Source organism: Cheilinus undulatus, linkage group 7 (genome assembly GCF_018320785.1).
Source record: "Cheilinus undulatus linkage group 7, ASM1832078v1, whole genome shotgun sequence".
Classification (NCBI taxonomy): domain Eukaryota; kingdom Metazoa; phylum Chordata; class Actinopteri; order Labriformes; family Labridae; genus Cheilinus; species Cheilinus undulatus.
In genome coordinates this window covers 7,002,999-7,147,177 of record NC_054871.1, presented here as the reverse complement: position 1 = coordinate 7,147,177, position 144,179 = coordinate 7,002,999, and the positions used below count along the sequence as shown (strand labels likewise).

At 39.8% G+C, this 144,179-nt stretch overlaps 6 protein-coding genes and 1 non-coding gene across 11 annotated transcripts; 6 read left to right on the top strand and 1 right to left on the bottom strand.

The window, feature by feature from the left end:
* Window positions 1-32,910: 32,910 nt before the first annotated feature.
* Window positions 32,911-53,652, top strand: LOC121511944 (complement factor H-like). Its single transcript, XM_041790820.1, has 14 exons — window positions 32,911-33,054; window positions 33,151-33,333; window positions 35,697-35,802; window positions 35,902-35,978; window positions 36,461-36,643; window positions 37,945-38,127; window positions 38,237-38,428; window positions 44,233-44,406; window positions 46,451-46,621; window positions 46,966-47,133; window positions 48,917-49,075; window positions 50,508-50,696; window positions 50,791-50,976; window positions 53,381-53,652. Exons 1-14 carry the CDS (start codon window positions 32,985-32,987, stop codon window positions 53,395-53,397), a joined length of 2,058 nt encoding a protein of 685 aa, XP_041646754.1. The 5' UTR covers window positions 32,911-32,984; the 3' UTR covers window positions 53,398-53,652.
* Window positions 53,653-55,541: 1,889 nt separating this feature from the next.
* LOC121511945 (complement factor H-like) lies at window positions 55,542-69,783 on the top strand. 4 transcript variants are annotated; one of them, XM_041790821.1, is made up of 12 exons: window positions 55,542-56,304; window positions 57,002-57,184; window positions 57,289-57,480; window positions 58,502-58,675; window positions 59,996-60,166; window positions 60,484-60,651; window positions 62,824-63,006; window positions 63,115-63,306; window positions 65,327-65,497; window positions 67,365-67,538; window positions 67,888-68,055; window positions 69,535-69,783. In XM_041790821.1, exons 1-12 carry the CDS (start codon window positions 56,235-56,237, stop codon window positions 69,561-69,563), a joined length of 1,875 nt encoding a protein of 624 aa, XP_041646755.1. In that variant the 5' UTR covers window positions 55,542-56,234; the 3' UTR covers window positions 69,564-69,783. The 4 variants fall into 4 exon arrangements, with proteins under 4 accessions (XP_041646755.1, XP_041646757.1, XP_041646758.1 ...); XM_041790823.1 differs by lacking the exons at window positions 67,888-68,055; window positions 69,535-69,783 and adding an exon at window positions 65,642-65,675 and having other exon boundaries at window positions 67,365-67,532; XM_041790824.1 differs by lacking the exons at window positions 67,365-67,538; window positions 67,888-68,055; window positions 69,535-69,783 and adding an exon at window positions 65,713-66,293.
* Window positions 69,784-75,709: 5,926 nt separating this feature from the next.
* LOC121511946 (complement factor H-like) lies at window positions 75,710-85,961 on the top strand. Of its 2 annotated transcripts, XM_041790826.1 has the most exons (9): window positions 75,715-75,889; window positions 76,150-76,329; window positions 78,670-78,775; window positions 79,477-79,553; window positions 80,523-80,714; window positions 83,260-83,448; window positions 83,615-83,803; window positions 84,035-84,214; window positions 85,653-85,961. In XM_041790826.1, exons 1-9 carry the CDS (start codon window positions 75,820-75,822, stop codon window positions 85,844-85,846), a joined length of 1,377 nt encoding a protein of 458 aa, XP_041646760.1. In that variant the 5' UTR covers window positions 75,715-75,819; the 3' UTR covers window positions 85,847-85,961. The 2 variants fall into 2 exon arrangements, with proteins under 2 accessions (XP_041646761.1, XP_041646760.1); XM_041790827.1 differs by lacking the exon at window positions 80,523-80,714 and having other exon boundaries at window positions 75,710-75,889.
* Window positions 85,962-87,733: 1,772 nt separating this feature from the next.
* LOC121511947 (complement factor H-related protein 2-like) lies at window positions 87,734-97,665 on the top strand. Its single transcript, XM_041790828.1, has 3 exons — window positions 87,734-87,977; window positions 88,278-88,457; window positions 97,350-97,665. Exons 1-3 carry the CDS (start codon window positions 87,908-87,910, stop codon window positions 97,541-97,543), a joined length of 444 nt encoding a protein of 147 aa, XP_041646762.1. The 5' UTR covers window positions 87,734-87,907; the 3' UTR covers window positions 97,544-97,665.
* A 128-nt stretch (window positions 97,666-97,793) lies between these two features.
* aspm (assembly factor for spindle microtubules) lies at window positions 97,794-125,713 on the bottom strand. The gene is made up of 26 exons (XM_041790819.1): window positions 125,370-125,713; window positions 125,096-125,239; window positions 123,002-124,508; window positions 120,803-120,898; window positions 120,265-120,363; window positions 120,026-120,169; window positions 119,695-119,934; window positions 119,517-119,584; window positions 119,289-119,430; window positions 117,069-117,199; window positions 116,013-116,188; window positions 115,498-115,643; window positions 114,250-114,335; window positions 113,953-114,165; window positions 112,773-112,974; window positions 112,342-112,487; window positions 111,837-111,965; window positions 111,109-111,303; window positions 104,727-110,006; window positions 103,372-103,521; window positions 103,089-103,280; window positions 102,365-102,557; window positions 101,443-101,597; window positions 98,641-98,817; window positions 98,363-98,535; window positions 97,794-98,269 (listed from the first exon to the last, which is right to left on the bottom strand). Exons 1-26 carry the CDS (start codon window positions 125,643-125,645, stop codon window positions 98,167-98,169), a joined length of 10,563 nt encoding a protein of 3,520 aa, XP_041646753.1. The 5' UTR covers window positions 125,646-125,713; the 3' UTR covers window positions 97,794-98,166.
* A 672-nt stretch (window positions 125,714-126,385) lies between these two features.
* Window positions 126,386-126,457, top strand: trnah-gug. The gene has a single exon. It is a non-coding gene; the product is annotated as a tRNA-His (tRNA).
* Window positions 126,458-131,294: 4,837 nt separating this feature from the next.
* Window positions 131,295-143,644, top strand: depdc1a (DEP domain containing 1a). Its single transcript, XM_041790729.1, has 12 exons — window positions 131,295-131,389; window positions 132,313-132,578; window positions 132,933-133,077; window positions 133,597-133,721; window positions 133,901-134,031; window positions 134,696-134,743; window positions 134,965-135,102; window positions 136,303-137,301; window positions 138,534-138,706; window positions 138,832-139,008; window positions 140,344-140,550; window positions 140,680-143,644. Exons 1-12 carry the CDS (start codon window positions 131,342-131,344, stop codon window positions 140,803-140,805), a joined length of 2,583 nt encoding a protein of 860 aa, XP_041646663.1. The 5' UTR covers window positions 131,295-131,341; the 3' UTR covers window positions 140,806-143,644.
* Window positions 143,645-144,179: the final 535 nt, after the last annotated feature.

The following is a 144,179-nucleotide window of genomic DNA, read 5'->3' as shown; positions in this document are numbered from 1 at the left end:
CAATAAAGGCAGTGACATCAGCTAACAACAGACTGTACTGAGATTAACTGCTCTGTGATTTTATTTTGTAGCGTTAGAGGGGCGGGGTCATTCCCTAGTGTAGGCTCATGACATCATGAGCCCAAATGTTGGCCCCACCCACATGAAACCCAGCCAGGAAAGAGGTGAACAACATTCTAACAGACCAAATCTAGAATTCAGTCCCATGTAGATCTCAGTGTTTTCACATGTTTACAGCAACCATATTCCAATATATCTAGTGTGCTGAGACAAAAAGTTTGGATTTCACTTTACAGGGTCTTTAATTATTTGCTGAAAACCTTACTTCTGTGGTTCATTCTTGGTCCCTTATTATTTTCTATATATATCAGGGGTGTCCAAACTATGGCCCTTGGCTCACAGCAAATTCTAAAACATAAATAATAAATGGCCCATTTTAAAATGTCCACTTTTTTTCTTATTTACTGACGAGAATATTTTTGAGTCAGGGGCTTGTCTGGAAAGGTAACAATGTGTGAGTCTATTTGGATTAGTCAATATTTTAGTTTAAGCACCAGGAGTGCTACCGTGCTAATTCTGTAAACAAACACTTTGACATGACAGTTCATTGATGTGCTGTTGGTGGTAGCCAGGGCTCCTCTGACATCTGACTGGACTCCTTAAAATCCTAGAAATGACTGGCTATTTGCCTTGTCAGTCATTAACCAGCCATTAAAGCAAATCGAATCACTCAGCATATCTTTACCTAAATGGTAAAGATAGGAATTACCTAGCAAGCTAAATCTGGTACAAGCCATCTTTTCTGTTGTTGAGACTAATATAATTTTGTGAATTGTTCCTGACACAAATAAACTTAATAAACCAAACTAAATCAGACAGTGGCCCCACCATCCTTAAAATTGACTGCTTTGGGACCCCAGCACAAAAAGTTCGGACAGTTTGAGGTTATTTCAGGGACTATTGTTGGGTTTTCTTTCTTTAATAGAAAAGTGCAACAATTTAGTCCATGTGTGTATGACTTGAAAGGAGGAAGGGCATTATAATGGTCACACAGCCTTGACATATCACATGGATTTGACTCCTTCTTCCCCATGTGGTGTTGGACAGTTTGAGGCTATTTAACAGCACATAGAACTATCAAGCTGAAGGTCATTATAATGAAATTTCCTGAAGGAGTAGCTCCAGGTGCATACTGTATTTGAAGCAAGAAAGTGCTTAGATCCTAAAACAACAGCTAACATAAAGGATGGCTGACAAAAACACACACAGAAAGAGCTGCCTGGTGCAAAGTGGAAAGGGTTGTCTTGCTTGCAATGAAAATGCAGTGTAGGCGATGTGTAGTTACAGGATTTTCTGGTGTGACTGCCTCTGTTAGCATGTTGGATTAAGCACAGCGAGATCTGTAAGACCCCTGACCCTGCAGCCAGCACACAGCAACATGCAGGAACACACAGGATGATCTATTGTGAGAACGACAGCTCCGGCTCTCTGCTTCATCACAACATTTTAGACTTAAAGCATTGCAGAGCCCTAACTGCATATTTTGAAGGGGGGAAAGATGTCTTTATTTTGAGCTCATGGTGCTCTGCCGTCCTCACAAGGAGAATGTTTGTTTTCCTTTCACCGCTAAAACAGTCTCTTTGAATCCCCGCAGGACTCGCAGGCCTCCGCTCTCCCAGCCTTGATATTGATGCAATTTGATGTTCACATCTGTGTATCTGTAAGGCATTTTTTACCACGGCTGGTTTCTTCAAGCACAGTATACATACTTCACTTTCCCTGCTGGAAAGACGCTATAATTGGCCTGCATGCAGTTAGAGCTGCATCTTTTCGCCACAGCCAATCAGACATCATTAGTGTGTCTGTGTGTTTTTACACAAGCTGCTCCTGCTTTTTCTCCCTCCATGCTTTTTCAGAATATTAGGAGTCTATTGCACCATGAAGTGTAATACTAACTTGCAGAAGCACACAAATGAAACAAACTGTCAAAATCAGTCTTGTTATACTTGCAAACAGTTGCAGAAGTAGAAGAGTTTGCAGAGGTTTTAATGTTGCATATGATTGGCGTACATTTAGAATGGTGGCTGGAGGCGATGCATAGTAAAGCTCCCATCTACATCATACAGACTCTGAAATCATCCTCTGCTCTGTACTGACCAAAGCAAGTTACCCTCTGCCACAAGTAGGTCATAATTGACCTTTACTACAACCCCAGTTCCAAAAAAAATGGGACACTGAGTAAAATGTGGACAAAAACAGATGCAATAATTTTCAAACCTCATATCAGACACTGAAACTAAGACATTTCACCATCCCATGAAAACTATCAGCTCATTTGGGATTTGATGGCAGAAACACATATCAAACTAGAAAAGCACTCGGAGAGTGCAGACCTCCACCATTAGCCCTATCTCCCTATAGTGAAGAATCCTTTAAAAACTTCCTGGATCCGTCCCCATGTGCCCCCCACCATGGCATTTGCCAATTACTCCCTCCCCGATGGGGCGGACACGCAGTGAGGAAAAGCATTGGCTTCACTACGGGTGGACTGTCATGGTGGAAGCATTGCCTGACGGTGCAAACAGATGCACTGACAGTCCCACCCATGGTCTCACAGGACAACTGGAAGTCATGGCAGAGGGTGAATATTCCTCTGTTCCTCCCAGCATTTTGAGTATTCTCGCTACAATTCGCTGTGTTTCTGTCTGTTACACTCCGACTCATCTCCTTGACTGGGCGTGCGTCTTTCAAACTCTATAAACTCCAAAACTTTGAATAGAAACACACCAAAAAATGCTGCTGAGATTGAAGTTACTCATGTCCGCCATCTCCTGGTGTAAAGTGGTAACAGCGCAGACCGGCGCCATTAGCCCTATCTCCCAATAGTAAAGAATTCTTTTTAAAAATTTCTGGATCCAGACGGTGATCCGGATCACTCCCAAAATCTAATCAGTTCTTCCTTATGCCATTTCTGACATGTCCTAAAAATTTCATCAAAATCTGTCCACAACTAACAAACAAACTAACCCACCTAATCACATAACCTCCTTGGTGGAGGTAAAAAGTAGGGACGGGGCAAAAAGGCTGGAAAAGTAAGTGGTATAAATAAAAAAACAGCTGGAGGAGCATTCTGCGATTAACTAGGTTTACTGGCAACAGGTCAGTGACATGATTGGGTATAAGAGGAGCATTTTAGGGAGGTGGAGTCACTTAGAAGTAAAGATGGGCAGAGGTGCACCATCCTGCAAAAAGAATCTCTAAAAATTGTGCACACATTTCAGAAAAATGCTTAAAGTAAAATTGTGGGGATTTTGAATATCACGGTCTTCTAGAACTCCTTGCAAAGCATTCTGGGACAGTAAGTTACCACGAAGACATAGGGTGCTTCTCATTTAACTACTTTGCACATCCTTGCGTCCTCTCTCCTTGACTGACCCAGAAAAATCGTTCTCCCTCCACCATGACGAAGTATCTTCCAGTTCCTTAAATGCGCCTGGAGGAGAGGAGGATGGAGGAGAGAGAAGACCTGTGGAGGAGCTCAGACTGAGGAAACACCAGTCTTTCCGCTACAGCTCGCCACTTTTTCCCCCACAATTTATTGTCATTGCACTGAGCTGCTTAAAATATAAACTCACAAAGCTCCGTGGTGGATTAATGTACAGACTGAGAGAATGTGAATGGCATAAAAAGCCTCATTATCATACTTAATAAAACAGATCTGTACATAAATTAGGCTGTTTCAACAGAAGATTAAATGATTACATTTAAAAACCAAAGTAATTCAGCTGCTAATCAGATATATATAATAAATAATGCTGCCTGTTAATTTGGTTTGTTTCATGTTTTAAACATTTTTTGACTAATGTCGCTCATAATGGTGCTTGAAAGGATAAAGGAGGAACACTGTGGATTCCTTCTGGGCAGTGGGACAGTGGACCAGCTCTTTACTCTTGCAGGACTTCTTGGGGGAGCATGGGAGTTTGTCTATCCGGTTGGAGAAAGCGTACAACCATTTCTCTTGAAGCGTCATGTGGGGGTACTTTGGGAATATGGAGTCCCAGTGTCGCTGCCATTAGCCATCAGGTCCGATCCATCCATCCATCCATTTTCTATACGACTTATCCCGTTGGGGGTCATGGGGGGGCTGGAGCCTATCCCAGCTGTCATTAGGCGAGAGGCAGGGTACACCCTGGACTGGTCACCAGTCAATCATAGGGCTGACATATAGAGACAGACAACCAGGCACGCTCACACTCACACCTACGGCCAATTTAGAGTTACTAATTAGCCTAGTAAGCATGTCTTTGGTGGTGGGAAGAAGCCAAAGTACCCAGAGAGAACCCACGCATGCACGGGGAGAACATGCAAACTCCACACATAAAGACCCGAACCAGGGACCCTCTTGCTGTGAGGCAACAGCGCTAACCCCTGCGCCATCATGCAGCCCCGCCATCTGGTCCCTGTATCACCAAAGTGAAAGCTGTGTCTGCTTTCTCAGCACAACGCTGGACACTTTCCTAGTACGTGTTGGCCTCTGCCAGGGCTGCCCCTTATCTCTGATTCTGTCTGTGATTTTCATGGGCAGGATCTCGAGGTGCAGTCAGGTGGAGGAGAGTTTCTAGTTTGGGGACATCAGACTCCATCTCCTCTTTGTGTGGATGATGTGGTTCTTTTGGCTTCCTCGGCTGGGGCCCTCCAGCAGGCATTGGGGCAGTTTGTAGCTAAGTTTGAAGCAATTTGAAGCTGTTGGGATGAGAGTCAGCACCTCCAAGTCCAAGGCCATGGTTCTTTGCTGGAAAACGGTGAATTGTGTCCTCCCGTTGGGGTGGGTCTCTACCTCAAGTGAAGGAGTTCAAGTACCTTGGGGTCTTGTTCACGTGTGAGGGTTAAAGGGAGCGTGTGGGATCAGCAGAAGGACTGATGCAGTGTCAGCAGTACTCCAGGTACTGTTGAGTTGAACCATATAAGGCAGGGCTTTCAATTTACTGGTTGATCCACCTCCCAACCTTCAGCTTTGGTCATGGACCAAGAATGATATCACAGATACACGCAGCTGAAATGGGTTTCCTCAGGTGGGTGGTCCTTGGTGTCTAAATGGACCATGATTTTGCTGACTCCATGGGCCCCCAGTTTGGCTGAATCCCAGGAATGTCTCTCCTTTATCCCTCCTTATGGACAGCTTTGTGATCACATGCCTATTCTTGATATGCATGGCTGTGTTCAACCACCTTCAAGTACACTCGGGGGTCCTGGTCTCTTGCACCTTTATTTTGGAGGTCATGGGCTGAAAAGGTTGAGAGCGCCTGCTGTAAGCCACAAGAGGAGTTTATCTTGCATCTATTGCAAAAGCCAAATGTTATCAACAACCACAAAACATAAAACACCTAAAAAAGTTAGTTAAAAATACATGATTTAAGCTTTAAATGGGTACTGCTATCAAGTTCTAAGTCCAATGAATCCAAAGTGAAAAATGTGTCTAGTTAAGGGAAGAAAAAAATTTGAACTTGTGTGTACAATTACATGGCTTTAAGGTAAACTCGCTTGTGCCCTCTGCCCCTGTGATAAGATTTTGAATGTATTTAACATGTATACCATCGGCTGGAGAACATATTTCCTTGAACATCTCAGACCCTATCATTGCAGGATAGAGTCTACAATTCCTGCAGGGTGGAAGCCGAGCAAACATCCTGGACATGTTTCCAGTTCATTGGAGGGCAAACACACAGTGGTGCAGACAGCTGACAGCTGAGGAAGATAATTCACCTGTTTGCTGCCTGAACGTCAGAGAGGAAGAAGAAGAAAGGATGAAACAGGGACAAAATGTTGAGCTGAAAACAGCAGATGTCTGGCTTTTCCCATGGCTGTGTTGTCTGTTTAAATGACAGATTTTCTACACTTGAAACTGACAAACATAAGGTAATTAAAATAGTAAATATTGAATCCTGGCAAGGTGTTTGGTTGGCAATACAGAGCAGAGTTAAAGCAACATTTTTGACAGATGTCACTGAATTTAAAACTTCAAATATACAGTGGAAAGTTAGAGAAACTAAGAGCTTTATGTAAGCCTGTGAGAAATATTATCATCCCATGATCCAGCCTTCCCACACATTAATTTGCCGCATCTGAAACCTGCAAATCTTCATTGGCCGCAAGGAAAAACCTTCATACAACCATTACATGAGAATCAAAGAATTTATAAACAGATGTTTATTTCTTAAACAGAGAAATTCAGTATACCTTAGTGTCAGAAACACTGAAGTAACCAGGAAAGCATTTGTCAAGATAGCAAGTGCAGTTAATGGAACAACACCATTGTTACCGTTTAGATCAGGCATCCTCTTTTCTGATATTCATCTCTATAGTTTGTGACTCTGCAAACCCATTCCTAGTAATGCTAATGTTGTTAAAGGCACAAGTGAATCTAAAACAATTAGAATATTGTTAAAAAGCTTTTTTTTTTTTTTTTTTTTTTTTGCTATGATTTAATTCAAAAAGTTCAATTGCATACTCTAGATTCGTCTCACACAAGGTAAAATATTTAAAGACTTTTTTGTTTTATTCTTGATAATTACTGCCTTCTCGGAATATTAGAATATTGTGGTAAAGTCCAGTTTCCTGTCAGTTATTCTCTCATTCTGAATCAGTACACACAACCACAATCATGGGGAAGACTGCTGACTTGACAAATATCCAGAGGACAATCACTGACACCTCCATGAAGAGGGTAAGCCACGGAGGGTCACTGCTGAAAGGGCAGCCTGTTTTCTGAGGCTGTATCAAAGCATATTCATGGAAAGTTGACTGGAAGGGAAAAGTGTGGTAAGAAAAGCAGTACAAGCAACAGGGGTGAGCACAGCTTTCAGGGGATTTTCAAACAAAGCAGATTCAAGAACTTAGGGGAGCTTCACAAGGAGTGGACTGAGGCTGGAGTCAATTACCACCACACACAGAAATGGGATTCAAGTGTTGTGTTCTCAGTGTGGAGCCACGTCTGAACCACAGACATTATAAGTTCAACACCTGGGATAAAAATATAAAAGATCTGGACAGTTGCTTGGTGGTTCAATGTGGGAATTTTGGAAATTAAGGTCCCAGAGTCTGGAGGAAGATCTGAGAGCCTCAAAATCCAAGGTGCTTGAAGTCCAGTGTTTTCAGTTTCCACTGTCAGTGATGGTTTGGGGTGCCATGTCATCTGCTGCTATTGGCCCACTGTGCTTTATCAAGTCCAGCATTAACCAACCATCTATACCAGGAGATTTTAGAGCACTTAATTCTTGCATTTGCTGAGAAGCTTTATGAAGATACTGATTTCTTTTTCCAGAAGGACTTGGCACCTGGCCACACTAAAGCCAAAATTACCAGAAACTGGTTGGCAGACCATGGTATTACTGTGTTTGACTGGCTAGAGAATCTCTGGGGAAATGTCAAGACACCCCAGACTCAACAAAACGGATGAGTTGACGGCTGCTATCAGAGCAACCTGGGCTTCATAACACCGCAGCAGTGCCACAGACTGATTGGCTCCATGCCATGTTGCATAGATGCATGGATTCATGCAAAAGGAGCCCTGACCAGGTACTGAGTGCATCATATACACAGATTTCCAGAAGATCATTGCACTGGCTCTACATTATGCTTTTAATGCAAATGAAATTGATTTGATTGGTTTTATCGATATATTGAAGCACCACTGGTCAGCTGACTGGGCTAACATTCAAACTCCACCTTGACTAGACTATGAATTAGTTTGTTTACCTTTTAAGAGGGGTCATAGAGGGCCAACAGGTCCCTGTGATGCACATAAACATATTAAACTTCTTGATGAGCATCAGGCTCTCTAATGAAAATGAAGCAGCCCCTCAGGTCTTTATCATCTGAACAGAAATAAATCTAATTCCACCAGTTCTCCTTTTGTTCTGCGTCTCAGACAGACAAGAAAAGCCTCTGATTAAAAAGGCAAAGAATTTCCTCGCTTTATGACAATGAAGCTCATCTCGTCTAAAACTAATCTCTTTAATTCTGCTCCTCAGAGACCCAACCTCTTCTTACTGACCCACACTCCCTCTCCCTGACTCTCCCTCCTCTCCTCTTCAGCTTTTATTACCAATTCTCCGAGGCCTGACTGTGCATATAACCCTCCATGGCCCGATAAGCCTCTGATAAGCAGTCCGTCTCCTCTCCCTGGGGACCTGGGGTTTGAGTTTTCTTTTCCTGACCTTTCTTTGAGGTGTAGGTTTCTTCCCCATGGAGAAGCCAGATCTGAAGCTCTCATCTGGTGACCCGTCCGAGAGAGACACGCAGAGCTGACGGGATGAAAAGCAGAGGCATGGAGCTGGGGGAATGAAAAGCTCTGCACATGTTCAGACTGGAGAGGAGGAATGAAACCCAGCAGCTCTCCTTTTCTTATACCGTCTCTCTCTCTTCCTATAGCTGTGACTGTTTCTGAGCACATGTCCAGTCAGACGTGCTGCAGCATACTAATGTATTCCCTCTCCAGCTCTCTGCGGTTTCATGTCTTTCCATCGCTGACGTTTCCCTGGCAGAGGTGTGATGTGCCGACCACGAGATGTTAGGAGGTAGATGTAAACAGAAGCAGTGAACCAGAAAGAGACCTGGACATGTTTTCCCACAAGACGACACAGCTAATCACATGATATTGTGGACAGGTTCTATGAGATCCCACATGGAGCGGAGAGAAAAAAAAACACTTTGACAAGTGTGCAACTGGGGAATTAAATATTGTATATTTTCTCTATTTTCACAAGTTTTACTTGGGTCACTTCAACCAAGTTAGATAAGAATGGCATTTTCAACAACTCTTAGGTATCTAGAAATGCAGATTAGTTTACTCTAGAACCATCTCTATAATCTATTAGTACTTATTTAATTTTCGTAAGACTTGAACATTTAATTTCAACAGGAAACCAAGCTCAAATGGCTTTAGAACAAGTGTGCTTGCCATATATAAATGACATGTCTGGTAATAACACACATCCCTTAATGCAGTGATACTCAACCCAACTGTTTAAAATTCATTTGCAAGAGCCACAATCTAAGTGGTGAAAAGTGGCAAAAAATTGCAAAAAGCTGGATAAAAGTGTCAAAAATGGACTTAAAGCAGTAAAAATGGAATGGAAGTAGTAAAAAAAAAAAAACGTAAGTAAGGACAATGTAAATATGCAGACAAAAATAGAGGTTGACAATAAAAGTCTACTGTTTAAGTGTGGGAAATAAACTGGTAAGTGTTACTTGCATGAGATAATTTCTGAGGTAAAATTTTCCTTTTTAAGGATTTCTGGGGGAATAATATTTCAAATTAAGACATGAGAGAGCCATAAATCATCACAAAAGAGCCACACGCTGAGTATCACTGCCTTAATGGTTTAATTGTTAAATATCAACAGTGACAGACTGGCAATTTTGAACATGGCCAATGAGGGCTGCCCGAATATTGGTGGTATGGGCCAATCAGAATGGTTCAATGTTACACCGATTGGAAAAGGTTGGAAAAAATACATAAAAATGTTAATAATCCTTTTCTCAAGAATTTTCCAATTTGAAAATGTAAAGGAAAAAATTGGCAAAAACCCACAACTGCCTTTTAATTCATATAACAGTCCAAAAGTATCAAACCTGGTAGTTATGGTAAATCTTCTGCTAGAGTTCTTTCCCCTGCCAAAATAGCGTCAGTCCCTAAAAAATTCCTTCCTATTGAAAGAACAACCATTTGCTTTAGATACTGTATCTCATGTGACCAGTAGTCTTCATTAAAGGGATATTTCAGTATTTTTTAAGTTGGGCAGTATGAGGTACCTATCAGTAGACATGGCATTAGCCTCCATTAATTGGTCCTTAACGAAGGACTTGCTGGTTGTACACGCCAAGAAGTTATGCTCTGCAGTGTGACAGATGGGTACGGTTTCTCTGCAGAATTTTGCGAGGTTTTGGTAAAAATAGGCCACAAAACAATGTTGGCTTGGACGTACATGCTATTGAAAACTTTTGAAGCATTTTATTTCTTACCCAGAAAGCCTCTGTGTTTTTGTCACTATTTTGCAATGCAGGCTTTGACTACCAGCTAAGTGCTCTTGCATTGTGAAAGAGTGACAAAAACACTGAGGCTTTCTAAATAAAATATAAAATGCTTCAAGAACTTTTGATAGTGTGTACGTTTTAGCCAATATTGTTTTGTGGCCCATTTTTACCAAAAACTCACAAATTACCAGGAAGAACTGTATACCCATCTGTTATGCTGTGTAGCCTAGCTTCCTGGCCGGCACAAACAGCGAGTCCTTCTTAAAGGAACAATTCTCACTGAATTCACTGGTGGCTAATACCACCAGTAGTGCTATGTACCTCATATGACTTAACTTAACAATAGTGAGATATCCCTTTAACAGTCATAAGAAAATATTAAAAGCGGACACACTAAAGCAGGACAGGGGACATGATTTTATTTCCAAACCTGACCCAAGACTGAGACCGTAGAAACCGAGTCAACAGTAAACCAGAGTTCTTGCTACCCTGTTATCACAGCCTGCTTGTTTATACACGACTCATGACCAAACCTAAAAAATGACTGCAGATTTTTTTTTCATTTGTCAGCACTTAGCTTCACATTAGCACTGTTATCTCCAAGTTAGCCAGTTAGCACATTAGCTGTTACTATAACTTAACACTTTACATCAGCCAAATACCCTCCCCCATTGAAAAGACAAACTGTCCAAATAACGAACCAGTGCTCTGTTGATCAGTTTCACATTAAAACTCTACATTACACTGAAAACTGAGTCTTATTGTCAATTGTCCCATAGTAGTCCTCATAAACTGATGATCTCAACTGTAACCGCCGCTAAAACATTCTAATTTTCTGAGGCACTGACTTTTGGGTTTTCATCATCTATAAGCCATAATCATCAACATTTCAAGAAAAAAAGGCTTAAAATATTTCACTATATGTGTAATGAGTCTCTATAATACACGGGTTTCACTTTCTGAAATGAGTGAAGAAAATATTGAACTTTTCATTGTATTCTAAGTTTTTGAGATGTACCTGTATAACACTGTTAAAGAGATGATAAAATATTGTTGTTCTTGAGGGATTATTATTCTTGGGTGAATTGTATCCCCTTGATGAAGAACAGATCTACTTTAGTAATTTACATCTGGGCTTGAAAATACATTTTCCACTAAAAAATTCACCTTACACTTGGCTTTATTTAGAAACAAAATATTAAAAAATATTTTACTTAAAAATTCTTGTGAAGGTGTTTCAGCTCTGAAACACATTCAAGATTAGCCCTCATATTCACATTAAGATGTTGTTTGTATCCCATGGTGCATTTGTGTTTTTATATCCCATGGTGCATTTGTGCTTTCTCTGTTGACACAGACTCTCACAACGACGTCTTTCGTGCCTCTGCAGACAATACGGCCGTGGCATCCAGGAGATGCAGCCGGGCAGAGGCCCGCTTGCTCCGACTCCGTTGATCACCAGCAGAGAAAGAGAAGATAAGAAGTGACAACACGGTCTCAGAGATAACAGGGGCTGGATTTAGGTGGCAGTAGCGGAGACTTCAGGCTGGTGTCTGAAAGTTTCAAGAGAAAGAACATTAAAAACAACATCAGAGGTCAGAAGATAAAATGCCAGCACTCGCTGCAGGGGGCTTCACCAAACCCAGGCACCAAATGCAAAAGTAACAGATAGTGTCTGTAAAACGCTTCAGATCAATTATTCATACACAGAGGGAAATACAACTGGAGACATGTTTGTAAAAGGAAACAGAGAACAGTTTGGAGACACAAGAAGCAAACTGAATATGGAGAAAGGCAGGAAGACACTTATGCTGCACAGAATTTGGAAACAGTTCAGGAAGATCTGTGTTAGCCAACAACTTAAGAGTTTTTTTTTTTTTGCTATATTTTCTTTAAAAATCCTGATCAACTATTCATGTTACTTAAAAACAGACTCAGTGTTTTCTACACAATATTCAAAAAGATTGAATATATAACCCTTTATTGGACAGGGAACCGTATATGATCCCTTTGGTTATCATTCCTCTTGCCCTCTCACCTCTCCATGAGGTAGTAGAACTACATTTTTCTCAGCTTACTTAATGGGTTGTTCTGAAGAGCACAGTGACTTCAAGCATGATACATTAATGGATGCCACCTTTGCAATAAAGGGAATGACAGCCACTCAGCCACAGAGGAGTGGAAGTGCACGTAAAATCACTGAGCAGGGTCAACGACAGCTAAGTTGCATGGTGCATGTCAGTGGTTCTCAACTGGTTTCATTGTTTTGTCACATCTTTTGTACTGTCTTAGGCCCAAGCGCTACAATTTTTTTATTAGATAAATCTGATTGATCAGAAAGATCTCCAAAATTTGGGTCGCAGTTCTCCTCCTCCTGAACTTCCACTGGCATTAATGTGAGCACAAAAACCGTATGGCGCGAGCTTCATGGAATGGGTTTCTGTGGCTGAGCAGCTGCATGCAAGCCTCACATCACCAAGTCCAATGCCAAGTGTTGGATGGAGTGGTGTAAAGCACACTGACACTGGGCTGTGGAACAGTCTTTTCTTAATCTGTGGAGTGATGAATCACACTTCTCTACATATATGGCAGTCACATGGGCAAGTCTGGGTTTGACAGATGCCCAAAAACATTACCTGCCTAACTGCATTGTGCCAACTGTGAAGTTTGGCAGAAGAGGAATAATGGTATAGGGCTGTTTTTCAAGCTTTTGGCTAGGCCTTAATGCTCCAGCATACTGAGACATTTTGGACAACGCTATGCTTCCAACTTTGTGGCAACAGTTTGTTAAAGGCCCTTTTCTTTTCCAACATGACTGGAGGATGATTATGGCTTGATGAGTCTGCTGTAGAAGAACTTGACTGGCCCAAACAGAGCACTGACCTCAACCATATCAAGCCCCTCTGGGATGAACTGCGATTGTGAACCAGGCTTTCTTGTCCAACATCAGTGCCTGACCTCATAATGCTCTACCGAATGAATGGGCGCAAATTCCCACAAAAACATGAAATCTTGTGGAAAGCCTTCCAAGAAGAGTGGAAGATGTTATAGCTGCAACAGTGTGTGGAGTAATGTGTGGACTCTGCATTAAAGCACATGTATTTGAATACAGTGTCAGTACAGTCCCTGTGTAGTCCTACAAAGTTACCTGCAGATGTTCACCTCTGTGGATCGGGTGCTATCTTTTTACCTTATTTGCACAAGTTTAGCACAAGCAAAAGCAGCGCTGTTCTTTTGTTGATCCTGCTCATAATGTTTATTCCCCTTGTAATCCAAATGTGGCCGTTTCTGACCCTTATCAAATAAGGGTGCACACAGCATCAGGTGACGTCAGAGCAGCAACACCCTCGTCTGTGGTTGTAATGAAGTGTTTGCATGTGTTTACTTGTCCTTGTCGTATCCCGGAGTGTCACGCAGCATTAACAGTGATTTCTTGAGGGCATTAACAACAACATCTGTAAAGATGCATGAGCATAAACATACTCAGTGACCCGCTTTCGTGTGATGCTGCAGCTGAGCTCTGCACAGGGCCATCTATAAATAAAAGTGCAGCACGGAGTTGGCTCCTTTTTTTTCTGACCCTGCACAGTGACTGATTTTAGATGGAGTCTCCAGGGATGCTGCTGAAACCGAACCCGAGAGAGTCTACAGTATGTGTTGTTCATGAGGTTTTAGTCTGCAGTAGGTTTCTTGTTTTCTCAGTGTGTTTTCAGTATTAAAGCCAGCACTGTCTAATACTTACCTTTGTATTTCTCTACATGAGCAGCCAAAAGAGTAAAGGCCACAGGAGAACAGGAAAACACATCCACACTGTCACCCCCTTTGACCTGCTCCACTTGGAAGTCTGTCTGAGCCTTTATACACAAAACAAAGCATGAATACAAACACACTTTTAGGCCAAACTGAGACCCACACACACGCACTGTTTATCTGGAAACATGCGCAGTGAAGCTGGAGCTACTTCTGCTTTTGGAGCAGCTGGCAGGTTAAGTGCCTTGCTTAAGGGTATTTAGAAACCACAGATTTGCTGACGGGGGGCAGAGTGATGCTTTTCTCATGCAAAGGCAAAAAAAACATATCCTCCACACACAGTTGTGTGTCCATTGGTGAGATTTCAACAACTCTTAGCAGTATTGGATCAGCAACAGTATGCCAACAGGACTCCTGTGCAGACTTGAACATGATGTAAGACCTGATGCTTTATCAGAAAAGCTTGAATAACTGTTACAGCTGCAGAGGTTACCATATGTTATACATCTTATATTCACAAACAAGGTGTCTTCATCATGCTATAATGCCTTTAGAGAGGCATAACACCAGCTGAAAATCAGCACATGGTGACATCAGCGAGTAGAAAGTGCAAAAAGCAAACTTGTTAGCACTTGCAACCACATCCAGAATCACAGAGATGTAGCAGATGTGAAAATTATAATCAGATGGTGTTAAATATGTTTTAAATACGCCTGTTTTTAGTTTGGGATTTGTATTAGTGAAAACTTGCCGGTTCACACCATTAAATTCTCCAGGGGAAAGTGACTGAATCCCATCTGCACAAGCAGCCATTTATGAGAACCACAGACTCCAGTGACATAGCATGTTTGGTACCATTTAGCCCCAAAACCCACCGTCCCCGCACTGCTTCATGTGGCGTACTTCAGTTGACGCCCTTAGCACACACTGTCCACAGCATGTCAACAAACTCCTCACCAGCCACAGCTGGCCCAGGTGTTCGATACCCAAGTCAAGAGCCCCCTCAGGGCTTGTCTCCCCACCTCACCAGGTGAGTGAAAAAAATGATAAAAGTGGTGCTATTTCACCAGAGGCTGAGACCTCCCACTTATTCTACACCTTTGGCTTTTTTTTTAGAACTGATTTTAAACTTTTAGTGATGGTTTTTAAGCTCTTAACCCTTTAAAGTCTATTATGTCATATTTGATACACACTTTTATGAGACCTCTGTTAAATCAACATGATCAACAAATGACTTAAAAACCTTTTGAATAAAATCTGATAAATGATAACAATGCCCTCCTGTGGATGATCAGTTGACAAAAATGCATAATGTATCAAATTTTAAACAAAAAAATACATGTGAAATTTTATTGCAATTTTTCTTTTTTCGGATTTTGGTAGAAGGCAATTAAAAATTTTCATTTCCAAAAAATGGGGAATTTTTGGCTATTATTTGAGTTCTTAGGCTTTAGAGGAGCGGCCCTGCCCCATCCTACCTATCTGAGATTTTAACTGTGCATGCACATGGCAGGGCTTTGAGGGCAGCCAACCAGCTTTTGTTGGGAGTATCCCAGGTCCAAATATAAACACTGGACTGACCGAGCCTTTCCAGTTTCTGCACACAGGCTCTGGAATAATCTCCCCTCTGACATGTGTGTAACTTCTGACTTGGGCCCTCTTTAAATCAAATTTACATATTTTACTCTTTTAAGACAAGTTTATATTGGTCTCAGACACTCCAGTATTGGATTTATGCGTGTCTAAAAACCCCCCTCTGTTTCCACCCTGCTCAAATGTGACCAGTAGCCTCCAGTATCAGTAAAAGGATTCATATGTTTACCCAGACTGACGTAACTCTAAACCCGGACTTCCACTGGGTCCGTCTCTGGTCCATCACGGCTGCACAGCAGTTTGACTGCACGCCCCGCCATCAACACTCACTGACTGTGTTTGCAGCTATTCAAAGCTATTCTGAACTGCAGGTGCAGGATGAACTTGCTTAGATTTTTCTGTTTTGTCTTTCCCTTTGGATTTTTGTGCTTCTACTATGGCTCAGTAACCCTTAATCTACCCATAAATAAATGCACATCCTCTTGCTCCTCTGACCTGTTGACTATAGGGGCTCTGCAATGCCCCATTATGAGACATACTGGTTTTAGACTGTCTGTGTGGATAAATCGAACATATAGTCTGAAACCAGCCTTGATTTAAACATCTTATTTTGCTGTGTACTTTTCTAATCCTCCCCAACTCTATCAACACATTGCTGGCTATGTGTCTCTTCTGAGAGTTTCCGGGTTCATGCGTCAGCCTAACAAAGGAGTTTGTTGGTTGAGTAGCAGCATGTATGAAGACCGCTATCGTAAAGAGAAGAAAAGCTACAAGATTTCAGCTGTTGAAATTCATTGAAATCAGCCCAGTTTGAAAATGAAACAGGTGTTATGTGAGTATTTATGGTAGGTCCAACTGCAGGGGAAAATATAAAAGCCATGCCAGTGTGCATCTATGATTTGCTGGCTCTACATCAATGCAGAATCGATTATTATTTTCAACCTCACTACTAGCTAATGCGCTGCTAGCAAAAGCAACACATTCCAGTCTAGCATTAGGCATTTAGGGTAAAATAAGTTCATATTAACATAGAATTAAATACAAGTGAAAAGAATTTAACAGTGGATGAAAGTAGCTGCCATACTTAATAATTTAGGTAAGATCTGGCAACAACTGAAACATGAAAATTACTTTTTAATATTTAAAACAAAAAAGGAGTTAGGAACAGATATTTTGATTGATACAGTGGAAAGAAAGTCTTTCATGTTTATGCTTTTATTGAAAAATGTTTCACTTTGTTTTGATATTTTAGAACAGGAGTGTCAAATTCAATCACAGCAGGGGCTGAAATCTGAATTTAGGGCTAACCTGAGGGCCCCACAGGGTTAACCATAAACTGTAAACTTTATTTTCACAGGTAATTAATTAAGGGGGAGAAAACCTGATGATAAATGATTTTGAGATTTATTTTTAAAAAGTCAAAATGATAAGTTTAAATGCTCAAAATCTGAGATAAAAACCAAAATATTAGTTCAAAAGGTCACAACACAAAATCAAAGTCAAAATAATGTTTTCAAAAGGCAAATAAATAAGACAAAGAAAAAATCATGAGTTTAAAGGTCAAAATGATTATATGAATTCATTTCTCTCCCTCATCTTTACTTTCTATCTCATTATTTTTACTCTTTACTTTTTCACATTTTCATGACTGAACAAAGGATATTTAAAATCTTCAAGGTTAAATTTACATTTCTATATGGGAGGAAATCTGCAGACCTCAGGCCTGCGGGCCAGTTCAAATTAATATATATGATCTTATAGCCCTGGTAAAACTGCACCATTGGCCAGATTTGGCCCCCGGGCCTTAAGTTTGACACCCCTGTTTCAGAATCTTCCTAACTTTTCATGTCTACTTTGCACTTTTGGGTTTAATCAAGAGAGAGAAACACAAGCTTTGTTAAATTTCTGCCTTTTTTCCCACATGGTTACAAAGTATTTGTTGAAGTAAAGAACCTATCATTAATATAATGCTCACATGTTACTCCACAGTCATTTAACACAATTTACCAGGCGCATAAATCCACCGAGAACAATTCCCCTTTTCAGTGACAGAGCTTCAACCCTGGAGTCAGCGACAAGAATTTCACGTGGACACGTATGAGGCATTCATCACACGAATCAGGGACAACGCTGTGAATCTCACACAGAAGTCCCTTTTATTCTCTTTCAGCCCCCTCTGAACTAATGAAGAGTTATTACTGAGGTTAGTCGACCACAGGAAAACCCTGTCGCTGTCTCTTTTGCTGAGGAATTAAGTTAATTGACTGTATTGGGGATTAGGTGTGAACAGAACCAAATCAGTCTGCTGTTTGACGTACAAAGTCATCCTGTGTCCTCAAATTGAAGTATTACTTTCAAACATCACTTTTTCTTCATGTTTTTAGTGGCAGTGATGCATCTGAAGTATTATTTTCAGCTCAAAGTGTGCTGTAAGACTGCAAAATCCCCAACTTTCCCAGTCATTATGATTCCCTAAGGATAATTTTACTCTTCAACTATAATAATCAATAAGTCATTCCAGCTCTGTGCTTTAGTGCTCTGCTACTGATTAAAGATTTCAGAAAGAAAACATACTTAAGAGTCAGATGAAACAGAGCATTGCAATGCGTCTTTTTCTTGATTTGGAGAGAAATGGTGTCTTCAGAAGTAGAGACTTTGTAAAAATTTGTCTTTTTATGGCAATAATTAGGGATGATTATTAGCCTGAAACAGGTATGAAATACACCCCATTTTCCAAAAAATGTGGTTGCTCTGCTTGTGGTGGATTATTGATGGGACTTTGAAAAGAAAAAAGCCAAAGAGTGCTGTGTGGACTTTCTCTATTTGTAAAGGGCCTTGAGATTACAACTGTCATGACATGCAATCCAGACATACTTCATTAAAAGTAATCTACTCAGATTACTTTTTTGTTGTACATTTTTTGAAGCAAACCCAAGATACTTGTGCTCCAAGGAAAGGATTAACAATCAAAATCCCTAAAACCACTTCCACCTTACTATTTGCCTCCACAAGCTAACCATGCTGACCAATAGGCAGCAAGAAGCTGCCCAGGGGTTGTCAAATAGGAACCCCCCTTACCGGTGTTTTGTTGACCACAGGGGTCTCAAACTCAATCACAGCAGGGGCCGGATTCTGGATTCAGGACTAACCTGAGGGCCTAACAGCGTCACCTTTCTAACCATAAACTGTCAACCGTGTTCACCAGTAATAAAGTATGAAAAAAAAAACCTAGCACTGATGACAAATGATTTTGACATTTTAAAAGTTAAAAAGATGCGTTTAAAGGCTCACAATCTGAGAAAAGTCAATTTATTAGTTCAAAAAGCTCAAAACATGAAATTGAAAAAAAAGTAATGTTATTAAATGGCAAATATGTTAGAAAGAAGTCAAAATCATGGGTTTAAAAGGTCAAAATATGAAATAAAGTTTGTTATCATGAAATTAAAAGACAAAATATGATTCAGAATTTTAAATTGTGAGTCTAAAAGGTCAAACTATGGGATTATGACATCAAAGTTTGGAGTTAAAAATATGAGGTAAAAAATAATTAGTTAAAAAGGGCAAAATATCACTTAAAAATTAGAATTATGAATCTTTAAGATCAAAATATTATATGAGAAGTCAAAATTATGAGTTGAAATGCTCAAAGTATGAAATTAAAAGTCAAAATCCTAAGTCTGAGTCCTAATTGTGAGACGCTAAATTAATAATGTGAAATTAAAACACAAATTAATTTCTTTTCCCACATTCCTGACTTCTTGCCTTAATATTTTTACTCCTTACTTTTTCAGATTTTGTGACTTAACAAGGATATCTTAAATCATCGAGGATAAGTTCAACTGGTCATCTGCAGACCTCATACTGAATTCAGAGTGGGGGTCACTACCTGAAAAAGCATCCATATGAAGGGCCTGTACAATATTGCATGATGCTGTCAACAAGTATTCGCCCACTTCCTCATTTTTTATATTTAATATTGAATTTATATTTAATTAATTTTTTAATTTCCAATTATTAATTTTCTAATGTGTAATTATTAATATCTTTTATTTAATTTTTTAAATTATTTTAAACTATTAATTTCTAATTTTTTATTTTCAATTTTTAATTTTGTCACACTGAAATGTTTCAGAACATTACAACCTACCTAGCCCAACCTCATACAACTCAACTTCAAAAATATTAAAATATCCATTTAACAGAAAACGCTGGATATGGTCACAGGGTGAATGTGCATTCTAGCATCACTACCAGCACAAACCTGGAAGTACCTTTTTCAGAGCATTTCCTCCTCAATACAATAGATTTATATATGAAAACCAACCGTTGGTTTTCTGTTTAGTAAATCCGCCTTATGATGTGACATTTTAATTGAACAGAATCCTCAGTTTAAAACTAGAACTAGTATAGGAAAGGAGGTCATGAGGAAGTTTTGAAAATTTCTGAGATACTGCTAGACCTCAGTTAAAAAATATATAATGTTGGAATGGTCCCTTTTTTAAGTAATAAAGATATTTAGAGGATTGGATCTTTAAAGGGCCACTAGAATTGACCTTGGGGGCCTGATCTGGCCCCAGGGCTTCCTATTGAAAAGCCTGGCCGTAGGAAGTGCAAAATTCTATTGGCGAAAGAACTGGACCCAGACTCCTCTACTGTGAAGCCATGCTGTAATGATGGATGTGGTATGTGGTTTATTATTGTTTTGCTAAAATTTGCAAGGCCTTCCCTGAAAGAAACGTTGTCTGGATGGGAGCATATATGGCTCTGAGCCTCTATCTACTTGCAGCATTGATAGTTCCATTCCAGATGTGTAAGCTGCCTCTGCTATAGGTACTAATGCAACCCCATATCATCAGAAATGCTATTGAATTATGCCCTTATAATAAGCTGGAGGGTCGCTCTCCTCCTCAGTCTACAGGACACGGCCTCTGTGGCTTCCAGGAAGAATACAAAATTTTGATTCATCTGACCACAGAACAGTTTTCCATTTTGCCTCAGTCCATTTTAAATGAGCTTTGGCCCAGAGAAGATGGTGACATTTCTGGATTGTGTTAACATATGGCTTCTTCTTTGCATGATGCAGTTTTACTGTAACTTGAATTTGTTGTTGACATGGCCGACTGTGTTGACAGTGATTTTTGGAAGTGCTAGAATCATGCATGTTTTCAGTGCAGTGCCACCTAAAGGCCCAAATATCACAAGCATCCAATATTGACCTTCAACCTTGTCTCTTTTGCACAGAGATTTCTCCAGATTCTCTGAATTGTTTGACTGCACATGGTGGGATTTCAAAGTCTGTGAATTTAATGTCAACAACTATTTGTCTGGTGTTGTTGAGTTTAAGAGCGCTGAAGGAAAGGGGTTATGTTAGAGGGTGTTGAGCTGTCCAGATATAAACAAATATTCACAGTACTGCAGTCAATCCATTCATTATCGCTACAACTTGCTTCATTTCTCAGGGGGTCTCGGGGGGATAAAGCCAATTCTGGCTGACACTGGGAGAGAGGAGGGGTACACCCTAGACACACAACTTTGCATATGTATTTCCCCCCCAAGGGCCACCACTTTTTAGAGACACCAATTAACCTAACAAGCATATCTTTGGACTGTGGGAAGGAGCACTCAAAAAGTATCCATGCATATATGAGGAGAACATGCAAACTTCACACCCTGCAGCTAAGAGAATAACATACTCCTCTTTGACATTATACAGCTGCCCATTCCTCTTTTTCCTTTTGGAGATGAAGCCAAGATTTTTAACCATCACTTCACTTATTGTTTATATTTCAGGCTGGAGCTCCTGCCTGTCAAACTTTTGCCTTCAGGAAACAAAGTTCATTTGGTTACATCAGCGCTCACGCTCCGTTGTTGAATTATTTCTGCAGTCTGGGAACAGTGAGAGCAGTGAGCTTTGCAAAACTCTTAGTTCCTGCTGACAGAGCAGAAAGATGGAGAAAGTACAGACTCAGTTTGGACTGATATGGGATTTTGAAGAGACATTTCCAGTACTTTCAGACTGCATTGAAAATCTTAACACCCTGACCTGTCAGAACAGTTTGTTTTTCTGGTGGTTTTATCCTCATCTGAGTAACAAAAACAACCGAAACACATTACACACCACACAGAAAACTCTACCAGTTATTGAATTCTTTCTGTATAGCTCTGCATCTTAAATGTAGTTTTGCATGATTAATGAGACCTGTGCAGGCTTAAATGTTTTAATGGTCACAAGGGGGCAGTGACAACAAAGTTTGGAGCCCAACATTTATATATTATCACCTCTGAATCCATGCCATAGGCTTTGTTTCATAGTTAATGGCTGGACACTCATTGCTAATGCCAACAAGGAGTGCTGGGTCTTGTTGTCATATGTTGCTCTTCATAACATGTCCTATTGTCAAAGGGAGTCAGGTCAGGCCAGGTAGCCTCTACAGCAGGGGTGTCAAACTCAATCACAGCAGGGGCCGGATTCTGGATTCAGGACTAACCTGAGGGCCTAACAGGGTCACCTTTTTAACCATAAACCGTCAACCTTGTTTTACCGGTAATACCGGAAAAAAAAAAAAAACTTAGCACCGATGATAAACGATTTTGACATTAAAAAAGTTAAAAAGATAAGTTTAAAGGCTCACAATCTGAGAAAAGTGAATTTATTAGTTCAAAAAGGTCAAAACATGAAATTAGAATTGAAAAATAATGTTTTTTAAGGCAAATATATTAAAAGAAGTCAAAATCATGGGTTTAAAAGGTCAAATTATGAAATAAAATTTGTAACCATGAAATTAAAAGTCAAAATATGATTTAAATTTTAAATTGTGAGTCTAAAAGGTCAAAATATGGGATTATGACATCAAAGTTTAGAGTTAAAAATATGAGGTAAAATACTAAATAATTAGTTAAAAAGGGCAAAAAATCACTTAAAAATTAGAATTATGAATCTTAAAGATCAAAATATTATACGAGAAGTCAAAATTATGAGTTGAAATGCTCAAAGTATGAAATTAAAAGTCAAAATCCTAAGTCTGAGTCCTAATTATAAGATGCAAAATTGAAAATGTGAAATTAAAACAGATTATTAATTTCTTTTCCCACATTCCTGACTTCTTTCCTAAATATTTTTACTCCTTACTTTTTCAGATTTTGTGACTGAAAAAGGATATCTTAAATCATCGAGGTTAAGTTCAACTGGTCATCTGCAGACCTCATACTGATGGGCCAGTTATAACAGAAATATGAGATCATCTTGCAGGCCGGATTAAACTGTTTCACGGGCCGGATTTGGCCCCCAGGCCTTGAGTTTGACACCTGTGCTCTACACTCTTTTACTGTGAAGCCATGTTGTTGTAACTCATGCAGAATGTGGCATGGCATTGTACTGTACTTCAATAAGCAGGTAAGTCCCTGAAAATAAACATTGTCTGGATGGAACCATGTGTTGCTCCAAAACCTGTTTGTATGCTCAGTATAAATGGAGCCTTAACAGATGTGCAAGTTACCCATGACATAGGCACTAGCACACCCCCTCACAATCACAGATGCTGGCTCTTGAACTTTGTGTCTATAACATATTGGAGTCTTTTTTCCCTTTTAGCCCATAGAACTTGATGGCTATTATTTTGTCAACAATTTAGGCCCCGTCCACAAGGAGACAAAAACTACATATTGCTGTTTCGTTTTGAAAAAGTTTTTCGTAAAGACAGCATCATTTCAGGAGGTGTGGTGCACAGGTTCTCTGCTTGTAAATAGCATGACCCCATTAGAAGGCACCAGTAGACTAGCATCTTTAAATAGTATTTTTACAGACTCTCACTGCTGTCTCTGCACCTGACTCTGTTTCTGGATTGGAGGAACTTTCTTCAAACTTCTAGAACATGTAAATAATGATCATCGATCAGTAAATTAAATGTTACAAATGAAAAATGCATATTTACCTGGACACTTTCCATTTTCAGGCATGGATGCATGATCACACCTGTCCTCTATGTTTACTGACCTCTGACACACCATCCATCCTGGATTAGTTACGACAAGCCTTTGTGGTGTTTAGTGCTTTGCTCTGTCCGTCTGCTGGTTTTTAATAAATAATGCTCATGCTGCTCTGATGGGCCTTGTTCAGCCTTTTTAAAAACAAGGGTGTGAACTCTGCAGCGACCTCCTGTTTCATCACTCGGACTCATTCATTATTCCTCTGTGAGCGCGCAGCAGCAGGAGGCTCAAAGTGGAGATGAGATGGATCTGAATTGAGTCGGTCAGCCGTGCGCTTTAAAAAGATGTGTGTTTCTGACAGAAACGTGAGATTCAAAGAAGAAGCAGCATTGGAACATAAACGAGTATCGACTGAAGAAAGCCAATAACAGCTACAGAGAGATGAAGCTTATCAAGACAATCTGTCATTCTCTCACATTAGCCTTTGTAGTGCTGAGGAGAAAAGCTCTCACATGGCTGAGAAACAGACAGTTCATTAACCTGTGAAGGAAAAAGCCTTACTGCTCACTGTATATCATTAGCATTAAGCTGAAATCTACAGGGAGGGCTCTGATGTTTGTTTGCTGTGGGTTTAAACATTCATGCTCATCCTGTTGAATAAACAGGATCGGATTATCACACGGGACGATGCTAACTGATTCTGTTGCATCTCACGCAGATCCACTGAGGAGCTGGATCATCAGGAGCATCTTCATATTTACTTTAGACAACTGATAAATGTAGACAAATACATGTCTGACCAGGACTGCACATCCCTGCTGTTATTTCAAAGGTTTACACACTGTATAAAACAGAGGCTGGTATTTTTTTTTTTGTTTTAATTGATTTATGACATAGTGTGGTCAAAAGTATTTGCACCCTTGTGATTTTGCATCACACTTTCAGATCATCAACAAATTTTATTTTTGGACGAAGATAATTGGAGAAAATACAAGATCCATCCATCCATCCATCCATTTTCTACACTGCTTATCCCATTGGGGGTCACAGAGGATGGAGCCTATCCTACCCTGGACTGGTCGCCAGTCAATCTCAAGGCCGACATAAAGAGACAGACATCCAGTCACACTCACAGTCACACCTACGGCCAATTTAGAGTGATTAGTTAACTTAACAAGCATGTCTTTAGTGAAGGGAGGAAGTCGCAGTACCCGGAGAGAACCCACACTTGCATGGGGAGAACATGCAAACTCTGCACAGAAAGGCCCTGACCGGGAAGCAAACCAGGAACCAAGACATAATTTCATTTATGAAGGCAAAAAAGCAATATGAACCTGCCTGGCCCTGTATGAAAAAGTAATTGCCCTCTAAACCTAATAACTGCAAGCAAGCATTTGGGATAACTGGTAATAAGTCATCTGTATCCTCTTGGAGGAATTTTTGCCCACTCTTCTTTGCAGAATTGTTTTTATGTTTATCCACACCAGAGGGTTTTCCAGCATGCACGGTCTGTTTAAGGTCATGTCATGGCATCTCAAACAGGTCTAAGTCCAGACTTTGATGAGGCCATTTTAAACCTTCATTTTTTTTTCTAAGCCATTCAGAGATGGACTTTCTGGTGGGTCTGGTGATCATCTTCTTGCTGCTTAACCCAGGTATTCTTGGGCTTGAGGTCACAAACTCATTGCCAGACATCTGGATTTTTTGGTAGAGAGCAGTATTCATGGTTCCATCAAATATGGCAGGGGTTCCCAAAATACATCAGTAGGGAATAAGCAGTAAACAGCTTTATTACAGCTGAAAACTGCTGTGTTCTAATAATCTTGACTAAAATCTAAACTAAATCTAAACTATCTTGGACTCTGGCACAGTTTGGATGAGATGTGAATTGGACAGAGTTGTATCAGCTATATGGCATCATAGTAAAAACCAAACTTATTTTTTGGTTCACATTTTTCCTCAATAAAAGACCAAAATCATCAGAATCAAAACATCCATGGTAGCAGGATGGACTTTTTAGCTGGGTTGAACATAAACAATCTTTGCTCAGGTCATGACCTGAGTGGTTGCCATGGTAGCTTGTTGTTATTTCTCCTCCTTGGTGGGTTTGTAAAGCAGCTACGTGCATACCGCCGCCTGCTGCCTCAGACTGAGTACATACGCAGGTGGGCCCAGGCACTGATCGATGTTGCTAGTGTGAAAGCAAGCCAGCAGGGGGAAGGGGGTGGGGGAGGAATTGTGCCACAGTGCTGTTCAAAACAATCTTTCCTAATGTGAAAACACCCTCACACTGTGCGACTGAAGTCGGACTATGACAGAAATCTGTGGAGTTTCCTTTTTAGAAGGTCTCAGGGTCTGAGAGTGAAGTGTTTCCAGTTATAGTCTCTCTCTCTGCCCCTCTATCTCTCCCTCTTTCTCTCTGTCTCACACACACAAACAGCATCACCTTTATGTCAGCTGTAGGTCCATGGGTAGGAATATTTCCTGCTTGTTTATTCCTTTATCATGGCGGGGTGCATCAGAAAGTGATTCCAGCTGTTGTCATGGTAATTTAGGATGCTGTCTGACCCTTTAAAAAAGGAAAACAATCCCCCAAAGTTGTTTATTCTGCTCACGTTTCTGCTCTCACTGTGAAGTGTCTGGAGCCATGCAACCAAAATATCAAACATGCCAGAAATCCTTCTGACCAGTTGAAAGCATGTCACGGGGTCGAAGTCAGGCTGTGGTCGGATGTCGTACCCCCCTGTACACAGCACAATAAACGCCCGAGCCGACTGAAAGTGGGTCCGACTGAGTCAAGCAACTCAAAATTCGTGGCAGGAAAATCACACAGTGTACACCCGGCTTTAGATGTTTTTCTGGGTTCTTTTGTGACCTCCTGGATGAGTCGTTGATGTGCTCTTGGAGTATGTTTGGTCGGCTGGTCCCGCCTGGGAACATTCACCATTGTTCCAAGTTTTCTCCATTTGTGGACAATGGCTCTCACCACAGTTCGCCAGAGTCCCAAAGACCTAGAAATGGCTTTGTAACCCTTTCCAGTGTGATAGATATTAATGACTTTGTTTTTCACTTGTTCTTGAATTTTTTTAGATGGCGCCATGACATGTTGCTTTTTGAGAGCTTTAAGCCAGCTTCACTTTGTCAGGTGGTTTCTTTTTTAGGGATTTCAACTGGTGTGGCAGTAATTAGGCTTGGTTGTTGCTAATAAAATAGTTTCAAAAGACATGGTTAATAATAGTAAATTAATGATTCCACAAGGGGGGATTACTTTTTCGCAGGTAGGTTTGGATGGCTTTTTTTCTCTTAATAGATTGAAATCCTCATTTAAAAAATGAATTTTGTATTTATTTGGGTTAACTTTGCCTAATATTGAAATTAGAAATTTGTTCAATGATCTGAAAGGTTTAAACGTGAAAATGTGCAGAAAATCATAATACATTTTCACAGCATTGTTAATTGTATTTGATATATGTTTAACAAAAATAGTTTCTTGTTTAACTTGGCAGAACTTTTCCTTTCTTACACTTCCTCCACAGAATCCTCTGAGGGAAACGTCACTTCAATAAAACAAGCCATCCACTGACTTTCAGGCCTCATTTAAGTACAAACCATCTCCTGTGACAGGACTACAACTGAGGGGGCCGAAAACTTTCATGCCCCCTTGTTGCACTGGTGCAAAGCCATAAATTTGATGCACTATGGTACTTGTAAGTCAGAATTTCATTTGACTTCTTCGCTATTTTTTCAGTCTTGCAATTAGCATAATTAAACCTCTTCACACCAGCATGTTGTTAAAAGTTAGTCAAAAAGTCCATTAGCAGCAAAAGAGAGGAAGATAGGCTTTAAAGTTTGAATTTCTCTCCTTATATTCCTCCATCTATTCAGTACTTGTGCAGAGAGCGACTAAATGTTCCTGGGACCAACAATAAAAACATTCTCCCTTATATACATAAACAGTGCAAAGGTCAGATGGAGGGAATTACTTATTCTTTTCCTTTTCTCTTGCATTACATTTTTTTTTACAAACAACCAAAACTAACAGGATGAGCAGAGGAGATCAGGTCAATAATGTGCTTACTGGAAGTAATGAAAGCAGCTGGTGTCCATTTTTATTCCTGTCCAGTCAGGCATTAATAATAGAATATCTGTAATTTAAAATATTCCAATTGATTCTTGTTTTTATTTATTTATTTACTTACCTTCTTTCCACATTTTACCTCGGAGTTTCTGCTGCAGATTCATTGTGGATCACTTCTGCCCTCTAGTGGACAGACATGGAGAAGAGCTGTACTGCAGATAGGACGCCTGTGAGTGAAAGGAACAGCCTCAAGTCTCCTTACATGTTGATGTATATCCTCCATTGTAGAGAGTGGGTTCATAACAGTGACATGTCTGCAGAAGGTCTGTACCCTACTGTATAACAAATGTCAGGCACTGCAGCATTAATGTTGGTCTGCAGAAAGTGTAGCCAGAAATAGCACACTGGACCCTGGTGGGAACAGAACAGTGTTTGTGTTTCCCTCTGGGATTGAAATCTGCCTCTGTTTTTCCCAGTTGCTCTCCATCTGTGCTCCAAACAACTGAAAAAAAATCCAACATATCAACTGAAAGTTGGAAACTAATATTTTCTCTGAATTTATCAACTAAATTAACATGAAACAGCTACAGGCCTGTGGCTGCCAGCCTTGCACTTACAGTGCTCACAACCTCAGTTTCAGGACTTCTCACATACGTAAGTACGTACATAAATAAGTCTTTACAATGGTGAGCCTTCATTTTAGCAACTCTTACATTGTTGTGATAAAGTATTAGCCCCCTTCCCATTTTTTTTTTAGCATGTTTGTCACACTTAAATGTTGCAGATCATAAAGCAGATTTTAATATTAGATGAAGATAACCACAGTAAATGCAAAATGTAGCTTTTAAATGATGATCATAGTAATGATTCTGTGTATTAAGGAACACAGCCATTGTGTTAAAAAATTGGATGCCGCATTTACAAAGTTGCATTAACTCAAATATTTCTTGAAGTTTTCAGAACCATTAAAATTCTTTATTTTTATAGATATTAGGGGAAGTGTCTTGTTATGGTGGATGTCACACTGTAAGACACAACAGTTAAAGGTTGTTTAAAAAAACATGCACACTTTGTGCTTACTTAAAAATCCAAAATCTATTCGAGCCCCTTTTTTCTGGGTTGATTGAACACCTTTTTGAACTTAAGTAAACAGTACTCAATCATTCTAAGTGTTTTCTTTTTTTTCATTGTTCCCAGAAGGCCACTGGGCATGAGACACTTTTGCACCATGAGTGAAGTTGCTGACTCAGTGAGAGAAGTCCTACTTGTAGGACTCAACCATAAGTCAATCAGGAGAGACTTATACAAGTTCCACAATAATTTATTTAACAATTTTGGAAAATTATTGTCAATATATGAAATTGTGAAAAGTATTTGGCATATAGACTCCATTGTGACATCATTGTGAACTTCAAGCTTGACCAAGCTAGACGCGCAAAAACTCAGACATCAGTCCATCTTATTTCTTGTCAGAAAAACCTCTGAAAACTTACTGTAGGCCTCATTCACCTGACAAATCTAGATAAACGTCTCATTTTCCGATATTTAAAATGATTCCAGACTTGTCAGTGGCTTTAAAATACATACAAGGATTTATTTTTTACAAGAAGTTAATTGAACAAATCTGTTAAGATTTGAGATTTTTGCATGTTGTGCTCCAAAAGAGTTACAGACATCTTATTTATATATGAGGCCTCATTGAGTACTGGAGGAAAATCCAGCATTGCATAGCAGCTACAATTTAGTTAGTGAGAAATTATTTGTTTCCCAGACTTTTAGCCTTTGCAAGGACACCAACAAGCAAATATGTACACTGTGGAACACTCATTCAACCATTCTCAAAGAAGGGTTTATATTTTTAAAAAATGATAATAATATTGAGAGTTAGGTTTTAAAGTAGAAAATCTGATTTTGTTTTCACTTTATAGGGACAGAGCCTGAGCTGACTTGCTGAAATGTTTTGTTTGCTCGATTGATTTCTGCTAATATTTACTTAGAGGTAAATGAAAACTTACTGGAATACTCCTTTTTTATCTCTTCATGATAAACATGATAAACTTGAATACACAGAGGCATGAAACTGCTAAAATGATCAAGAGGAACTGGCTGCAGACCTCTATGGTCTAGAGTTTAGCTGTAGACCTCTACAGTGGGGCAAATAGTGACGTGCATTACCTACGTCCATATACAGCGTGCATGCCGCAGGCTTGCTCTGACTAAAGGAGAGCGACCTCACCCACTGGAAGCGAGTCTAGAGTGCAGCGCCACGGCGCGCAGTCCTGATCAGCAGGAAGAGATCACGGGAGAACTGCAAGTTTATGCAGGAATAGTATGTTAACAGCAGACTATTTTATCCATTTAATCCATTTTTAGTTTTAAGAAAACAGTACCCAATCATCCTAAGTGCTTTTTTGTCATTGTATTAAAATTATTGGATGCCCATCCCTTAAGCTGCAGTTTTCCCAGAATGCATTTGGGCATTAGACACTTTTGCACCATGAGTGAAGTTACTGACAAAGTTAGACAAGCCCTGCCTGTGGGGAGCAACTATGATATATTGTGGATGGTAAACTGAACATGATGGAAGAGGACTTCTTGGTTCACGATGTACATTTCCACTTATTGGGACTTTAGTTCCTTCAATTGTCCTACCTTGGGTGGCATTAATGTTCAAGATTAAACAAAGTGATGGAAATGAGGGAAAGTTGCGGTCGATGAAGACCATGTAGATTTATGAGAAGTACTTAAACATGTTGTTTAGAGTGGGATTTAAATAGAATTTTTAGTGTTGATAAGTTTTCACAGTGTACTTTAACTCATAAAAGTCCCCCAACATAAATATACAAATAATGATTAATTCAAAAAAATCTATTTTTGCTACTTAAGATGTTGACATAATAGTTTCAACAAAAATTCTCAAATTGTTCAGTTTTACATTGTAGAAGGTCTACAGGACTGGTAAATCTGTAAATCTGTGGAAAAAATCACTTTTTTGTGAAGTGTTGATAATATACTGATGTATGTTGTAATTTTATGATGATAATTGCAGCGTACGGGTCCTTTTATAGGTCGTTTCCACCAAGCGGTCCGGCTCAGTTTGGTGCACAATGGCACGCATTTTTGCGTTTCCATAGAGCGAAAGTTGGAAAGGGTCCCCAAAATCCAACCCGTACCGTCCCACTTTTCGGCACCCTTCTGTAAGGGTATATATCTTACCTATCCATACCACAAAGGTGGAGCTACACACACAACAATATGGGGTTGCACTGACATCACATCAGCATGTGACACAGCTGCTTGGCTGCAAAACATGGAAGTCTGCTCTGTGAGGGCCGGGTGAAAACGGGAGAAACTGACCAATATCTGCTTAAATCGGGGATATTTGGACTCAACAGAGATCCACACTGTTTCCTAGTCTGTGGATATTGGTAACTAGCCCTAAATCAAGTTTCCTGATGTTTATCACGACCTGATTTTAAGCACACAAAGCGGAGCTGAAGGCTCACATCAGCCTGGTCTATCCACGATGGAAGTGAAACTAAATTAATGCTTAAGTTTTGTGAATACGAAGCCTTAGATCAGTTGATTCTCTGTACTGTAACTAGTTATTCATCTACTTCTTACTTAGGTAACCTGTGAAATCATCGCTCTGTGGTTGTTGAACGTGTTTGTAAAACTTCAGGCTGCAGACTATTTTAAAACGAGATCAGTGCACCTAGGATTTCTGACTTAATCTAGTTTGATTTTTTCACCAGCCAGGCTTTTACCTTATTTTTAATGTGGTGAATTCTCACAGTTCAACTCTAAACTTTCATATTTGGTGTATAAACTGACTAGATATATTAACATATTAACATACAGTTACGACGCAAAACCTCTCTGTACACGTACAGCCCGCCCACCAAGTGAGGGTACGGGTGTCTGTGGAAACGCGAACTATTTTGGGGTTTAGTGTACAAACCATACCAAACCGTTCTGAATCAAACCGGACCCCCCTGATGGAAACACGACTTAAGAGTTGTAAAGTGCTACTATTTTCCCTCAATTCACATTCATTCTTAAAGGCTGTCCCCACTTAGTGACCCCCAACAGACATTCTGCATCACGTGAAAACCAAGCAGCAACCTCCAGTCCTGAAAAATGAAGCCAATGCGGAAGTGCAAAAAACTGCTGTAACATGAGTGTCCCCACTTGAGGCTGGCTGGAGGAACACCGGAAGTCCCGTCTGGACACATATTAAACAGCTGGTTTTGACACTAGAAATAAACAGGTTTACAGCCTGGTTCAGAACACCAAATGTGTCTCATTAGCTAGTGTCTTATTGTGCTCCCACTGTACGGGGGGGTGATTTATTTTTGTACCACGATTGTTTGGATTTTAGGATGAAAGCTGATTGGTGCATCTCATTTGATTTATTATTAACAGCTCGGTAGGCAGAGGCTCCGTTTCTGTCAACCAGAATGCTAGCTAGCAGGCTGACAGGAAGTCACGCTTAGTGGGCAGGCCGTTAGGTTGATCCAAAGTTCGGTTGAGACCGTGATTTCAATATGGAAGCCTCCACGGATTGGCTTCAAGAGCCGTTTGAGTCCGCCTATTGTAAGCAGACGACTGACGTCACATGGGGTTTGTCCCATTCTCTCTACAGTCCATGGTGAAAACCCATTCACAAGCTTTTTCACTTGGAACATGTCACGTGTAGTCACTTTCTATGTCACATTAATATGTTTCTGACTCAAAATTCCCATTGTAACTAAAATATTTATTTCTTTACAGTATCTTATAACAAATGCATGACAAATGTGATGTTTGATGAGTTTGAGTAGTATGTTTACTTACACAGATGCAGTGGGGGTATGCAATGCTGGATTACCAGGATTGCCCAAGAGCTTCAGTTTATTTTGTTAGTAATTATTTATTTCCCAGACTCTTAACCTCTAAAAGGACATCAACAAGCAAATATCTGAGTACACTCTGTAACACTGACATTCAAAACGATAAGTTTTATCTTTTAAAATAAAAATATTAAAAGTTTGGTTAAGTTTTAAATTGAAAAATTGTCTTTTCTTTTTACTCTGTGGGGACAGAGCCTGAGCTGACTTGCTGAAATGTTTTGTTTGCTTTATTGATTTCTGCTAATATTTACTCAGAAGTCAACAAAAACTTACTGGAATCCTCTTTTTTGTCACAGCATGATTAACACCACAAGCCCTGAGTACACAGAGGCATGAAACTGCCAAAATAACCATTGCAGTGCTTTTAAAGCATGCTTGAAGTGATTATTTGTACAACTTGATTGGTCGTTTTTGTGTTAAAAGGAGCTTATTAAATTAAATAAATCACACATTTACCCATTGCAGACAGCCATCCTGCTGTCTAAGCGTATTTTCAACTACCTATTGTGAAATGTTGTTTCTATGAGTGGTCCCTTCCGTGTTTCTGTTCCCTGTGAGCCTGTGAGTGGAGTTGGCGGCTGGAACTGACTTGCGTAAATCATTGTGCAATCTGCCTGTAGCCTGTGAAATCCTCAGCTCTTTCTGTGTATAATAGTGTTTCAGACACCAGTCTCTTCTTCTGTTTGGGCATCCTGGGCTATGAGGATAAAATGCACGTCATTATAAGGAGCTGTGTCCTGTTCTTATGGATTCATGCACTGACATTCGTGAGAAGTCAAGGTAAGTTCAAGTGTGTTTCTTTAAATATCACCATTTCATTTTCATTGTGGGGCAATGAATACTCGTATGTAATTCTTGTAATTGCTTCTTTTACAGACTGTACACTTCAGCAGTTTTTGGAAAGCAGCTTTTTTGATGAAAATTTTGACACATCGTCTCTGGAGGCCAGCTACCCTGGAGGGAGACAAGTGAGAGTCAGCTGTAATGTGGGCTTCAGTGGCTTTTTCAAACTGATCTGTGTGGAAGGAAAATGGCAAAAGAGAGGCACCAAATGTGAACGTAAGTTTTAATTCTTTACAGTAATCAGTCATTACTTTGAAATCCAAACACTGGTATACATCTTTTAATACATACTTCTTGGCTCAGTGTATTTTGTGGCAGATCCATTTCCTGGTTGAAACCATACTGACAAAATGTGATAAACTCTAGCTATTCTGTTTTTTGGGGTTTTTTTTTCGTTTTTGAACAAAAATGGAAAAACTGGAAAAAAAGCTATTTTTAAATTTTTCTGTTTTTGATTAAAAAATAGAAAAAAAAAAAACTGAAACGGAAAAACAAGCGAACAAGCCTTTTCTCTTTTTTTTTTTTTTTTTTTTTTTTTTTTTTGGACAACATGGAAAAAAATGTTTTGGTCACAAAAATGAAAAAACAAATAAAATTTTTAAAAAGGGTTCCAATTTTTATTTTTTCATTTCTGTTACTTTGTTTTCTTCATTTAATAAAATACATCATGTGACCATTGGGAAAGGTGAGCTTTTCAAAGTAAAAGCCTCCATGTCAAAACAAAAGCCATCCATTGAATCTTACAGTATTATGATAGGCCAAGATGCCCTGTATACAATAAACGATAAAAAATGTAAATTTTAAATGCAATTTAACGGACTGTAATGTTATTACCTTTTATTATTTTTTATTCTCATCTCATACACACACACACACACACACATATATGCATATATGTATGTATATGTAGAGTCCACTGTTAGCTCCAAAAAGAGAAGTTTTAGCCCCAGTTCAACACGCCCTGTTTGTTGTCTGACAGCAGACAGAGCAGAGACACACACTCACTCACCAACACACACGCTCATCTGTGTACTGTGTCCAACACTGTCGAAGCTCATCTGATAAAAAAAGACCACAAAACGATAAATTAATCTGTTTCTCTAAATTACAGCAACCGTGTTACTGACAGAAAGATTTCTTTTAAGTGTTTTAAATATGGATGTTCTTAAAGAGGAAGTGAAGTTGTTTAAGTTTACTAATGCAGCTCTTTAGATGTCATGCTGTTGTAAATAGTTTTTAAAGTGCTTTCAAAATAATGTGTTTTTTATTATTGTAATTATTACTATTGTAATTGTAGTAATGAGTGCATAGTGTAGTAAATTAAAGATGTGGTGGACTATTAAAATGAAAGGTCTGATTTGAAGAGCATTAAAATGTACAGTTTGAGTCAAAGTTAGAAAAACTGACTGTAAGCATCGATAGTCTATTCAGTACAAGAGGAGTTAGTTTAAACATTTCTGAATAGACCTGAATGCGTTGCAATTATGACTTTCAGCTGTATAAAGGACATATTTTCCACCTATGTATTTTTTTCCAAAATTCAAAAAAAAAAAAGTGTATAATCTCGTCTCATGGACCCAAATTTCATCTCATCTCATCTCATCTCGTGAGATAAGCATCTCATCACACCCTTAATATATACCTGTAGATAGATAGATAGATAGATAGATAGATAGATAGATAATGTAAATTGTAAATGCAATTTCATTGACTGTAATATTATATACATATCTAGTGTGTTAAGACAACAACATTGTATTTTACTTTACAGGGTCCATCCTGGAGTAGATTTTACTGCCTCATTTTTCATGATTTTGAAGCTTTATTTAAGAAACTCAGAGATGTTTTATCTGACTGAAATTTGACCTGGGGGTTCATAACACAGTGACCTATCATACAACAAACCTAAATACAGATCTATTTCAACTTTACAGGGTCTTTAAGGGTGTTTTCAGACAGACACAGTTCTGGTTCTGGCACTGGTTCTGTTCTGGAGTCTCAGAACCTTGGTGCTTACTGGCGAACCAGCCCATGTTCACACCAGTTTGAGCAGAACATGATGGACATGTATTACCACGTTCTGCTCCACTTTTGCCCAAGTCTTTCATGCTGTCCTGGTATTCCTTCTTCGGTTTCTTGAGTAAAATAATTATTTGGTCTGTTGTTCAGGTGAACCCAGCCTTCGCCACCTCTTCAGCATATAATGTTCTCTTCCTTGTTCTACTCTCCAGCTTCACCTGGAATTCTGTCGATGACCAGATCACAACCAAACATTTTGTCTCCCCAGCAGACCACTTTTTCTCAGTTTTCAGCTTCTCTTCACAACCTAAAATGTGGTACGCCCTCTGATGATGTCACGGTTCCCAAGAAAGAACCAACTTTTTTTGGTTCCAGCTGAGAACCAACTTTTCAGGTTCAGAACCAATTTTTTCCCGGTTTGAACATGCTGGCCAGTTCAAATTAAGGTTGTGGAACTGGCACGGAGCCCTGCCAGTCTGTTTAGGCTCCATTACAACATCCCATCCTGTTTTTACATAAACCAGTCAGCATTTTCTTCTTTCTCTTTCTTTTGTTTGAAGCGAGATCATGTGGTCACCCAGGGGATGCACAGTTTGCAGATTTTCATCTGGAAAAGGGTGACGATTTTGTGTTTGGATCACAAGTTGTCTACACCTGTCAAAAAGGGTATGAACATTGATGACTACAAATTACAAAGTATTGTATTTGTCTTATATCCTGCATAACAACAGCATTTTATGTTTCTCTATTACTTTGGCTCTGTAGTTATCAGATGGTCAGTCGGAGTAACTCTCGGCGCTGCATGGCTGAAGGCTGGGATGGTGTGATTCCTGTCTGTGAAGGTTAGATCTGATATAAGAACAGTGGTTCTCAACTGGTGGTTGAGGATCTGTTTTCAATGAGTCCATAATGTGTTTCTGGGGGCAAAAAAAAAGTTGTGACATAAAGTCTGCAGAGCCTCTTTCCCATGAAAGGAGCACCCCCCCCCCCCCCCCCAGATCTCAGTGTATAAGTCTCTTTTTCTCTGGATAATAATGCTAGTTTTATCTTTATAACCTGAGACCTCAAGAAAACAACTAAGAATACACATCAAAAGAGAATAGTGCATTTGTCCTTGCTCTTTGTTAAGACTCAAAACTATAACATTTTTTATTCAGTAAATTTGAATGGTTGAAAATTGTCAGATATGAAGGAGGTGATGGTGGGTCCAAAGGCTCAACCAATTTAGAACCTCTAATTTAGAGGATTAGTGTTTATTTTGTTGTCTTTGTTTACCTCCTAATCTGTTAAAAACATTTAAAGTTGATCGTGTTTCCCCCTCCAGCCCAGCGTTGCCCTGTGATTCATGTGAACAATACTGTTCAGGTGATAGGAGACCCAGAGGAAGCGACCTTCGGCAATGTGCTCCGATTCAGCTGCAAGTCCAACAAAGATGTTCTGGTAGGGGAGACGGAGATCTACTGTGATGAAAATGGAGACTGGAGTGCCCAGGCTCCAACCTGTCAAGGTAAAGTAGGCTGTCTGCAAAAGAAAAAAAGGATGAATGTTGTTATTAATGAAGAGAATTGAGTACAATACAGGGGAAAGGGGGAAGCGTAACTACAGCCTGATAGTACAGCCTTTTAATGCATTTGTATTCTTATTAATCTACACTCAGAACCCCACAGTGACAAGTTAAAACAGAATTTTAAGTATTTTCTTTTATTGAAAAGAAAAAACTGAAATATCATAACAACATAAGTATTCAGACCCTTTGAGAAACACTTAAAATGTAGCTCAAGTTTCTCCAATTACTCTTTGCTGAGATGTGCGATGTGTGTTAAATTGATTGGACATGATTTGGAAAGGCACTGACTTCTGTACAGATGGCTTCACATCTGACAATGCATATCAGGGCAAAAACCAAGCCATGAGGTCAAACAAAGGAACTGCCTGCAGAGCTCAGAGACAGAATTCTCAAATGGAAGAAGTTTTGCACAACTGGGACTCTTCCAAGAGCTGGTCACTGGTTGAAACTGAGCAGGGTAGAGGGGCTTTAATGAGAGAGGTGGCCTCAAGTCTAAAGGTTGAGTCAGGAGGAAACCATGCACCGCGCATCACCTGCCCAATACCATCCCAACATGGGAGCATGGTGGTGGAAGCATCATGCTGTTGGGGAGGGGGAAAGCTGAATGGAGCAAAGTACAGAGATATCCTCAATGAAAACCAGCACCACAGTACTCAGGATCTCAGACTTGGCCAAACGTCTTCCGACACAACTTAAATCCTATCAAACATCTCTGGAGAGACCTGGAAATGGCTGTTCACTGCCAGTCACAATCCAGCCTGACTTACAAAGAAGAATGGTAATTGCTGCCAAAGCTTCTTCTGAGTAAAGGCAGAAGATTTTTTGTAGCCTTCCCCAGATCTGTGCCTTGCACCAATCCTGTCTCTGAGCTCTGCAGGCAGTTCCTTTGACCTCATGGCTTGGTTTTTGCTCTGATATACATTGTCAGCTGTGAGGCCTTCTATAGAGAGATGTGAGCCTTCCCAAATCATGTCCACTCAAGGTGTAGAAACATCTCAGCAACGATCAAGAGAAATGAGAGGAGCCTTTGATAAATTTCAAGTGTTTGTTCAAAGGGTCTGAAGACTTGTGTCAATGTGATATTTCAGTTTTTTATTTAATCAGATCTGCAAAAGTTCTAAAATTCTCTTTTATCTTGTCATGGTGTGTATTTATACACATACAGATGGTTAAAACTTTCCTTTTGTTCCTTTTCATTAAAAATGTCATTATTTTTATGCTTGTGTGTTTTTTTTCCACAGAGATCAAATGTTCAGTATCAGAGATTCAACATGGTAGAGTTACTGGAGACATCCGGGACTATAAAGAAGATGAAATCCTTCATTATGAATGCAATAGGAAGTACAATAAGCAGACTGACAGACCGTCTAAGTGTGTAAAGATAGGAACTTCAGCAGAGTTCAGTCCTGCACCTGTGTGTGAGCGTAAGTGAAGACTCATATCAGATGTGTCATTTGTATCACATAGAAGGGTTATCATGGTATTACCTAATGACTAACTGATCAAAAAATATTTTTCTCCCAACAAATGCAGCAACAAAATGTACACTGTCACTGAGCCGTATCACAGGAACCACATACGACACTACCAAAAACAGATTTTCACCTGACGAGACAGTTAGAGTCAGGTGTAGTGATGCATACTGGATTTCTACACCTCAGACCACTTCAATAGTATCTACATGCACTGAGAGTGGAGAATGGGATATCCTGCCTGTGTGCCAAGGTATGAAACTACACACCAACATATGTGTACATGCATGCAGTTAGAAAAGTCAAGATAATATGAGGGTATGACTGAACTGGAATTTTAATCGATTATATATATATATATATATATATATATATATATATAAATATATGTGTGTGTGTGTGTGTGTATACATTTTAGTGCTGTCAATTCAAGTTAATCACATCACTACACTGCTTTCCACACTATTAAGCAAATGACATTTTTCTCTTATTTTCCAAAATACTAATGCAAATGACTAGGGGTGCACGATAACTATCGGGCCGATAGTTATCAGGCCGATAACAGGAAATTATTAAAAACATCTTAACAGGCCAAGTTCAATGTTAACATAGAAGTCCTTTAATATCAACTTCACAGTTCTTGCATCCATTGAACTTGTGACTTTGTGGAGAGTTTCTGCTTGAATTTCTATGCCGTTTTGATGTGAACTGCCTCCCACCCTCATAGATCTTTAGCTTGAGGATGCTCCAAAGGTTCTCAATAGGGTTGAGGTCAGGGGAGGATGGGGGCCACACCATGAGTTTCTCTCTTTTTATGCCCATAGCAGCCAACGACACAGAGGTATTCTTTGCAGCATGAGATGGAGCATTGTCATGCATGAAGAAAATTTTGCTACAGAAGGCACAGTTCTCCTTTTTTTACCATGGCAGAAAGTGGTCAGTCACTTTTTGTACCATGGAAGAAAGTGGTCAGTCAGAAACTCTATATACTCTGCTGAGGTCATTTTCACACCTTCAGGGACCCTAAAGGGGCCTACCAGCTCTCTCCTCATGAATCCGGCCCAAAACATGACTCGCCCCCTCCTTGCTGACGTCACAGCCTTGTTGAGACATGGTGGCCATCCACCAACCATCCACTACTCCTCCATCTGGACCATCCAGGGTTGCACAGCACTCATCAGTCAACAGTCAACATCAGTTTCTGCTTGTGAGCATTGGATCGGGCAGCCAAATAGTAGGTTTATATATGACTGCAAGCCTCTGGAAGATCCTACACCTTGAGGTTGGTGGGACTCCAGACGCACCAGCAGCTTCAAATACCTGTTTGCTGCTTTGTAATGGCATTTTAGCATCTGCTCTCTTAATCTGATAAATTTGTCTGGGAGAAACCTTCCTCATTATGCCTTTATCTGCAAGAACCCAAACCCGTCTGTGCTCTGAATCAGCCACAGATTTCTTCACAGTACGTTGATCACGATAAATTTTTTTCATGAAATATCTAATGTTTTCATTCCTTGTCCAAGGCATTACATTATTTGACACTTTTCAGCAGCAGAGAGATCCTTTTTCTTTCCCATATTGCTTGAAACCTGTGGCCTTAATAATGTGGAACAGTGAATATTGAGGTTTTTATCAAAAAAAAAAAAAAAACGGTTATCATTATGAAGGTTGTTCAAAAACGTTTGAATTATGCTCTAATGGCTGATGACTTGAAAAATACTCTGTCATTTGCATTAATATTTTGGAAAATAAGAGAAAAATGTCATTTGCTTAATAATGTGGAAAGCGGTGTAGTGCTGTGATTTATTATGATTAATCACAGTATTTCTTTAGTTTTAATCATTTTTAGATTTTTAAATGTTCTCATTATCAAGTGTTTATTTTCATTATTTTAACTTTATGTACAGCACTTTGAAAGCGCTTTTTAGTAACAAAATGTATTATTATTAATATTATCTATAAATTAACATTTAAAATACAACCATTTACTTGTATTTTTGGTTGAGATAAATTAGTATTAGTATGCTGTTTAAATGCAAGAAATGATGCTTCATTCGCTTTAGCGTTTGCTATGTTAGCTATGTAGGTAACGTGGCTTCATTTACTTTATTTTTAGTAACATTAGCTATTCTAGCTAAATAGCCAATGTAGCTCCCTTACTTTTAGATTTAGATACATAGCAATGTTATCTACGTAGCTAACATTGCATTGTTAGCTTTAGCCTTAGCTACATTAGGTGCATTATGTGTTTTAATGGAGGACAAGCTTTTTCCTGTAAGAAGACAGTTAAATGTTTGGATAGTCTAACCCTTACCCTAACCAGACTGTCTTTCTGTCTTTGACCATATCCATGATATTAATATTAGTGTTGTCAATTGATTAAAAAAAATTAATCAAGTTAATCACATCACTATGCTGTGATTAATCATGATTAATCACAGCATTTCTTTAGTTTAAGTAATTATTAGATTTTTACACGTTCTTATTATTGTTTATTTTCATTATTATAACTTTACAGCACTTTGAAAGCGCTTTTACTAAAAAATGTATTTTTATTATTATTATTATCTATAAATTAACATTTAAAATGCTACCATTTACTTGTATTTTTGTTTGAAATAAATTAGTACAGTATGGTGTTTAAATGAAGAAAAATTAATCGAACTAGAGTTTTTTAAACTTATTTGTGGTTTGTAAAGGCCCATTTATACTCCCTTTACAAAATGTATACGTCCTTTTCAAAAGATGTTACCATGACTGCTCACATACTTCCATGCGTCCTTTACGTTGGCATGAATGTTAACCAATACATCCACCAGGGGGGGCAGCCCAGAGGCAAAAGTTTATGACAACAACAAACTCAAAAACAAACATGGCAACCGTGGAGGAGGTATTGATAATGTACCTCTCGCATAAAAGAAAAAAACGGAGGTAGCATTTCTAACCAACTCGCACAACTTTTCCTCAAAAAGTTTCCCATTGTTATTTCTTCTTCATGTCTCACTAGAGATACGTATCGGGTAATGACAGCAACACTGCCCCCACTGTTTACGGTTCAGCCTGTATCCGTGAGCTTTACTGAAACGTGCAGAAATACGGACAGTTGCTGACTGATGTCCAGTGGTCTCTAGTCAGTGTAATAAATGTAGCTCGGGCCAGCTGCCCCACTTTAGTTGCCTTTTTAGCTGTCATACAGTTCACAGATTCTTGTGACAGTAGTTCTCGTAGGTGTTCTGTGGTAGGGGTCATCAGAGGTGACTCAGAATGAAGCCCCATGTTGTCAGCGATGTCCGTGGTCTGCAGTCTCTGGCAACCCATTAGCAATTGCATTAGTTCGCTTAGATATTGTCATTTTGGGGACAAATCCAGGTCTGCCGGACTGCGCCGGTGTAGCCTGGCGTTATGGCTTGACCTCATGTTGTTGTTGGCAATTTTGCTAATATTAGCAACTTTAGCTGTCATAGCTTGATCCTGTGTTGTTGTTAGTGTCTTTGCTAACATTAGCAAAGATGCGTTTTGCCCGGAGGTGGTACTTCAGACTCGTTGTGCTTTGGTGTAAAGACAGTTCATCACCGCAGTATGTACACACAACTTTTGTTTCATCCAGACTTCCATTAGGCAGCTTTTTAAATCAAAATTTGCCGTGAAGCAGACCTGGGTCTGTCTCCTTACTCATCACTCGGGCTTGGTATTGCCACTGATTTCCTGAATCGATTTGATTCAGATTCTCAAGGCCTTGATTTGATTTGATTCGATTCTCGATTCAATTCAATTCTATATCGATTCATGTAGGGATATTTTAGTTAAAAATCCTATTATGGTTTGGGCAAAGATGGCCTAGTGGTTTGAGGCATGCCCCATGTACGCGGACAGCCTGGGTTCAAATCTGGCTCGAGGCCCTTTACCGCATGTCTCTTCCCTGCTCTCATCCCTATTTCTGACTCTATCCACTGTCCTTCTCAATCAGATAAAGGCACAAAAATGCCCAAAAATAAATCTTTAAAAAAATGCCTATGTTGTTCTACTTAAGAGATTCTCAGAGAACTTAAGTTGAAAATACTACAAAGAATGTTTCAACTAGGCACATTTTAAAAAATTTCAGGGTTTGCATCAAAAAATGACCCTAAACTAGAAGTATTTACATCACTGTTTTACCTCCATGTGGCCCATCCTGGATATGTTCTTTTTTGTTCAGTTTGCCTTTGTATCTGTCATGTTTAAATCCAAAATGCAGTCAGGTTTGGAGGTTTCTTCAGTACAGCAGAGCTGTCAGGCTCCACCATGTTTGTTTTAACAGAGATAAGTCACTCACTGCAAGTCCAAGTTGAAACTCTTGTTGTTAAATGAATAAAAAATAAAAATAAGTAAATTAGATAAATTATTTTTAACTAAGTTTGATTAAGTCTATGATGTATAATGACACTGAAGATTATAATGTGGTAGTAGTAGTAACGGTAACATTTTCAGATATAGTGCATACAGTGTGGTACTCTAATGTTTATCTGTCAGTCTGCCGCCTGTGAGGTCTGTTCTATCGACACACACCTGTGCTCTTTAATTAAAAGACAAAAACCACAGCGCTGATAAAAAGAAACATGCATCATCTTATCTACCATATTATGTACATTGTCTGTTGTTGTGAATGATAAACTGTGCTAACTTTATAGAAAATCTACATGTGATGCAAATTTATTAGTCATATCTTTCAAAATATTAGACTAAGTGCTTCGTCATTTCCCTGCTGTAAACGGCGGGGCCGTGTGTAATTTGCGTGGCTGTGAAATGGAGGAAAAGGGGGTGATAAAATAAAGCACACTGTAAAGAGGGGTTTGCCCCTCTTGAACGTGGCACCCCAGACGATAACTATTGTCTGAGTCTGAGTCTGAGTCTGCCCGGTCTGCAGCAGCAGCTGCTCGCGCTGCACCAGTGGAGGGTTTACGTTTGAGGAAGAGATATTCAGCTCGTATTAATAACGCACCCAGATATCCAAAATTAGATGATTGGGTGTGAGATTTAAACCTTGAATCAGAGTCTAAATGAAGTGAGTGCAGGTCAGTTTTCAGGCTGCATGAGTGATGGAAGTCTGAGAAGGAAAAGACATATATTGAAAGATCGATCTTTGGATTTTATGGATCGATATTGGATTTTTTTTAAAAAGAATCAATCTGAATCAGAGAATCAATTTTTTGAAGGGTTAAAAAAAGCTTCAGATGCAGTGGTGTAAAGTACGCTGCCACTGGACTCTAGAGCAGTGGAGACGTGTTCTCTGGAGTGAAGAATCGTGCTTCTCCATCTGGCAATCTGATGGACAAGTCTGGGTTTGGCGGTTGCCAGGAGAACAATACTTGTCTGACTGCATTGTGCCAAATGTAAAGTTTGGTGGAGGGGGGATTATGGTGTGAGGTTGTTTTTTAAGGAGCTGGGCTTGGCCCCTTAGTTCCAGTGAAAGGAACTCTGAATGCTCCAGCATACCAAGAGATCTTGGACAATTCCATGCTCCCAACTTTGTGGGAACAGTTTGGGGATGGCCCCTTCCTGTTCCAACATGACTGTGCACCAGTGCACAAAGCAAGGTCCATAAAGACATGGATGAGAGAGTTTGGTGTGGATGAATTTGACTGGCCTGCACAGAGTCCTGACCATCATCACTGCCGACTATATTGCCTCAAATATTTCCCTCTGCCAATAGCACCAACTCGACAAGATTTGCACCCACTAATAACTCCTCTTTGCCAAGAATCTATAGAATTTGCACTGATGAGATGCAGGCACTAAAATGCCAGGTTTTGCCAGCCCAGCTCACTTGTTTTGCCAAAGGTCAATTGACGCATCAGTGGCTGTGCGCTAAGATCACAATACCACACTGGCAGAGATTGGCAGAAAAAAGACAAGCACCATTTTCAAAACCAGTTTCACATCCAACTACTCGGGTATATGTTTAGATGGTAAACAAACAAAGAGAGATGTTTGCTGCTGTATGTGTGTTGTCCATTAAACAGTTAATCTTATTAACTCATCATGATTTACAAAGATACACATGTCTTTTTCTTGTTTTAGAAGTGAGATGCAGGGCTGAAGGGGAACCACTTGTGTATAGTTGGAGCATTTATTGGAGACAAGTCATAAGACTGGGTGACACTGTACGTTACCAGTGTTACAGAGGATACAGGCCAACATCTATCGAGGCCAGATGCACCAGAGACGGATGGTCTCCAAATCCCCTTTGCAAAGGTATTGTGACATAGATTCTAAGTTTGATCAAAATTAAAATGAATTTATGTATGATTTTAGTTTAACAATGACATTAAAGTCTCTTTCTGCAGCCACAGTAATGTAAAATAAGTTTGCCTCTGCTCTTTAATGTCTTATTTCTCTTTAAACAGCTCACAGACAGCTCTGTGGACGAGTCACAAATCATTATCAAGTATTTACCTTGTTGCTGTCCTCTTCTTTCCTTTTCAACCCATAACAAGTTCCTTTCTCAGGGCCCGAGCAGCTACCTTGGCTCAGCGAGTACCCTATTGTAGACAGTTAGACTTCATAAAATACTTCAGCTTTGCTCGCACCCACCTCAGCTGTATAAGCCTGAAAAGAAGCAAATTTCAATGTGATTTTATCATGGGTTAGGTAAACTAAGTCAGCTGAAATAAAATAATGAAATAGATTTGTTAAAAGTCAATGGTAAGTGGTTAATTGCTCAATGTCTGCACCTCCCTCCTCTTTTTCAGAATTTCCATCTTCTCTCTCTCTCTTTGCACATCCTTCCTCTTTGTCTGCATTTCCTTCCTCTCTCTTACTGCATCTTTTCCGGCATCCTTCTTTTCTCTCTATTGATGTTTCCCCCCTTTTTTGTATTTCACTCTTCTTTTTATTGCTTCTACCTCTTCTCTCTTTCTGCATCTCTCTTTCCTCTTTTTCTGAACCTTCCTCCTCTCTTTGCCTTCATTCCTCCCCTCTTTTTTACATTTCCCTCATCTCTCTTTGTGCATACTCTTCTTCCTATCCATATCTCCCTCTCCTCTCTTTCTGTATCTCCCTCTTTTCTCTGCACATTCTTTCCCTTTGTCTGCATGTCCCTCTGTTCTATCTCTACACTTCCCCCTTGCCTTTTTCTGCATTTCTCACATCTTTCTATCTGAATCTCTCTCTTCTCATTTTCTTCCTTTCCCTCTTTCCCTTTACAATACAAACACGGCTTCAGGTAGCTGTTAATTGCTGCTCCCTTGTGCAACATATCTACAGTCATGGACCAAAGTATTGGCACCCCTGGGATTTTTCCAGAATATATACCATTTCTCCCAGAAATTGTTTCAACTACAAATGTTTTTGGTACATGTTTATTTCATTTATGTGCATTGGTACAATGCAAAAAAAAGACAAAATTGACATAATTTGACACAAAACTCAAAGAATGGACTGGACAAAATTATTGGCACCCTTTTAAAACTGTGGGTAGATCATTTTATTTCAAGCATCTGATGCTCATTTAAAATCAGCTGTGCCAGTAACAGGTGCTGGCAATCTAGAAATCACACCAGAAGCCAGTTAGAATGTCTAAAAGTTGACTCAACTTTTGTGTTGTATGCCTGTGTGTGTCACACCAAGCATGGAGAATAGAAAGAAGAGCCCAAAGTTGTCTGAGAGATCTTGAAATTCCTTTGTCCACTGTGCATAATATAATCAAGAAGTTTATAACCATGGAACTGTGGCTAATCTCCCTGGACGTGGACAGAAGAGAAAAATTTACAAAAGAATGCAACGCAGGATAGTTTGAATGGTGGATAACCATCCTCAGTAAACTTCCACACAAATTCAGGCTGTCCTGCAGACTCAGGGTGCAAAAGTGTCAGCTCGGTCCATACGTCGTCATCTGAATGAGATGAAGCGCTATGGCAGGAGGCCAAGGAGAACCCCACTGCTAACAAAGAGACATAAAACAGCCAGACTGGAGTTTGCAAAAATGTGCCTGAGTAGGGAGAACATTTTGTGGACAGAGGAGACTAAGGTAGAGCTTTTTGGAAAAGCACGGCATTCTACAATTTTTTTTTTTTTTGGGAGGGGGGGCGGTTCCAGGTGTGGCAATGCTTTCGTCCATGAATGTATATCTATTGTGATTTCAGTCTTTTCTGTGTTTCTTGTGCCCTAATATGATGGTGTAAAGTGGGCTATCTAAAGTACATGGCACAAAGTGATATTTTACACCAGATTTATAATGGTGTCCATAAATAGTGAGAAATAAGCTTGCACAGGTTTTTAACTGCATTTTCTTTTCCAGCTCTTACATGCAACAGATTTGAGGTCCGACATGCAGATATTGTGGAAAACAACAAGCAGATATATGAATATGGTGACAAGGTCAGGTATTCATGCCAGGAGGGCTATGATGGAGTATTTACTCTGACCTGTCAGGAACATAACCGTTGGTCTGGGAATCCAGTATGCACAGGTAAAACAGAAGAAGTTCATTGTTGATCTCTTTAAGAGAATACTGCTTGGCAAAGCTGTTACATTTTATAACTTCAAGTCAATTCCTCAATGTTTATTTCATTTAGTTAACAAACAGAAAAGTTCTTATCTAAATCTGACTGTGCTTTATATGCTCCATCTGAGTTATCAGAACTCATGTGATAGTTAAACATTGTTCAATTGTGTTAAACTGTTGATTTCTTTGATGAGATAATGGCTTGACTCCAGTGTCAGAAAATATTTTATTCTGATAAATGAAAGAGTGTAATTAGACAATGTGAAAGTCACATGACTAACTTAACCATCTCACTGAATCTGTTTCAGAGAAAGGTTGCACAAGAATTGACATCCGTCATGCATATATTAGCTACAATAACAGAAGAAACTATGACCATAATGACCAGGTGGGGTATACGTGTGAGACTGATCGGGACAGATCTTTCCGTGTAACCTGTAATAAAGGTAACTGGACTGGGATTCAGAACTGTCAAGGTAAGAACCAACAACTGCAAAAAATATAAGGCCACCGCTACGGTGTGAAGTTTCATAGTTATCTTGAGGTGTTCCAGGTTAGACTCCTAAAAACCAGAGTGGTTCTACATGACTGGTTGTTTATCTGTTATTATGACCTTTGACTGAATTGAGGTATTAGCTATTGCTCCCTCTGCTCTTCACTTAAATCAAAGTGAGAGCTGTTTTGATGGGAGGGGCAGAGCACATGCTGTGCTGTATAGAAAAGGAGTGCACATCATTTACCGAACATGACAAAACCAAAGGATTCAACTACAGTACAATGTGCTCTAAAAGAATGAATTAAAACTAATCTTGTTTTTATGACCGTGGGAAGCCAAAGTGGGAATGTTTAGAGATGTTCTAATACCATTTTTTCCTTCCCGATACGATTCCAATGCCAAGGTGTTGGGAATCAGCCGATACCGAGTACTGATCCGATACTAGTGTGAACTTTTTTTTTTTTTTTTTTAAAGATTTATTTTTGGCCTTTTTGCCTTTATTTGATAGGACAGTGGATAGAGTCGGAAACAGGGGAGAGAGCGGGAAGAGACATGCAGGAAATAGTGCCACGGGCCGGATTCGAACCAAGGTTGCCTGCGTATATGGCATGCGCCTTAACCACTCGACTACCGGCGCGCCATAGTGTGAACTTTTTTGACTGACTGCAAACTATTGTAGACTGATATTTGACTCAGAACATGGCTCAACAAATAGAATCAGAACATTCAGCATCTCTGTGACCCTAAAGTTGTTTTTCTGATGATCATTAAGTTTTACTGCTAAATATTAAAATAACAATAATACAGGGGGCTACATCACAGGCTACCTCTATTTTTATCATGCTCTATTCAGGCAGCATGACATGATTATGAAACAGCCTGCCACTGGCAGGCCATTGACAGACCCCTAAAATGGATAAAAAGACATTCAATATCAGGTTTACTGCTGTGTAATCATTAACACCCCCAAAAGTCATATAAGTTCCAGGCTCACTAAAAAAAGGTTGCTGCAAGGGATTCAAAGGCATCAGTAGCATAAATGGGAAGGCAACAGGCTGGCTACAAGAGGAAAAACAAGTTAGAGGCTATGATTTATGGTTCAAAAGTTATTTAACTTTTGATAAACTGAGTTACTTCTTGTTGCGTACCACGGCGTCAATCTGGAAGGCATTTTAATGATCACATTCAGAGAAAAACTGTCACGCAGCCACCATTCTTTTTTTCCTGCAGTCAGTCCTTTGGTTCTTCTTTCCTGCTCTAAATCGGTAGCTCATGCACGCAGTGTTTTCCAGCAGTGAAGAAGAATTGATTTCTGGATTATAGTGCAAACATTTAGCATGGCTAATCAAAGCAAAAGATATAGCAACAAAACAAACAGTATCTGATCAGTGCATAAACTCGTGTACTGGCTGATACCAATACCTGCTTTTTAAGCAGTTTCAGACATATTTCAGATACTGGCATTGGAACAACTCTAGTAATATTGACCCAATGGGTTCTGGTATTTTACATGAATGTATGCCCCATAGTTCACTTTTATGAATAACTATTAGAAATGTCAGCAAAACATACACTCCCAATCCTGCTGCGGTTCTAGATGAAAAATAAGATGACTGACAGAATCTGTCAGATTTATCTACTTATCAACCAAAAATATCTAACTGCATTTATCAAAAAGTTTATGAACATTCAAGACTGAAGTGGTGGAATCACTATAATGCTGCCTGTATATAACTTATGTCTTTTTCATATTTTTTTAACAGCTTGTGGAAAAGCCATAATTCCAAATGGATTTTTCGTTGCTCAAGATGCTGACAAGCTGTACTACACCTGCAATGAAGGTTTTAAGCTTCCCTTCAAAGGCTGGTGGGGTGAAGCGAAATGTGTCAACAGAGAGTGGACTGGAATTGAAGACTGCATTGGTAATTCATCTTTAATCCATCATTTTACCTGCTCAAAGCAATCTGGCAGCTGTGTGTTGACTGTACAAGTGAATTAAGTTCATGACACACAAAAAGCTCCTGATCTGCAGTCATGTGCATAAGCCTTAGGTATGTAGGGCGCTTAGGATTCATCATTGGACTTAATGTGTCACAAACCAGGACCAATGAGGGGAGGGTGACAGCCAGCCAGAGTCAAGCTCCATACATGTCAACACAGATGTGTATCACTTTGCAGCCAAGGTCAAGCTTGATGGCATTTCTTTTGTCTGGGCCTTTTCACCCCTAGTTATACAGCTGAAGACTGCCAGTAGTTGTCTGCCCTTAAGACATCAACAGTATGACCAGGGGCTCGTGGAAAAAATACTAGCTGGGCTGTGCTTACTCGCTACACCCAGCCTCTGTTCCAATTTGAAGGTGTAGACAGTTTTTGTTTTTTAAAATAGATTATTTTCCCATGTCTCTGATAATGCAAGGGCATCTGGAGCATTGGTTCCCAACCTGGGGTCCAGGACCCCCCAAGGGGGGTGCCAAAGATCTTAAGCCTGATTTATGCTTCTGCATCACTTTGACGGCATACGCCTTCATTATGTGTCGACGCGACGCAGAAGCATAAATCAGGCTTTAGGGGGGCGCAAGGCTCTGTCTGATCTGAGGCTGCCAAAATTGCATTTGCAAATATTGACTAAAACTATGATCAGGCAGTTAAGTATTTTGATACGAGGCATGCATAGGCCTTTAGTAGGGTTTTATCAATGAAACAATAAAAATCTGTGTTGATTTATGAAGGCAGTGTTTCACTTTTTCTTCTCTCTTGGGTCCTGGGGCAGTTCTGCTTTTCACAGGTACATGGGGGGGGGGGGTCTAGAGCACAACCAGGGTTGTTTCAATCCTCCTTCCTTCCTGATGGTGCCCTGAGGCAGCTTACTCACCGTTACACACCTTATTTCAACCTCAGTTTTTGGCCAAATATGCCTAAAAGTTCTACGCAGTACTGTATGTCCTCACAACTAGGAATGCAACTATTATGGACTTTGATTGAGAAATAATTTTAGTTTCACAATTATCTGAATTATTTTTTAGTCTCTGAATTCTAATGTTTAAAATCCCATGCCCCTTTAACAGAAATGTAAGTTATTTATAGCTGCCATTTTATAACAAAAATAACACAATAATCAAATAATCCAGTACAAGGATTTACTGAAAATTTCATTCATGTAGGCAGTAAACTCATCTTCATCTTTATTTTCTGAATAATCCATTTTAGCTAATAATCTAATCTTACTTCTAGTGAAATCCTTTCATTATTGATTTTTTATGTATTTTAGCAGCATTGTTACAGTTTTCTCACCTTGATCCTTGTGTTTTTAGCAACAGTGTTCTAATTTTATCTTTGTTCTTTTATCCACTCCAGAGAACAGTCGGTGCGATGATTCTCTGGAGATTCCTAATGCTGAAGTCTCAGTTACAAACCTTCGTAATAAACAAGTAGCGTTGGTTCGATGTAACGATGGATACAATGCTCAGTTACAAGATGTAAGGTTATCTTGTGCAGAGGGAAACTGGAATTTCCAAGGATTGGTACCTGAAGCCATCTGTCAGCGTGAGTCTTTGTCTTTCTTATTTTATCTCATAAAAGCCGTAATAAAAAGACAGAAGGTGTAACTCTATTCTGTTTGTGCTTTCATATGTTGCAGCTACCTCCAGACCTTGCCCACCCCCACCAAAAGTTGAGAATGCAGTTATTCTGACTCCTTATCAAAAGGAATACTTGTCTGATTCAGAGGTAACTTACAGCTGCCGTAATACGTACCAGATGAATGGAGATGGCAGAATTCGATGCAACGATGGGCAATGGGAGCAGAAGCTCATGTCATGTATATGTAAGTCCATCCAGTGGGTATAACAAGATATCTCAAGCTTAAAATGTTTCACATTATCAAGAAAAGTTTTGTAAAATTCTGCACCACATATGTGCATGTTTGTACAAAGCATAACCCTGTTAAAAAATGAAGCCAAGTGCAAAAAAACCTGCAGTTCCTTGAGTGTCCACTAGAGGCTGGCTCCAAAAGCTGCAGAAGTTGTATACACAGTCGATGTAAAATGCTGATACTGGTAGTTAAAGTAAACGTCATTATAATCTGAACAGATAACTGACACTATTTATAACAGCATTTTAATTGTAAACATTTCAAATTAGAATACTTTGGCATGATTTCATGGTTGCTACTTTGAAATAAACAAATGTTATGAAAATATATTATTGTAAAATTAGTAAAATCATCTAAAAACTATTGACCTGGAATTTGCAAGTTCCGAAAGTCATGGTGGTGAACCATAATCATGAGAATTTTATCTTGAAATGATGTAATGAAAACAGGTTGTGGCATAATTTTTCATTGATTTGACTCCAGCTGAAACTCATGGTTTAAAATGGTTAATAGATTCTTTTCAAGTAAAGATAAAAACATTGATTTTTTTAGTGGGAGGGTACACTTTCTGTGTCAGGTGGTACAACCAAGATAAAACTGCTAAGAATTTATTTTACCATAAAAATCTTGATTTTATTATAAAAATATATATATGTCCACTTTCTAATCAGAGCAAAAGTAATATGTGTCTCAGTATTTGTCTGTTTATTGGAAATTAGTGGCAAATGCCTGGTGGTGCAACCAGTGTCTCACATGATTAAACTGCAAAAAGTCTCAATATATGAGATAAATTAAAATTTTTAAAGCTCAAAAAATATTTACTTCCAGTTAGGTAAATGAGGTATCACATATTGTTTTTAAATTGAATAATTCCAGTCTTTCTCAGGAGGGTACGCTTTCCATGTCAGATGGTACATCCAAGATAAAACAGCTAAATTTTAACCTTGCAAAGCAGATGGATACGCCCGTTTCCTTGTTTTTCACTGGCGAATCCATCTTGCAAAGCTCCCATCTGAACCGTTTGGGCCCGGTTAGAAAGTGACAGGACCAATCAGCTACGAGGGGCAGTGCTTTCTTGCACAGCAGAGTTGTGATGTAAACAAGCAGCAGCAAGATCTGTTGCAGTTATGGAGGAAGACATTAGTGTGGATGCTGCTAAAGCGCCAGTTTTATCCGAACTTGACGACATTTCTTCGTTAAAAGAAGAAAAAAGAACAGCAGTAAGTTGTTTTCTTTTCAAAAACAACAAAAGTCAAGTGCTTACATGTCTATAGTCACCATGTTTTGCGTTATTCCTCAGTAGCTGCACGTGTCATGTGCTTTGTTGCTCAGATTGGCCCGTAGAGATGTGACAGATTGTCACCCAATCATATTCTGAGGTTTTTTCAAAGCCTCTGCCTTTCCTCAAACGTTTCCTATTGAAGCTTTCCTAGATGGATGCATGAAACAAATCCATCTGGCGTGTCAGGTTATCTAAATTTTATTTTACCATTAAATATTTAATTTTATTTCGAAGATTTATGCTGCCAATTTCTAACAAAAATAAAAGTAACAACATGTGTCAAAGTTTCTGCCTGTTTAGTGTGAAATTAGTTGCAAATGTCAGGTGGAACAAGTAATTATTTATTCATTTTCAAGTAACTCCTTGTAATATTGTGGCAGTTCTCTGGTACTTAAGTGGTTTTTAACCTTAATCCCAACCCCTAACCTCCTAACCCCAATCCTAAAAAATTACTTGCAAATTATTCACTCTATTTAGTGGGCCAGAATAAAGAAATTACCTGGGGATTATTAAAAAACTTATTTAGAAAATAATCATCTTGTTTCTAAGAAATGACTGGGTAAAGTCCCACCTAAGTACTAGAGAATTGCCGCAATAAGACAAGGAATTAATCAATAATTAATCCATTATTATTACTCAGTAAATACTTTATAATATTACATTTTTGTGAATTATTACTTGTAAAATTCTGACTTATTACTAGGCAATTGCCACCTTTTTCTTGGCATATACTTACCACCTATTATTAAAATACCAGATTATTAGGGGCCACTAAAATAAATCTATCAATTTAATTGAAAATTTTTCATCTAAGTTATTGATGATTAAATTAACTGTTGGTTGCAGCCATACAGGAAATTTCATCTAGGTAAAAACCTATCTTATGTGTGGTTTAAGACTATAAAGATACTTTATTGTAAATTTAAAGGACAACATCATCTGCATAGTGATTGTATGACTTTATAGCTGTAATATTAGTATGTTTTGATATTTCAACAGCAGGCACTGAAAAATACAATTTTTGGTCTTCATAGCTTGCAAAACTTTAAAACCAGAACATTTTTTTCCCCACAGCTGACATCGAGGAGTAGTGAGGGTGAACTTCTTCAAGGTCCAACTCACGACTCAGTCACCAAACTGTATGTTCTTCTATTTTCCTCTTGCATTGGTTTTGGCTGAATACAGAAAGAAAACAGCTAAATGCATCATTTTTGCTTTGACTAATATCTTGTGATTGTAAATATGAACATTGCAAACATTGTTTTGACACAAACGTCTTTCTGTGTTTATGCAGTCATCTAAAGTGAAATGCTTTGACATATTGAATAAAAAATTATTCCAGATTATTCATTGTTGTGTTTTTTTCTTATATCTTAGCCCAGAGATGCCAAAAGTCGGGTTCAGGGTGGATAGTGGGGGTTACGACAGGCAGGGCCACAGAATCAGTGGTGTGGTGAAGAGGTTACTCAGAGTCTCAGGCAACTGTGGCCAAGTTTCTCTATTTTGTCCCTTTCTGACCTTTGACCTGTCTCATGCCAGCTGACAGCTCATGATGTCACTGTGTGAAAAGCTATGGTTTTGAAAGAATTGGGGTCCATTCGAATAGTCCATTTTGCTTAGGAAGGTTCCTGACTGAGTGAAACGACTCAGAAGCATTTTAGTGTCGACCATGATAAAGGCCGTTCAAATTCTCAAACTGAAAAAGAAAGGAGCTTCATTATTTCCTTTATTCTCTCCTTTAGCCTAGGAAACACTGGACCATCCTTTACCAAAGGAGAGATGAAAAGATGACCCACAATTCTTTGCGTAAACTTCATTTAAAGTGACGCACCTGTTGACCGCTCATCAGAACAAGTGAATAACTTGACTGTAACTTTACTAGCCCCAATTTAAACAGTAAAATTCATTTTCAAATGTATAATACATTTGATTAACGGAAGGGAGTAGGGATGAACAGAGAAATTTAGACATGAAAACTATATCATTCGACTTATGTTAACGATTTCATTTCATCTCATTTCCATTTTATTCAAACAGTAAACCGATCAGTTAGTATTTTAAACTGTAATTGTTTTGCTATTTTGAAATATTAAATTTGATAAACATTTATGAATCACAACCAATTAAAGCGATAAAATCGGCATGTTGCCATATTGTGATTATTATATTTATCATCATAATTACGCAGGGAAGATGCATTTTATAGAGCTTTTCACATAACGAGCTGAAAGATAGAACAAGAATATACTTACAAAATTAACAGACGAGAGAATTAAAGAAATAATAGGTAGGGAATTAAGCAAAACTATTTCATATCGTGAAATGAAAGGACTTGAACATTATTCATCTAGTCGTAGTGACTTAGCAGAGAGTTCAGATTAGGAGAAAAGTTTCTGCTGTTCTGGACGTTCACAGTCACAGTTCCTCTCCCTGAAGAGACATTGGCATACAAATATCTTAATGAGCTCATTTCTCTGAAATTTTAGCGTTTCATTCACAGCATGTAACAACACAGAGAACGCACCGAGTGGTGAATGCGAATTTTGTAGTCCATCAGCATTAAATTGTAGTTTTAAAACACGTCACGTCCCTAACATCCGCCTAGGGAAAGTGCAGTCGGATTCCTTAATCACCACATTTCTCCTTTCCTATCCTCTTACTCCCACCTTTCCTTGACCCTGTGATGTTTTTCATTGAGGTTAAGGGAAAGTGAATAGGAAAGGACTTAGAGGTAATTTTTTTGGATTTTTTTTTTAACAGACCCCATGTCTTGCCTCAGACTCCAGAGCATTTTTATTAGTTTTGTAAGCGCACTATACAGTTTTAGTTAGTTTCGGGGTTTTTTTGGTAAAGCGTACTTTTTATTTAGTTTCAGTTAACTAAAAAGATTTTTGAATTTTAGTTTAAATTAGTTTTAGTTAGCTATAACAACCTTGGTTTGAGCAATACACTGACTTGAACTTAACTTCTCTTCTAAAGAGTGGGGGTAGAAATAATGTGAGGCCTCATTGACTAATGGCGGAAAATCCTGCAATGCCTAATAGCTACAGTTTATGTAGTAAAAAATTATTTGTTTCCCAGATGTTTAGCCTTTACAAGGACACCAACAAGCATATATGTACAGTGTAGAACACTGACATTCAGGGGAAGGGGGATGATCACACAGTCAATACTTTACTTTATTTGTAAGGACCTGCGCCGTCTTACTGTTGTTAACAATGACGGCTTCCGTAATACGGTAAAAAACTTGCTTAAAGCTGGACATTAGGGTCATCTTATCTACCTCCACAAACACCTTGTCATTACGTAAAGACATACAAGCCCATGTACCTGATGATTTTTATGTATAACTTAAAATTATTAAAAAATTCCAAAAAATGTATCACCATATATCAATATTGGCACCTGTGTATCGCGATGTTTTTTGTATCGTCAAATTCATGCCAATGCACAGCCCTACTCCCTTCTGGTCTCGGCATGAGTTTTGTCCAACAACAAGGTCCACCAGTCATAAACTACAACAGCGCCTTACTGCCAAGCCCAAGTTACTTTCCAGAGCTGCCCATGCTTACTACCTCATTTTGTCTTCTTGCTCTGATTGGCCGTTGAATGTTGCAGACAGATCTTTTTGTCCAATCACCTTCTGAGAATTTTTTGAAACATCCTGCCCATCCCAAACACTTTGTATGAGAAGTTTTCCAGATGAATTGTATCCATGTGGATATATGAGACCGTCCATCTGGCATGTCAGGTTAGCTTCTTTGCTCTGTTCCCAGTGAATCCAAAAGTCATGGAGGCTGAAGCAGGCCTGTGTAAATGATTAACTAATCTGTTTTTGGCCTGTGAAGTCCTCATCTCTTCCTGGGTATAGCAGTGTTTCAAACACCAGTTCTTCTTCTGTGTGGCTGTCCGGGGCTACAAAGATAAAATGCACATCATAATAAGGAGCTGTGTCCTGTTTCTATGGATTAAGGCACTGACATTCGTGAAAAGTCAAGGTAAGATCAAGTATGTTGCTTTTAATATCACTATTGAACAGAGGAGAGGCCACCAAACCAGAACATGAGCCCTGAAAGCAAACATCTTTGGCCAGATCTGCTTTGGTTATCATGTCTTGACTAAAAGAGGGGGCTTGAAAAGTTAATGGAATAAAGAATTAATGTTTAATGTTTTCAGTCAAACAGTGCCATTAGTCCTCTGTCAGAGGTAAGAATAATTTTGTGAGGAAAAAGTAAGCTAAATTTAGCATACATATAATGCCTTACAGCGCATTTTAACTTCCCTATTACACAGAATATGAAAACCTTAATTTTTTAAAATATTTTTATGGGTTTTTCTGCCTGATTGCTGACATGCACATACTTAAAAATTATCTAGTGAATAAGGGGAAAATTTGTTAAATTAGGCCAGGCCAAATAAGAGGGGTGTTTTTGCCAATTTAGAGGCGTGCCATGAGGTTATGTTTTGGGCCAACCGTTATTACAAAGAAATAATTTCTCCTAAAACTTTTATGTTGTTTGTCAATAGATGTACAGTGGATGTCATAGGTAACACTATAGGTAGTAGGTTCTGAAATTATTTATCTTTGCCACATCACAAAGATGTGAAATGTAAACTTTTGTAGCCACTGTAATGTTTCTTGCCATTCCATGGAAAAATGTCAACTCATCTTCATGCTTGTGTATTCCTCCACAGAGATCAAATGTTCAGTACCAGAAATTGAACATGGTAATGTAACTGGAGAAATCCGGGACTATAAAGAAGATGAAATCCTTCATTTTGAATGTGATGGGAGATACAAAAAGCAGGCTGACAGACCGTCTAAGTGTATAAAGACAGGAACTTCAGCAGAGTTCAGTCCTGCACCAGTGTGTGAGCGTAAGTAAAGATTCAGATGTGAAATTTGTATCACACTGAAGGGTTGTCATGGTATTACCTAATGACTAACTGATTAAAAAATATTTTTCTCCCAACAAATGCAGCAACAAAGTGTAAGCTGTCACTGAGCCATCTCACAGGAACCACATATGACACTACCAAAAAAATATTTTTACCTGACGAGACAGTTGGAGTCACGTGTAATGATACATACTGGATTTCTACACCTCAGACCACTTCAATAGTATCTACATGCACTGAGAGTGGAGAATGGGATATCCTGCCTGTGTGCCAAGGTATAAAACTACACACCAACATATTTGTACAAGCATGCAGTTAGAAAAGTCAAGATAATATTAGGGTATGACTAAACTGGAATTTTAATGGATTTCAGCATGTTAATGCAGTATATATAGTGTCTGATGTTTGGGCATTACCTGAGTGGTCATAATTATGAGTCAAATCAAATGGACTATGACAAATGTCAAACTGCCACAAGACATCTCAAGCAAAAACATCTAGCAGCTAATGGAAATTAATTCCTTTAATTCCTCCGATCCATATCTGTTGACTCAGATTAGTAAGAACCAGTTATTTCAGCTCCCACACAGCTCTTCATCTGGTCGACTACCAGTTTAGATTTTAATAAATTAATCAGATGCAGGAATCTTTTGACCCATGATTGATGTATGATGTATGATTTACCCTTTAATTTATTTTATAAATCAATCATAGTCAAAATACTAGCCTAATCATGCCTGGTGCCAAACCCCCCTTTAGTCTGGTGACGCCCATTCAAAGAGTAGCCTCTTAAAGTCAACTCATCCACGAGTGTCACATCATCACTGCAATCTATACTGCCTCAAATATTTCCCTCTAGTGCTTTTATCATAAACCTAGAGACAGATCCACTAAGATTTTTTACACGGCACCAATAGCACCAACTCTACAAGATTTGCACCCACTTATAAGTTCTCTTTGCCAAGAATCTATTTAATTTGTACTGATGAGACGCAGTACCTAAAATGCCAGGTTTTGCCAGCCCAGCTCACTCAGCGCTTGTTTTGCCACAGGTCAATTGATGCATCAGTGGCTGTGCACTAAGATCACAATACCACACTGGCAGAGTGTAGCAGAATAAAGACGAGCACAATTTTCCAAAACCAGTTTCACATCCAACTACTCAGGTGCATGTAAATGTTTAGACGGTGAACAAACTGAGAGAGATGTTTGCTGCTGTGTGTGTTAGCCATTAAACAGTTAATCTTAGTAACTCATCATGATTTGCAAAGATACACATGTCTTGTCTTGTTCTAGAGGCGACATGCAGTGTTGAAGGAGACATGCTTGTGTATCACTGGAGCACCGACTGGACAAAAGTCATAAGACTGGGTGACACAGTAGGTTATCAGTGTAGGAGAGGATACAGGTCGACATTTGCCAAGGCCAGATGCACCAGAGATGGATGGTCTCCAAATCCCCTTTGCAAAGGTATTGTGACGTAGATTCTAAGTTTGAAGAAAATTAAAATGAATTTATATATGATTTTAGTTTTACAATGACATTTAAGTCTCTTTCTGCAGCCACAGTGATAAGTTTGCCTCAGCTCTTTAATGTCTTATTTCACTTTAAACAGCTCTGGGACAGCTCTGTGGATGAGTCAGAACTCATTATCAAGTATTTACCTTGTTGCTGTCCTCTTCTTTCCCTTTCAATCCATGACAAGTTCCTTTCTCAGGGCCTTAGCAGCTACCTAGGGTTGGCCAGTACCCTATTGTTTCTGTAATTTTTCTATCAGAAGAATCACTAGTTTGGGGGCTTTAACATGCTCAGAGTTAGAGCAGTTAGACTGCATAAAATACTTCAGCATTGCTCACACTCACCTCAGCTGTGTAAGTGGAAAAGAAGCAAATTTCAATGTAATTTTAACACGATTCAGGTGAACAAAGTCAGCTCAAATCACATAATGATATAAATTTGTTAAAAGTCAGTGGTCAGTGGTTAATTGCTCATTGTCTGCATCTCCCTCCTCTTTTCCTGAATGTCCCTCTTCTCTCTTTCTGCACATCCTTCCTCTTTGTCTGCATTTCCTTCCTCTCTCTTACTGTATCTTTCTTTTCTCTCTATTGATGTTTCCCTCCTTTTTCTCTGTTTTTCCCTCTTCTTTTTCTTTTGCATCTTCCTCTTCTTCCTTTCAGCACCTCTCTTTCTTCTTTTTCTGTATCTCCTTTCTCTTTATATGCCTTTCTTTCTTTCTACCCTTCCTCCTTTCTTTGCCTGCATCTAACTCTTCTCTTTTTCTGCCCCTCCCTCCTCTCTTTGTCTTCATTCCTCCCTTTTCTTTTTCTACATTTCCCTCTTTTCTCTTTGTGCATCCTCTTCTTTCTGTCCATGTCTCCCTCTCCTCTCCTCTCTGTCTCCCTCTTTTTTATGAATTTCTCTCTGCACATCCTTTCCCTTTGTCTGCATGTCCCTCTGTTCTGTCTCTGAACTTCCCCTTGCCTTTGTCTGCATTTCTCTTGTCTTTCTATCTGAATACCTCTCATCTCAATTTCTTCATTTTCCTTTTTCCCTTTACAACACCAACACTGCTTGAGATTGCTGTTAATCGTTGCTCTCTTGTGCAATATGTCTATATCTATTTGTGATTTCAGTCTTTTATGTGTTTCTTGCCCTAATATGAAGGTGTAAAGTGGGCTATCTAAAGTACATGGCACAAAGTGATATTTAACACCAGATGTATAATGGGCTCTATAAAAAGTGAGAAGTGAGCTTGCACAGAAAGGTTTTTAACTGCATTTTCTTTTCCAGTGCATACATGCAACAGATTTGAGGTCCAGCATGCAGATATTGTCGATAACAACAAGCAGACATATAAATATGGCGAAATAGTCAGGTACTCATGCCAGGAGGGCTATGATGGAGTATTTACTCTGACCTGTAAGGAAAATAACCGTTGGTCTGGGGATCCAGGATGCAGAGGTAAGACAGAACAGAGCAAGTTCATTGTTGATTTCTTTAAGAGAATACTGCTTGGCAAAGCTGTTACATTTTATAACTTCAAGTCAATTCCTCAATGTTTATTTCATTTAGTTAACAAACAGAAAAGTTCTTATCTAAATATGACTGTGCTTTATATGCTCCACATTGTTAAATTGTGTTAAACTGTTGATTTCTTTGATGAAATAATGGCTTGACTCCAGTGTCAGAAAATGTTTTATTCTGATAAATGAAAGAATGTAGTGAGACAATGTGGAAGTCATGTGACTAACTTAACCATCTCACTGAATCTGTTTCAGAGAAAGGTTGCACAGAAATTGACATCCCTCATGCACTGATTCGCGCCAATGACAGAAGGATCTACAAGCATAATGAGCAGGTGGGGTATACATGTGAGAATGATCCGAACAGATCTTTCCGTGTTACCTGTAATAAAGGTAACTGGACTGGGATTCAGACCTGTCAAGGTAAGAACCAACAACTACAATACTAGGATACTGTTATAGTGTGACTGAAGTTTCATTGTGAGTCATTTCAAGGTGTTCTAGGTTAGACTCTCAAAACCAGAGTGGTTCTATGTGACTGTGGTCGTTTTATCTCTTCTAACAACTAATGGGTCTCATATTATCTTCTGAGCAACTGTGGCTCTGTTGGTAGTTGGTTGTCTCGCAATCGGGAGGTTGTGGCTACGATCCCCAACTCCTGCAGTCACATGCTGATGTGTCCTTGGGCAAGACACTTGACCCCATTTTGCTCCCACTAAGGTGTGTAAATGGTATGGATGCATTTGAATGCTATGACCAATTCTCCATAGCAGCCTCTGCAATCAGTGTGTGAATGAGGAGTGAATGGTGTGAAAGGGTATTAATGGGTAGGTGTGACCTGTGGTGTAAAAGTGCTTTGAGTAGTCAGATGACTAGAGAAGTGCTTTACAAGCTCACGTCCATTTCAGAAATACCATTCTTACTTCTCTCACTTTTAAAATAACCCCAGTATGAGCTCTTGCACCCTCTGCTCCTCACTAAAACTGAATTTTTATGGGTTGTCCTGTCTGATTGTTGACATGCACTGACTTAAAAAATGACCTAGCTGTAGTGAATAAGAGAAAATGTGTTAAATTAGGCCATGCCAAATATGAGTTTTTTGCCAATTTAGAGGCGTGCCACAAGGTTCTGTTTTAGGGCCCCATGCTTTCCAGTATACAGTGCTGTGCAGAACTTTTTGTGTTTGGACTAAAAATTGAGGCTGAGGTAGGGCGCAAATGTGGAGAGTCAGCCAAAGTGAGGGCACCATCAAGCAAGAAGGAGATGGATATAGACAACACCGATCACACAAAGCTTTACAACCAATTACTAAAATGGTTCTATGGTAAATCAATCTGTAATGCTGTCCAACTCATTTTAGTCATATGTACAAATAGTTGCTATAAGTTCACAAAACCTGTTATTATGATAATCCATTCCATCCAAAATCCTAAAGCATACATCCAAATGTACAAAAGAATGGTTCCGCCACAGGTTCAGCCCTGATTCCTTGAAAATCTATGCAGGGACCTGAGGTAAACACAGAAAGTGGCCTGGTAATTTGACTTATTTTAGGTGTTTTGAAAGTAAAAATAAGTCAATTTTGCCATGTAAAAATAGGTTCTGCTGAAAGACTTCTACCTAAAAAGACTGAATGTTGAAAGGAAATCAAAAGACCATGAGGTCGACAGAACTGCCTGCAGAGCTCAGAGATAGAATCCTCAAACGGACGCAGTTTGGCGCAACTGGGACTCTTCCAAGAGCAGGTCACTGGCTGAAACTGAGCAGGGTAGAGGGGCTTTAATAAGAGAGGTGGCCTCAAGTCTAAAGGTTAAGTCAGGAGGAAACCATGCACTGTGCATCACCTGCCCAATACCATCCCAACAGGGAAGCATGGTGGTGGAAGCATCATGCTGTTGCGGAGAGGGAAAGCTGAACGGAGCAAAGTACAGAAATGTCCTCAATGAAAACCAGTACCACAGCGCTCAGGATTTCAGACTTGGCCAAACATCTTCCAACATAACTTAAATCCTATCAAACATCTCTGGAAAGACCTGGAAATGGCCGTTCACTGCCGGTCCCAATCCAGCCTGACTTGCAAAGAACAATGGCAGGTGTGCAAATCTTACTGTCATATGGAAAAAGGCTCAAGGCTGTAACTGTTGCCAAAGCTTCTTCTGAGTAAAGGCAGAAGATTTCTTTATAACCTTCCCCAGATCTGTGCCTTGCACCAATCCTGTCTCTGAGCTCTGCAGGCAGTTCCTTTGACCTCATGGCTTGGTTTTTTGCTCTGATATAAGTTGTCAGCTGTGAGGCCTTCTATAGAGAGGTGTGACCCTTTCCAAATCATGTCCACTCAAGGTGTAGAAACATCTAAACAACAATTGAGAGAAATGAGAGAACGGGCTGAGCTAAATTTCAGGTGTTTGTGCAAAGGGTCTGAAGACTTGTATCAATGTGATATTTCAGATTTTTTTTCATCAAATCTGAAAAATTCTTAAATTCTGTTTTAACTTGTCATGCTGTTTATTTACACACAATTAGATGGTTAAAACTTTCCTTTAGTCCCTTTTTAAGGAAAAGATGTCATTTTTAAGCTCGTGTTTTTCTCCATAGAGATCAAATGTTCAGTACCAGAGATTGAACATAGTAATGTAACTGGAGACATCCTGGACTATAAGAAAGATGAAATCCTTTATTTTGAATGCGATAGGAGGTACAAAAAGCAGACTGACAGACCCTCTAAATGTGTAAAGATAGGAGCTACACCAGAGTTCAGTCCTACACCAGTGTGTGAGCGTAAGTGAAGACTTATATCAGATGTGTCACTTGTATCATACTGAAGAGTTATCATGGTATTATCCTAATGGCTGACTGATTAAAAAATATTTTTCCCAACAAATGCAGCAACAACATGTACACTGTCACTGAGTGGTGTCACAGGAACCAGATACAACACTACCCAAAATATATTTTTTCCTGACGAGACAGTTGGAGTCACGTGTAGTGAATGGCACTGGATTTCTACACCTCAGACCACTTCAATAGTATCTACATGCACTGAGAGTGGAGAATGGGATATCCTGCCTGTGTGCCAAGGTATAAAACTACACACCAACATATGTGTACATGCATGCAGTTAGAAAAGTCAAGATAATATGAGGGTATGACTGAACTGGAATTTTAATGGATTTCAGCATTTTAAGACACACTATATGTGCCAAAAGTATACACTCACCCATCCAAATAATTGAAATCAGGTGTTCCAATCACTTCCATGGCCACAGGTGTATAAAATCAAGCACCCAGGCATGCAGACTGTTTCTACAAACATTTGTAAAAAAAAAATGGGTCGCTCTCAGGAGCTCAGTGAATTTCAGCATGGTACTGTGATAGGATGCCACCTGTGCAACAAGTCCAGTGGTGAAATTTCCTCACTCCTAAATATTCCACTGTCAACTGTCAGTGGTATTAAAACAAAATGGAAGCAATTTGGAACTACAGCAACTCAGCCACGAAGTGGTAGGCCACATAAAATGGCGGAGCGGGGTCAGCAGATGCTGAGGCGCATAGTGCACAAAGGTCACCAACTTTCTGCAGAGTCAATCGCTGCAGACCCCCAGACTTCATATGGCCTTCAGATTAGCTCAAGAACAGTGTGAGAGAGCTTCATGGAATGGCTTTCCATGGCCAAGCAGTTGCATCCAAGCCATACATCACCAAGTGCAATGCAAAGCGTCCGATGCAGTGGTGTAAAGCACGCCGCCACTGGACTCTAGAGCAGTGGAGACTTGTGCTCTGGAGTGACGAATAGTGCTTCTCCATCTGGCAATCTGATGGACGAATCCTGTTCCAACATGACTGTGCACCAGTGCACAAAGCAAGGTCCATAAAGACATGGATGAGAGAGTTTGGTGTGGATGAACTTCACTGGCCTCCACAGAGTCCTGACCTCAACCTCATAGAACACCTTTGGAATGAATTAGAGCAGAGACTGAGGGCCAGGCCTTCTCATCCAACATCAGTGTGTGACCTCACAAATGCGTTTCTGGAAGAATGGTCAAAAATTGCCATAAACACACTCCTAAACCTTGTGGAAAGCCTTCCCAGCAGAGTTGAAGCTGTTTTAACTGCAAAGCGTGGACTGACGTCATATTAAACCCTATGGATTAAGAATGGGATATACATATATATAGTATATGCATAGTCTGATGTTTGGGCATGACCTGAGCGGTCACAATTATGAGTAAAATCAAAATGGAATATGACAAATGTCAAAAAAACTTCTCAAGCAATAAACATCTAGCAGCTAATAGAACTGGATATTCCTTTTAGTGATCCTTATCTGTTGACTCAGATTAGTAAGAACCAGTTATTTCAGCTCCCACACAGCTCTTCATCTGGTAAACTACCAGTTTAGCTGTCATCAATCAGCAGATGTAGGAATGTTTTGACCCATGTTTGATGTATGGTGGCTTAAGATAAGTTTAAAGCTCCTTGGATGATTTACCCTTTAATTTATTTTATAAATCATCATTATCAAAATACTAGCCTAATCATGCTTGGTGTCAAACCCCCTTTTAGTCTGGTGATGCCCATTCAAAGAGTAGCCTCTTAAAGTCAACTCATCCACAAGTGTCACATCATCAATGCCAACTATATTGCCTCAAATATTTCCCTCTAGTGCTTTTATCATAAACCTAGAGGCAGATACACTAAGATTTTTTACACAGCACCGATAGCACCAACCCTACAAGATTTGCACCCACTAATAACTCCTCTTTGCCAAGAATCTATTGAATTTGTACTGATGAGATGCAGTACCTAAAATGCCAGGTTTTGCCAGCCCAGCTCACTCAGCACTTGTTTTGCCACAGGTCAATTGATGCATCAGTGGCTGTGCACTAAGATCACAATACCACACTGGCAGAGTGTAGCAGAATAAAGACGAGCACAATTTTCGAAACCAGTTTCACGTCCAACTACTCAGGTGCATGTAAATGTTTAGACGGTGAACAAGCTAAGAGAGATGTTTGCTGCTGTGTGTGTTAGTCATTAAACAGTTAATCTTAGTAACTCATCATGATTTACAAAGATACACGTCTTTTTCTTGTTCTAGAGGCAACATGCAGTGTTGAAGAGCCACTTGTGTATCGTTGGAGCACCTTTTGGAGAGAAGTCATAAGACTGGGTGAAACTATACGTTATTGGTGTCACAGAGGTTACAGGTCAACATCTGCCGAGGCCAGATGCACCAGAGATGGATGGTCTCCAAATCCCCTTTGCAAAGGTATTGTGACGTAGATTCTAAGTTTGATGAAAATTAAAATGAATTTATATATGATTTTAGTTTTACAATGACATTTAAGTCTCTTTCTGCAACTACGGTGATGTAAAATAAGTTTGCCTCTGCTCCTTAATGTCTCCTCCACAGACAGCTCTGTGGACGAGTCAGGACTCATTATCAAGTATTTACCTTGTTGCCGTCTTCTTCTTTCCTTTTAGATCCATGACAAGTTCCTTTCTCAGGGCCCAAGCAGCTACCTAGGGTCGGCCAGTACCCTATTGTTTCTGTAATTTTTCCGTCAGAAGAATCACTAGTTTGGGGGCTTTAACATGCTCAGAGTTAGAGCAGTTAGACTTCATAAAATACTTCAGCTTTGCTCGCACCCACTCAGCTGTATAAGCCTGGAAAGAAGCAAATTTCAATGTAATTTTATCACGATTCAGGTGAACAAAGTCAGCGTAAATAGCATAAGGATATAGATTTATTAAAAGTAGAGCTGTCAAAATTAACGCGTTAATGCAGATTAATCCATCATCATGATTAATCTGATTAAAAATTTTAACGCAGTTAACACATCTACAGCGCAGAATGATTCAACATCCCTGAAATGTCCCTGGCAACGCATTTTGGGCAGTTTGTCCAAGTAGGGTTACCGTCAAGCATGCGCAAATGGACCATTGATCCGGTAGTGACCAACCAACTCAATATGGAAGCCGCTAAACAGCACGTCGGCCCTCTCAATGGAAAATTTGAGTACCAAAAAAAAAAAAAAAAAAAAAAAAAAAAAAAACAAGACAGAACAGTTGACCGACATAAAGTATTATGCACATTCTGCAGGAAGGAGTTTTCTTTTCACCAAAGCAATTCCAGCTTAAAATACCACATAAACGTGAATTTGTAATTGAATAGCCCTGGCATATATATTCCCTTCTTTCTTGAAGCTATTTGCTTATGCAAAATGAAACACAATTTATATAGATTAAAAAATGAATGATATTTAATCATGATTCATCTAAATTCATCTACAACAACCCTGTGATTAATCTGATTAAAAATGTTAATCGTTTGACAGCACTAGTTAAAAGTCAATGGTCAGTGGTGAATTGCTAAATGTCTGCACCTCCCTCCTCTTTTCCTGAATGTCCCTCTTCTCTCTCTCTGCACATCCTTCCTCTTTGTCTGCATTTCCTTCCTCTCTCGTACTGCATCTTTTCCTGCATCTTTCTTTTCTCTTTTTGATGTTTCCCTCCTTTTTTCTGTATTTGTATCTTCTTGTTCTTTTGCATCTTCCTCTTCTTACTTTCAGCACCTCTCTTTCTTCTTTTTCTGTATCTCCTTTCTCTTTATCTGCCTTTCTTTCTATCTACCCTTCCTCCTTTCTTTGTCTGCATCAAACTCTTCTCTTTTTCTGCCCCTCCCTCCTCTCTTTGTCTTCATTCCTCCCTTTTCTTTTTCTACATTTCCCTCTTTTCTCTTTGTGCATCCTCTTCTTTCTGTCCATGTCTCCCTCTCCTCTCCTCTCTGTCTCCCTCTTTTTTCTGAATTTTTCTTTCTGCACATCCTTTCCCTTTGTCTACATGTCCCTCTGTTCTGTCTCTACACTTCCTCTTGCCTTTTTCTGCATTTCTCTTGTCTTTCTATCTGAATACCTCTCATTTCAATTTCTTCATTTCCCTCTGTCCCTTTACAACACCAACACTGCTTGAGATTGCTGTTAACCGTTGCTCTCTTGTACAATATGTCTATATCTATTTGTGATTTCAGTCTTTTATGTGTTTCTTGTGCCCTAATATGATGGTGATTTATAATGGTGAGAATAGTGAGAAGTGAGCTTGCACAGAAAGGTTTTTAACTGCATTTTCTTTTCCAGCTCTTACATGCAACAGATTTGAGGTCCAACATGCAGATATTGTGGCAAACGACAAGCAGATATATAAATATGGCGAAATAGTCAGGTATTCATGCAAGGAGGAGGGCTATGATGGAGTATTTAATCTGACCTGTCAGGAAAATAACCGTTGGTCTGGGAATCCAGTATGCAGAGGTAAGACAGAACAGAACAAGTTCATTGTTGATTTCTTTAAGAGAATACTGCTTGGCAAAGCCGTTACATTTTAAAACTTCAAGTCAATTCCTCAATGTTTATTTCATTTAGTTAAGAAACAGAAAAGTTCTTATCTAAATCTGACTGTGCTTTATATGCTCCATCTGAGTTATCAGTACTCCTGTGATAGTTAAACATTGTTCAGTTGTGTTAAATTGTTGATTTCTTTGATTAGATAACGGTTTGACTCCAGTGTCAGAAAATATTTTATTCTGATAAATGAAAGAATGTAGTGAGACAATGTGGAAGTCATGTGACTAACTTAACCATCTCACTGAATCTGTTTCAGAGAAAGGTTGCACAAGAATTGACATCCCTCATGCATTCATTAGCTACAATAACAGAAGAAACTACAGCCATAATGACCAGGTCGTGTATACGTGTGAGAATGATTGGGACAGATCTTTCCGTGTTTCCTGTAATAAAGGTAACTGGACTGGGATTCAGACCTGTCCAGGTAAGAACCAACAACTACCAAAACTATAAGGCCATTTTGAAAGAAGTAGATGCAATTTCCTGCATTCTGGTGCATTTTGTTTTTCCTTGGAGCCGCCATGGTCTGCAGTTACTGACTACTATTATGTTCTGGTGTAATACACAGACGACTGACACTGACACATTTTTTGACACTTTATTCTCTATTTATTTAATTAAATTTTTATTCTATATTTGCATCTGATTTTTAGAAATCAAACTTGTTTTGGGGCTATGTACCAAGCGCTCACCTGCTCTTTGCAGAAAAAACTGCCTGTCACCTTTCAGCACTCACCTCAGCAACAGAGCTGTCTCCACTGCCCCTGCCTCTGACTCACTCTCAATCTCAATCTCAACCACCTATCAGGAGACATGGAGATGCACTGAGCATTCTTTCATATTGATAATTGAAATAAGCTTAATGTAGATTGTTCATACTAAGATTTCTGTGATGTAGCTCAGTCATGTTATCAGCATATCAAATACACAGGTAGTATAGCAGCCTAAGTATTATGTAGGCTTCATAAAAAATGGGCCACCCCCTTAAAACACAACTGAGCAGTTTGACAGTTCAGAAATTGTCAAATGTGTGTTTAGACCTGGATTCTTTTTGTAATGGACGCTGTCAGAGAGAGAAATAACGTAATGAGAGAGAAAAAAGTGAGTAAAAAAGACCGTAAATATGTTTAGAACTACAACTGAAGTGCCCTCTGTCGATTCTTGCTTTTATAACATCACAATTCCAACCCTCATCCTTTATCTGGGCTTAGGACCGGCAAAAATGACTCAAGAGACACTCTGGCAGTTACTTCAAATTATATTTTTAGTTGTTTTTGTAATTCTGTTTTTCATAAGTTTAGTTTTCTTAACTTAACTTTGGTTTAGTTTTGAAACTTATGGTCCATTTAAGAGCCTACAACAAATCACAGTGAGACATGAACACTTTTAACCATTTGATTCATAATGTTTTTTCTGTTTTTCTTTGGTTCTAAATTAACCAAAAACAGAATAGAAAAAATGTAATTATTAGTAAAAATTTTTTAATGTTACATTTTTGTGAGTTGTTACTTTTAAAATTCTGACTTATTACTAGGTAACTACCACCTTATTCTTGAAATATACTTACCACCTATTATTAAAATACCGGATTATTAGGGGTCTCTAAAATAAATCTATCAATTTTATTGAAAAATTATCATCTAAGTTATCGATGACTAAAATAATCGTTGGTTGCAGCCATACAGGAAAGTTTATCTTGTTTAAAACCTATTTTATGTGTGGTTTAAGACTATAAAGACCCTGTATTGTAAATTTAAAGGACAACATCATCTGCACAGTGATTGTATGACTTTATAGCTGTAATTTTAGTATGCTTTGATATTTCAACAGCAGGAACTGAAGAATACAATTTTTGGTCTTCACAGCTTGCAAACCTTAAAACCAGAACATTTTTTCTTCGCAGCTGACATCGAGGAGTCGTGGTGGCGGTGAAGTTCTTCAGGGTCCAAATGACGACTCAATCAACATATTTTATGCTTTTCTATTTTCCTCTTGCATTGCTTTTGGCTGAAAGAAAACAGCTAAATGCATCATTTTTGCTTTGACTAATATCTTGTGATTGTAAATATGAACATTGCAAACATTGTTTTGACACAAACTTCTTTCTGTGTTTATGCAGTCATCTAAAGTGAAATGCTTTGACATACTGAATGAAAAATTATTCCAGATTATTCATTGTTGTGTTTTTTTCTTATATCTTAGCCCAGAGATGCCAAAAGTCGGGTTCAGGGTGGATAGTGGGGGTTATGACAAGCAGGGCCACAGCATCAGTGGTGTGGTGAAGGCAACTGACCAAGTTTCTCTTTTGTCCCTTTCTGACCTTTGACCTGTCTCATGCCAGCTGACAGCTCATGATGTCACTGTGTTAAAAGCTACAGTGCCATTAATGGACAGGCTAAAGTAAACTTAGATCAAACCAGAGTTTTTTGGTTATACACCCAATGCCCTGGGCCCTCTACAGCTCTCGGGCCCCTGGGCAATAGACCAGTTCCCATAATGGTTAATCCGACCTCGATGACAAGAGACTAGACTTAAAACAAATGAAGATCTTTTGCACTGTTCATAAAAATGTTAAATTTTGCTAGTTCCCTAGCAAGGCGTGAATCAGTAATATCAAGGCATGTGCATCAGCAGTGCTGGCACTTCTGGCCTTGTTTAGAATAGATTAAGTTTGGCAAGCCCAAACTAGACACTAGAATTACAGCAGGACAAGAAGGAAGCTGCTGCTTTGGTATAAAAATGGCAGATTTTATTTTTTTCTGACATAGATATATATAGACTATAGAAATAGACTGAACTCCAACGGGGCTTTTCTATTACATTGAGCAGCTTGGCTCTACTTGGTTTGACTTAGTACAGCAGCCCAGCGCTGCAGGGGATTTGCTTTTTTGTTCGAGTTGCCCATTGTTTCTCGTTTAAGTTTCTTCATTTTTTATCGGTAATCCAGATGGTATTTCAAAATCTGATGCAGCAGTTGCTACTTAAACCTGTCTGCCAGGCATCCGCGAATGATGACGGACCACTGTGATATAACCACAGCATGCTTGGAGGTGGGGCAGGTAAGCTTGGGCCTTCCTCCTGAGCCAAGGCAGCCTATAAGAGGGGATAAAGGGGGATTTTCCTGGAGCCCAGCCAAATGGGGGGCCCATGAAGGTCAGGAAAATCATGGTCCATTATAAAGTTAAGCTGTCATGAATGTATTTGATTTTTTTTTTTTTTTTTTACGTGAATAACAACCACCCTTAGCCTAGCAAATAAAAATTCATTAATTTATTAATACCATAGTAAATAGCCTTCTTCAAAATGAAACCCTGTTTCTTAAAATTGAATAAAATTAGTTAAAAGTGGCACAAATGGGTAAAAAGTAGCAAGAATTGGTTAACAGAAGCTAAACTAAAGGTTTAAAGGCGCAAAAATGGTTTAAAATTGAAAACAGGCATAAAGAAAGGTGAAAAGAGGTTACAAGTTGCCAAATAAGTGTAAGAAACAGGGAAATGCAGTTCAGAAAGTGGCGAAATGACATGTAATAAGATTAAAAGGGGGGGGGAAACTGGCAAAAGGAGGCAAAAGTAAGTTTAAATAGGCAAAAAACTGCTGAAGTTTAGAAATAGTACGGCAAAAATAGGTAGTGTCATGATTCTGTGTGTGTTTAGTTAGTTTCTTTGATGTTATCTGTAGCCCTTGTGTTTCTTTGTATTTTGTGCTGTATATCATGTTTTAGTGTTTAGTTCAGTTTGTTAAGTGTTTTATATAGTCTTTGTGTTTCTGTGTATATTGTCCTTTTGTTATTTCCATGTTTCTACTCTTACTTTGTATTCAGTTCTTAGTTTGTATATTCTAGTCTTTAGATTATCCCTGTGCTTTATATTTCGTTCATTCTCTGGGCTTTATATTTAGTATTCCCTGTGTTCCATGTTTAGTTTATTCCCTGTGATTTATGTCTAGTTCATTCCTTGTTTCATGTCTAGTTTTACTCCTCGTGTTTCATGTTTGGTAATTCCCTGCTTCATGTTAGTTTTGCATTCCCTGTGTTTCAGGTTTAGTTCATTCCTGTGTCTCATGTTTAGTTTTACTCCCTGTGTTTCATGTGTAGTTTTTCCCTGTGCTTCTTATTTAGTTATTCCATGTTTAAGATTTACTATCTGTGTTTCATGTTCAGTTTTCCTCCCTGTGTTTGAGTTTCCCTCTTTGTGTTTGGTTCTTTGTATCTTCCTGTGTTTCCTTTGTTCAGCTTCTAGTGTTTAGTTTTGTCATTCAGTCCTCATGTGCTTCTTGTGAAATGTTCCATGTTTCCTGTTTTACTTTGTAGTTGCCTTCCCTTGTGTGTGACTCCAGTTTTGTGTTCTGCTTCAGTTTCCCTCCTCGTTGATTACCTTCACTAGTTTCACCTGTGTCTGATTGTCCACACCTGTCCTCCATTGTTAATCACTCCCTGTGTATTTAAGCTCTGTGTCTCTCTGTGTTTGTGTCGGTTCATTTGATGTCTTCCTCGTGCCTGTTACTCCTCGTGCTTCTTTTGGATTTAGTTTGTTTCATGGACTTTGAGTTTGTAGTAAGTTCTTTTGTTTGTTAATTAAATCAGTTATTTGTTTTATCTGCATTTGGGGCCTCCCTTTTGAGTTTTTCCCTGCAAACCTGACAAGTAGAAAATGGCAAAAATTAGTTAAAACAGGCAAAATATGTTTAACCCCTTAAAGCCTGTTGTGTCATATTTGATATATACTTTAATGATACCTTTATCCAATCAATATGATCAATACATTTCTAAAAAAAACTTCTAAATACAATCTGATGAATGACAAAAATGCCCTCAAGTGGATTATCAGTTACCAAAAACACCTAATGTATCAAATGATATATGATTTCAGTAGAAAGTTAAATAATCATTTCAGTCCCAAAAAATTGGAGTTTTCTAGCTATATTTTGTGTTTTAGGATTTAATGGGTTAAATTGGCCAAAAAAAGGCTGCAAAAGTGGTAAAAATGTGTAGTTGGAGGCAAATTGCAAGTGTGTAAAGTTGATGAAAAGTGGCAAACATTGGCTGAAAAGGGGTTAAAAGAGGTTATGAAGCGGTATATCATCACACCCAATAATGACTTGAAACACAGCTATGAAGTAACTGGTATAGCTAGCACCAATGCTACTGATCCAACACACGTTAATATTATCAATAAATCACAACTGGGTAGGGCCCATTCTCCAGTTTTGACAGGAGACCAGCCAAATCTGTGGGCAGGCCTGTCCAGAGCAGTGGCATAGCCCAGCTTGGGAAAACTGGTGATGGAAAAGTACATGAGCACGGCTCGGTTTGGATTTGCGTGGCCAAAAGTCGTAGTGGAAAAGCCCCACAATTGGCTCTTAATTTTATTTTCCACTGAGCACAGAGAGAGCTCACACAGGACACTGAACGAAATATGCTGATGGAGGATGAAAGTCAAATTTGATTAAAGCACAACATTCTCAAAACATCAGGAACAGCCTAAAGACAGTGAAAACTTGAGTAAGAGGAACAAAAACAGAACTTCATGGATGATTGCTACTATATCTATACTAATGTCTGAAAATCCTGTGATCCGTCATTATAATTTATTTTCTTTGCTTGAATCCTTGGCTTTTTTCAGAGATCTGTTCAGTTCAGTCTGTCCAGTGTCTATTGCGTATGTAGGTGCCATTTTAGCAATGTAGAAATTTACCATAAATTTAACTTCTTGTTGCCAAGATTACAAAAAGAAACAAACGCACTAAGATTTATTTCATCAGACATAGCATACATAGCAGTATTGATTCACTGATCTGAATCTCACCTTTAACCACTGTTACAATGTCCTTGCAAAGAGAGACAAACAAGCCACAGTGACATGTTTTAGGGGAACTCACTTGTGTTTATTCAGCCGCATTGCTCACTGATTGTTGTTGTAAATATGAATCAGTAAAATGCAAATAAACCGTTCTTCTCTCTCAGTAACATTTAAAAGAATAACTTCACAGACTGATTGCTTCACTGAGTTATTTTCCAGTGAACTTTGTTCTGAACGAGCAGCTCTTTTCCCGTAAGAGGGAATTTTGTCATCCAACTAGAGTGAAATGTTTGTTGACACAAACGAATCTAGCTGTGGTCAGATGTTTTTATCTGGTTTTGAGCAGGCTGAAAAACATTCTGGCACCTCTTTATGCCTTACATGAGCAAATGAGAGCATCAGCATTTATACTGACTATTTCTATGACGGCCATCTAGGACAGGGTGAATGTTGCCACATAACAACCTTGTCACAGTTGATGTTCATTACAGCATCCTCCAAAACAGACTGTAAAATGATAAATAGAGAGCCATATTTATCTTGTTTTAGCACATTTTTTATGTACATTCATGTTTTACATTTATATGTTTATTATGTGTTTCCTCATGACCCCGATGAAGGCCATGAGCCAAATCACCTCAGTCTAATAAAGTTGTTCTCTAAACTTCAACAGTTGTTGAAGCTGTTCTCACATTGCTAGAATAAGTTTTAGGGAAGATGGACTAGTAGAGAACAACAAACTTGGCATGTCAAAGGTTTCTGCCTGGTGGATGCCACGGCAGGGCCGCACAGCGGTGAAGGGCCTTTCTGTGTGGAGTTTGCATGTTCTCCCCATGCACGCGTGGGTACTCCAGCTTCCTCCCACCACCAAAAGCATACTCATTAGGTTAACTGGTGACTAAATTGGCTGTAGGTGTGAATGTGAGCATGCCTCTATATGTCAGCCCTGGGATTGACCGGCGACCAGTTCAGGGTGTACCCCGCGCCTCTTGCCCAATGACAACTGGGATACAGGTAATCTTGGGAGTTTTTGAAGCAGATCCAGCTGGTTTGCTGGAACATTCCTTACCCAAGATGAATGTTGGGTCCCCCATTTTGTGCTGGAGACTAAACAGCAGTCCGTGCAGTGGAAACACCCCACCCCCAAAGAAGGCCAAGGTGGTATCATCAGCAGGGATGGAGATGGTCTCCATCTTCTGGGATGCAAAGGGCATTGTGTTCATTGACTACCTTCAGAAAGGCCAAACTCTCAATAGAGAGGCAGCTGCGAAGGCAGTCAGGTCAAAATGGCTCAGAAAACTTGTTTGACCAACACAATGCTTCTGTTCACACAAGTCTGTGGTTGCAATATCTGCTGACTGTGGCTAAGAACTAATGGATCTCCCTCCATATTCTCCTGATTTGGTATCATCTGACTATTTTGTGCTCCGCAACATGAAGAAACACTTGGCTGGGAAGCACTATCGGACCGATGATGACGTCGTATCTGCCGCTGAGGACTTTTTGAACATTAGGATGAGAGCCTCTATACCAAAGGAATCCAAGCAATGCAACACAAATGGAAGAAATGTGTGGATCGCAGGGGAGACTATGTTGAAAAATAGGCATTTAAACACACTTTAAAGTTCAGAAGTAAGAATCCACAAAGAAAAGGTCCTGCCTAAAACCCTACAAACTTTTCCTACAAATGGCTGATATTTACAGGTTCTATATTGCTTGAAATTTGCATATCTGCTGATATTGATAATTAACTTTATAAGCTAATATCTGCCAACACTGATATCAAACCGACAAGCTTGTGCATCCCTTAACACAGGCCCTCACTGAGGTAAAACTTGTGAAAGATGACAATGGTGCAAGCTAGAGTGGAAACGTGTTGCAGCCATCCTACAGCAAACGTGCATCCAGTCTGAGAGGTGACAGCTACCCTCACAGCTTATGTGCCAAAAACAGCACCAGTTTTATTTTAATTAGGAAAATAAATGTAGTCTTCTTTATTTTCTTGTCTGTTTTTTTCTTTATTGGTCTATCAATCAACAACCCGTTAAAAACTGGCACAAACGCTGGTTTTCTCAGATCTCAAATTTTTTTTTTGGTATTTTAATACCTCATTTTTTCTGACTCCAGTGTCAGGATTATAGTGTCATGGAAAAATACAACCTCTTTGAAGCTTCTTGTTTTGCATATGTGAGCAGTGTGTGCCGTGTGTTCCTATGCGTCATGTTGTGTTCCTCCAGCCTTGTGCAATCCCACTGGGCTGTCCAATGTAGCGACCCTTGGTGCACTCAGAGGACCACAGCTGAGTAAAAACACAGAGGAACTGTGCAGAGAAAGCAGAGTTTATCAAAGGGCTAACACTCGTGTGTGTGACCACCCAGCCGTTGGTTGAAATGCGACTGACTTTAATCCTTTTGTTCCTCCAGCTGTGGGGAAATGTGGAATTTTCTTTATCGCAGAACGGTAAAAAAAGATTTTTTTTTTTCAACACTTTTGCAAATGTTTGTAGAAAGAAGGGGGAATACAAAGAGCTGGCATGCAAAACCTGCTGTTAAATCTATGTATGATATACTCTTATTACAAAAGAACTTAAGTTATTTCAGGGATGACTGGATTTAACATGTTCTATCTCACAGGTACAGATAGTTCAACAGTTTTCTCATAAACACCGCAACTGTGGCACACATCTGATGTCTTTATTTTCCCATATTTCTCCTCATCAGTCTGTTCGAAGCTCCCAGACGTTCCTCACGCCTTTATTTCAGAAGACACCCAAAAAGAAGAATACCAGCCAGGAAATGTGATACACTTTACATGTGACATTGGATATGTATCAGGTCCAACCATCAGATATGTGTGCACAGACCAAGGATGGCATGTACTTTTTCAGGGAGCCTGCAACTGTAAGTCAAACAGTCTTATGTTCTCCCTTTTTCAGATTTGGAGCAAATTATTGACTGAGTTATTAAGGTAGATTAAAAATAAATCACAAGATGTTGCTCATTATATTGATAAAAAATCAAGAAAAAATAAGCATGCAAACATTTTACAATATGTTATGATAAAATGCAAGAAAAAACATTCCAGTGTGAAACAATACCTAAACAAAGCACCCATCTGGATTAATGAAAGGTGTGAATACGATGAAAACTATACAATATGATACTTTACAGTGCAACATATTACAAAACAATACAATGTAATAAGATAAGTACGGTACAGTATAACACAAAACAATACAGCAAATAATGTCTATGCATTGCAGGACAATACAATATAGCCATGTTTCCATCAGGGGGTCCAGTTTGATTCAGTACAGTTTGTTATGGTTTGGTATGCTAAACTCCAAAATAGTTTGTGTTTCCACAGACCCCCAAATGTGAAGTCCCATGCAGCACGAGTATGCTGGTCCAGCTGCAGAGTCATAGAAAAGATGAGTGACAGAAATCTCTAAGGACTAAGCATTTAACAGCCTTATTTCAGCTTAAAGCGCTTTTACAAAAAATTACTACATCTTAATTATGTTAACTGCTGTCGGTACAGATCCTCAGCTGATGGAATACATGTACAGAGATGTTTTCGTCATAACTGTACGTTAATATGTGAATATATCTAGTCTATAACAGTTTATACAACAAAATATGAAAGTTTTAGAGCTGCACTGTGAGAATTCGCCACATTAAAAATAAGGTTAAAGTTCAGCTGGTGGTAAAATCAAACTAGAATGAGTCAGAAATCCTGGGTGCGCTGATCTTGTTTTATAGTAGGCTGCAGCCCAAAGTTTTACAAACATATTCAACAACCTTATAGCGATGTTTTCACAGGTTACCTAAAGTAAGAAGTAGATGAATAACTAGTTACAGTACAGAGAACCAACTGTCCTAAGGCTTCATATTCACAAAACTTTTTTTTAGATTTAATTAGTTTCACATCCATCGTGGATAGACCAGGCTGATGTGAGCCTTCAAGCTCTGCTTTGTGTACTTAAAATCAGGTCCAGATAAATGTCAGGAAACGTGATTTGTGGCCAGATATCAATATCCACAGACTAGGAAACAGTTTGGATCTCTGTCAAGCCCAAATATCCCAGATTTAAGAAAATATTAGTCAGTTTTTCTCCTGCTTTCGCCGCCCCTCACAGAGCAGACTTCTGTGTTTGGCACCCTGGAGCAGAGCAGCAGAGCAGCTGTTTGCACGCTGACATGACGTCAGCACAACCTCCTATTGTTGTGTGAGTAGCTCCACCTTTTTGGTACCCCTAGGTACCCCTATGTAAGGCTCCCAAAAAGTGGGACGGTACGGGTTGGTTTTTTGGGACCCTTTCCAACTTTTGCTTTATGGAAACGCTAAAAAATGCGGGCTGTTCCACACCGAACTGAGCCGGACAGCTTGGTGGAAATGACGTATATGATACAATTTGATACAATATAATACAATACAACATGATATGATATGATATGATACATTACAGTATGATACGATACAATGCAATATGATACCATACCATGATATGATATGATACAATAACATGTAATACAACACAATATGAAACAGTAACATATGATACAATATGATACCATACCGTACCATACAATACGATATGATACAATAAAACATGATGCAATACACTACAATCCAAAATGAGACAATACAATATGGTATGATATGATACATTACAGTATGATACGATGCAATACAATGCAATACGACACAATATAATATGATACAATCTAACACACAGTAAAATATGATACAGTTCAATACGACACGATACAATATGATACGACACACAATATGATAGGATACAATTCTGTATAACACGATATATAATAGGTAATAACAGGATACGTGATACAATACGATACATAATACTATACTAAAAGCTACAATAGGATACAAAACAATATGATACAATACGATATAATACACAATACAATACCATTCAATTCAATACAATAACATATGATAAAATATAAAATATAAAATATGATAAAATAAAATTGTTTATGATACAGTCATTTTAAAATACACCTCTGTCAATCTGCTAATTGTTCCTTCAGCATATTAGGCCTAAAAGCAAACCCCTCATTTAAATCACATCTAAATCACATAAAAACATTACCCTACAGAGAAACTGTTTATTTTTTTGATTAAATCTGACACTAGTGGAGTTCAATTGAACATAACCTTAATTAATTTCCCTCTCATTCTTCAGTTCTTTTTTCTGTTTTTTTTTTTTCCAGTAAAACCATGTGAACTTCCTGATGACACTCCAAATGGATATTATGAAATCATCAAGGGTGAAGACTTTGTTTTTGGGGCAACTATCAAATACTTCTGCAATCAAGGGTAAGTATTTCCAGTGAAATTTTTAATAATGCTAACACAATCTCTGTAAGTAAATAATAATCATTTAATTTATTTTAAAACAAACTCTTTGAGTCTACCATGTTAAGTCCTTATTATTATTGCAGTACATGGTCAAATACTACAAGTGCTTTAGGCAAAGGCTGTGTCTGAAACTGTGTCACACTGTCTATATTAAACGTGCTGTGACAGTGAGTAAGCAGCATGATCTAAACTCACTGCATGCATTTTTAGTAAGAAATCTCAGATGTATATAAGGCCTAGTCCACACATAGATCAGTGTTTTTGAAAATGGAGGGGTTTTAGTGTGTTTTGGAAACAGAGTTTTGAGTTTGTATCGTCACACTGTGCACTGGTTTCTCCTCTGTTTGAGTCACTGCAGTGTGATTTTAGTGCTTTTGTTTACATGGTAACGGTGGATGTAGCCAAACTTGTGTTGGTGTTAATGTTGCTGACTGGACTTTTAACATACTTCACACACAAGAAGAGCTGCCCTCCCACTGTTTTGATGTGCAGAGACCCTTTTAAATTACCCAGTGACATCAGCGTTTGCTGTGGTGCATTTGCACAGGATAGTGGATAGAAGTGGGTGATGCTGATCTGATACTTTTCTCCTCTTAGTAAATACTCAGATGGTTTTGTCATAAGGCAATCCTATCATAAATTGTTTTATGAATTTGCAGGTATCAGATGGTGAGTAAGGATGACACCAGGACGTGTTTGCTGGACCGATGGACCAATCACGTGCCAATATGTGATCGTAAGTCTCACAGTTTACTGTTCTGTCAATAACAAGTAACTTTGATGCTTCACAAGGATCAGTTATGGTCAAAAGTAAAAATCTAACAAAAGAATGCAACCCTTGATTTGGAAGTAAAAGCACCATTCATTTTTTCATTTGAATATGTTATTTAGCCAAGTGGAAGGATTTTTATACAGACCAATCTAATGTCCAATTTGTGAGTGCTGCCATCTTGTGGTGGCCACCATTACTCAGCTACTGCTGTTGCCTGCTGACTGTGACAGCAGCAGGGGGCGTTGGATTAAAAATGCCTAACATTTACTGATAAAGGTACCTTAATCACATAGCCTTCAGTGAAGATTATTTTGTCAATTACCTGGAGATGAACAATGTAGAATGAAAATGCAATGTGCAAATCACTCAGAACAGCCAAAATAATGAAACTATTCTTGATCCTCTGACAACTAATATCTCGGTCTTCTATGCAGTCAGCAAATCTCATAAATCAAGAAGTTGCTAGATCATGCCCAATATTAGATATTCAAAATCTAAATGAAAAGTTAGCACAGTATTATAATGTCAATGTAAACTGGGCTGACTATGGCTCAGAAGGTAGAGTCAATTGTCTCTTACTCAGACATTTGAGGGTTTGGTCCCCAGTCATATAGCGATGCGTACTTGGATAATACACTTAATGCCAAGTTATTCCCACTGCTGCATCAGTGATGTGTGAACATGTCTGGATGCATGTAAATGGGATAAGTTAATCTTGACATATACTCCACATTGCTGCCTTCATCTTCAGGGTGTAAATGTGAATTGAATGGGTGTGAATGGGTAGATGTGACCTGCTGTGGAAAAGCACTTTGAGTAGCCATATCACTAGAAAAGGGCTTTCACCCTCAGGGTTATGCCTGCCATATAGCGCTAAATTTGGCTAATTCATTCCTGTTCTATTGTTTATCTAATTTGATTGTGTTCGCTCAGCTCTGAACTGTGAACCCCCGCCTGAAGATAGACGGATTACAGTCAACGGTTTATCTGGAAATCAAGACCCCATACTTCCTGACCGGTTCCTCACATTTAGCTGTGAGGAACCTGGGACTTATCTGAATGGCAGCTCAAGGCTCATATGTGGTCACAATGGAGAATGGGACCATGCATTTCCAACTTGTGAAGGTAATAAATAATAATGCTTTTTCAAATATTTACATAATATGACCCCTCTTTTAGATGAAAACTATTGTACATGGGGAATTATTAGCACTATTAACCAGTTAGGGTCCAAATCTTGACATTTTTAGCCCCTAGTGAGCTGGAAGATTTCAATAGTGTGTTGATTGACTTGGAGGCACCTGGCTGCAGATGTCTGAAGTATTTTGATTTCCATTCATCTTAACAAAGACCTGCTTTTTCTCTGTTGATGTATTAAGGTGGTGTTTGATATTTTATTTGAATGGTTGCTCATTGTTTATCTGTAAGTGAGTAATTTGACTCTGCAGCTGCCTGTTTTGGCCAGGACACTCTAGAGAAATATTTTTTATATAAACAAGTTTTTTTATCCTAATTAGATAAAGGTTAAATAAAATACATTTAAAAAAGTATTTAAATTCTACATTTTGTATTAAAAAATGTGCAAAGATACTGTGCACTACAGGGTGAAATTATCCACTACAGCTGAATTGATTTTAAAAATTGTTAACACTTTAGCTGAGTGCAAGGGCTCTCAAAATTTTCAACCCACAACCTCCAGAATTAAAGTGCCAGAGACTGGGGACCCCCACGGTCCCTGAAGGTGGTTGAAGTATACTAATATAGATGACAGAAAGCACATGTAACATTGCAGCAAAATGCAATTGTATGTGCTATTAGAAAAATCCAAACAGTTTCTGAAAGCTTAGAAGTTGTGCTTCACAGTCAACATGTGGTTATTATAGTAATTCCACCTTTTCTCATTGAGACTCTACCATCAAATGCCCTTCTTTTGCTTTTCTTCAATGAAACCATTAAAACACTCTTTAAACACGCAGTAAATTGGGCCAGCCTTGGGCCTTTTCTGGGCCTTTTATGCTTAAAATAAGAAAAGAGTCCAGAGGTTCAGGTGTTAAAGGCTTAATTAAGTTTATGGACATATTTTTACAAAAAAGGGTAAAATGTTAATTTTGAAATCATTTTGAAGTATTCCTTGATTTTTTTTTTTTTTTTTTTTTTTTTTTTTGGACAGCATCTCAATCAATCAATCAATCAATCAACCAATCAATCGTTTATTGTCATTGTCATACTAAATATAACAATGAAATTTTGTTCAGAGCATTCATACACTGCGTAGCAGGAGATGCTATAAAGGGTAAAAATGGTGCAATGAAGTGCAAAAACAGGTGCAATCTCTAAGTCCCTTAAACACCTACTGTGTAAAATTAGCACACTATACAAAGTACTATACAATAAATTATTAAAACAAATTATTCAGTGCAGGCACAAATGTAAACAACAGTAACAGTGGTACTGCAGCATATAAAGGACATTTCAACACACAGAGAGGACATACAGACAGTTATTGAGTAATGTATGATTAATGCAACAATGAAGAGTCTAGTTCACAGCTATTTTAACAGTGGGGAATGGTGGGTGATTCCGGGTGGGGCAGAGAGAGGAGGGGGACAACTGTTAAGCAGCCTCACTGCCTGGGCCTGTATAGACCTGTACCTTCTACCTGAGGGCAGCAGGTGGAATAGGTGATACGCCAGATGGTGTTGGTCACGCATGATGTACACTCTCCTCAGACAGCGGGTGGTGTAGATGGCACTGATCTCTGGAAGAGTAGTCCCAATGATCTTTCCTGCTGTTTTTACCACCCGCTGGAGTGCTTGCTGATCAGCCTTAGTGCAGCTGGAAAACCACACTAAGAATCCATAGGTTAAAACACTGCTGCTGGCAAAGTTGTAGAAGTTCACCATCAGCTGCTTTGGGATTTGGGCGCTCCTTAGCTTCCTTAGGTAGTACAGGCGCTGCTGTGCTTTCCCCACAGCTGAGGAGGTGTTAATGTTCCAGGACATCTGGCAACCTCCTCTCAGTGTTCGGCGACCCTCAAGGGGTTCTCAACCCCTACATTTAGAACCACTGGTTTAGGGTATAGTTCTCACCATTAATTAGCTCCTTATTAGCATGGTAATTAGAAGCACAGAATTAGGCTGATAATATACATCTTATATATATTTTCTACATGATCATATATCACCTGGATCAAACGCGGAAGTTTCCCTCCTAAAGCAGGTCCAGACAATCTAGGGCATCTTTAAAACACAATAGGATTATTGATAATGTAGCTCTGTTCGCCGAGGTCAGTTACATAAGTAATTGTGTCTTCTGTCTAGCCATATGTATTTGTTTCACACTCGGGTAGTTTGTGGTTTGTCTACCTTGAATGGTTAAGACATTATAGCTAATTATCAGATCCAAAGAGCAGAATTGATAGAATGACAGTGTGGCTGATTGGGGACAGTAGAGAGGTGTGAGTGTGTGTTCCTTATCCCCCTTCCTCCCAGCATTATCCATGATGTTCTAAAGGCCTTTTTGAAATTCCAGGGTAAAAGTACCTCACCTTTACCTCTGGGGTTAGTTCCTCTTTCATCAATGAGTATATTTAGATAAGTACTGACTGAATAAATTACTGACACAGTCACATAAAACCCTAGACAACTGAGATATGCTTTATTCTTTACAGACATAACTTGTGCTCTTGGTGAAGTGCATCCTCGTCTCACTGTAACTGGACTGCCAGCAGCAAATGAAACAATGAAGGTTGGACATCAATTACGATTCCGATGTGATGATCAGTACACACTGGAGGGGCCTGAAGTCGTTGAATGTTTACAAAGTGGGCAGTGGAGTAAAGCCTTCCCAACATGCTCAGGTAGGATGACTTTCATTAGGATTCATTTCCTTTTATATAAACTGTTAATATATTTTCCAGTGGCAGATTTTGAGTTAAGCTGTTTGAAGGTTAAAGATTCAAAATGAGATGTTAAAACTTAAAACTTCTTGCTGCTTGAAAGCTTCTCATTTCTGCTTCTCAACAGATAAATGCAAAGTCACAGGTGTATCACCCACCACTGTCGCATCTCTACAAAACAACTACAAAGCAAGACAAGGACAAATAATACAGTTTCGGTGTCTTAATACTTGGAGTGGGCATGTTCTTCATGGGAATGCAACAATTAAGTGTTTAGCTGGAGGAGAGTGGAGTGATAGCTTCCCAACCTGTGGACGTAAGTCAGTGTTTTCTTTATTCGCTCATTTTTTATCAGAGAAAATGGTGAATCCATGACCTTCTTTGAGATATCCCCCAAAGTTCACTGGGCTTATTTACCCTGCTACCCTACTGTGAGGTTCTGATGACAAAATACTCTGTCACTTTTTATTTGAGTCAAAGATCTGTACATTTTGCATCTAAATCTTCGTAATCTTGAATTTTCTCTGTTATTACCCACGTTCTTTAGCTCCTGCGGGTTGCAAGAGACCACCACACCTCACAAATGGTGACACTGTTGGTAGTTCGAGATCTCAGTACCAACATAATGAAAGGGTTCAATATACATGCCAGAATCTCTACATCATGGAGGGTACAGGTTATAAAACCTGCAACAATGGCCAGTGGAAAGGAGAAATAAGATGCCTCAGTAAGTTAATATCCCTCTTTTTTATTTGTCATAAATTCTGGAGGATTTCTTAAGTGCGTCTGTTTTGGGTGTTTGCTAAAATGAGCTTGCTTTATGTTAAAATAGTGAAATGTCCAGTGGGCTTGTCTGTTAAGGTAGGGGGCCTGGTGCCACCTGTGGGGGGTAGAGGTAAGTGGGGGACACATTTACTTTATAAGATTAGAATAATAGCCAGCTGTGATGTATTTTACATAGTCTTATGCTGAAAGTTCATATGATGGTGACTGTAAGGGCAAATAAATGATGGTCCTTGACATGTGGGAGCACACACTCCATGCCACACCTGCTTCACACTGTGTCCAAACTACTTGATGTAGAGACAAAATCGCCCGTTGAAGCCCATGAGCAAAGTGCAAAGTGGCATGAAGAAGCACCACTTTTTTATTTTCATCTCCATCACTCTCATTGAGATGGATGAGGAACAAGGAAAGAGGGAGATGACAAGATATCAGGAGTGTCTGACAGATGAACAGTGCCTTTATAAAGTAATCGCCCCTTTGTATTTAAAACCCTTTTATTGAGTTTATAAATCAATCACGGTCAATAAAAGTTGGCTTTTTAACCAGAAAATTGTACACAAAACCTCCCTAATGTCAAAGTGAAAATAGATTTCTACGAAGCAATGTAAATTGAACAGAAAAATGTGTTGTTAAATAAGGCACTACATAAATATTCACCCCTTTCAAGTCAATATTTAGTAGATGCACTTTTGGCTGCAATCACAGCACTGAGTCTGTGCGAAACACTCCAATTTTACTCCATTCCCCTTTACAAATCGGCTCAAGCTCTGTCAGGTTGCACTGGGATCAGGCAGAACAGCCTTTTTTTCAGTCCAACCACAAATTCTCTGTTGGACTGAGGTCTGGAACATTCATCTTGTTGTCTTTAAACCATTTCTTTACAGTTTTTGCTGTATGCGTTGGGTCATTGTCTTGCTAGAAAATAAATCTTCTCCCAAGCTAGTTCTCTTCCTGACCAAATAAGATTGTCCTCCAGGATTTTCCTTTATTTTGCCACGTTTTAGTTTACCCTCTACCTTTACAAGCCTCAGCCAGGGCTGGCTGCTGAGAAGCATCCCCTCGGCATGATGCTGCCACCACCATGTTTCACAGCGGGGATGGTGTGTTAGTGATGATGTGCAGTGTTTGGCGTGTCGTCTGATGGCCAAAAAGCACCATTTTGATCTCATGAGACCAAGGACTATTCCATCACATGACCATGGAGTCTCCTACATGCCTTTTGGTGAATTCTAGTCAAGTTTTAATGAGTTTTCTTCAACAGTGGCTTTCTCTCTAAAATCTACAATCATTTTCTTTGCCTTGGAAATATTAAGCTCCAAGAAAGAATAATCACACCAGGTAACAAATTCATCCATGACTTTATCTGTTATCTCTTACAGAGCCCTGCACTGTCAACAGTGAGACCATGAGCAGACACAATATTCGCTTCAGATACGGTCACGAGGAAAAACTGTATGCACCACATAATGGTGGATTAACCTTCAAATGTATTGAGGGGACGAGACCTGTCCACCCAGCAAGAATGCGCCGGTTTTGTGTTGATGGTGTGATGGACCTGCCAACTTGCCTCTGAAGTTTTTTTTAAGTAAACTACAGAACTACGTTGATAGACCAAACAGGAAGTCAAATCCTAAACTTCCTTCTCTTCTGTGTCAAGTGTTGTAAACTTTAATAAAGATTTTTGTGCATCTTGTGTCTTTGATTTGTCATTCCATCAGGAAGAAGAGAAGCCATTCACGCTTCTTTCAGGATTGTATGATGAAACATTGATGTTTTGAGTAATATGCCCATCATCCTCCACTCGTAGTTTTTTTATACAAAGAAAAATATTAAAGGATATTCAGCAGTTACCAAAACACCACACTGGTAAACTGCAAGACTAACATACGAATAAAGCCCTGAATAATTAGAGACTGTGTGGGTGTTTGGACAGTGTGATGACCCTGGCCTCCTTCCAGTGAAGACTTTGGTTAACTGGAAATGACATGAACTGGCTGGACAACCATGTAAATGATTAACCACGCAGAGAGGATTGATAAAGATATTAAACATTGAAGCTAGTCAGAAGTCAGAATATTCAGCTTTTCTCCTAAAAAGAACCTTTGACAGATTTTGGTCAATAATGAAGATCTTCAGGACTGGCTGGCTGTCACTAAGTCATACAGCAGCACATTTATGTACAGTATGTCCTAGACCTTCACCATAATGTTATCTATGATTCCTCTGCTGTTTTTAAGTGAATTACTATGGAGAATCAGGGGAAAATGTGTGTTCATGCTGAGATGAGGTGTCCATGTTTCTTTGACTGATTTCAATGCAAATATGTTTTTAGCACACATTACAACTTAGATCTCTGCATCACTAACCCAAAATAACCTGACACACCATAAAAATGTAAAAAGAAATCAAAGCAAAAGAAATGTAAATATTAGTGCTGTCAAAAATGTTGATTCGTTTCAATTAGGGGGGGAAATATGATTTTTAAAAAATGCCACCATCACACAACCGGCTCAAACAGCTCTGTAACTTCTTTTTAAACACGTGTAAAACTCTTTGTGCTCATAGTTTGTGTAATTTTATTGATAAAGTCCATATTTTACAGATTAGTAGCATCCTAGATTGACTGGTAAATTGACAATCTGTCCTCAGTCTCCATTTCTCCTGTTTCCAAAACTAATAAAAGGTTTTACTGCCATTCAGAAGCATGTCCTTTCTGATTGTCTAGTTACTTTTATCTTTAAATCTACCAGTAAGGCAATCTTTCTCAAATTTGTGGGATATGTGATTAATTGCAATCAATTAATTGCAAAGCCTATAATTAAAAATATTTTTTTAATCGACCAACAGCGATTAAAAAATAATATATGCTGGATAATATGCTGAAACTTAGCATGAAAAAGATTTTTTGTGAGAGACCTTAATGATTACAGTTGTGAGAATGAGAAATGGTAAGCTTGCAAAGCAGATGTAGTGGCCAGATTCCATGTCTGTCATCAGGGAAAGCTCCAGTCTGAAACCAGACCAACCAGCATTATTTGAGGAGAAGGATTCACAGGGATTTGCTCAGTTGCAAGTATTTTCTTTATTATAGAAGAGCAAAGAACCACACTGGAAGCTTTTCACAATGGAACAAATGTTCTAGCTCTTATCCTAATCTGCTTTGGCATGAGATTAAGTTTTTATGCTGCTTTCATAAGAGTGGTTATTAATCAGGTTAGAAATAAAATATGGTTATCACATGACTTTACATTGGACCATGATGTTACTGGGCCCCGGAAAGCTCTCCCCTTTATCCCCCCTTAATGGTGGCCTTGCAGGTACACCAACACAAGTCATGTTATACACATAAAATAAACTGTTCAGTTTACTTTCAAAGGCCATCTAAACTCCTAAATTACATAACTGGATATTTCCACATTACATGGACCCATTACGACAGTCCATTTCTTGGTACATGATGTGTTCAGTGAAGGACAGCTTCTGAAAGGTCACCAAGGCTTCTGTGGCTGAGTTTGTGTCACACATTTGTGAATTTCCATGAGGTTGAGAAACTATTATCCATAAATATACAAGAGGACAAACTCTGCCTCAGACACAGATTCTTTGTTAAACTCTGGACCACAGCACCAGCACCATGAGAGTCGCTCTACTTGTGTTTCTTTTTGCACTGTGGCTGAACACGGACATTTCATCATCACAGACTGGTAAGAATATGGATTAATGCAAACTTTTATGTTTGTTGTCTGCCAGCATTAACAAAAGCAAAGGTGCAGCTAAAGATGTGAAAGGGTACTGATAAGTGAAATGCTAATTTAAACAATAGGAAGAGAAAATATACAGTAAATGAATAGCTCCTCACTGTAACTGTAAACTGTTGGTTGTTTCACATGAGCCTGTTTAAGGGACGCTTTGATCCCAGGAGGGATTTGAAACATCTCACCTTGTTTTTGAAAGTCTTTCCACAGCATTTAGTGTCTCTACTAACCTTGTCCATGTTCTTTCAGTGCCTTTAGGCTGTGGGCGTCCACCACTACTCATAGATGGAGATGTGAGGGAAACCATGAAACCCCAGTACAACCATAATGAAAGAGTTGAGTACATGTGTCAGAGCTTGTACACCATGGAAGGGCATCCTTACAGAACCTGCATCAACGGAGAATGGACCGGAAGTATGAGATGTCGCAGTAAGTCACAGTTATCCTCATGTTTGTCTTTATTTTCTTTTAAGACTGGTACCCTGTGGTTTAATAAGACAGTTTTATTCAGTATGATTGGGAGATATTCTCCAAGTTAAATATGTGATTTTACATAGGGGATTATATGGCCAATATTATCCTGCTTATTACAAACTCCAAGTCCAACACAGTTGTGATGGTGTTTGAAATATGAACTGACATAGAATACACTGATTTGCAAATCTTTTTAAATCAATATTCAATAAGGCATAAAGACCAGAGATATTCTGTTCAAACTGATAAATGTTATTGTCGTTTTAAAATATACACACATTGTGAATGTAACGCATGCAGCACATTCCAAAAAAGTAGGGACAGGAGCATGTTTACACATGTGTTCCTTCACTTTTTCATCTTTTGACTGAAAACACTATTCACTGAAGTGCTGAAAGTGAATTTTTTTTTTCCCATTTTTGCCTGACATGCATCTTAAGATGCTCAACAGTTCAAGTTTTCCATTGTCATATTTTGACAGAAGGGTCTGGACTGCGTGCAGGCCAGTATAGTGCCCTCCCTCTTTCATTTTGAAGCCATGGTGTTGTAACGATTGCATGATGTGACTTGGAATTGTCATGGTTTGGTGACACTGCTTTAGGAGATAAAAATTTCTTCAACCAGATAGTTAAGTGGGCTGACTGGTGATAATACTTTGCATTTAACACTGTTTTTTATGTGCTGACTTGACCCAAAGGTAATTAACTTCCTGTTTCAATACAGGCCTGCTCTCATTGTGATAGAAAAAAAAACTTCAGATAGACTGAGGATTATGACATGAACTGAAACACAGAAAAAATGAACATTTATGGAACGAAAAGAAAATGAGAGATCATTTAAAAAAGTAAATATCAGAAGAAGCAGATGTCTTTTGACTTGTCCACTGAGCTGTAAGTAAGATTTTGTTTTTGTAAAATGAGACATTAAGGAGCAGTGAAGGACTAATTTTACATCACTGTGCTGCAGAGGCCTAACCAAAAAGAGGCAATGAAACATGTAATTAATCACAATTTTAGAAATATAATAAACAAGCTTATGATGCTTAATTAATGCTGTGATAACAGTCTTTGTTCATCTACTCCAGGGGTGTCCACACTATGGCCCAGGGGTCAAATGCAGCCCATGGTCCAGTTTTTTTATTGGCCTGCATCAAATTCTACAAATAAAATGAAATACGGCCAACATTTGAACATGAGGCTTTTGCTTGACTGTACTTCGTAGTTTCAGCACAAGGCAGAGCTACTGTGTTTATTCTGCAAACATCTCGACAAGATGAATTTATTGATGTTTTTTGTTACTAAATTGAGACAACTCAATAAACATATTGGCAACCAAAACTCCCTGATAGGTTACAGCAGCATATAATAATATTCCAGGGGCAGAGCCAGTGGTAGCTAGAGCCAAACAGGATCCTCTGAAATCTGATTGGCATCTCCTTTATTTTCCTTTCAGCCATAAAATTGAGCATTTAGCATTAGTTCAGGTAGGTCACGGAGTCAAGCGCTGCCATATATGAGATCAGCTGATCTCACACAAACTCTCATCAGCTGACAGCCAGCTGATTTGCTCTAAGCAGGCTAATTGCTCTCATGCTGCCTCATTTAAACTAGTGTTATTTTCATCAACTAAAATTATGATTCTATTTCATCCTTCCTGACCGCCAGAGGCGGTGCTTCAAGCACTGGATAACACATCGCGCATGCGCAGGTCGAGTAGCTATACCAACAAAGTCACGTGTGACACCTGCTGACCCAGATAGCCTATATCTTCCGGTGTCATCAGGGAATCAGTTCCTTCACATCTTCTCGCTCGCAGATGTCGGACTAAGAAGTAGCTAAAGAAGCAGCTGTCGCTGGGAGCCCTGTGACTGTTGTGGTCGGAGCTGCGTTTCCAGTCGCCCTCCAAGGGCTGCGACAGCTTAGCCTTTCGGCTACGTGTTGAATCGCCAAAACTACGGTGTGTCTCTCCTGACGCGTGAGTATTGGCTTTGTTTGTTCCTGGCTGGTGATGTGCTCTCGCCCACAGTAGCGGAATAATAGTGTTTACGTTTGTCGTGGTGTTAGGCGAAGCGTGTCCGCTGAGCTAACACAATAGCTTTGCTATAGAGGTAGCAACCCGGTTGCACCGTGCTGCAGTTATTAGCAGCGTTTTTCAATTGATTATCCTAGATATTTTCCAGCGTTTTTGTGTTGGGCTATCAAGCCGTGTTAGCTGCGGTAGCACCGTAACCCGGTGTCTGCCGGTATTTCTGTTATGTAACCTTTTGTCGGTGAAGGCAGTGCGTTCGCTCCCGCTCCCGACACAGGCGTGAACAGTGTTTATTCATCGGTAGGTGTGTGTCCAGCTAGGTCAACGCTAGCACACAGCTTCCAGTTGCGGTAAGTGCGGTGTTTCCGCGCACATCTCAGTGTTACTCTTAATATATTTTCTTTGAGTGGCAAACAGTGTGTTCGCTGAAGCCAACTCTATTTTGTAACAATTAAAACTGATTTTCTGTATACCCTTGAATTGGAAGAAAGCGTTTTCGCTGTGAGTCCATCTCTACTTTTGACATATTTTCTTTGAGTGGCGTAGTGTTTTCCCTGAAGCCAGCTCCATTTGTAACAATTATAACTGATTTACATGTTTTTTGTTTTTTTTTGTAATTGGAAGCAAGCGTCTTCGCTCTAAGTCCAGCTTTAATTGTGACGTAGTCAATTTTCTTTGAGTGGCAATAGTGTTTTCGCTTAAGCCAACCCTATTTTGTAATAATTGTAATTTGGAATTTTCTTGATTATACCCTCATCCGTTAAGGCAGCGTTTTTGGTTCCCTTCCGGCCTTAATTATGACCGTTATTTCTTGAGTGGCAGTAGTGTTCTCAGCTGAAGCCTACTCCATTTATATTGCAACAAATAATTGTTAACTGGGATTTGGTAACGCCCTTGACTGGTGAAGGCAGTGTTTTCGCTCCCGCTCCCAGCATTGGCACCTCTAGTAATTGCGGCATAGTCGGCTAGGGCTTTCGCCATAGCCAACTACTAGCATCTGACTACCCCTTTATTGGAGAATTTGCCCCTTAAAACCAGTTGGTGAAGGCAGTGCTCACGCTTCCTCTCTCCCAGCTTGGTGGGTTCTCTGCTTATGCTGACAACTACCACGATGTTGGGCAGTCATTGCTGTACTGCTTGTATGGCTACTATGCAGCCCGAAGACGGCCACGATCTTTGTCCCTCCTGCCTCGGACTCGAGCATTTGAGGGAGGGCTTGTCTGAGGATCCCTGCATGAACTGCAGCTACCTGCCTAGGGCAGTGAGGGCTGCCAGGCTGGCTGAGGTGGAGCAACTCCTGGGCGGTGTAGCTTCACCAGACCAGTTATCTCCTCCACAGTTGACCCCAGCTCAAAGGGTGACCCCAGCCCAACCTGTTTGGCCGAAACGTCGGGCTGCAGAAGCCGGTGGCTCCTCTTCAAGGAAGAAGGCCAAGGAGTCCAAACTTGTTTCTAAGGTGGACCAGCTATCTGCAGAGCTTCAGCAGATGAAGGCTGCTTTTCTGTCCCTCCAGGCCGATACGAGCAAGAGTGGTGGGGTCTCGCCCACTACTTCAGAGGCCAATATGGTTCCAGAGGAGGATATCCTCTCGATGGCAGCATCTGCCACAGAGTTCAGGGAGTTCGGGGGGGATTCATTCTCCCATGACATCCCTTCTCAGGTGTCTCTTGCTGGCTCCCGTTCCTCGACCCACAGCTCTGGGCGGGGATCTGAGGAGGACTCTATGGGGGCCATCATTCAAATGGCTCTTGCACGCCTACAGCTGGACATCCCCAAAGTTAAGCCACCAATAACCAGTGCTTTCTTTAGACGCAGCACAGCCCCAACGACCTTCGCTGTGCCTCCCTCAGAGGAGTACCTGAAGGAGCTGCATGCATGTTGGAGAGATTCAAGAGCACTCTCCCATGCTACATCAGATGGCCGAGCTCTTGCAGCCATGCAGGATGCAGCCAAGTACGGGTTGGGTCACATGCCAGCTATAGAACCGACCATTGCGGCTCTCATTGTATCACCAGATGAGGCCCTTAGGCAGGATGCACGGTGTCCACGCCCTCAGTGTAGGGTAACGGATGATCTCCTGTCAAGATCCTATGATGCAGCAGCTCAAATGGGGCGGATAGGAAACTCAATGTCCCACCTTATGCTTGCCCTCTCCGCCTCCCTACAGGAGGCTCAGTTGGATGCTACAGTACACAGCCTCAGTGATGCATCACTGCAAGCTTTCGCACTGATGACAAGGGAGTTGGGACGGGTGTTGTCCACCCTGGTCCAGGCCCGCCGCCAAGTTTGGCTGGCACAGTCACCCCTCACAGAAGCAAGCAGGCGGACCCTCCGCAGGGTTCCAGTGGAGCCTGGGGAGCTGTTTGGGGCAGCCGCTATAGATGCTCTAGAGCGGACTGTCCAGGCTAGTCAGACCAGACAGCAGCTCTCTGGACTAAGGAATGTGCCTCCCCGCCAACGGCCCAGGGGTGTTTCTACTGCCCCCCAGCGCCGCTTTCAGTCCACTGCTACCACCAGTGGCCACCAGAGGCAGCAGCAGTCATCACAGCGCCCTGGTCGACGCCCTGCCAAGGGCTTTCAGGCCCCTGACTGCTTGCCCCCGAGGCAGTTTCGCACCTCAGGTGCAAATTCCCGCCCCCCCGGAGGCCCTAGAGGCCAGGGGGGCAGACACTGAGACCTTGGGGCCGGCCGTCGGCTGCTTTTCTCAAGAGCAGCTCAGTTACTGGGCTGCTTCAACACCGGACCCCTGGGTGATTTCCACCCTAGCCCAGGGGTACAGACTGCAGTTCCGACGCCGGCCCCCAACCATTGGCCGGGTGAAAATGACCATCATACGAGACCCGGCCAAAGCCTTGGCCCTCAACCAGGAGCTTTTGGCCCTCTTGGTCAAAGGTGCCATCGAGCCTGTAGACCCTGTGGCCCAGCCCGGGGGCTACTATTCCATTTATTTTCTAGTCACAAAGAAGGACGGCGGTCTACGTCCAGTCCTGGACTTACGGGGACTCAACAGATTCATGAAGGTCATGCCCTTTCATATGCTCAGCACCGCCGAGGTATTGCGCAGTGTAGACAAAGGGGAATGGTTTACATCAATCGACCTGAAAGACGCCTACTTTCATGTTCCCTTTTTTCCCCCTCACAGACAGTTTCTCCGTTTTGCCTTTCAGGGCTGCCATTTTCAGTTCAGGGTTCTCCCTTTCGGTCTCTCCCTTTCCCCACGTGTGTTTACCAGGTGTGTGGCAGCAGCGCTGTCTCCCCTGCAATCCCAAGGCATGAAAGTCCTTCCCTACTTGGACGACTGGCTGGTGTGTGCACCGTCCCAGTCACAGGTATCCCAGGACACAGCAGCTCTACTTTCACACATGGCCCGACTGGGCCTCAGGGTAAACTACAAGAAAAGCCGCCTCATCCCTTCCCAGACCATCACATTTCTCGGCGTGGATCTGGATACAGTTTTGATGAAGGCATGTCCATCCCGCAGACGGGTAGACGATATTCTGGGACTGTTGCCCCTCTTCCAAGGGAGCAGGAGGCTCCCATATGTGAAGTTCCTCCAGCTTCTGGGGAAGTTGACAGCGGCTTCAACAGTCGTGCCTTTGGGTCTACTGTTGCTGCGCCCCCTCCAAAGGTGGCTCAACAGCTTCCATTTAGATGCACGGTCACACAGACACAGACCAATCATAGTGTCTCGGCAGTGCCTCCTTGCTCTAGCCCCATGGAGAAGGAGGTCCTTTTTGCAGAAAGGCGTGACGATGGGCTCGCTTCCGGCCCGGCGCGAAACCATAACAACAGACGCCTCCCTCACAGGCTGGGGTGCAGTCTGGCAAAACCGAACAGCTCAGGGACAGTGGCCTGTTCAAGCCTGTTCAGACCATGTCAATGTGCTCAAGCTGCGGGCTGTGCATCTGGCACTAAGACACTTTCTGCCATTCCTCAAGGGGAAGCATGTCCTTGTGCGCCTAGACAATGTCACAGCAGTATCGCACATAAACCATCAAGGGGGCACCAGGTCCGCGCGCTTACTGCGGGTGACCCGGGACCTCCTGACTTGGGCAGCCCCACACCTAGCCAGCCTAAGGGCGATGTACTTGCCTGGAAAGCGAAACCAGGTTGCAGACTTCCTGTCACGAGACAAGCCTTCCCCAGGGGAGTGGCGTCTTCACCCACAGGTGGTGCTCACCATCTGGGGTCTCTTCGGCAAGGCAGAGGTAGATCTGTTTGCCTCAGAAGGCACAACTCATTGCCCCCTCTGGTTTTCTTGCAGGGAAGAGTCCAGTCCTCTGGGGCAGGACGCCCTGGCAAACTATTGGCCAAGGGGTCTCCTGTATGCCTTTCCTCCACTCCCTCTGATTCAGGCGGTACTACACAGGGTTCTCATGGAGGGCCACAGGGTGCTCCTGGTGGCCCCCTTCTGGCCAGGGAGATCATGGTTCCCACTACTGCACAGACTCTGTTGCAGCCCACCATGGCGCCTCCCAGACAGGCAGGATCTCCTGTCACAGATGGGGGGTCAGATTTGGCATCCCAACCCTCAACGCCTTCAGCTGTGGGTCTGGCCACTGCAGGGCCCAACCCAATGCTGACACGCTGCTCAGCTTCTGTCCGTAAGACAGTCCTGAATGCCAGAGCCCCATCTACCCGCTTACAGTATGAGAACAGGTGGCGGCTGTTTTCAGCGTGGTGTGCAGACAACCAGGTAGACCCAGAATGCTGCTCTGTACCAGCTGTCCTGGAGTTCTTACAATCCCTCTTGGATTCTGGCCGTTCCCCGTCTACCCTCAGGGTGTATGTAGCCGCCATTTCCTCTCGTCATGCTCTAGTCAACAACAGCACAATTGGTTGCCACAGGTTAATTAGTCTTTTTATCAAGGGAGCTATGAGGCTCTGTCCCCCACGAGCCCCCAGAGTACCAACTTGGGACCTGTCCCTTGTACTTGACCGCCTGTGCTTGCTTCCATTTGAGCCTTTGGCACAGGCAGAGCTGAGGTGGTTATCGGCGAAGACGGCCTTCCTCCTCGCTATTACTACAGCAAAGCGTGTCGGTGAGCTCCACGCCTTGTCCGTCAACCCTACATGTCTGAGGTGGCACCCAGATGACCGTGGGGTCACCTTGTGGCCACATGCAGCTTTTCTGCCCAAGGTGTTGTCAAAGTCAAACCTTGATAAACCGATTCAGCTTGCGCATTTCGATCCCCCACCAGGGGAAGATAATGACAGGTCAGCATTGCTGTGCCCGGTTCGCGCCTTGAAAGCATATATTAATAGCACAGGAAACATGCGTACATCGGACCAACTGTTTGTCTGTCATAGTGGTCCTAAGAGAGGTAGTGCTGTCTCCAAGCAACGCTTGTCCCACTGGATTGTGGATGTTATTAATGAGGCATATCAGGCAGATGGTCGCACACTACCATCTGGTGTACGGTGCCACTCCACAAGGGGTATCTCCACGTCATGGGCAGCCATGAGAGGGGTATCCTTGGAGGCCATTTGCGATGCAGCCTCTTGGGCAACTCCAAACACATTCACAAGGTTCTACAAAGTGAACATCCCCTGCCCCCACCCCCTGGGGGTGATCCTTTTACCAGACTCTGCTGCTTCGATGCAGTAAATGGTACGTATTGGATTCCTCATGACCATGTTGGTATAGGTCATCCAGTGCTTGAAGCACCGCCTCTGGCGGTCAGGAAGGATGAAATAGAACGTAAGGTTACGTATGTAACCATGGTTCTATGAATCCTGGATGACCGCCAGAGCACTCAGTCACTCGGAATCCTTGTGAGCTCGCGAGAAGATTCTGTAGGAACTGATTCCCTGATGACACCGGAAGATATAGGCTATCTGGGTCAGCAGGTGTCACACGTGACTTTGTTGGTATAGCTACTCGACCTGCGCATGCGCGATGTGTTATCCAGTGCTTGAAGCACCGCCTCTGGCGGTCATCCAGGATTCATAGAACCATGGTTACATACATAACCTTACGCTATAAATGTTTGTAACTGGCTTTTTTTTATAAGAAAGACGAGACTAAGACTAGCCATAAATAGATATTTGATGACTGAAACAGACTAAAAGTAAGTGTAGTTTTCATCAAGATGACTAAAACTAGACTAAAATGTAATTTAGTTTTCATCACACATTCAAAATCCGTGATATTTCTCCACTGTAGGTAAATCTGTCAAAGTACAATACATCTGTATCTATTCTGCCTCTAAACTGTAGAAAGCAGGGACCCCAGGTTTGTCAGGGTGCATAAAACACACTACCATGACTTGGTACCAGATTTAGGCAAGAGAATGAGTGCTTGGACTAAAATTTGAGACTCATTGACTTAAGCAAGACTAAAACTTTAAAATGTAGAAATGACCAAAATGTGACTAAAACCTAAAGGTATAATCTAAAGACTAAGACTGATACTAAAATCTAAAATATCTGTTAAAATTAACACTGATTTAAACTGCTCCTGGTTGGTGAAGCTCTGCCACTCTCTCAGCAGCCCTCCTTCACCCCAGCTGCTCCTTAATTCCGTTTCTGACTTAATCAGCATCATTCAGTTGTCATTGAGAGCCTATTTTTCTGCTTCTCATCACTAAGCATATCTTAACCTGCTATACAAACTTTTGTATACCTTACCTTATGGATATTGTAGTGGCCCCATCATTCTTATATGTTTCTGTATGTGGCCCTCAGTGGAAAAGTTTGGACTCCCATGACCCCTGATTTTTTTTCACTCTGAGCAGCAGTCCTCAGGGGACTTTTTGCAATATATAAAAGGTAAAGTGATTTCTGAAATTAACATAACTTTATATTTATCTTTTGCAGAACCGTGCATTGTGACTGCAGAAACCATCAGCAAATACAATATTCACTTCAGGTATACACTTGCCAATAAGCTGTTTTTGAGCCATAATGATGCAGTCACGTTCAGCTGCACCGAAGGAAGACAACCTGTCGCCTCACAGAGCATGCGCCAGAGATGTGCTGATGGTGTTGTGAATTTTCCCACTTGTCAGTAAAGTTTTTGACCAAATGGTTAAATAAACTTCAAGTATAAAAAACAAGGTAGACTAAATTTGAGGCACACCTATTAATGTCTGTCTGTATTGTTGATTTTAATAAATGTTGTGTTCTGTAAATATTTTTTCTTTCATTATATTTTCTTTTCATTAGAAGAGGCAAATAATTTTTATTGCTTATGATAAAGAAAGCAGTGAGGATGAGGAGTGAAAATGCAGACACCTCTGAATGTTTTAGGAGGCCACGAGTCCATTAACACAAATCTAGTCTGCACTGCTCCTCAACTTTATCAGTAAAGTCATTGGCTTTTAATTTTCTTTGATCAAGTACTCAATACTGGAAGTCTTGCAACTATAATCAAAAATAGCCAGGTAACTGTAAAGTAATTTATTATCTTATCAGTTACTATCAATTAAATTTACACATAGCCTCATTTTAAGCAGAGGAAACTTTGTAAGCACACAAAACAAACATCATCCATGTTTATGAAACAAATCCATTTTAATATGTACAGGAAAGACATGGAAATGTCTTGGTTAAAAAAACCACTGAAACAATCCATAAAACTATATTTTCTACAGGTAAAAAAAAGAAAAGATTCAAGATTTAAAAGCTTAAATATTTACAACACTATAGACAGAGTGTTTGCCACCATCTGAATGGCCCTGAGTGGGTCCACGATGTCTTTGAGCTTGTCCTTTCTGAGAACCCAGTCTGGTGCAAATCTGGAAAATAAGAACAAAGGATGTCAAATAACCCCAAAAAATCAGCATTATGTGTTTATCTCTGACATTATCAGCATCCTGTACATCACATACTTTGGTGCTGAGTTGGCTTTACGAGGCGTGGCTGGGACGAAGAAGCTCCCGTTGATTGATGCGTTCATCTTCTGTTTGATGACCGTCCTTTCTGCGTCCATCTTGTGTTTGCGAGCAGTGAGGCGGTAGATGCTGCGGATCCTGTCCAACACTTTAGGAAGCTTCATAACCTCCTAAAAGAAAATAAAAGATTACATTTGCAAGACTTTTTCTAGTGTATTTCCTTTCAAAATATTAGAACAATGCTTGTAGAGAGTCCATAAGTTCTAGAGACGGACCACAGCACGGTGTTTGTCTTGCAGGAGCAGAGCGAGGAGGAAGCAGGCTTTGGTGAAGATGCTTCCACCCTTTTCAGCCACTTTATCGCCCGCCTTCTCCCGGTATCTCTGCAGCAGGTCCAGAAGAGTCTCCACAGAGTTTTCCACTGAATATACAGCCTCAATGGTCTTGTGATACTGAGAGTCAAGGCAGGAGAGGGGAGGAATAACAAGCAAAGGGTTAAAAAAAATGTCCGACAAAACCAGTGGGAAAGGAGCTGAAAAGTAACAAAAGGATGCAAAGGAAATTTTAGCCATGCTGGATGATTTGATAATAATGTGTGATTGTGATTATACTGGACAGCACTATGAATAGTGGCTCATTGCTGGATGTTTTATTCTGTCATTGATTTTATAAATCAATCATTGTCAATATAATTTGGCTATTTTTGGCCAAAAAATTTAAAAGAAAAAACTCTTTAATGTCAAAGTGAAAAACATTTTTACAAAATCATGTCAATTAAATAAAATTATGAAATGAAAAACAGGTGACTGCATAAATATGAGTGTGTGGATAGGTCTCATTCAGGCTTGCGCATCTGCACTCTGCAATTTTACTCCATTCTTCTTAACAAAACTGCTCAAGCTCTGTCATGGATCAGACATGAGCAGCACTTTCAAGTCCAGCCACAAATTCTGTTTTGGATTGAGGTCTGGGTTTAGACTCAGCCACTCTACCTTGTTGTCTTTAAACCATATCTGTGTAGCTTTTGCTGTATGCTTCGAGTCATTGTCTTACTAGACAATAAATCTTTTCCCAAGCTATGGTTTTCAGCAGACTGAATAAGATCCTTGCTGCATTCATTTTACCCTCTACACTCTACTGGATCCTACCAGGGCAGGCTGCCACAAAGCATCCCCACAGCATGATGCCGCCACCACCATGCTTCATAGTGGGTACAGAGTGTTTATGGTGTCATCATTTAACTGAACTCTGGGGGATGTTCAATGACGTAGAATTATTTTGTATCCATCCCTTGACTCATACTTTTTATTAACCATTTCTCTGAGTTGCTTGGAGTGTTCTTTTGTCTTCATGGTGTAATGGTAGCCAGGACTATTGATTAACCAGTGACTTGAACTTCCAGACACAAGTGTCTTTATAGCACAAGCACTTGAGACACATTCACTGCACACAGGTGATCCTGATTTCACCAATTGTGAGACCACTAGCACCAATTTCCTGGACCTCTGTTAAATTAGGTCAGTCACTTTAAAGGGGTTGAACATTTATGCCTAAGTTTTTTGTCAAAAAAGCCAAACTATATTGGCCATGATTGATTGATAAAATCAATAAAAAGTAAAACATCCAAAGGGGTGAACACTTCACTAGGGATGAGTACCGAAAACCAGTACTGACACATCTGGTACCTACTGGACCGAATGACAACACAGGTATCGCCACCCAATTAAGGCAAGAAATACATTATAGAATTTGTATGATTTCTTTACATCCCATTTTTGACTTGCACATTAAAAAATATTTCTGCAAATCATTTATGATACCCAGATAGTTTTTTATTCTCCAACTGACTTTCAACACACAATTTTCCCCTCAAAAGTAGTGTTTCAGGCACAATTAAGGCAAAGCACTGTATAAAAAGTTTTAGCAGCAATATCAGAAAAAATCCAAATGTTACCCTACCCTGTATTTTATATGCACTGTATCATGAGTCTACTTGTTTGGTTATGAAGGAAAATGCAGAGAATAGTGATAGGTTTGAAGTGCGTATTTCTCAACTCAAAACATACAGATTGAAAGTAGCATAAAACATAGTTTTTACAGTACTGTTTCCAAACTATTTTACAAAAAATAAAAAGTTTCCCTTTTTTTAAAGATAAAGGTACTTCTACAAAGTGCAATAGTGGCCCGGTTATAAACTTAAAGGCCTTTCTGCTGGCATTTTTGTAAACCTTTAAAGTACTACTTAAAGCAAAAATAACAAGTAGTCCTGTCTGCAATCATGTAATTGCACAGCCTGATATTGCAATTGTAATTAGATAATGGCTCTACGGGAGAAGATGTATGTGTGCTGGATGGGGTTTAAGAATGTGGACATAGATACCCATACAACAGTGAACCAATGCAAAAGATCTGATCATCCATGACTCATGTCATCAGGATTTTGGAAGCTGACTTTTACTGTGTAATCTGCTCTGTCACCACTGTTTGCTGTTCAAAGTACAGAATAAAAGGGGCCTGGAGTACTGACATGTTTTAGCTGCAGAGTAGCTGATTATTTTTCTGGTTTTGCAATCAGAGTCCACAAATTAGAGTGAAAAATCAATAAAAACAACAAGCTGTTGCAAATTTAGGAGTGTCCGATATTGGGCGAGAGTATGGGAAACTCCAGCATTGGGAAATTTTCCTCAGGTCAGTTGCTGTCACGGTGAAAGTCTACAGTCAAGCCCTCTCTTATTTTGGTTCATTGTCCTGTTTAACCTCTGTCACTGCACTGCAGCATCTGAATAAGAGTTATTAATACTGTTAGAGTAAGGTCTTCAAGAACCTTAATCAAGTCCACCAAGCTTAAGACAACCATGACCTGTGTGACTGAGAACTTACACCTTATTAGAGCAGTGGTTTTCAATCTGTCTTAGCCCATCAAACCAGAATCTCAAGGTACACCATACGCATTTCCATCCAAAATAACCTCTGTAATTGCTATACAGTTTTAGTAATGATATATGGTTGTACGAATTCCCATTGCACACCTATGTGTGTCAAGGCGCGCACTGGTGGACACATTGCGTTAGAGGTACCTTGGAGAGGTTGAGGAGGATCTGGATGGAGTAAGTGATGACGTCCATGCAGGGGACGCTCCTGTTGCAGCAGCGGATGAGAGTAAAGATGACATTTGTCGCTCCACTCTCGACCAGCCGCTCACAGCACTCTGGAGACAGTCTGGTGGCGGTTTCTGTGCAATATAGACATACAGGGTTACATATAGCACAGGAGAATCTGCAATATTGCTGAGAATACTCTATAGGAGTCATAACTTCTACAACATCAACATTGAAACTTAAACCGTTAAAAGTATTTAACGGTCAGTGATGATGAAGGTAATGATTATTATGATGTTGGAGTTAGAGCTGATGAATGTTGCAAAGCAGCCGCTATATCAGCTGGGTCAGAGGATGAGGAATATTCGGCCACAGAACTGCATTCTGTTATTTTTAGATGTCAGCAGGTAGTTTTGAGTGGCCATTTATTCCACTCAAGAGTACAAAATATGCCACACAATATGTAGATGTAATAAGAAACTGGCAGTCACCGGTACTAACCAATGGAAAAACAGGATATGCGGTCTGCTGCATTTCAAGGTATGGTTAAATTTTTGAGGAGCTGCATTTTGTCTTTTATGTACAGGCCTCTGCATAGGGTTCAGGGCTGCATGGGCTGATGCAAAGTCACGAATCAGTCTTGAGCAGTGACTTCTGCACAATCAAATCTTTATCAAAACTTACCATAATCAGAGTCTTGGCTTCAACTTTAATTTTTTTTATCTTGTGAAACTGTAAAATTTAATTCACAGGACCAACATCTTGTCTGAAAAATCTCTACAGTTAAGAAGAACTTTGCTATCCCATGTAATCTGCAGTAAATTTGCTCTTATTTTCCTATTCTGATGCTTCAAATAAATGACATTTTTAGATTGAACAGCCAGAATAAAGATGTCCATACCGAGGTTTTTCAGGGCCTCTAGGATGTAGGAGAAGTGTTTGTATCGGAGGAGGTAGTCCAGGGCAGATGACGTCTTGTTGCACAGCTTGTCCTCCTCTTGGACTTCGGCTGACACTTTACGTAGACGATGTCTTAAAGTCACCACCTTGGGGTTGTCATTCAGGCAGCGGGAGCGGTGTCCTCTCCAAAGAGCCTGGAGGTAGACAAACATTTATTAGCATTTATTTCTCAACATACAGATTATTTATAATGAGACATTTTTGTCTTGATAGTTTAAAAAACTTGTTCTAGTTTTTCTTTCTCTTCATTTTTATCCCTCATTTTTTACAAAATGTTAGGAATGCTGATTGTCATATGCTTTTCTATGCATTTTCCCTCTGCACATTATATTGCTGTTTATTTATTAATTTCCATTTGATGTTTTCAATAAACGACATCATTAATGAGGAAAGATTGGTTTGCTTTCAATTTTCAGAGTCATTTATCTAAGTAAGCTACATTTTCTGATCCTGTAGTGTTTTTCTGCATTATGGTTTAGTTTTGTGGGTTTATTTTTACTGTGAAGTAATGCCATCATCATTACCTGCAAAATAAAGACAAAGTATGAATGGTTGAACTGGTTCTACTCCACAAAACCAGATTGAATATGAACCCCTGACACTTGTTTAAAGGCTCATTTCAACATTTCACTTGGGACTTCATGTGAATTAAACTGTCAGAGTACCTGAGCTTTGACAATGCCCTGCTGAATCCTCTTCTGCCTCCTTTGAAGGAGGAATCTGCGCACGGCGTGCTGGATGGTGGACGCGGCTTTGTGACGTCGAGCTAACCAGCGTCTGGCAGCTCTCTGGGCTGTGACCACCTTCCTTCTGTCCTCCAGATACCGCCTCCTCTGCTGCTTCGCTCTCACCCATAGCTAAGAAGAAACAAGAGAAGTATTTTAAAGGACCGTTCTCCTCAAAAACAAATTCAGTGTAAATTGGCATTATGGGCTCTATTCTCAGTACCTGTATAGTGACAACAGAGTGGATTTGTCTTTTGGCCAGCTCTAGAGCCCAGTGAGCCCTCAGAGCTCTCTGGATCTTTATGGCATTGAGATGGTGGAAGACGGCTGATGCAAACCGAAGCCTCCTCTTTGCTTTGGCTTCCTCCAACAACTGAAAGAAAAAAAAAAACATGCAAAACACTGAAGTCTCTGCCTTTTAAAGACTGTTTAATAGAAATTTTATTATCATCTCTCAAAGGGGGGTTGAGGCCATTTACGGGCTTTTTGGGCCATGTTTATTTTCTTTTTTTCATTAATTTTACTGTTTTTATTCCAATAACATACATTTTGGGATGTGTATTTTTTGTCAATAGCATTTTGCATTATCAATTTCAATTTGCTTTATTGGCATGAATAGATCAGTTACTGCCAAAGCAGTGTGAAAAATAAAAATTCATTAAATATTTACATGTAATATACATTTTCATATTAAATAATCCCACAAATAATCAATGTATAATGAAATAAATCTGATTAGATAAAAAAAAGACTAAAAATAATAGAAATAAAAAATAAAAAATGAATAAAAATAAAGGAAATAAATAAAAGATAAAAATCAATATCAATTATCAATATCCGTACCTGTAACAGATTAATGATAAGCTCTGTGCACTTTTTGTATACACCTAAAACTGCCAAAACCAAAAATACCTTACTGAAACAAATTAAAACCACAACCAGCCATTGCAGTAAAAAAAGAGAAGATTAGAAATTCCCTCTTTTATATTTTTCTCCTATCAGACAATATCTGGTTGTCTTCTTGACATTTTTACTTATTTATCTCATATTCTCCTGATAAAAAAAACCCTGTTTTTTCCTTGATGACAATTCAATTTCAAAAGATAATACTGATAGTAATTTCTTCCGATCTCAAGCAAACAACTGCGTTTAACTTAAAAACCTTAAGGATGCCAGAGTTGTTAACACTATATAATAAGAAAAAATAGACCACAACCTCAAGAAACCAACCAAAATGTAGTTGTTTATACAGAAAAAAGAGGGAAAAAATGTATGAATCCATGTCCTTTCAATAATTACAGAGGAAAGAAGTAGAGAATTATTTTAAAAAATAAAATGCCAATGTGTAGGCTGTCTTTGGGATGTTTAAAAAAGAAAAAGTGACTGCTTCATTAAAAGAAGAGAAAATGCAGAAATAAATCATGCAACCACAAGGAGGAAATTAGACTGAAGATTGACTGAAGTGCTGAAATCACTAAATTACACTTTACATCTTCATCAAGGCCTCGTTTTATTACCTTTAGTGTTCAAACTGCAGATAAGGCAGGAAAAAGGAAAATTTGAATAAAAGTCCTGTACCTGTCGTCTGGCGATCCAGGCTCTGCAGTGAGTCTGAAGTGTGACAACAGCTTGTCTCACTCTTGCGTAGTTGTTTCTCTCCAACCTGCCGAGCTGCAGCGCCCGAACCCTTCGCTGGAGAATCACTGCCGCCTCCCGCTTCCTTCTGAAGTCACGTATCTGCACGAAGCATCTCCAACATGACTGGATAACAACAGCGGCCTGTTTCTGCCTGTTAATGTCCCTCCTGACACGCCAGCCTTTAAACCCTGCCTGAAGGACGATGGTAGAATGTCTGATCCTAAGAAAGTTTTGTCTCTCATGTATTTGCAGAATATATGCTCGATAATATCTTTGGATGATAATTGCAGACAAGCGCATGGCCTTGAATTTGACTTCCTCTCTGTGTTTTCTGAACATCGACTGTATGACAGTCGCAGATCGATGCCAACGGGCCACGTCCTTCCTGACCTGCTGTCCTCTAAAGGCTGCCTGTAGGACAACAGCAGCTCTACGCATGTTTTGGTACTTTTGAGTCTGATCTCTTGCTGCTATAGTAGCCCGGTATCTCCTCTGGATGGTAAGGACGGAGGACTTAAGTGTCTGATAGTGCTTGTGTTCACAGTGTGCTCTGTAAGCTCTCTGGATAACACCAGCAGAAAAATGTTGCTGTTTGATGATTTGTCTTGATTTCATTCCACGATATGCTGATTGCAGCACAATCACAGCCTTCCTGACCTCTTTATATTGTTTCATTTCAGCATTTTTACAACTCTGAGCTCGGAATCTCTGCTGTAAGACACAGGCTGCCCAGCGTTGTCTCCTGAAGTCTGATTGGTGTTTGTGTCTCCTGAAGTTTGCTTGAATGACAGTAGCTGCTCTGTGCATCTTAGCAATGCTGCATCGCACACGATAACCTCTGAAAGCAGCCTGAAGAATGATGGCTGACTGTTTCATCTCTTCATAGTTTCTCCTTTCTTTTCTCTGTAGAATACAGGCTCGATAGTGTCTTTGGATGATGATAGCAGACAGGCGCATTGCTTTGTATTTGACCTCCTCTTTGTGTTTTCTGAACACAGACTGGATCACAGTTGCAGCCTGATGCCATTGAGCCACTTCTTTTCTGACCTGCTGGCCTCTGAAAACTGCCTGTAGAATGACAGCAGCTCTGCGCATGTTTTGGTATCGTTGCATTTGCTCTCTTGCTGCTACTGTTGCACGATATTTTTGCTGGATTGTCATGACAGAAGACTTCAGGGTCAGATACTTCTTGTGCGCACAGTGCGCTCTGAAAGCTCTCTGAATTACACCAGCAGCCTGATGCTTTTTCTTGATAATTTTCCTGGACTTCATTCCACGATATGCCGACTGCAGCACAATTACAGCTTTCCTGACCTCTTTATATTGTTTCATTTCAGCATTTTTACATCTCTGAGCTCTAAACCTCTGCTGTAAGACACAGGCTGCCCAGCGCCATCTTCTGAAGTCTGATTGGTGTTTATGTCTCCTGAAGTTTGCCTGAATGACAGTAGCTGCTCTGTGCATCTTAGCAATCCTGCATCGCACACGATAACCTCGGACAGCAGCTTGAAGCACGATAGCTGAACGGCTTATCTTAAGAAAGTTCTCTCTCTCTGTTCTTTGAAGAACACAGGCTCGATAGTACCTCTGGATGATGATGGCAGACAGGCACATGGCCTTATATTTGACCTCCTCTTTGTGTTTTCTGAACACAGACTGGATCACAGTTGCAGCCTGATGCCAATGAGCCACTTCTTTTCTGACCTGCCGTCCTCTGAAAACTGCCTGGATGGTGAGGGCTGCTCTGTGCATTTCCAGGTATTGGCTTCTTTGTGCTCTGGCTGCAACAGTTGCACGATACCTCCGCTGGATGGTGAGGGCTGACGACTTAAGGGTCTGATAGTGCTTGTATTCGCAATGTGCTCTGAAAGCTCTCTGAATAACACCAGCAGCCTGATGCTTTTGAATGATCATTTGTCTGGACTTCATTCCACGATATGCCGATTGCAGCACAATCACGGCCCTCCTGATATTGTGATATTGTTTCATTTCAGCATTTTTACATCTCTGAGCTCGGAATCTCTGCTGCAAGACACAGGCTGCCCAGCGTTGTCTCCTAAAGCGTGATTGGTGTTTGTGTCTCCTGAAGTTTGCTTGAATGACAGTAGCTGCTCTGTGCATCTTAGCAATGCTGCATCGCACATGATAACCTCTGAGAGCTGCCTGAAGAATGATGGCAGATTGTCGAATTTTTTTAAAGTTCTCCCTCTCTTTTCTCTGTAGAATACAGGCTCGATAATATCTTTGGATGATTATTGCAGACAGGCGCATGGCCTTATATTTGACCTCCTCTTTGTGTTTTCTGAACACAGACTGGATCACAGTTGCAGCCTGATGCCAATGAGCCACTTCCTTCCTAACCTGATGTCCTCTAAAAGCTGCCTGGATAGTAACGGCTGCTCTGCGCATTCCCAGGTATTGGCTTCTTTGTGCTCTGGCTGCAACAGTTGCACGATATCTCCGCTGAATGGTGAGAGCTGACAACTTTAAGGTAATATAGTGCTTATGTTCACAATGTGCTCTGAAAGCTCTCTGGATAACACCGGCAGAAAAATGTTGCCGTTTGATGATTTGTCTGGACTTCATTCCACGATATGCTGATTGCAGCACAATCACAGCCTTCCTGACCTCTTTATATTGTTTCATTTCAGCATTTTTACAACTCTGAGCTCGGAATCTCTGCTGTAAGACACAGGCTGCCCAGCGTTGTCTCCTGAAGTCTGATTGGTGTTTGTGTCTCCTGAAGTTTGCTTGAATGACAGTAGCTGCTCTGTGCATCTTAGCAATGCTGCATCGCACACGATAACCTCTGAAAGCAGCTTGAAGAATGATGGCTGACTGTTTAATCATCACAAAGTTCTCCCTCTCTCTTCTTTGAAGCATGCAAGCTCGATAGTACCTCTGGATGATGATGGCAGACAGGCGCATTGCTTTGTATTTGACCTCCTCTTTGTGTTTTCTGAACACAGACTGGATCACAGTTGCAGCCTGATGCCAGCGAGCCACTTCTTTTCTGACCTTCTGTCCTCTTAAAGCTGTCTGTAGAATGACAGCAGCTCTGCGCATGTTTTGGTATCTTTGCATCTGCTCTCTTGCTGCTACAGTAGCCCGATATTTCCGCTGGATAGTGAGGACAGAGGATTTTAAGGTGACATACTTTTTGTGCTCGCAGTGTGCTCTGTAAGCTCTCTGGATGACACCAGCAGCCTGATGCTCTTGTTTCATGATTTGTCTGGATTTCATGCCACGGTATGCTGCCTGTAAGACAACTACAGCGTGTTTCTTTGCATTCAGAGCTTGTACCTCCACTCTCATGTTCCTGTTTGCTCTGTAACGTGCTTGCAGCACATTTGCAGCCCAGTGTAGCCTCCTGTAATAGGCCCTTTGCTTGTACTTTCTAAAGTGAGACTGGATTATCACAGCTGCTTCATGCTTGATACGCAGCTGCTTTCTGACTTGCCATCCTTTGAACACTGCTTGCAGACAAACAGCTGCCCTTTTCTTTGACAGATACTCCAAACGAGTTTTCCTCGCCAGGGCCGCTGCTCTGTACCTGCGCTGACAGACCCGAGCTGCTGCCTCGATGGCTACGAACCTTCTCCTTTCCAGAATGGTGAAAAACTTTCTCTGGATAATTGTAGCCGCTCTGTGCATCTCTGCAAGCTTCCTCCTGGCTGTGTGGCCTCGATATGCAGCTTGAATGACTACAGCTGCAGACTTCATTGCTCTGAACCTCTGCATGTGTTGATCCCTGAGCAGTTTGGCCCTAAAGCGCTCTTGAATAATGATGGCAGCACATTTTGTGGCGAGGTAAGCCATTCGCGTTTTGTGCATCCTGAATTGAGCTTGGATTGTTCGGGCAGCATTGTTCCTCCTCTTCAGGTCTTGCCTTACTCTGTAACCCCGATAGACTGTTTGTATCTTTAAAGTAGCTTGCTTTATGTTTCTGTAGTCATTTTGCTGAGCTCTGCATGCCAAAAGTGCTCTGTATCGACTTTGGATGATTATCGTTGCACTCTGTAGGAGTACGTATTGCTTCCTACACAGAAACATCCTGACTGAAGTCTGAATAACAGTCGCTGCTTGGTGTTTTTCCCTCATCTTCGTCCTTACCCTCATGCCTCTAAACCCTGCTTGTAGAGTAACACAGGCTGCCCTCACACACAGGTAGTCTTTCCTTGTCTCTCTTCCAGTCACATAAGCTCTGTAGTGACGCTGTATGACGACAGCAGCTGCCTTCTTGGACCTGTGCTCTGTTTGAGCTTTGTGCCGATGGTAGCAAGCTTGTATCAGCGTTGCACAGCGATGCCACTTCTCAATCCTCTTCCTGTCAGCTCTGCCTCTCCAGTTAGCTTGTAAAGTGACCGAGGCATGCCTCAGAGCGTCGTAATCCTTCTTTGTCTCACGAGCCAAGACCGTGGCTCTGTACTTTTGTTGTATCACACATGCAGCTCTCCTGAAGCAGAGGTAGCGCCTTTGGGCAGCATATTTCCTAAAAGCTGCTTGGATCCTTGTCGCTGCCTTGTGCTGTTTTTTCAGAGAGTCTCGAGCCACTTTCCCACGATAGGCTGCCTGTATGGTGATGGCGGCACATTTCATCCTCACAAACATTTGCCTCTCCATGTCTCGTTGCACCGAGGCCCTAAACCAACACTGGATTAGGACAGCAGCACATTTCATCCTTGCCACCTGCTTCCTTACAGCGTGCCCCCTGAACGCACTCTGAATGACGGTGGCAGAGCGGTGCTGCAGCTTCAACTTCTCAAAGCAGCGTCTCTGTGCATGGCCTCTGTATTGGGCTTGAATGAGCATGACACTTGTCTTCATCTTTCTAAACTGATGAAGACATGTCTGCATTCGGTACCAAGACTGAATTCTCAGAGCAGCAGCGTTTTTCTCTGCCATTTTCTTTTTGTACCAGCTCTTAAACACATTTTGTATCACTCTTGCAGCATGATTTTCCTTTGCTGTCTTCTTGAGTTTCCATCTCCAGTATCCTCTTTGGATTTTCACAGCTGCTGCTCTGAGGGAGAGGTAATATTCCCGATCTTTCCTACCAGTAGCCCAAGCTCGTGAGTGCTTCTGAATGACTGTTGCTGCCCAGTAGATTTTTCTATAAGTAGAGGCTGCACTCCTCATTCGCCACTGTGCTTGAAGAATAATGGTGTGGTATCTGAGGCGCTGGTAAGCCCTCATGGCTGAAAACATCTTCCACTGAGTCTAAAGAGACACGATAAAAAAAACATTTTATCTACTGATAAAATTACAGGGTTGCAGTACATTTTTAAAAATTGTATTCAAAGCTTGTTCAGACAACAGATTTGCAAAAAGACAGAATGAACTTTCAACTTGGGACAGGTTGCTCTGCAACGTTCTAAAAGCTGACCAGTTCAAACGGCTGCGACTAGAGGAGATGATGCACTGTTTACATTCCAACGGCTCCAACAGTCACTCAATTTGGAGAGATTTATTTCTTAAGTTACTGCACAATATATTTGTCCCTATAATAGAGACAGTACTGAAAATATTCTGTTTTTTTCCATCATTTGAAAAAGTAATTTAATTGCAATTTTTTCAAACACTGCCATTGCAAATTAATATACTACTATTTTTTAGGTTCCTCCTCATGGAAGGGAATGATCATGTTTATGTCAATCTCATTTTGATTAAGACAACTGGAAATTAGGACATTTTGCAAACTACTACAAAAAAATGACACTTGAATGTCTGCATGATGTGTAGAGCTTAACATGTCTGCTGCAAGAAAAAAATAGTATTACTATTATGGTATTTTTTTTACACCAGTGGTTCTCAACCACGTAAACTTCTGCAACTATATGTTATCACTGCAACTACTCAAGAATTAGCAGTAACAGAAGCTATTTTGCATGGATATGCCATGCCTCGGGCAAAAAAAGGTTGGAAACCACTGTTTTTTACAAACATTTCAGGTTGAAGAAATATTATGGGGCTATTATTGTTGCAAAATTATTTGCAAATACATAAGTTGACCAACAAATGCTTACAGAGAACAGTGTATGAAAATCCCTCTACACATTTTTCTCAATAAAAGACCATTGTATAAATTATTGAACAAGTGTTCTACCATGATTTAGATGTATTTTATTTTTAAAAATGTAATGTTGACAACTTCAGAGCAAACAAAACCCTGTGCTCCCCCACTTCTCCAGATTTTATGGTTTCAAATTTAGGTACGTCACAAAAATTGAACTTGGTTGGATTATTTGCCCTGATATATGTGCAAAAACAGTAAGAAGTGGTGTTTCATGATACGTTTCCTTTAAAAAAAAAAAAAACCTACCTGGATGACAGTAGCTGCTTTATGTCTCAGAGCCCGAAGCCGAGCCTCTTTTTCCAGCCTCATCCTGTGTCGGGCAGCATGACCTCTCCACAGCGACTGGATGATAACAGCTGCTCGACTCTGTCTCTGAGCTCTTCGTCTCTGGAGGAAACTCCTCACAAGGGACTGGATTTTCAGAGCAGCCATGTTTCTCTCCTGTAACCAAACAAAAAACAAGATAGTGCTTATCAATTTTAGTTGCCTTCTGTGGCAAATGAGTTTGTCTACGTTCATTCTGACCCTTGTAACACAATTTAATCAAAATTTACCAGTAAAGCTAAAGTTGTGTGCAAGATTATGGAGGCTGACTCAGTTTTAAAAGCCTGAAGACTATTTTAGTTTTTTTAAGACAAAAGAGATTAAAAACCGTATCACACATTGAAAATAAAATCTGTAGTTTAAACATTACTTATGCTGCTGTTGAATATGAGGAAAGCAGAGAATAAATACCTCAAATGCCCTTTTATTCAAACAAATAAAGTTAAATTTCCAAAGCAACCTTGTTGCAATAAACCTTAGAAAAAGAAAAGCAGAAATCCTAAAGCTGAACAAATGCTGCAACATTTTTAAACTATGCTGTCTCCTGTGACTTCAATTTATTCTGCCTCATGCAGTCAGAAATGACCAAAGAGTCTCCATCAGATAAATAAAACCCCATCAGTGTTCAGGGTTATCACAGTAGAACTAACCTTATAGAGCTGCAGATCTTTCTTCAGTTTGTATTTCCTCCAGGCACCCTGGATCACCCGAGCCGCTCTGGTTTCGTTCCTCAGGTCGAGAAGACGAGCACACAGGAAGGACAGGTAAGACATGACCACCTGGATGTAAAAACAGACATGAAATAAGGTCAAGACGGAGCATTTTTTCACATATTTGGGGTAGTTTCAGTAGTGTAATATACTTCAAGACATTTTTTCTTTTTTCCATATTCTGCTGAGATGTATTGATAGATACTTTGTTGTCATTGCCTAATGAATAACGTCTACTGCAGCAATAATGAGCGCATGAGCACCTACACAGATGGTCATTCATTTCAAGACGACATAAAACGATTTATAAAAAAAGATTTTCTAGCTTCAAGTTGGAAGCATATAACTAGGAAAAGCAACAACATAATAAATGGTGAAAAATACCCATAAATAATGCAACATTAATTGCAGTTCATAAAAAAAGAGAAGTCTCGTCTGGTCTCACCTTCTCATTGGGGATGGTGTTGGACATGTCGGCTGGGTTGATCATGGCAGGGACACCGCCAAGGAAAGAAACGGCCATGTTGACCAGCCTGAAGTTATTCTTCTCATTTTCCAGCAGCTCTTTGAATTCTGATGGAGAGTCTGGACCTGTTCACAAATAATAAAACACACATGCACTCTTCATACAATGACAACTGAGTCTTCAGTGACATCAGAACTCACACCTCACATGTGGCTCATGAGCCACACTTTGAGTAACGCTGGTCTAAAGGCTTTTAGAGGCGAGTGCAGGTCAAGTTTCAAGCCGCATAATTCATGATTATATGACTTGATATTGTAATTAAAAATTAGAAATTATCTAAATTGGAAAAGAGATTTCTGTGAATACTTTTAAAAATACATCCAGAATGACAGAGCGTAGATGAAAAGTACCGTTCGGGCCTGTTAGGTAGTCAAAGGAGTTATCGGAGTCGCTGGCAGAGCAGTCGAGCTCCAGTTGTCCCCTCGATGAGCACTCGACAGTTTGAGTGGTGCTGTGACCAATGGACTGCTCGGGCAGGAGGCCGGGGTGGTAGTGGTGGATGAGGTAGCAGAGGACACGGCCATCTGAGAACGCCACGGTGAAGTTCTCCACCTGAACACAGAGGAAGGTTTGTTACAATCTCTGTTCTTGTACAGTTAGACTTCTGAGACTGCAAGTTCAGTTTGCAGATGGTTTTATCCTGCAAGCGACTGCAGGTCAAAACTTGGTTGTGCAATTGATTGGAGCACATTTTTAATTTAGTCATACCAGAAAACTTTTCTGTTAGTTTGTGTAGTGCTTCGGCTTATTATCCAAAAATATCTATATGGATAAGCAATAATATCTATCAAAACGTGAAAACAGATCAATTTCCTATCAGCCAGCATTTTGAGCCATGCTATATCAACAGTTAGTTACCAACAATGGGCCAAAAAAACACATATTAGTTCGACTTTGTTCCTTTCTGATGGATTTTTCAGTCAGAAAACAACAGAAAATTTGGCAAAAAATATTCTGCCTAGGTTTAAAAAGCTAACAATTGTATCACAGACTGACCTGATGTATTTATAACTCATAAATATCCAGGGTACAGTCATAGAGGCGGAGAGATTTAACGAGCTTCAATCGAAGAATTTCCTTGAAATACCCAAAAAATTTTTTAAAATTTGCCATTTAAATGTCTAAAATTAAGTCTGTTTCAGAGCCATGGCTTGAGCCAGTTTTCTTAATCTTCATTCAGTCATTTGTCCACAAAATTCACCACAGTGAAGTTTACACATCTTCTATGAAGTAAGTCAGTGAAGTTTGTTCAGCAACCCAAAGAGAGCAGCGATCTGTTCAGAAGTAACTTCAAAGTCCAGACTTTATCTTCAAACTCTTCAAAGTGTTTTCAGATGAAATTTACTCCAAAGAGACAGAGTGCTGCAGGCTTCTACAAAATAAAACCTCAATAATACATCAAATGACAAAGTACACCATGTGAACAAAGACAGAAAGAACAAGGTGAGTCAAAGCCAATACAAGTGCTTCATATCACAAAATCAAAGTGTTTTCTTTGGCCTGTGGGCTAAAAATAAGTTTCAAACTCACGTTCAGACTGTAGAAATCACACACTGCTCTGACCCACTCCATCAGCAGACAGATCTTCATGTTGCTGTGGTCGAATGCAACCCGGGTCTCTGCAGGACTCAGCTTAAGGCCTCGGTCCGCTTTAAGGGACGCCAGCCTTAGTTTGGTCCTGAAGCTTCTCTTCAGGAAGCCGATTTCCTCCCTCAGCTGATCCTCGTTCAAAATCACCTCAACCTTTATGAATGAGCAGGTCCGTCAGAGCAGGGTTGAGAAAATTAACCTTAATTTTATAAAAGAGAAAGAAAACGGGGTACATACATGAAATGCGAAGATGATTTTCCACAGGAGGCTCAGCGTTTTCTCTCTGTGTCCATCCACAACATCTCTGGCATCAATGACAGCCCCTTAAATAAAAACACGCAGATTACAGGGATGTGTGAATAAAACCCTAAGACATTTTACAGTAATAGAATAGAAAAACAACCAAAAGCAACGATTATTGAAAAAAAAATTATTTTTATTTGTCAATGGGTGTCAGAAATTTAAGAGATAGATGCACGTCTTGCCATTAAGCTTATTCTTCAACTATCAAATCAACTTAGAAAATAGTATCTGAAGGTGAAAAAGTTACATCTTGTTGCTTTAAACAAGTTATTGATGGTAAAAATCCCAAACCTTCTCATGGGTAGCCTTCTCAAAGCTATGTAAGAAAGTTTAATCTCAGATTTTTTGTCTACATCACCTCTGAGAACAACAGTAAATCACTGATTGGCCTAAGATGACAGCAAGTGATAGTGACAGACTTATTACAGCCATTACTTGATGACTCCAAAGTCTGTGTAAAGCATTCAGTCTTGCATTTCTGAAGGACTAAATTAATGAAAAAGGTAAACTTTTGTCTTTTTTTTTTTTTTACCTTTATCATTAATTTAGTCCCTCAAACATGCAAGATTGAATGCTTTACACAGACTAGGTTAGGACTAGATTAGGTTAATTGGTGACTCTAAATTGGCCGTAGGTGTGAGCGTGAGCGTGCCTGGTCATCTGACTCTATATGTCAGCCCTGCGATTGACTGGCGACCAGTCCAGGGTGTACCCCGCCTCTCGCCCAATGACAGCTGGGATAGGCTCCAGGATCCCCACAACCCCTAATGAGCTAAGCTGTATAGAAATGGTAAATTTTTGTGCATAATCATGACTTTTCTCCTGCTTACTCATTCTGGCACATGCTATCTTAAACAGAGCGATCACTTTGTCCCATCAAATTTACGCATATCCAACACAGCATCATAAAAAGCAAAGCAACCCAATTATATCTCTGTGCAGCAGCATAACAGCAGCTGTTATGTGATCAAAAACTAAAGGTGTGCAGTTAAATTGACAGGAGCTCACACACAAGTGAATGAATCAGGAAATGGATAATTAGTGCAAAAGTGGGAGAAGAAATCCTGAGTAATTAATACTTCTGAGAGACAAAGTGTCGCAGAGAAACAAAAATAGAAGCAAGCATCTGTTAGGTTGAGATTTTTATGTTTCAGTAAGAAGGAGAGAAAAATTCATAATTACCGTGTTCATCCTTTAAGTCAACCCCTTTGCTTTTGAGCACTTGCAGGGCCAAGTCAACGTTGTGGACTTTCTGAAGGCGGCTGATGGCCGGCAGACGGAGTTTGGACGACAGACTCCAGTCCTGCACAAGGAGCTCCATCACACGCCTGAAAGAAAGGAAAAAACACTTTTAAATCCCTCAAAGAGTTGTCATTAAATCACAATTTTATCTCTGATTCAGTAGTAGTAAAAACCAAACACCCGTTTTGAAATGACGGCAACAAAAAAAGAAACTTTAAATTGAGATGTTGCTGTTTCCTAAGTATTTGTGCACTTTACAAACTAGATTAAAACATGACTTGGAGGCAGAACTGATTGCAAGAGTCAAGTTTAAGTGTTCTGCTGAAGACCCTCAAACACTAAATGCCTCTCAGCTGTGAGGAAACTGACTTGAATCTTGATCTGACCTCCAAAGTAAAGCAGGTATCACCTCAGGAATCAGATCACCACATTAAAATTCTTCAGACTTTACTCACACAAGACGAATACCGCATCTCAAGTCAACAGCCAGATTCTTCACAGCGAAGTTGAACTCATCCAGAGGCATCTGAACATGGGAGACAGGCAGCCCGAGGTAGCCGAGGTGCCGGGGGAGGATCCCTTCTCCGCTCAGGAAGTCCCTGGAGAAGGCCAGGAGAAGGTCTTTACTGGTCTGTAGAAAACAGAGGGATACAGCAAGGATGAGGTGAATGCACACAGAAAGGAATGTGTGCAAGGAAAGTCAGGAAAGGGTTGTCTCAATACCAGAAATTTTAACTTCAAGATGATACAAAGAGAGCTAGATCTCAATGAGATTTCATCTGGTTAAAGGGATAGTACAGTGTTTTCGAGGATGGGTTGTATGGGGTACTTGGTGACAGGCAGGCCATTAGCCTGCAGTGAATTCATTGAGTGTTGCCCTTTCATACACTGGGGGAAGCTGGGCTATAAGAGCCACATACATGTCTAGAAAGCTTTAGGTAAAAATTGGCCAAAATTAAGGCCTCTGGGTAACAACATATCTAGTGGGCTAAGACACAAAGTTTGGATTTTACTTGAGAGGGATGTAAATTTTTTTAAAAGAAAAGCAGAATATGTAAATATTTGCAATTAAGAAGCTTAAAAAATCTGCATTCTGGTGTTTTTTTTTCTTTGCTTTTATGATTCAAATAATTCTGACAAATGTATTTATAGAATGAAAATGAATTACTGCCATCCTTAAAATATTGATCTTTCAAACAGGATTTGTTTACAAAGTTAACACTGCCTGATATTCATGATGTTAATATCATCAGACCCAGTCATTTGTCTGCTTATCTTAACACTGAGGCTGACAGTGAAATAGAAAAAATAACTATCACAATAACATAGGCTTTTGGAAGAATGGATCCACTTAATTCATCACAAATGCACCATGTGTATAAATATCATTACTTCTTAATATTAACTTCTGCACAAAAATGAGCCCCTTTTGCTGTAAAAGTACAGTTTTTAAAAATGTATTTCATTGCTGTTTATTAACAGTATAATTTCAGACTTGTAAAGAAGCGTACCTTGAACTCTGCATCTAGACAGAACAGACATGGGTTGTGTTCAATCAGCCGGGACTCTTTGGCTTTGTCAAGGAAACACACCAGCAGGAGCAGCTTCTTCAGAGTGAAGCGAGACAGCGCCTCCTCGTGGCCTGAGAGAGAAAAGACATAGAGGTTCACATATTTGCAAGGAAAGTAAAATACACTTAAAATATGCATCTACTTCCATCATGACAAAACAAATCCATCACCACCATGAATGCTTTTCTGATTTGGGATTATATTAACAGTGCATAATTATATATTCATATACATGAGTAGAAAAGAAACCAGCCCATTTAAAGTTGGACATGGTTTAAACAATCTCTCCAAAATGTAAGTTACTCTTCCGGGTGAAATCAATGATAAAATCTCATAACAGTAAAATAAAGACAATGTATCTCAGGAATTATGACCTAATTAAACAACCTTGAGCACCCTTCAAGAAATGTGTTTTCTGCCATTGTGCAGGGCAAAATTACAATTTTTTAAATGAACTTATTAATCTGTAATGAAATTAATGAAAAGCTATATATCAAAATATCAGGGATTCCTCATCTTGCAGTATGATTTGATTCTGGTATCCCTATTAATTGGGATTTCAGTACCACTTCAACTTAGATAAAGTGAACAACAGTGGTTCTCAACTGGTGAGTTGTGGAGCAGTTTTCAGTGGGTCACTAATGTGTGTCTGTAAAAAAATGGTGGCAAAAAAACTCTATTAAGTACTTAAGTCTTTCACGGACACGTATCGATACCTTTTATTTGACCTTGTTTTACTGTGAGATTGGGTAAATTTGAATGTTTCATCAATACATTAACTCATTTATCTCCCTTTCTTGCAATGAAGGAAGCCGCTTTTCCCATGTTTATGAAGTAATTTTTTATGATCTCTGGAAAAATTGGCAAAATTGTACACCTAATGATGGGGAAAGGGGTTGCAAAATCATATTTTGGTCCACTGAAGCTCCAAATATATTCAATTAACTAAGCATGCCTTGTTGAAAATGTTTGAAAATTTAGGTCCCAATTTGACATTAGGGGGAGACTGGTGGGTCCTGAGGCTAGACCAGTTGAAAAACACTTATGAACAAGATATTTAAGGGAACAATTTCAAATAAAAATACACAGATGAACAAGTATTTAATACTAAGGACACTTGAATTATCAGTATATTAAAAAGGTTTTAAAAAACTGGTTAACAACAAAAAAAAAGAGTATGACCAGTGAAAGTCCTGTTTTTTGGCTTTTGGTTTTCTAGCTTTGTTTTTGGGTTTTTGTCTTGAATGAAATATTTAAAACTTTTCTCTTTATGCTGGTGTGACTCCAAAGTCACAGCTTGAGTGTTTTCATTACACCCGGCTATTTAACTGGAGGCCCTGGTGTCATTTTTAGTGGCCCTCAAGGTAGACTACTTGTGCTTACAGATGATTCAAACATTTCCATTTAAAAAATAAGAATTTATCATATCTGTATGATCACCAGTTACATTTATTTTCCAATTTGTTTGTTCCACCTTATGGTGTTCCATTTATCCTAGTCTATTCATATCCTGTTATACCTGCCCTGGACTCCAGCGTCTAAATGCACGCATTTGGGAACCTGTAGACATGCTCTTGCAAGCGCAAGTTTAGCCAGTAAACCAGGCAAAAATGTCTCCTCTGTTTATTTACAAAGTAGATGCATAGAACAGACAGCTCAACAACAAATATATGGAGAGGTGTTTTTATTCGTTTGTGCAAGACCTGTATGCTTATTACGCAACTAGTGCACATCAGCTGAAGAGGGCATTTTAAGAAAGCTCATGCCAACTTTAACGTCACTTGATTTCAGCTCATCAAGATGTGTTTGCTTGTGACAACCGAGGTTGTTAGAGATGAGAAAATCCCAGACTTTTTGATTTGAAGCCATAAAAATCACAACACACACTGCATGTCATGTCTGTCCCTTCCTCTATGATCCTTTTTTAGGAACTGGCCCCCATTCGAAACTAACAAAATAGCCCTGTCATAAAAAGTTTAATCTTCATCCAAAAACTTTATGGTCAGAGGATTGTCTTGGTCCAGTTTTTTTTTTTGTCAAATCCCTCAGCTTATGTTACTTTGTAATGTTATAGTGGCCAATTCTGTGCTTTGGTTTCAGGTAATTGTAAACAGAGGCAGTAACAAACTAGCTCTACTGCTACATATGGTTATGATTTACCATCTTTGTAAAGGTGAGGCACTTTGGCGTGTCTGAATTCTGCGGCGATGTCCGGATTCCACAGCAGCCGCTGGAGGATGAACATCGCCAGACCCACAGCGTCGCTGTTGCTCTCCAGTGAGATCAACTCTCCATAGATTGTCTGAGAACAGGGGGCATTTAGTTGAGCGACAAAATTTCACAGGGTAAATGTGAAAAGCAGCAGAAAACAGAGCTGTATCCAATTACCTCGAGTCCAATCCGTAACCAGAGCGGGTTGTAGGAAAGAAGCCAGTTGAGGACTTTTTTTCGTTCCCCTAAAAGATGATGAAAAAATATTTCTTTCAGAATCACGCATGCTCTGATTGAAACGTCAGATCATTTAAAAACATGCTTTAACAAGTCTTAAATCGCAGTTTTTGTTTACCTATGTCTTTCCATAGATGTCGGTCCTTCCGGACCAGCAGCCTCTTGGCCTCTACTTCCACCTCCAGCCTCTGGATCGCTTTGACCATTGCCTCCGATGTGAACAGCTGGCAGGCAGAACGTCGGAGGCGGTTTAGCTTTCGCCGAGCCGTGTAGGTGCTGAACGACATCTCCTCTTTGGTCGGGGCTTTGGGGACGCTGTACTTGTTGTCACTGCCCATGGCAATGGACACAGCATTTACTGCACAAAAACACAAGACAAAATGTGTGTGGTGTTTTTGTAAGATTACACACCCTAGAAAAATACCGAGATGATACTCTGAGATAGTTACCTTTGACTTCAGTGTTGACTTTAAAGTCATCAGGGGTGAGGACATAGTTAACCCACCAGGTGAACCCCCTCTCCTGCTTCTCGATCCACCTCTCATCATAAAACATGTTCTTGGCAGCAAACGGCATCGGATGTCTCGGTATAGCTGGAGGTAAACAGAAGGTGCGCAACACTGTAACATTTAAAAAAACCTTTCCAAGAACCACAGAATCTCATTTTAAATGCTCTGACATCACTTACCTGTTTGCACTGATTTCACAAAGGTCAGCTTTGACTGGGCTACAGCAACAACTTTTGCAGTTTTCAATGCAGGAGCAGAGGATTTCAGAGACGGAGCACCTGTGAGAAATAGTGAGCAAAAATTTGACTCATTGGAGCATCTTTCCCACGTGCATTGTCAACAACTAGCTTAAAGTCTAGGTGTGGACACAACAGGCAAATTCTGGAATATTTATCACAAGCAAGGTGACAGTGTTCATGTTCAGTGACATTTTGTCAACTTTATACTCTTTGCCTTAGATGCTTTTATATATGTAGGATAACCCTCAAAGATGATGCCACAATTACAAATAACTTCTTCAAACATTACGCAGCAACCCCCCTCATAAAAACTAGTTTGAGTTGTGCGATTATCAACCACCATAAGGCAAGTTTCTGAAAATATCACAGCCTGAATGTCCTTTAACTATCTAGAAAATATCAGGCATTGATGTGTGAAAGGGTTTTAACATAGCAGCATTTACTAAAATGAAATTCCTACTCAGGCATTTGAACATACCTCTGGAGGTGGGTTTGGAGCTTGGTTGTTTTACCTGGGCAGGAACCACAGACCTCACAGTTTTAAGAGAAGATGTAGTAATGGAGCGCGCCGAGCCTGGGAAGAACAGCAGGGTTGAGAGTTAGGTTTAAAGATAGTTATTGCGAAATTTCATACTTAAATGAATTGATGCAGTTACCTTAAACAGTCTTCTACAAGGTCTAAACATTTGATTTGAACAGCAAAAATGATGGCAGAGGCTACCTACATATCCCCTCTCAAATAATGCTGCTGCAACAAAATAACTTTGCATGTTAAAGCACTTGGTAAACCTTTGGTTTTTAAAATGCTATACAAATAAAAGTTATTACTAGTATAGTTATTCACTGCTCACTCCATAGGTACTGCTAGAGTATGGGGAACAAAGTTTGGTAGTTAGATATTAACAATTTGATTTCCTATCAAATAAAGTTCCCATTACAGAATGCTATATTTGCACTGTATGGAAATAAGAACAATGATATTAAATCATAACTGCTATTAAATTTTAAAGGAAATGTATCTTGACAAATAGACTCTATCCAGTAATACTCCTTATACTGCAAAACCCCATAGTAGCTGTTATCAGTAGGTAGCACTATTCTACGGAACACATGATTTAATACACTTGTAACAAGGGCTGCACAATAAATCACAAAAAACATCCTCATTGCATGAGCATGTGCCATGAAAACACAAGTCTTAATCCTTCACAGAGAAAAACATCTATAGTGTATATGCTTTCAGGCTAGCGCTGTAGTGTATATAGTTTTTCAAATGCCAATTCATTGCAGATTAGTGAAGCTCTCCAACAGTATACTGTAGCACCCCATGTTGCCACATCTGTGATGTTTGATGGAAACCAACCATACTATGACTAATCTACAGTAAAATCATCTGGTATCCCCATCAGTTGTCAGAGAACTGTGTGTGCAGAGTCTGTGTGTCTCCTGCTTGTACAGGTAGCAGCCCCGCTGCCATCACAGTCACGCTGGCTTGATGCTTGAGGCAGATGCTCAGTGGTGAGTGTATTCCTGCTTTCAGCAGCACCTCATTCTTGAGCTCATTAATACTGTGATACAGTCCATTAACAGCAAAGACATATTGCTGATCATTTATATTTAACCTGTAGGAGTACAAGGTAGTGAATGAGAGTCACAAGCAGCTCAGTACAGTGAGCTTTTGTTTACTCTCACTGGGCTGATCATGCAAACCAGTGTTCCTCAACTGGTGGATCAGAACCAAAAAGGGGGTCACAAAGCTTTTTCTAGTGAGTCGCCACTAAGTGCCAGGAAAAAAATCTGGTAAAGTCTATGACGTACAGAAGCCTTAAGTAGACATACAGTAACATGATGCATGTTCATTTTCTACAAAGCTGGTTTTCCAAAAATAAGAGGAAATTCTTCAGAAAATTACTAACTTTCCAAGCTGACTGGGTAAATGCAGTAATTCATTTAGGGTCCAAACTGCAACATTTTGCAATTTGTGTGACTGGAATTTTGTTTGAAAATCCGGGTTGTAATTTCTCCTAAGGAGGTGTAGGTGAGTCCTGATGCCTGACCAGTTGAGAACCACTGATGTAGACTAAACACAACTTGGGTGGCATTAACTGAAAATTCTCCATCCTTGACAGGATTTTTTAAAGAATGATGCAAAAACTTTGAAGGTTGCATGTCATTTTTTAAGATTTAATTTATGATATTTTTGCCTATATTTCAGCAATAGGACAGTGGATAGAGCTGGAAACAAAGATGAGAGAGTGCAGATAATGAGGACGACTGTATGCCAGTCACAGGGAGCAACAGCTGCTCTGTTGGATGGCTTGACTAGGTTTTCACAAGAATAAAAATTTAACTGCATTCCAAGGTTCTGTGTTGATTATTTTATATAGTAATCAGCCGAGTACATCTAATTAAACACTTCATGTTATGGGGCAACTGTGGTTCAGTAAGTACAGTTTGTCATTTCCCAACCTTGGGCAAGACACTTAACCCCAAATTGCTCCCACTGCTGCGTCAGTTGCATATGAGTATACATGGAAGTGTAAAATGGTATTAGATTAAATTGATCTACATAGAAGCATTTGCCATCAGTGCATGATTGTGGAGAGAATGGGTTAAGAGACATGTGTTGTAAAAGGCACTGTAAGAAGTCAAATGGCTACAGAAGCTAATCCCTCACCTGCTGTACTCTGCTGTTGTCTTTGCGATGCTCGTCTCTTCTCCTGCAGCGACCTTGTGGACTCAGTTTTTGCAGCCACCACCCTGCTCCTCTTAACACGCTCCGATTTTCCAACCTCCTGAGTCTTCACGTCACTTTTCAAAAACTCCTCGCTCTTCCTCTTCTTGCTCTTCGCTGCCATGTGAACAGGAAACGGGTCTTCCTGGACGCTCTGTGGCGCAAAAACAGTTGGAGACAGCTCACACAGGTTACGCTGTGATGCTGGGGTGTGGTGAAGAGGAGAAGAAGAGCTCAAGGGGGATGGAGATGTGACGGTCAAGGCAACAGGAGCGGGGACTGAAGCAGGTGGTGGGGTGCCAGAGAAGGAGAAGCGGGAAGAGGTCAAAGATGGGAGAGAAGTGACGGGGAAGGTGACGGGTGTAGGCGAGCCGTTGGGATGTGGAGCTGGGCTGGAGGAGGTGAGAATCTGGGTTTGGTTTCTATCATCATATGGGCACTCTGCAAGTTTAGAGTCCCTCGTTTCACTGGTTCCTGTATCTATAACAGGAAGACTTGGAGTTCCTGGTCCAGTCTCAGACTGGCTGCTGCTGTCTGACAGCTCAAGAGTTTTCTCCAAGAGCCTTCGCCTTGACTTCTTTATTTTCCTTTCATTTGAACACATTTCCCCTGGTGCTTTGCTTTTGATCACTGTAGCAGAGGTAAAAGAAGCTTTTTTGACCCTCTCTGGAGCCGTATCAGCTGCTGGAACATCAACAATTTTGCTGACAAAGAATGTAAGTCTCGGCTGGTTAGAGTCAGATGCAAGTGGGCTGTCTGGTAATGACTTCAAGTCAGGTCTGCCATCTTTATTTCCGCTTTTTGACTCAAGAGAGTCTGAGAATCCACAGCTGGAGCTGGTGTCTTGAGGACTAGTGTTCATATGGCTCAGATCAGAGTCAATGAGGGCGAGAGCATCCTTCAAAGACAAGACTGGCGTTCCAGTTAATGCACTGTCATCAGCTGCAGACTTCAGAGGAGCCGGGCTTTCAAACTGAATATGAGGCATGAGCTTCTTAAACCTCTCTGGCGTCCCAATGGGTGACAGCGTCTTGTTCAGCATCCTAGTGAGATCTTTGTTTTCGGGTTTGCCCACCAAAGTGTCAGACGAGTCCATCAGTTTGGCCATAGGAACGAGCAGAACGAGAGGAGAGTGAGGATGGACGTTCTCCTGGTTGGTCAAAGCCAGAGACCGCTGCCTCTGGGCAGATTTAACCGTCTCCTGCTCCTCTGTTTTCAGAGGACAGTCATCAACAGGACTGTTCTTAGAAAGGGAACGCTCTCTCACACTTTTTCCCTCATTAAGAGAAGCGAGGGGGCTACGAGGCTTCTCCCGTTTGTACTGCGGCTTTCGGGACACCTGAAAGGTTTTATTGGCCGCCATCTTCAGCGGTTGTTCTGTTTTCTTCCTCCTGGGTGCTGAGACTTTCTCACCCTCTCTTTTGTTCTTGATCGTGTCCCATAAACTTTTCTGAAACACAAAAAGACAATACATATGTTTAATGCTATAATTGGACCAGCCTTACTTGGAGATCTCCTCATAATAATTACTGATGTTTTCTTTAAAATTATTCCTGAATGAATCTGCCATTTCTTCAGTTTGTCAAGATTTTACTGCAAATAACCACCTACAATTTCTTAAGAAGAGGTCATGTTTTAACAAAGTGGCTTTTGGAAAGCTGGAGAATACCAATATTGATTAAAGAATCATATTTGTAAACAAGCCCAATTGTAGCCAATTAAAAAGATTTGGAAAAAGAATCTTATGCAAAGCTTTGATATTAAACCAGCTGATGATAAAAGAACTTGAGACTAAAAAAAACGCAGGCTACACACATGCCGTGCAAACACACAACACAGGAAAAAACACATCAGGTTTTTATTTCCTCATTTAAATATTGTCTTTTAAATTTTAATCCTAACTCCTATGTATCTTCGCTACAAAATCATAATACCTTTTTCTTGGTTTGTGCATTCCTTGTACATTGTGTTAGCTGTTGATCAAAGCAAGTTTGGGGAATATTTCATCTTTAAAAGTCTGTGGATCTGAAGACTTACTTTTTTCTTTTTTGGTGCCTCTGCTCTCCCTAGCAGGACAGCCTGATGCTTGAGGACTCCATTGGCATTGAACACAACGAGCTCTCTGATTCCACCTTCTTCTGTTGGAGTCCATGTTACTGTCAAAGTGAATGAGTCCTCAGGCTGCACAAACAAAGCACACAGCAAACGCACAACATGAATTAATCATAAAGGAGCATTCCGCAGCAATGTAAAACACTGAAATCCAGGCACTGCCAGCTCCTAAGCATGGCAGCAGTTTTATAAATCATACCTGAATTGTGAAGCTGTTGTAGTCCACAGAAAATCCTTTACTTGAGGAAATCTTTTCAACAATAACGTCCGCTTCCGCGTCTTCTGTGGGGTTTTCAATACGTAGTACAGCCGATTTGGAGGTCCCTAACTTTACAGTCCCAAAAGTCACAAAAGGAGCCTTTGAAAACTGGATCAAACTCAAAACAGGAACATCATTCTCCTTATTCGCTTCGTTTCTCCTTACTGGACTGAAATCCAGAAATCCTCCCCGTGTTGTAGGCAACGTCTCTGCCATGTTAAACGAGGAAAGAGAGCTTTTTAGCTACCTACATGTTACATCGGTAGTTAATCTAAACGTCCAAACAATCCACGACTATCGCTACTTGTGTTGACGGACTACTAGCAAACGTTAAACCACGCTTCCTTCAACAACTCATTGAACGAGTTTGAATCTGCCCGTTTTGTGGTATCAGCCAATCACAAACGAGTGACACCCACGTCTTGTCCAATGAGAAAGAAGAATGGATAGGATCCGTATGAATACACAAGTGATGACCAATCAGTAAGAGACTACGTTTTTAAACGGCCACAAGCCGCGCCCACAATCTGAAGAGAAAAAAATAGAAGACACCTCACTCCGACTTTTCTTCAAGAACCCTTGTGCAACATCCATAGCTGAACGTATTTGACAAGATAAGACTCAAATCGTTATCGTTGCATTTACGGAAGAGTATAAGTTAACCAGCAGGTAAATATTATAGCTGAGGCTGTTTGGAATTATTTCCCTTTTTTTTTTTTTAGTTGGTCCTACATTTTACAGTTTTATGACTACTCTGTCTGTATATAAGATCTTTACATTTAAATGAACGCTATCGCTTAACTTATTAAATTGCCAAAATTCTTACATTTTATGTACTTATGTAATCATGTATCATCATTTCGATTGTCAGATATTCATCAAGCTGAAGATGTCCATATTACAGCTGGGGAGAATCACTGTATGAACCCCGTTTTGTACCAGTCGACAGACAGCTCGCCGTGATCGTATAGTGGTTAGTACTCTGCGTTGTGGCCGCAGCAACCCCGGTTCGAATCCGGGTCACGGCAGTTTTTGAGCATATTTGACGGTGTATGAAGGTACATCAGACTGCCGACTGTAAAGCAGTGTTAGCTGATCAGTTGGAAAACATACAGATACGTGAAAGATACTGAACATGTATGGCACCCTTGAAATATTCCGTGGTGGATTCAAGAGGTCCTTTACTGAACCACTGAAATGACACTTGAACCACTGTCTGCAGTCATATTCAACGCATGGCTCTCAGCTCTCATGTAGCTCTTCAGTGACGACTTGTGGCTCTTTCAGCACTTCATAGGGCAGTCATTGGAATACTTGGGAATTCAAAATTTAAGCCCTGCAATATTATTGGTGGGCATCCAATGACTTTTTTTTTTTTTTTTTTTTTTACTTTTGTCACATTTATGGTAAAAACAAAGAACATATCCATTAGGTGTACGCTCATTAAAATGTTAATAGAGGAAAATAGACACATATAGAGACTGATGAGTATTCACTTGCACATTGAAAAGTTATTTAAACACAAAATAGTGATGTTACAAGACATGTTGAGGTTGCCTTTAAATCTTGACCTCTTTTCGAGGCAAGACTTGATCGGCTACAGAATACCATATGGTTGTACCAGCAGTTTTATCTTATAATTCCTACAGGACACCTATAATAATTACATATATTGAATAACTAATTTAATTTAACCTGGCACAAGGATTGACAGTAAAAAAAAAAAAAAAAAAAAAAAACTTATATAAACCACATAGGTATAATAAAACTGGTATGGGGTTACAAAAATGACCAAACATCACACCTAAATTACTATTTATGGTTTTAAGATTTCAGTAAATTTGTAAAATTAATCACTGGATCATGCTTTATTTTTAACAAACCTGTGGCAACATCTTACTACACTATAAAGTAATGTTAGCCCATATTATAAGAAGTTATTTGCCAACAAACCCTTCATATTCTAGTAGTTGCTAAATGAGTTGGCCATATGTCTTAATATAGCCAACAGTTTTCCCCACTAAACAGGCGTGATTGCTAGAAATCCTACACAAACAAAACATATAATGAAATTTAGCAATAATACCTTTATAATGAATGGGTTTTTTAAACTCCCCATGGTTGGTTATGATGTTAGGGCCATTTGTTTATGGCCAGAACAAATGTAAAGCTGCATTCTTAGAGTTCTGGGGGGAAACAGAGGTTTGAGAACCTCTCGGTCACTGCTGATTGGTCAGATAGTGTGATGTCACTTTCCATGATTTGGACTGGTCTGAACTGGTTGGCTGAGAGAAATCATTCTGGTTCATCTGTATCACAGACAGTTGGGAGGCCATGGAGGAAGTCAATCAAAGTATAGTTCCTCGTTCCATAAAGGGTTAAGTCTTACTTGGAAAAAATAATTACACCAGAGATCCCTAAAGAATTAAAATTTCACCCCCCCCCCAAAAAAAAAACAATCCATTGCAAGTCACATCAATCAGTTTGTTTCCCTCGCTGATACAGTAGACTTTAAATGTAAATGTAATCGTCAACTTTTATTTTTTGTCTGTATATTTATATTGGATATGTGTAAGATAAATATCACTGGTTCTTGAGAAAATGCACAAAACAGTTTCTGAACTTGACTTTGTTCTTTGGTTTTACTACAGTAATTTGAACCCCATAGAGCAGGGGTGCCCAAATTCTTTTCAGTGAGGGGCCAAAAATGAATCTGGGTGGAGGGTTGCGGGCCAAAACTAAACATTTATGTTGCAATGCATGAAATTAAATATGCCTATAGCATCATTGTGCAAAATAAAACTCATACAAAGTAATTCTGAAAATGAATAACACTATTCCTTACTGTGTTTCACAGCATGAAATTACTGAACATCCATATGGCACAAATACTAATTAGGCATGCTACCTTGAAATCAATTTTAGTAAAAAAGTACTCATGTTCCCAACTATTTTTAAACTTTCTCTTATCAGTGTGCCACTGCCTCACACGCTTCATCTCTGCCATGACCCCAGCTTGATCCCAGCATCTTCTCGCTGACTCACTCTCTGGTCATGGGCATCCAGATCTGAGCTGACAGGAGCTCATCAGCCATCAAGAGCCACCCTACCCCCAGTGTAACACAATGTTAATTTGTGGTCAGGAGAGTAAGTGCAACAATAAATAAATATTGAAAGAAATATTTAGACTGCTGGCAGTGGGAAAATAATAATAAAAAATAAAATAAAATAAAAATTAGAACATGGGCAGCAGGCCAAAAATAATGGCTTGTGGGCCAAAGCTGGCCCGCGGGTCCCAAATTGGACAGCACTGCCATAAAGGATCTCTGAAGTTGGGTCAAGACCAAGATGAGAGACACCATATTCAAGAATCCAGATGAGCTGAAGGCTGCTATTAAAGCAACCTGGGCCTGATAACACTCCAGCAGTGCCACAGACTGATTGCCTCCATGCTTTGGAGCAGGAAGGCTCGATCAAGTACTGAGTGCATAAATGTATATATTTCTATTATATTTTGAGATAGTGGATTTTTGTGAGCAGTAAGCCATAATAATCAGGAAGTATTTCACTTTGTATGAGATGAATCTAGATTAAAAGGAAGTTCAGGTTTTTGAGTGAAATCACAGAAAAAAATCAGCGTTTTCATATTTAATTTTTTCAGATTCTCATGTAAATAAATGCTCACTGTCAGTGAAATATCCATCCTTTAACCAAAAAACTTTCATTTTGATTTATTGAAACATTATACCACACAGAAATCCACCAGTTTTGATATGTCAATTCAATTCAATTCAAAAACTTTATTACAGACTCTAGGTCCAGAGAATAAAAAAGAACAAAAACAAAACAAAACAATATGAAACATATAAAAAGGACAGAACAATACATGCATGTTACCATAACGGCACAATAAGTTAATGAATCTGATTCAATATAAGCACAAAAAATAAAATTACACTAAAAACAGGCATATGTACCAGTGTTTCCATAGTGGTGACATGTATTTAACAGCACTATGTCTGATGTTCGTCAAGGCCAAAATAATTTAATTCCCAGTGGAATCAAATCGACACATGAATTTATATACAAAATTTCTTAATACAGCATGTAGAGTATTAACTTCTGCACCTACAAACATCTCACTTGCACTGCACCATCTTGGTCTTTTCAGCAGTAATCTCAGAGCATCATTGTAGGCTACTTGTAGCCTCCGCATACTTGATTTCTTATAGTTCGTCCATAAGTGTGCAGTATACAAAGGCGTACAATATGCTTTAAACAGAGACAACTTAACAGTATCTGAACAAAAACCAAACCTACGAGCAAGAATGTTTGCTTGTGCATAAATCTTGCAGCATTGTCTGTAGATATCATCATCATCCATCATTTTATCTATGATATAATGTCCAAAATAAGTCTGTAGGGATCCAAATAAATTTGGTTTATATAAAGCTTTTTGAGGGGCTTTGACCTTGTTGCTGGGGGGGGGGGGGTGCTATTTCATCCACTCTTGGCATCTCAGTTACATTTTAAACACTCACATAAATTCTTGATGCATCACATCTCATATTTGATGGACACATAATATCCGTTACCCGAGGCTTCTTGGAGCATGAGGCATTATCTACCTGTACCTTATGGTAAAAGCACAAGACACATCATGAGTCAATAGAAAGCAAAATGAAGCTACTCTGTAGTTGAGCTTTTCAAACATGCATCAATTCTGGGTTCATAATTTTCAGACAAAGGACAGTCTGACTTAACTATATTCAAATTCTTTATCAGTCTGTTGAAAAGGGCTTGAATGGATAAATATTTAAGTTTTAAAGGGCATTGGAACAGTTTGTAATAAAAAATACCCAGCCCTGGATTTTAAATGTTGTTGTCTTGAAACATGTCTTCAGGTTATCTTTGAAGCAGGGAGGAAGATTAATCAAGTTAGGGTACTGTTTGCTGACATTAGCATATCAACAGAAGTGTCCCCATCCTCCCTGCTTTATCCCTTTGAAAATATCTCTAACCCCCATCCCCATCATGCTCCCGCTCTTCCTTTACTCATGCAAATGTAAATTCTTTTACAGGGAAAGTCAGTGAATACAGCAGCAAGTCACTTCTTTTTTTTTGGGGGGGGGGGGGCAGTGTCAAGCAGATGGTTGGTAGAGAAGGTGTATTTTAAAGACAGTCATAACTTATTTTGATTCATTTTCAACCTTAAAGGGAAAAATTAGTATAATCCACACCTTACAACATCTACTCATTAAAACAGAATAATTTATAAATTTTAATGAAATTATAATGTAACAAACATTCAGTGGCCTATTGTTTATCTGAAGTAAAAAGTTATTTCTACATTACTCTATCCCTCTTCAGAAAACTATCAGGAAAAGAAAACATACTTCTTCTTTATGTGTATTTCTCTTTTCAGCCTATAGAGTAATTGGTGTATTTCCTTAATTAAGACTTTATTTATTGTGTAGTTTCAGCATTGTTCTGCAGTTTTCTTTATTTCTTGCTGTCTTTCATCTTTTAAATAGAACTGATTCAAGGTGAAATGCACAAAATTCTTTTAAATTTTACAATAATAAAGAGATTGTTTTAACCAGTGACACCATCATTAAGAGTTTTCTTTATCGTCTCCATTTATTTGAAGAGAAAGAAATGTCAGAGACTAAGCTCGAACTTTGTTTTGATTCCCCCAACCCACGAAGAACAAGCGTCATGACGTCACATTCCTACTGTCCAATCGGGTGCCAGAAGAACACGGCTCGTAATTTTGAACAGACGGAGAGCAGCCAGGCAGGCTGAAAGGATTATCGATGCTGCTGTGATAACTGCATCTGATTATGGATATTTATTAGCTCTTCTCAAACCGGATTAAAATAAAACGTGAGCACAGTCTTTCTGGGAGAAATATGAGTTCCCATATCATTACTCCTGGACCTTATCGAGCCACTAAACTGGTAAGTTAGCACTGCCTGTGTCGGTCACAGGCTTCCTATGCTGCTAACAGTTAGCTTGATACAGTCGAACATAAAGTTAACGGAAGCTTTACAGCAGGTATGCTTTTTAAATTTACAATTTATTTATATAACAGATCTCTGACACCTATTACTACACGCTATCTACGTCATTGAACGGGGTAAAACATGAAATTGGCATTTATTGCTCGTACACACGTCTTTTATAGTTCTCTCTACCACTCAGAGTAAATAAAACGTTGGTTAGATGTCCTGTCACTGAATACGTGGCTTTTCTTTCAGATCATATATGCTTAAGTGAAGCTATGTTTACAATTAACGGCCGTCAAAGTTAAATTAATCATTTTCAGTATGAACGGAACCTAAAGCACCATCAGAGACAATGTAGACAGAAGGTATTTGCCACTTATTCATTCAAAATTGACTGACCAATAACATTTGTTATAACATTAATGATTACATTTCTAAGATAATTTTTGTACATTTTAAGTGCAATATCTCTTAAAAGCCTCCACCAAAATCACAATTAGAACCCCAGCAATAAAGACAGAAATCATAGGCACCAGTTATATTGTAATTGTTTTTTTATCACTTGAAATTGCAGGCAGATTCCTGCACACTGGACTGTGTGAAGGATCTTGCTTGGTAGTTTTTTGATTGACCCATCTCTTTCCCTCCTACCAAATTTTCTTCTGAAATTTAAATACTTTTTAATAGTATAAAATAAATCTTTACAATGGCAGAGACTGTGCAGTTTTAAACACATGATATTAAAAAACGTCTCGGGGTATCAAAACCTCTAACTCTGATTCTCCACAGGTCCTCAAGCTGAAGCTGCCAGCAATTTCCCGGTATATGCATACAGCAGCCTGTAATTTTCTTTCTTTTTCTGCCTTCTGTTTTAGTGGAATGAGGTGACTCGATTGTTTCGGGCTGGTATGCCCCTCAGAAAACACAGGCAGAACTTCAGACATCACGCCTCCTGCTTCACCGCTTCTGCCGCTGTGGACTGGCTGCACCAGATGCTCTGTAGTAACAGCAACTTTGGTCCTGATGTCACCAGGCAGCAGACTGTGCAGCTCCTGAAGAAGTTTCTGAAGAACCACGTGATCGAAGATGTGAAAGGTCGCTGGGGCACTGAGGATCTGGAGGACAACAATACACTGTACAGGTACCCAAAAAAACACAAAACAGAATATGAATTCTAGTCTGTTTTTATGGGCCTACTATGAAAATTTCTGTTTTATCATTACTTAGTTTGGAAAATTTTGAAGACATCCAATTGCCAAATTTCATCAATGGATCTATAGGGTAAAGGCTGTTAGTGAAAACCCTCATACAGCAGAGGATACATAAGAATGTTAGGACACACTGTGTTTTTGTGTGATGGATCTAAGGGGAAGCATATAAAATCTAAATAACAATAGATATCATTAACACTCTTAAACTGTGTATTCAAAGACTGATGTTTCTTCTGCTTTCCTGCACAAATTTCAGCAGCCATTGTCATTTATTTTTGTCCCAGATTCCCCTCCACTTCTCCGCTGAAGCCCATTCCCCGTGCAGCTCCAGCTTCGGCCCCCAGCTCCATAAAGAAACGGCCATCGTTCAGGGACAAGGAAGTTTTCTTCAAGTTTAGGAGTATCAAGAAGCATGACAAGGAGACACAGGTAAATGAGATTGGTATCTGTTTGTGTAAAAAAAAAAAAAAAAAAAAAAGATACATACCAGTATCAACTCATTCAAATGTTTTCAAGACAAAATGCCAGCTTATATTTTTTCCCTTAATGGTGAAATACCAGAATACAAACAAAACAACTAACTAGTGAAATTTTGGGCAATAAAGACAAAGTGTGAGGAAAAAAGTCACTACATGTTTGGACTTGAGATCGAAAAAGAAATGTGTCAGACCAAAGGCATAGAGACCTTAAACATAGAAGCACATCAAATACTTTTTGTCACACAGTTTTTTTTCCAGGTACATATATGTGAACAATAGAAAATGGCCTTGTGACCCCGTTTTGGGTCCTGACCAAGAACCAGGGAGTTAGCTGGATTAAAGAAAAGAAATAAATAAGAAACTGCTTCTGTTTTGTAATTCTTTACAAAATTCCAGCATACAGTGGAATGGTGAAAGGGAACCATGATCTTTTGTTTGATGGAGTTCTTTCTCTCTTTGTCTCTTCCAGGAAAATATAGATCCTGCTTTGCAAGCAGGAGAAGAAAACCAGCCAATCGGAGAGCAGAACGCACAGAGACGAGAACTGACGGCTGAGGATGAACAGGAGATCTGGAGAGATATTACCCTGACTCAGTACTCATTTTCTCATATCAGTCTAAAACACTTAATGCCATACACATTTTCTGGATCTAGCCATTATATCAAAGAAGGGTTGAAATAGCAGTTTCAATCTTAATATGCACATCTCTGAAAGAGCCCCAGAAAGCACATGGTAAGAAAGGCTTTTTCTAACATTGTGTATTGTGTTTCAGCTTGCAGAGGATTCTAGGTGTTGCCTCCTTCGATGAAGTTTTAGACCAACGTTACATAAACCCTCAGAATATCATCCACAATATGACTAAAGTCAACAAACATGGAGTGGTTACATTGGATGACAAGACAAGTAGGTGTAACTATTAAAAATGAATTTCTTCATCACAAAAAGCAAGAAAAATATCACTTTATTGAAGCTTTTGATGAAGAACAGGTTTATCTGAATTTTAAGATTTACTTTCCTGACTGCTGTGCTCAGTTTAGACAGAATTTTTGCTGTGTTTATATTGATGACAAATCTAGACATTAAAAGCAATTGTAATTTTCTTTAGTGAATCAAATTAACATTCCTCAGCATGAACTGCTGGAAAGCAGCTGCTAACTTGCACCCTTGACTTCTGCAGCTGAGTAATCTGGCTTTATTATAAACGGCTGGTATCCAAGTCAGCCAAAACTGCAAAAATGCATCCCTGTGGGTCTCTGGTAATGTTTAAGAAGGAAATTCTCTATTTTAAGTCAGTTTAGAAGCTAGTTTGTACTTCAGACAAAGGCAAGAAATCTAGCAGAAGTGAGATGTTACTTGTAGTATTTTACTGTATTACACAATAATACTGATGCAGGAAGAACTAAAGATTATACAGCAACTTACAAGTGACACTCAGTGCAAGTGAAGAGATAGTTATAAAGTCAGCAACATTACTTCAATTATTAGGCTTTGCTTTTTTTGTCTACACCCACAACAGTCTTCTAAACTTTATCGGAAAGCCTGTCTAACCTGTTGATCATCTCTTTAGATGACCTTCCACACTGGGTTTTGTCTGCAATGAAAAGCCTGGCCAACTGTGAGTGTCAAGAAACTGTGTCAACATCTACTCTGTAATTTTTATAGATGGGAGTACAAATTTACTTGAAGTACTGGAAATGTAGAAAACTTTAACAATATAAATGTGAAGCATTTTCTAATGTAAGCATGTGGACTGTTGAAATGTCAGTGCCAGTGATCTATTCTTTCTTAATCCATTAATTGCTACGATAATTGCTGTAAACTTTTATTCACTTTTAGGGCCCAAGTATGACAGCGCACAGCCGTCTTATCCCGGATTTGAGAGAGATGTCTTCAAAACGGTGTCTGATTACTTCTACAGCCTTCCACAACCGTTACTCACCTACGAACTGTATGAATTGTTTATCAACGTTTTGGGTGAGTATCATAGACAAAGTTCACAGAGATTTTCCTGTTAAACCTGACAGAAACTTAAGTTCAGCATAGCATGGCTAGACATACAAATAGCTTGAATACCAACTATTATACTTAATGTCTTAAGTTATTTTGAATTCCTGTCAATGCTGTTAAAGTAATCTACAGCATGCAGATAAAAAAAAGCTGATATGTGTGTAAAGAGAAGGTTTGTTGCTTGAAAGTAAAGCCTGATACTTCTGCATCAAATCTAGACTGCAGCATCTGTGTGGCCCTGAACCCTACGCAGAAGCCTTTGCACATAACTAATTTGCACCTCTTCAAAATTGTAACTAAGTATCAAAAAAGATCCAGACTACAAGCCCTCTAAATGGTCTGTGTAACACCAGGTGAGTGTAGGTCTCTGAGTAATTCTATAGGCATACTGGCCCTCAATTATCAAGGTATCATGTATTGTTAAGTGTTAGATGCCATGTCTAATCTAACACTGTCAGATTTATTACAATGCACAGCAAGTCTACACTGACTTAAAACATGGGTACATGAGCTGGTATGGGTACTCAGCTGATTCGGCTGCTGTGCTCTCCTTCTCTGCCAATGTCTCCTTGTCAAATGCAATCACAACTGCTGTTCAATATTTATCCGCTCTAACTCCAACATTGCACAGAAGTATGTAGTGCTTACAGCAGAGTTGGTCAGTACAGGTTAGAGTTGATGCAGAAGTATAAATCAGACTTTGAAAGGGCAGAGTTTTCTTAAATTTAACATGTTGGTATGGAAAACACTTGGGTCATGCAGGCAGGCTTTCCCTCCAGGTGAATGTTTTCCAAAACTGTTTGAAATGGAAGTACTTCACAGAGCTTGGTTCCAGTGGATGTTAATTGTGTAACAAAGAGATGACACTCCTTTTCAGAGGATTGTGTGCAGGATCTTAATACTCAGTCCTGCAGACATGCTAACACTTTAAAATTCTAACAGAGGCTATGGATGTTAATCTCTCTGGTCGTGGAGTCCTAATAGCAACATAAGTGGCTGTGATCTTTGTGTGTTTGCCTGTTTTATGTTGTCTTGGACCAGCTCATGGTTCTGTATGTACTGTAATGTTTAAACTAACTTAACCCTCTCCCTCCCCTTGCTGTCTGTTTGCATTGACACACTGCCTGCACCGCTTTGCACCCTCTCTATCTCTGCATCCGCTCTCAGTGTTTTGCGGGTACGTTGCAGCACCCGCCGCACACCAGCGAGGAAAACGAAAGCAGCGTGACCTCCCCTCCGCCCCTCCTCCAGCCAAAGCATCTTTTCGCTCCACAGAGTGCCTCCTCTTGTCACTGCTCAGACAGGGTACATGCGACGAGACGGAGTCCCCTATGAGAGACGTGCTCGGTGGGAAGATTCAGTCGCGGCTGGCGGAGTTGAAACAAGCTGACAGTCAGTTAGGAGGCAGCTGTATTAGCCTGACTACTGTTGTCTCTATGAGGCCTCGAATGAGGAGTTGCTCACTGGAAACTATACCTGACGATTCAGCCCCTTTTACCCGGCAGCAGCTTTTTCTCTCCAATGACAGCCTGGCATCCTGTGCCCGAAGCAACAGCAGCAAGAACGACAGCCCTGCAATCACTACGCCAAACTTGAGTACAGACTTCAAGTCTGTTCCCAAAGCAACACCAGTTTCTCATGAAATTGCCTCAGGGGTTAAAACCAGAAATAGACTGTCCATGGCGTCTTTAGGAGGAGTGTCAGTCACACAGAGATTGCGCCCATTGCGGCCTCGCAGTGTTGGCAGCTGTCTGGACATTGTCATAGAAACAAAAGAGGAAGAAGTCAAAGAAACCAGCAAACTGCAAGACCGAGCAACCAGCTGCCTCAGTGTGAACACTCCTGCAATCCAGCATCACTCCACCTTTTTAAACACTCCCTCACTACCTTTCTGTCATGCCTCCTCTTCCTCCTATCACCCTATCTCCTCCCTCTCTTCATCCACTGCTGCCAAAGCACAAGAGTCTCACGCTGCTACAGTGCCCAGTGGGCCCAGACCCGCTGCAAGCACCTCGAATCTGAGGACGCTCTCTGCACCCGCTGTTGTCCGGCGCTGCCTCAGCTCTGTGGATGTGTCGAAGCCGTCTCGACCCGTCTCACTGCTCAAACCGCCTGTCTGTGCGCCCACCAGCAGCTCCCAGCCCTCTCAAACCAAAGCTGAGCAAAGTAAGATCCTCCCCCCTCTATCTGTCTCTCAGTCTGCTTGTCTGTGAATGTCTAATCAAACTAACTCCATCTAACATCTAACCACCACTGGGATGCAAGGTTTTAACCTAGAAATACAACTCACCTTCAACTCAGAGAGAAAAGAAAGAACTTGAATCGTAGAGGAGTAGGAAAAAGTTTCATGTTTGGATTTTTTTGGTTTCGAAGCATGTGTAAGGCTCCTGCAAACATGTTTACAGAATATTAGAAATGGAGGAAGCTTGGTAGAAGCAACATAGAGGTTATCTGCTATTTAGTTTAATTGTAGATGAGATAATTCAAGGGAAAAAAAACACATTAAGTTTTGTTGGGTTTTTTTGCACGTTTTGTTGCATTTACCATCATCTGCCTCAAGTATCCACAGAAAAGAAAATCTATCATGAAAATACAAGTCTTTAGAATTGAAGGGGAATTGAAACAGAAGTAACTGAATATAAATGTACACCACGCAGATTTATCAAGCTCTGAAGAACAGGATTACATGTAATTTATTAAATGAATATCTAATAATAATGCCTCATTGTTACAGTGATGTAACTAAAGCTGATGCTCTATATACATGCCCTAATATACAGCATGCAGGAACTTTAACATTCTACCCACAGTGAACTTGTTAAAACTAGTACTGAAAAAAAGTACGATCTGCAAACTCTGAGGGTATTTTAAAGTCTTCTTAGCCCATGAAAGACCATCAGGGGGGATCATGTATAGCATAATAATCTGGGGGGGGGGGGGGGGCTTTCAAACAGCATTTTTTTATTGCAATTAATCGCTGAGTTTCAGTTGATTGTGAATTATCAACATTTTTAAGGCATATTCAGTGTTTGTATACTATAAAAGTTATATGATAAAAGTTTTTTTAGTTATAAAACATTCAGGTTTAGGAGAAGTAAAACGAGAATTATCATGCTCTTAATACATCTTAGATCAGGGCTTCAAAAAATATGCAGATCCTATCTAATATGATATTTTTGTTGGTAAAATGCTATTTGTAGAATAGAACCTGACTCGTAGTCTTTCACTGTAGTTTATTAATCTTTTCATCATCCATTCATCCATCCATTCATCTGTCATATCTTATGAATATGATGTAGCCGTGATGGATGAATGTGGAGTGACTTGTTGTTCGTTGATTAGCCTTCACTGCTCTTCTCTCTCTTTAATCTTTACTGTATGAACATGTATACATTCAGGTGTTCTCCAGCCTCACTGTGAGCGCGTAGCCATCGAGGCTCTGCAGCTCTGCACACTCCTTCTGCCTCCGGCCTCTCGCAGGAAGCTGCAGCTCCTCATGAGGATGATGTCTCGCATCAGCCAGAATGTGGACATGCCCCGCCTACACCCCGCCATTGGCACACGGACACTGGTTAGCAATATAAACAAGCATCCTGCAAACTTGATCCTGTTTTTTTTTTTTTTTTCTCGTTTTTTTATGTTACGTGTTTTTCACATGTGTCACACTTCTTTTTTTTCTGTTTTGTTTTTTATCAGATGGTCCACACATTTTCATGCTGCGTCCTGGGCAGTGCTGAAGAGTGTGATCTGGATGAGCTGTTAGCCACCAGACTGGTTTCCTTCCTCATGGATCATCAACAGAGCATCCTCTCAGTCCCAGAGTACCTGCTCAGTGCCATCAATGACCGAATACAGTACCTGAGAACAGTACAGGTTATCTCTTAACCTTAACCCTTTTTAAAGGGACCTCTTTAGAGTCCACAGTATTTTTTACTTGCTCCTGTTAGTTAGTACATTAAAGCTCCATATGGACACTAGCTGTTTCTCAAAGCCAAGGAAGGATCCTGTCACGGCTGTTTTTGAAGGATAATACGTCATCGAATGCCGTCAGGATGCTCAGGAGGAACATGCTTTTAATAGAAATAGTGATATACTATTAAACAAATAAATCTTGTCGGGTATGGGACTGAGTAACAAAGTTTTGTTCATGAAAATGTAGGTTGTAAGAGCTGGCTCTTTCATTGAGAGCTCATTTCTTTCTGCGATTTTTTTCCTTATTTAAAACACATATAAAAGCCGTTACTGTTACTAATTGAAGATCTAAAAGGAGAAGGATTTAACATTGCAGCAAGCAATGTAGGATGGACATCAGCAGTAAAAGATACAAGCAAATTCAGGGTTAACCATGCCAAACTGTGAAGTAAATTTTCTGAATACTCGGTGGAGTACTGGTACTTTAGATGGAGGCTTGATTCATGTTTACAGCAGTTTTTTGTTAGTTTTTTTAACTTTTTTGCTGTAATAAGTTTGCAAATTTCAGAAATCACTTTATGCCCTCCATCCGGAGTTCTTCACTGTGATGCCTTCTGCAAACAACCTACAAAACTATAAATACTAACTAAGCCTTCATTAGTTTTACAGCTGTAAACTTAGTTTTGCTCACCTGTTCATGTGATGGTGTTTTCCATCTGTTAATGGCATCATTATGTTACATTACACATAATAAAATAATTTCTTTTAAGTAACTAAATTTACAGCCAGGTAAAATAAACTACTGGTGAAAGGAACTTGGTAAGGAAATGTCAAAATTCTCTAATTTCAGCATTTGAAAGGCTTCTTTTAGGCCTGCAAATTTGAGAAAATATGTGATAATATTGATTAATGTTGCAATCAATTAACTAAAACTTAAAAGCATATATTAGCTTCACCTCATAGTTTTTAAACTGTATGCACATGCTGTTTTACATGTTTTGCAGAATACCTGGGCCTATAACATGTCCCTGTGAAATTCCAAAATAAAGCTAGAGAGCATTTTAACTTAAGCTTTGGGACACATGCTAAATTTTATTTTTCTCACATTCTCTAGACCACACCAAAACATCAGACTGATTTACTAAAGTGTATTTATTTGCAGCTCTATTGACATTGTTCCATCTTTCTTTGTGCCATGATATATAGTGGTTTCAATGAACTGTAACTAAGTAGGAATTTAAACTTCAGTGCCTTGAAATCAAAGTTTGACATATGGGTTTACTCTCCTCATCCAAGGTCCCAGTTGACGGTGTTACAAGTGCTGACAGTGGAGATCCAGTCTGTGCTCCAATGCCGATCTACACGTTCTGCCATCAGATCAGCGGTGCCGAGTTTGAACAACAAAAGCAGGAATCTTCTCAGAAAGCCATGGAGGAGCTTCTGGAGATCCTGCTGACCGACCAAAACATGAGCGAGAAGGACAGACGCAAGAAACTGAAGCAGGTAAAAGAATATTCTCTCATGTTAGTTCCCAAATGTGTATCATAAGGGTTAACTCTTTTAAAAGCCCCCTCTAAAAAATCTTATCAGCATTTAATCTTACATAATTGTGCGTTATTATGTTTGCTTTAGTTTCAGAAGCAGTACCCAGACATCTACAGCCGTCGGTGTCCCTCATCAGAGCGTGAAAACAAACCAAAGATTAAACCTCCTCTCCTCAACATCAAAAAGACCAAAGCTTTTAGCATCAGGAACTAAACTGACCGTTCAGGTGATATAGAAGCCACAGCCCTTTGACATCATTAATGCTGCACTATTACTGCACTGGTACTCAGAGAAAAGTCATTTCTCTCTGCAGCCATTACCTTTTCTTGTTACATTTTAAATACTGTTATTGCTGTTCAGTCTCATGTTGGTTCTTATACTGGCTGGAAGATTTCTATAACAGTATATTTGTGTTAATGTTGTGTGTGTGTGTGTGTGTGTGTTAACAGCTGAATAAGATGAAGGCACCACCATGTTAAAATGCAACATGTTTCAATGAAGCAGGGTTTTTAAAAATATAAATTAAGTACCGTAAAATTCAGATTATAGGTCGCACTGGTATATAAGCTACAGTCTGTTTTTTTGCCTCTTCCAGGGAATAAAAGGTTTAAACCCTCTCCCTGTGTTAAGGTTCCATTAGGCTGTTTTGCTCTTTTTATAACATCTGTTTTCGCACTTGTGCCTGCTACAGTAGGAAAGCTGAGCTCTCATCCTGCTGTGATTGTTGATTGTTGTGACCGTATTCTCTGGTCACTCGCAAACAAGCGCTCCACAATGTTTTTTTTCTCATCAGTGTAGCTCTGTTCCCTTTAGATGCAGGATTATGACCTTATGAGTAAAAAAGACAGTAAAATGTAGTGTCAACCCTTGCTGGCCTGTATTTGAAGGCCAGTACAGACTAGATGCATGGTGGCTGCATCTCAGCAAAGTCATGGCTAGAAATGGAGACTGAAAGCTGATTCTGTATTTTTCAAAACCTGATAATCAATAATGTTTTAGCTTTTTGATACTGCTATTGAGTCTCACAGGTTCAATGACGTAATGTTATTTTATCTTGTCGGTTGTGCAAGAAAACATCAGTTCTTACAGGATGGAGCATAAGCACAAAGCAGAGTAGCACTGTGCATCAAATTGAGATATTTAAAGATATTTTTTGGCTCTTAATGCCTTTATTTAGAGAGAAAGAGAGCTGATAGTTAGAAGAGAGTGGGGGAGGGAAAGGAGCCACAGGCCACACTTGCGCCTGGGCCATCCACATAGATGGGGCACGATCTAACCGTTAGGCCTCTCATTGCACATCAAATTAAGCAAAAAATGTTGCTTCTTCAACTATGGTGTTGTAGAAAAAAGGCTTCCAACATTAACTTTAACTGCTACAGGATAATATTCTTCCCCATCTGCTCCAAATAGCACTGAAAAGTGTTCCCAAACTAAGTAGCATTAGTCCCATTAGTTAAAAATATTCATCCAGTTTCCAAATCATTAGCAGTTTTTAAATATCAAGAAGAAGAAAATTTAGTTTTTAAGAAGAAACTTGAATAAATATAGTTGATAAGATGAGGAATAAACAATGTAAAATAGAAAGGATAGGTGGAATCAAGACCTTTTCAGTTTTTTGTAAAGTTCTAGTCAGTTTATATGGCTTCTGTTGAAAGTTTGTTTTTCTCGTCACTAAACAAGACACAAGGATCAGTAGCAGTATTGATAAGAACTCAGATCAATGAGAAGAGCCGATAAACAATAATAATTGATTATCTCCATTCCTAGTCATTGCTAAATTTTCATTTTGGCTTTCATTTTAAGTGGGGGCTTTCTGACTGCCTGAGGGCTCACCTTTCTTTTTCTTTTCTTTTTCTCTTTTTTTTTTTTTTTTTTTTGAGCCATGTGCATCTCTTGGCCAAAATAGGCAGGAAAATGATAACAAAAGTGCTAAATGTATCTTGTTTTAGCAGAAAAAAGTGAAGACAAACAGAATGATTACACTTCCAGTTTAGCATTTCTGTGGAGAAATGCACCTCTTTATGTGCTTTTATGATGATTGTTTTTTTTTTTTTTACCAGCTCAGTTATAAATTGAATCAAGACACGTTTAGGGAGATCTTCAAGTAAAACGTGAAGAAAGACGGTGCTGTGACAGCAGGGAGACGGAGCCAACACTCACCCAGTCTGTAGGAGGTGCTGAAGCAGCTACACTCGTAATGATGCTGCTTGTCTCAGCATTTCAGAATGGTATATGACCACAGTCAACTTTTAATCAGAAACAGTCATTAAAAGTGCATCTTATACATCGGATTTACGGTACATTTAGTGTTGATTTACAATCTAAAGTATTTATTAATGCAAAAAGTTTTAAAGTGCATTTTGGGAGGAAAAATTCAGAGATCACTGGTCCATTTGGGAATAATTAGAATTTAGATTTATTTATATTTTATGAATGATGGCGTTGGGAGCCGTGATAGATGTGTGTTTGCTTCTTTTCATGTTTGTAGAGACTTTACTAAATGTTTTATATCAGTGTATCTGAAGTTTTATTTGAAATGCTTTCTGAGCCTTTTCTTTGTTTCCCTTTTTCTTCCTTTTTGTGTTGTCTGAGGGTTTGTTTGAACAGTTTTTCCTCAAAAAGGGATTTTAAGTTTTTAGTTCAGCTTTGTCCTTCCTTTAATTCTTTTGTATGCTTTATTATTGACTCATCCCTGCTTAGTGCATTGGTAAGATTGATATTTTGCACTGGATTTAGGTATTGTGAAAGTTAGCAGACCATTAAAGGTTAATTTATGCATATTTAATTCTCCCTAAAAAAGGTTAAACCAAACCCTCGTCTTCTTAAGCTTGATGTAAATCATCAAACTTTCTTTTTTCTATTTATCTTATATGAAGTATTAGTTCTGTCTTCATGTTCGTCTATACCTCAGCTCAGATGTTTTTGTGTTTTTGTAACCATGTGTGCACTCATCAGTTGTGTTTTATCAGTTTTACAGTGGATATACAGTTGTAGCCTTCATGTTCATGTTTACTATGCAAACCCTGGGAAATAAACCTCTTCAGCTGTTTTATTTAGATGCTTCTGTCCTCTTTATTTGTGCATTTCTATGAGTGTTGCCCTGTTCGTAAAGCTTTTTTATCCAAAGATTTAGAGAACCAGAAGTATGCCTGCCATTAATAAAAGAAAAAATACAAAAGTCAAGCTCAGGGTTCCTGCAGATCCTTTAAAACAGTGGTTCTCAACCTTGGGGGCGAAACCCCAAAAAACTTAAATTACACTGTTGCCACTTTACACCAATTTTGTCACATTTTTTACCCCATTTCATAATTTTTTCCCACCAATTTTAAAAATTTGTGCCATTTAACACCTAACCCTAACCCTTACCCTATTTTTGTCAGTTTTAAAATCTTTCCACCACTTTTTTTCTGCATGTTTTTGCCACTTCTAAACCAATTCTTGCCACTAAAGATTAATGTTGCCTCTGTTGACCCATTATTGCCACTATTATCCCCTTTTTACACCCAATTTCTCCCATTTAACCACATTTTACCATTTAATATACCCAGTTTTGGTAGTTTAACAAATTTCTGCCAATACCTGCCTAT

Coding starts and splice junctions, on each gene's coding strand:
- LOC121511947 (XM_041790828.1), top strand. CDS start 87,908: ATGAGAGTCGCTCTACTTGTGTTTCTTTTTGCACTGTGGCTGAACACG. Junction 87,978..88,277: donor CATTTCATCATCACAGACTG/GTAAGAATATGG, acceptor ATGTTCTTTCAG/TGCCTTTAGGCTGTGGGCGT. Junction 88,458..97,349: donor CGGAAGTATGAGATGTCGCA/GTAAGTCACAGT, acceptor TATCTTTTGCAG/AACCGTGCATTGTGACTGCA.
- aspm (XM_041790819.1), bottom strand. CDS start 125,645: ATGGCAGAGACGTTGCCTACAACACGGGGAGGATTTCTGGATTTCAGT. Junction 124,509..125,095: donor AGGCACCAAAAAAGAAAAAA/GTAAGTCTTCAG, acceptor TTTGTGTTTCAG/AAAAGTTTATGGGACACGAT. Junction 114,336..115,497: donor TGACTTAAAGGATGAACACG/GTAATTATGAAT, acceptor TTTTTATTTAAG/GGGCTGTCATTGATGCCAGA.
- LOC121511945 (XM_041790821.1), top strand. CDS start 56,235: ATGCACATCATAATAAGGAGCTGTGTCCTGTTTCTATGGATTAAGGCA. Junction 57,185..57,288: donor TCCTGCACCAGTGTGTGAGC/GTAAGTAAAGAT, acceptor CAACAAATGCAG/CAACAAAGTGTAAGCTGTCA. Junction 60,167..60,483: donor TGGGGATCCAGGATGCAGAG/GTAAGACAGAAC, acceptor AATCTGTTTCAG/AGAAAGGTTGCACAGAAATT.
- depdc1a (XM_041790729.1), top strand. CDS start 131,342: ATGAGTTCCCATATCATTACTCCTGGACCTTATCGAGCCACTAAACTG. Junction 134,744..134,964: donor AATGAAAAGCCTGGCCAACT/GTGAGTGTCAAG, acceptor ATTCACTTTTAG/GGCCCAAGTATGACAGCGCA. Junction 135,103..136,302: donor ATTGTTTATCAACGTTTTGG/GTGAGTATCATA, acceptor ATCCGCTCTCAG/TGTTTTGCGGGTACGTTGCA.
- LOC121511946 (XM_041790826.1), top strand. CDS start 75,820: ATGCGACTGACTTTAATCCTTTTGTTCCTCCAGCTGTGGGGAAATGTG. Junction 80,715..83,259: donor TGCATTTCCAACTTGTGAAG/GTAATAAATAAT, acceptor TATTCTTTACAG/ACATAACTTGTGCTCTTGGT. Junction 83,804..84,034: donor TAGCTTCCCAACCTGTGGAC/GTAAGTCAGTGT, acceptor CACGTTCTTTAG/CTCCTGCGGGTTGCAAGAGA.
- LOC121511944 (XM_041790820.1), top strand. CDS start 32,985: ATGCACGTCATTATAAGGAGCTGTGTCCTGTTCTTATGGATTCATGCA. Junction 35,803..35,901: donor GTCTACACCTGTCAAAAAGG/GTATGAACATTG, acceptor TTGGCTCTGTAG/TTATCAGATGGTCAGTCGGA. Junction 35,979..36,460: donor TGTGATTCCTGTCTGTGAAG/GTTAGATCTGAT, acceptor TTCCCCCTCCAG/CCCAGCGTTGCCCTGTGATT.